This window comes from Miniopterus natalensis, chromosome 1 (assembly GCF_054644295.1).
Source record: "Miniopterus natalensis isolate mMinNat1 chromosome 1, mMinNat1.hap1, whole genome shotgun sequence".
Taxonomy (NCBI): Eukaryota; Metazoa; Chordata; class Mammalia; order Chiroptera; family Miniopteridae; genus Miniopterus; species Miniopterus natalensis.
In genome coordinates, this window is record NC_142081.1 from 64,576,895 (window position 1) to 64,698,790 (window position 121,896).

General features: G+C 42.3%; 2 protein-coding genes across 4 annotated transcripts; both read left to right on the forward strand.

Annotated features, from left to right (window-relative positions):
- The first annotated feature begins 20,959 nt into the window (after positions 1-20,959).
- ARHGAP11A (Rho GTPase activating protein 11A) lies at positions 20,960-46,554 on the forward strand. Of its 2 annotated transcripts, none has more exons than XM_016220426.2 (12): positions 20,960-21,440; positions 25,264-25,334; positions 27,068-27,164; positions 27,684-27,937; positions 30,714-30,877; positions 31,045-31,191; positions 36,675-36,749; positions 37,461-37,628; positions 40,552-40,681; positions 41,162-41,270; positions 43,326-43,470; positions 44,057-46,554. In XM_016220426.2, exons 1-12 carry the CDS (start codon positions 21,312-21,314, stop codon positions 45,628-45,630), a joined length of 3,063 nt encoding a protein of 1,020 aa, XP_016075912.2. In that variant the 5' UTR covers positions 20,960-21,311; the 3' UTR covers positions 45,631-46,554. The 2 variants fall into 2 exon arrangements, with proteins under 2 accessions (XP_016075912.2, XP_016075913.2); XM_016220427.2 differs by having other exon boundaries at positions 20,961-21,440; positions 43,326-43,464.
- Positions 46,555-48,867: 2,313 nt separating this feature from the next.
- On the forward strand, positions 48,868-100,787 carry SCG5 (secretogranin V). 2 transcript variants are annotated; one of them, XM_087822427.1, is made up of 6 exons: positions 48,868-48,903; positions 50,598-50,830; positions 84,671-84,820; positions 88,960-89,069; positions 95,990-96,043; positions 100,213-100,787. In XM_087822427.1, the coding sequence occupies exons 2-6, from the start codon at positions 50,605-50,607 to the stop codon at positions 100,306-100,308; spliced, it is 636 nt and encodes a 211-aa protein (XP_087678553.1). In that variant the 5' UTR covers positions 48,868-48,903; positions 50,598-50,604; the 3' UTR covers positions 100,309-100,787. The 2 variants fall into 2 exon arrangements, with proteins under 2 accessions (XP_087678553.1, XP_087678549.1); XM_087822423.1 differs by having other exon boundaries at positions 48,871-48,903; positions 88,957-89,069.
- The last annotated feature ends 21,109 nt before the right edge of the window (positions 100,788-121,896 follow it).

The window sequence follows — 121,896 nt, forward strand, 5'->3', positions numbered from 1 at the left end:
CTCAGCCCCACTGACAACATCCAATCTGGAGCGAATCTCCAGCTGGCTTAGACCCTCTCCTGAATCACCCAACCAAAGCCCAAATCTTATAACAGTTTCTCCCTAACACCCTCTTACTGAGATGCCCCCAGGTTCTCTGTGGTGTGTGTGGTCTCTTGCTACAATGAGTCATAAGCCCAACTTGTTCAGCTACAAGTGTGTTTCTGGGGTTCTTTGGCTGGGGTGTATTGACAACCCATCCTTTGTCTAGAGAATGAGCTCCAGACCTCCTGGTCACCAGTGTCTTTTGCTTTAAACTCAGAGGAAGCTAAAGTCCACCACCCAGTGGATTTAAAATTAGTTATATTCACACTTTCCAGTCTTGCCCAGGTGCCCATTTCCACATCTGGCCTTTCTCTGGTCATGATTCCTCCAAGCCTCACTGCATACATTTGCCAGACCCGTTCTCCTAAAACCCCTCTTCCATTGGCATCTGCAGTAACTGATGACAGAGCTATCTTTTAACCATGATCAAGAGGACCAGAACCAAGACTTCCAAGACCTTAACTTATGACCCACCACTGTGTGGCTTCTCTCTCATTGACTCCAAACTGTGGCTGGTTTGGGGATTTTTTTTCTGTGTCCCACAGTTGAGCAACATGATTTATTTGGGTCTTGGGGTAACATAAGGAAGGCAAAAACAGGTTAAGCTCCAAATCTTGTTTTACTGATTCTTGCTGGTATGGGAACAAGGCATGAATGTCTCCCTCCTTGCTCAAATGGGATATTTTGACTAAGGTTTATTACTATATGTCACAAAGCCCTTCTCTGATTGCAAATATTCCTAATCCCTTCCCAGTTTCAACTCTTTTCCATCTCCCTAACATCCCTACCAAGCAAAGCAGCAGGGGAAAAAGCAGAAGAGGGTGAGAGTCAGCCTATCAGGACAGCCACTGCCACCAATTCAAAGATGTTTGTCTTCACAAGTCCTTCTGCTTGGGGACCCTCAGCATCTTACAACGTTATTTCACAGATTCTCCCTTTAACTTACCTTCTGGCACCAAGGTTATCTCTCCTGTCCTCTCCCAAATCCAGCTTCAGCAGACCAGACAAATGCAAACTTTACACAAATGCTAAGTATTAACTAGGTAGAAGCCAAAAGCAAACTGTTCTAAGAAAAAAGAAACAAAACCAGAACAGTTTGCCTTGTAGAGTAAATAAGGAAGTGCAGAATGATAGAGGGCTGGAATATGCTTCCCGCTGGAGGACAATAGGGAAGAAACATTAACCTGCAGCTTTAGCTCCAGTCTCGTCAGCGTAATTGAGGAGCCAGGGGCAGACTTCCCGGTTCTATTTGAAATGCATTCAACACAGGCGAATGCCAGGGTTTGTTTCAGATCAGCAATTTGGCTCCACATTCCTGGAAGCTCCTGAAGGCTCCTTTTGTCTAGAACAGAGGAAGAAACTCAAGTAGCTGGTTCCTTGACTCCTTTCCTCTGAGTCTATTGCTTATAGTACTCTGGGCTTCAGGCATAGAAACCAGAGCTTTCTCCTTAAGAACTGGTCAAAAAGGCTCCCTTTCTCTTGGATCTCACACTTGCCCTGCTAGGCCTCCCGGGATGGAGGGCAGGACTCGCCCCAGAAGGAGCACAGTTGAATCTCTGTACTAGTTTACATGAACTGAGTACTTGTCATATGCCAGGCACTATTATTGAGAGCTTTATGAGCCTGAAATCATTTAGCTCTCAATCCATCCTGTGAGCTGAACATGATTATAATTCACATTTTACACACTGGTAAACTGAAGCACAAAATTAACTACCTAGTGAAAATTTAGAAAACTGGTAAGTGGGAAAATTGGGACTTAAACCCAGGAGTCTGACTTTGGAGGCCATACTCAGCCTGCCACTCAGAAAAGAAAAAGGAGAGATGAAGGTGATCCCCAAAAGCTTTGCCTGTTAGCCCCACCCCCTATGGGTGTGGTTGGGGATGCCATGGAGTCCAAGCTCTAAAGTAAAGCTCCTTTTCCCCAGGGTCTGCAGTGGTCTTCGTGCTGGGGAACCAGTGCTCCTAGGCGTATGCAGAGGCTTCCTGAGGGTTACGTTTTAAGGCGACTAATTTCCATGTCCTCACCTTCTGTGTGTACTTTCCTAAAATGGATCTTCTTAAGAACTTACCAGTGTTGACAGGCAAGCTCTCTGTCCCAACTCCCTTCCACAATAGCCCTTCTTTCAATTTACAACTGAAGTGGACACTTCTCAGCCTTCCTAAACATTGATAAGGTGCACTGTCCCGGACTGCATCTAGGGCCCCAAACAAGGAACAATTTAAAATTCTGGAGCTTAGACAGTGAATTCTAATGAGAGCATAACATGTTTAGGAAATCAAATGTTTGCAATTCTTTGCTTTCAAAAAAATACTATGTAATACATATTACAAATACTATGTAATAAAGGTGATGGATCCTTAAGAGTGTTGATTTTAGAGCACTATCTGACTTTTGGCATATAATTCAGGATTCAAGATTGACTGGTAAAGCTATAACAAAGCTCATTTGATACTTAGATAAACAAGATTATTTAGTGCTTACATCTATTAAACTGGAAATAGGAATATAATTTTACATTCATTTTTAACATTTATCCATGGGTATATAATACTGTTCATCCACATGTATATGACCAATTGGGGGGGACCCACTCATTAGAGATGCATTTCTAAAATTTTTTACTTTTTATCTTTAATAATCATCAAAATTAATAATATAACTATACTGTTCTGGTGTATTACATACTAATAGTAATTGTGATAATATTTCAACCTAGAAGACTGTTTTTTCAGCACTCACACCAGAGATTCCAGCCTTTCCCATTTTACACCATCTTTAGTTAACCAGTAATATTTCCACTATGTCCCCAGACCAAGAGAAATATCTACCGGTTTTAATAACTGCTTCCATCCAAACAGCTTAATAAGTATTTATATCCTAACAACATAATAGCCACTTGAAAAAATGAGATATAGAAAGTGAAAGAAAAACATAATATCTTTATTTCATTCTTAAGTAACCAGAATGACTTACTAAGGAGATGTGTGCACCTGTTTTACGCTGCACGGTTCCTTAAACCTGGGAATTCGATTGGGCGCCACCACCCTCATTTCAGGCTCCACACTGACCTGTGTGCTAACTTGCTTTTTAATCACAGGGTCAGCCAAAAAGCCAGGTTTGCAAAAATATAACATCGTCAGAGGAATGTAGTTCAATCTACTGCTGAAGCTGTGAACTATTTTCTAACTGGTGGTTCCTGCTGTGTTTGCCTTAAAAATTTACAATATCATGTGGTTCCCCTGTGATTCACTGAAGAGCCCCTGGCCACCTGAGCAAAGAGTTTGGAGTCACAGACTTAGAGCCTTAGAGTCAGAAAATATTTTTTAAAATGTTAATGTATATATTTCTTTTGTTGCAGAGAAAATGGTTGTGTAATTAATGGACTTTCAAGCATAAACTATGTTACACTGGAATAATATTTATTTCTTGAAGGAAGTGGAATGGAAATATAATTTGCTCATGTATCTTTTAAAAGGATGATGTTAGATATCAATTTGCTAGGGTGTTTAAATACCACTGGCTACATTTAAAAGAATGCTATGACTGTTTTATTTTTAAATGTGTTTATTTTTAAATATTGGTATTAAGGATATACCAGACATTACACCTTTTGCCACTGTTTTAAACTTACAGTGCAACATTTACATGTCAACTTAAATGTGTGAAGGAATCATAAGTTTTCAGAATTCTTTTAGGGTCAGCTTCTCAACGTTGGCACCACTGGCATGTGGGGCTGGGTAAGTCTTTGCTGAGAGGCTGCCCTATGTATGGTAGGATGCTTATTAGCAGCATTCCTGGCCTCTTCCCACTAATGCTAGTAGCATTTGCCCCCCCAGTTGTGACAACCAAAGTGTCTCCCAATATTGCCAAATGTCCTTATGGGGAAAAATCACCTCCAGTTGAGAACCATTGTCTTAGGGGTTTCTGAGCAAAATGGTATAATCACAATAAGCTAGATTTATATGAGAAGCAATAAAGCATAATCCTAAGAACTTGGGTTTTAGAACTTCTGCTCTTACTCTTACTTGCCTTGGGGAAGGTAGCTAATTGTTCTAAGCCTGTCTCTTCACCTGTAAACGGGAATGAATTTTATTAGCACTCGAGAGAGTTGTCGTGAGCCTCAGATGAGAATATACATGTGAGATCCTTAGCCTGACAGAGTCATCTGTTAATAAATTTTCGGCATTCTTAAATAGTTATTCCTAACACTTCTTCAGGATGTACTTCCCTGCAGAAGCGCCTTGTCTGTTGCATCATCTGCCTGAGCTCCTCTGTCTGCAATTCAGACCTTCTATAATCTATCTTCACACTGCCTAGCTAACCTCAGGCCCCAGTAAGAAAGGCTTTGCACACCAGACTCACGGTTATGCCAGCTAACTTCTTGTCTGAGCCTAGTCCTGTGCTCTGTCACGATATCACCAAAGCCCTGTGTGAGCCACTCAGCTTATCTCCGTGTGTGTGTGTGTGTGTGTGTGCAGACGCACGCACAGTGGAACCTGATAATCTCAAATTTCGTCTCTTTAAACTCCACAGAAGGAGGAGAAGAGTAAAAGGAACAAGAAAGAAGGCTATTTCTGTAGACCTTGGCATGAAATTCTTTTCTCGGGAGGCAGGAATTCACCGTCCCCTCACAGGCCATCCTGCCCCTGCCTTTTTCCGTGCGGCTCCTGCTCCCCTCTGCCTGTTGCCACTCTCCACGGGCCCAGCTTAGATTCCCCCTCTCCTTGGAAAGCTGCTTTGCTCATGTAGCTGACTCATTCTCTACAGTTCTTTACCCCCTAGTTATATACTATCAGGTCGCACTGGTCTTCGCTTGTTTCTTATGTCCATTAAGTGGCTCCAGTGAGGTGAGGACTCCTCGGGGCAGAGGGTAACTACATCTTTTTTAAGTATGTGTGTGTGTGATGCTCACACCACATCACACAGTGCTGAAGAAATGCTGGGTGATCCGTTAATTGTCCGGATCATTGTATTTTGGTGTGTGCTACACGTTAAGTGTGTGTCCTAGAAAAGTTTCTCTAGAAATTATCTTGGGGTTGAAAATAAATAGCCACTTAAAGTTACACAAGCGTAACCAGACAGAGCTATGCATGGCGATTCCCCAGTTGTTTCACATTTAATGTGCCCTTCCATGACTGAGCAGTGACGGGAAGGACAAGGAACATTAGATACCCAAGCTACTCTTGTTCCTGTACTTTTATAGGCTCCAGGAGCGCTCTCCTGAGTAATTCCTTCAATTGTGGTTCATTAACACCCATTAAACAATTCCCTTCTGGCCTTAATTAATTACCTTGCCTTGGAGTTAAAGATGGAAAATGGTTGTCAAGGGCATTATTTGCTCAATTACCCAAACACCATAGATAATGTTCGGTAATGAGTTGGAAGATGGAACACCCAACCCCTCTCCAATCCCGCAGCTGTAAACCCCTGTCCTGCCCTTTAAGGTGTGTGATGTCAGCCTTAGAAAGATCTTGCCTTCAGGGCAACCCTAAAAGGAATCAGAGGATGTATTAAATTCATGTTCCTTCCAGCAGAAACACTAACATTCGCATTTATGATAGACTGAGGTTTTCGGATAATTTCAGGACCAATTATAGAGGCTTCTTGCTTTCCTCCTAATCTGCTTTTTGGCCATTTCATAGGTGACCTCATCCCTAGGTTAGTTATACCCCACGTGTATAATCGGACCTCCGCTTGGAGGGGCTTGTGTTATAAAGCTACATTTTACTCTCGCTTGCTTTTAATATCATGTTCTTGGGTTTGTAACTATAGAAGAAACTTCTTTTTTAAAGAAAGAAGTAAAGTAGCCTTCATTAGAAAAGAGGGAAACCTAATCCTGTTTGAGATAGCTGCTAAGGAGATGCTTGGTGTCTTGTAAAGAACAAAGCTTCAGGGGGTGCAGAGCTGGAGTGAAGAGAAGTGTATCGGAGGCAAACACTTCGTCTCCAATAGGAAAAAGGAAATCAGGGCATTTCTTGTTGATTTGCTTATGTGTCAGAGAGCTTTCTCTTTATCTTTGAACCAAGGGAAGGGAAAGCAAATCTTTCTGATTAAATCAGAAGTTGTCAATAGTTTGTGGCTTCCTCTCACCCACCTGTAACAGGTTCTGACCTGACATTGGCTTTGTTACAGTTCTAGGGTCAATGAGTGAGGGCAGGGCTGGGGGTTGGATTAAGCAGTGGCTGCAAGCCACTTTGGAATTCACTCCATTTGACGTGTCCTAATTGGGTACAACTTCTTTCTAAAATTATAAGGAAATTACGGTTTAAAATCGTATGATATATGTAACAGTAGAGGCACGTCCACCTGCATTGCTAGGGCCGAGGAAAGGATCCTTGACTTCGCAGTGCACACAGTATGCGGGAAGGCCTCACTCGGGAAGCAGCGCTTGAGCGAGGAGCATGGCAGGTGCGTAAAAAGGGTGAAGGACCTTCAGGAAGAATAAACAGCACTTCGGCAGTAGAGAGGCACTGAGGACACAGAAGCTAACTCCTGCTAAAAGCAGAGAGGGCAAGCTGGGAGATGAGGCTGGGTAAGTCCAGGCCACGTCACAAATGCATTGTCTGCCATGCTGGGCACAATATATGAGCCTTGAGAAAAGGCAGCTAGTTCGATCAGCACTCGGACAACTCTGAAACTGGCAGCCTGGAACTTGCCCCTCTGTGCTGAGGTTTGGGAAATTGCTCCCTGCCCATCTCCTTGGGTTTCCTGATCCTCAGATGCCAACCCTAGCCAATTTGTTCAGACTCACTGGATTCAAACTTTGGTTTATTTTCTCGGCCTGTTTCATCCTGATTTGGCAGACACTTTCTAGGCTCTGTTTCCAACTTGCTGACTCTGAATCTGCTCCTTTTCAGCTGCAAGGCACAGCTGGATCCCTCCTTGAAATGAGATTTCTAGATCCTTCCCACTCTGCACACCTTATTTCTGTATCATTCATATCCACTTCTCCTACCAAGTGTTTATTTTGGACATGCTTTTCAGCCCTTGACACAAACTCCAAATGCCTCTGTATATCTATTTGAATAAAAGATTTTTGTGTTTTATTTTGTCTTAAAACACAATTAAATGAAAAAACGGTCCCTTTCCTTTTCCACTGTGGTATAATAAGAAATATATTTGGCCTTTTTTCGGTGGATTTGGTCTTTTGAAATTTCTTGAATGATAGGAGTGTCTTTTTGTCATTTTTAAGGAGCCCCTTCTGAGCCCACCTGAGTTAATGCTAATGAGGTGACTTAGGGTGGGACCTCTAGGTTGCCTCAGGATGGGGCTGGTCACCAGAAAGACCAAGTGATTAGAGAGCTGGAACTTTTAGCCACACCCACCTACCTCTGGGAAGGGAAAGAGGGATGATACAGTTTAAGCTCTAGAAAATCTTTTGAACAAGAGTTGCTGGACTTCCATGTTGGTGGACACATTCACATGCTGGTAGGGTGGGACACTCGGTTACCTGAGGACAGAAGCTCCTACACTTGGGGTCCTTCCAGACCCCATCTTATGTACCTCTTCACCTGGCTGTTCATCTATACTTTTTATGATATCCTTCGTGATAAATGAGTTAAAGTAAGTGTTTCTCTGAGTTCCATGAGCTGGTCTAGCAAATTAATCAAACCCAAGGAAGGGTCATGGGAATCTCTAATTTATAACCAGTCAGAAGCACATGTAACAACCTGGCCTTGAGAATGCATGTGAAGTGGGGCAGTGTTGTGGGACAGAGTCTTTAACACGTGGGATCTGATGCTACCTCCAGGGAGTGTCAGAATTGAGTTAAATTGTAGACATTCAGTCTTCTGGGAATTGGAGAACTGCTTGGTGTTGTTGGAAAACACACATCAAACCCACCAATCAATCACAATTGGCCATTTAAGCCAAAAGATCTCATCACCAGTGTCCTCCCATCCTCATTAGTCATGGTTTGGCAGTCCTTGAAGAGAGAAAGATGAATTTGAAACCTACCAAAGTTCCTCCAGTTCAGATGACTTCATGGTTATAGTCCTAGATTTAATTATCTGCAGCCCATAAATGCTACAAATAATGAAAGCTAAATAATACTTTTTGTATTTCTTTTCAAACTTCTGGTCCCTGCAGATCGCTTTTCTGTGTTGACACTCTGTCTCACAGAGAGAAGGAAAAGTCACTGGGAGCTTCCCTGCTGCCACCCCCTGAGGATAATGGTGCTGATACACTGACTAGCACCAATGCACCATCAGCCTCGAATGCCTCCTTGGGCTCCCTTACTCTAACAAAAAAGACAGACTTTCTGACTTCAGGAGGCACTTGACTTCCAAGAAACTTGATGCAATATTGTGGGGTGAGTTTTTTCTCCAGTTCACATTTTATTATATCTCAGCACCTAGCTCAGTTTTGATGGTATTACCACTATCATTGGAATTCTGGCACAGCACCATGCCACCTCATCCAGATTTTCTCAGTAAATCCATATATTTGCAGTTTGCAAAATGACCAAATTTTGTCTTAGTCCATTAGGGCTACTTTAACAAGAATACCATGAGCTGGGTGGTTTAAACAGCAAACATTTATTTCTCAGCCTAAAGGCTGGGAAGTCAAAGATCAAGGTGCCAGCAGATCCAGTGTCTGTCGAGTCCCTTTCCTGGTTCATAAATGACTGCCTTCTTGCTGTCTCCTTATATCATGAGAGCTAGATTGAAAAGAGACAGTATTATGAACTGAATTGTTTGCCCCAAAATTTACATATTGAAGCCCTAACCCCTAGTATTGAAGAATGACTGTATTTGGAGATTGGGCCTTTAGAGAGGTGATTAAGTTCAGATGAGGCCATTAGGGTGGGCCCTACTCCAATATGACTGGTGTCATAAGGAAAAAAGATTAGGTTACACAAAGAAACACTAGGAAGGCAAGTGCCTGTAAAGATGACCATATAGCCTATATGGAAGAAATGATCATATGAAGACACAGAAAAGGGGTAGACATCTGCAAACCAAGGAGAGAGGCCTCAGAAGAAACTTACTCTGCCTACAACTTACTCTTGGACATCTAGCCTCCAGAACTGTGAGAAAATAAATTTCTGCTGTTTAAGCCACACAGTCTGTGGTATTTTGTTATGGCAGCCCTAGCAAACTAATACAGACAATAGTAAACAATTGTTAACAAGCATTTGAACAAACAAAATAAGAGACTTTTTGAGGTTAGAGTGTGTAACACAAATAAAATGGCCCAATGATCTCACAGTTTCTCCCTTACTTCCAGTGTATTTGGAGGGAAAGAGCATCCCCCATGAACCCTCTGAGAGACTGGACCTGATTTACTGACATTACCCAGCTGCCTAGTGGTGAACTGTTGACTGTACATCCCTGTTTTCACCTGTTGTAGATCAAATACTATCTATTAATTCTTTTTAGTGCCCACTTCGACTTTGAAATGTGTCCTGGTTTATATGATAAGCTATGTGGTCATCTTTACAGGTAAGTTGGGGTAACATGCCCTCTACAGGAAATCTCTTTCAGTTGGGATCAGAAAACCAAGAAACCATTTCCCAGGATGATGTGCTGAAGGAAAAAGGAGCCACATGTCAGTGGCTCTGTGGCAAGCTCTTACCAAAAACACATAAGCAAGCAAACAAATCAAAAGCAAGATTTAGTGCATTATTGTAGGCCTTTGTACCACACACAAACGCACACACACAGCATCAGCCTAGAAACCCTCTACAGTCCCCAAGCCTGAGTGCATGGGCTTAAATTCACACCTGACCTCTCTTCCTCCACATTTCCTCAAAGGGTTGCTAAAGGATTTTAGCTTTTGTGATTTCTCCCATTAAGCTGTTTTTAAAAGTAATTCACTTTTCCTTGGTTCCATCTGCATAAATACACGTGGCCCTAGGGAGGAAGTCCCACAGTGTCATAGACCTGCTTCCCTCTACTTCCCGCCTCTGCACAGAGGGGAGGAAGATATTTCTGCTTTTCCCAAGTAAATTTGCTTACAGGAAGAACTAGCTATAAATAAAAATGTAAAAGACAAACTATAAAGACAGTAGATCCTAAATGTTCTCACCTCCAAAAAAAAAAATTATAATTATGGGAGGTGATGGATGTGTTAATTAACCTTAGCATGGTAATCATTTTGTAATATATATATATGCATCAAATCATCATGTTGTACACCTTAAACTTACACAATGTCGTATGTCAATTACAACTCAATAAAACTGGAATAATAAAAGAGCTGCTATAATGAGGAAGATGGCCAGCAAGGAAAAATAAAATCTTTATATGAAATAACAGGAATCTAGGGAAGTAGCCTCCTAGATGCTATTTTTATTTTCAGCATTTCAGGTTAACACAGATTGAGTTAATGATGTTTTCCTATAGCTCCCAGGCAACTCAGAAATGGCAGGGCTCAGACTAGCAGAGATGCACTTCCTGCAGATTTGGCAGGGGTGAGGCGGCAGGCCCGGGGCTGTGCTCAGTCCCCAGCTGGAGATAGAGAGGGAAATAGTATTATATCATGACTGTCTGTTGTACCCCAGGCACATGGCAATTTTCACAGGTCCTCTCCTTGTCAGTTTCACCAGTTTGAAGAAACTGCTCAATTTCAGTGGCTAACAGGCTTCTTTATTATAGTAACCCCAAGAGGTTCAATGATGGAAATGAGCTCTATTAGAGTAGGAGATCATTTAAGAATCCTGAATTTCATTTCAACCTTGGTGTTTATGTTTTCCATGGGAGAGATGAAAATGTGTAGGTTCAGAAAAAGGAAACTTCTGAAACCCTAATGGGAAAGTTTCAGATGTTCCCTGCTGCTTAACGTATTGTTAAAGACCAGAGAATCAGCTCAAATGGAGGTCCACGTTTTGGTCGACGGGTGATTGCTGTTTGGAGATTTTATGTCAACTGTTTTAAGTCAATGAAGATAGGGAGAGTCACTTTCAAGTCCCAGCTTCACTTTCTTCTTTGAAAACATTTTTCTCAACATATGCCTTTTATGGAATTATTTAATTATTTTTTTCAACACTATTTAATTATTCAAAAACTCATGAATGCTTCATGAGCTTCAGCAAGTGGCATGTGTGTGTGTCTCTATGTGTATGTGCTCACACACACACATACGTGTGTGTATCTTTTCATGTGTACCCTTTGGACAACTCTAAGTTTTCTAGATAATTGTCTGCATTGAGGGCATAGTGTTTGGACTCTACGCCCCAAGGGGACTATTCCTACGTCTGTTAATATTGAACTCTATATTATATGTACACGTACTTAAAACATAAACAGATAGAGATGGTGAAAGGAGAGCAACTTTCTCGAAAAGGGAAATGGAATATTTTTGGTTATTCATATTTATTATAATTCATATTAATTAACACTGTCATATTTTTGTATTCTGTGCAAATATTATGCTATTTGTATTATGGAGTTTTCACAATGAAAGACATTCAAGACAGATGATATGAAGGCATTCAGGCAGATGTGACCCATAAAATCAGAAGTCATGAATGTTTTGTCTTCCTATCAAGTTCTTAGCCTCCAGACAACATCTATTTTATTTCACAAAAGATAACGTAAAATTTACCATATTAACCATTTTAAGTATATGGTTAAGTAGTGTTAAATATATTTCACATTGTTGTGCAATGGGCCTCCAGAGCTTTTTATTCTGGGAGAAAGAAACCAGTGGAGAAGAAAAAAAGGGAAACGAAAGACAATGGAAATGGAGGAAGTTAATGAAACACCATCCTGAAGTGGAAAGCTACCTGGGCTCAAATGGGCAAGTGGAGACATTAGCATCGGGCAAGTGGGGGTAAGAACAGATGTTCCCAGGCCCACATCTCTTATGTAAGTGGAATCATTCCTTCTTGCACTTTACAGCAAGTCTCAGCACAGATGGAATATGGGTCAGCTTCTTTCTTCATTATTAAGACAACAAGGGAAATAAAAGTCCTGTGACCTAAATTTCTAGTCTTCTTTTAGCCATTTAAAGTCCAATTAAATCGTTTGTAAAAATCACCTTTTAGTTTGAAAGATCAAAAAACAATAGCAGGATTTCCTAGGTATTGCTTCTTAGGGTTTTCCAGCAAAACAGGAATCCCAGGTTCATTGATAACAGGGTTGCTAAGCAACCACGTCACTAACATTATTTACCTAAATGTCCTGACACCAGAAATAACCTTACTTTTAAGTGCAAATGTAACTCCATACTTCATTTTGCTCTCTCTCCTTCCCCCATGAATTTGGCAGGCTTTTTGAAAGAGAAAATTTGCCATAAAACACAAAGGATATTTGTTTCCTTAACACTGAAATTTGTTAAGCCATTCAGTCCATGATGCAAAAATAGTACCTATATCCATTCCAGAACAGAAACCGGGGAAATGCTTGAGTTGTTAGAGTGATTTCATTTAGAAACACTTCCATCCTTTATACAGTTGCATCATGTTTGTTGCTAGAGAAAAATAGAAAAGGTTTGCCACAGAGAGTTATAAATAGAATTTAAGAATAAACATTTTTATGATTTTCAAGGGACTACTTTCTTGAGCAAAGAGTATGAGAAGGTAATCGAGAAATATAATATTTATCATTTATGCTTATATTTACTATTAAAATTCTTGATGCTAATGTATTTTGTGTAACACTGAGATTTATAACATTTCTTGCTTACCAACTGCCTTTAAAAAAAAAAAATAGTATTTCTAAGACGGAAAGATGGATTATGATGATTGGGGGAATGAAAAGAGAGCTAATATAGATTGGGTACCCACCATAGTCTGGGAATCTTGCATACTAAATCTCGTTTCTCTTCAAACCTCTGAAATAGTTATTTCCTTAGCTATTCAGTACATCTACATTTATTAATTTAGGGAGAAGGAAACCTACTAAAGTTGCTCCCAGGTGTGTAGTTCAGATCCAGGTCAGTCTCCTTTCTTTTTTCCATGTTTCCTAGTAGGGCACCCCTTAAACTCTGGAAGACTCACTGAACTTTACTACTTAAATTCCCATTACTCATCAATCTTTAAACTCACCAGGTACCTTTAAGTATATAACTTGGCAAATGACAAAACTAAAACAATTTAGAAATGAATTTGATGTCCTTTATTCAAGAGAAAACAATCGGTGGACTGGGTATCTCACCAGCAGTGGAGCCCTCTTCCCCACAGATTGGGGCAAGAGCGAGTTTTCGAGAGCATTAGAAGAGGCAACATGGAAACAGGGATGACTGACTAGGAGGCTGGGGATTCCCCTGTCAGACTTGCAGGTCCTGTTTTATAGGGTGAGATAAGCAGCCAACACTGAGTTGCAGGATTGTGATTGACAGGTGTTTCCCAAAAGTGCAGGCTGACTTAGGTTTAGATTGGTGACATGGACTGTGCCACCGGGGTGGCCTCCTTTTGTGGGTTCCAGAATGCAAATTAACTTTATCAGATTGCTTTGTTACTAAGCACTGTCTCCTACCTGGACTGCTTTTTTACTCCCTTTTTAATGCTCTTATTTTCACCTTATCTTTGAAGCTCTCTACCATTCCATTTTTTCAGCAGACCCTCCCCAACACTCCCAAAATTCCTTGATAGCCTGGTGTTCGGACCTCTAAGGCTCTTACTTAGACCAGTAACAAGTCCATCCTATCTTATCAGCTGAGGACACTGTCTGGAACCCTGCTGGGTCAAAAGATAAGATACCAAGTCCTTCTACAAGACTTGAAATTCTGGGACTGGAAAATATTGCCATCAATAGGAATAGAGGATCTTCAAAGCTGCTATAACAAATCAATACCAATGTATATAGTATATTCATTAAAGCAAAGAGGACAGTATTACTCCTGGATTCTGTCTAAAATGCCAATGAATATGAAATTGGTGAGTGAATTTTCATGCAATGAAATCTAAAGCTGACATTTTCCTTCTCTGGTCTACAAGACTAGAATTCTCTCTCTCATTAAGAGCACAAAATTCTGGTTTCTGCTGTTAAATTAATTAAGCACTGAGGCCATTAGACTGAGGTGGCTCTAATGTCTTGGCAGCCTAAGTAAGCAAACCAAAATCTAGGCTTGTAAATGCCTCAAGATTATGAAATCAAAACCCAAGGACAACAAGTCACAAACAGCCAACTGGACTTTAAACTGGAGCCAGTCAATAATTTCCTTGCTTTGCTTCTGCCTTTTTTCTGTTAAAGTCTCCCTAGCTCTTGTCAATGGAATGCTCTTAACCACCTCCAGTTTGGCACCACCCAATTGGATTCCGTTTTTACTTAAATAAAATACACGTTTTAATACACCTCAGTTTATCATTTAACTCCACTCTATGTAAACTATGAATTGAATGAATGTCAGGGAGAAGCCTGGTGAATAACACTTTGGGTAGATGCTGGAATTCTCATCTGTTGGTGATAGGTCTTCTGTGTCCTGTGAGATATCTTATAGCAAAATAAACTCATTTGTCGCCTCAACTAGATTGTTCTTTTTCAAGGCAATGGCCTCTTCTTCAATATTTTTGTGCATCTAATGCCTGGTGCAAGAATCACTCAATATATATTTCAGGTTGTTGCCCATGACTGCTTTAATATATTCCCTCTAGGTAAAGGTTCATACATTCAAACCTATAAAGTCGCCTTCCCTCAAGATCTAGAGAAAGAGGTTTTGGAACATTAACTAGCATCCATCTGGAGGTAAGTAAATAGATTATCAAAGATGTGTGTGTGTGTGTGTGTGTGTGTGTGTGTGTGTGTACTTCTGGTACATTTTAAACCAGCATTAGATTATGTCCCCACATACCTTCTTCATCTAAATGTGCACGAAAAGGAGGTGTTGTAATAAATCATAAATTCTTAATTAAGTAGGTCATGGTGGATAGTCACGCCTGTCCCAAGCATATAACTTCTTTAGTGAAAGGTATTTAAGAAAGCCCTGTCCATTGTTCTCATGCATTGAGGTTATTAACACAACTTTGAGATGCCAGAAGTAATACCCCTCAAAAGCATAACCAAAAGCACATAATCTTGTTAACTATCCCGCTTGCTTTCTCCAGTTTTCTTTATATCCCTTCCTTCATTTCAAATGCATAAAAGAAGCTGCAAAACTTTTTCTCCAGATATTTGAGATCTTGCCCCCTGGCATATGTTGTCAGTTTGTCTCAAATAAGCTCTTATAAAAATTCTCCACAGGTTTGGATGTTTCTTATGTCAACATAAAGACTATATGTCTGAGATACAATTTGTAAAAGTCAAATTTCCATACACTATTACATAGATAGAGAGCTGCCTTTAAAAATGCATTTCATGCCCTGGTTGGTGTGGCTCAGTTGGTTGGAGCGTTGTCCTGTAAATGGAAAGGTGGCTGGTGTGATTCTCAGTCAGAGCACGTACCTAGGTTGTGTGTTTGATTCCAGATGAGGGTGTCTACCAGAGGCAGCAGGTCGATGTTTCTCCCTCATATTGATGTATCTCTTTCTCCCGTCCTCTCTCTAAAATCAATAAGCATATGTGTGTGTATATATATATATATATATATATATGTATATACATATATATATATGTATAAATGTGTTTCACTGGAATTTCATTCTAAATGAATATTCAAAAATAGCCATAAAAAATGATTTTAGTATAGTAAAGTTGATTTCACTATCATTTCCAGAAACTTGGAAAATAAAATTTCACACTTGGCAAGCTTAGCTGTAAAAATGCAGTTAACTCATTCTTCTCATCTCCTGAAACTTCTGATCAAAAACCAATGCCCCTGTGACCTACTGATCTTCTGTATTTGTTTGCCTCACCCACAGATTGAGCTGTTCATAAAATTTAATGTGCTCACGTTGACCCACTGGCTAATAAAAAGAAAAAGCATGCATTTGAGGACTTTGCTACTCTGTTTATTCCCCAAAATTGTCCTAAACTGAAAGATGTTTTGTGTTCCTTTACTCCCCTCTGCTGGTAAATTCTAAGATAGCTCCTTTTTTTTTTTTTTTTTTTTTCCCCCCAAGTCAAATTGATAGAAACATCAATTGTGGTTTTAAAACTATATGAGAAAAAACTGTTTAAAATCATGAAAAGTATATTCAATCTTTTCCACAAATGTAATTCTTTTAGTTTGAAATATTAAACATTATTTTCTAAAACAAATCCTTGGTTCTATATAATTTGTTTCTAGTGTCCAGCTCTTTTTTGTCCCACTTATATTTGATGCATGGTCAAGAGAATGGAGTCACAAGAAATAGAAAGAGTGTATTTGGCAATAAAAACTGAACTCATTTACAAGTTGAAATAGTACCATACCACACCTTGTTTATATTAATCCATTTATATCACAAAGCATTCTTATGTACATATGTATCATTTATTTCTCACAGCAGTATCATGGTATAGATGTGCACGTTCTAAAATATAAAACTTATTTTTCCTTAAAAATAGCAAAAAGGATCACTGTGTTCAGCCTCAGTTAAGTCCTGAAATAGGCTCACTAACTTGGCACCTCCAACTGTTCGTTTTTGCCATTTTCTCTATAAAATTCTCTGTTCCCAGGGATTTATGTTTAATGCTATCAAGGTCTGCCTTTAGAAAATAAAGTACCTGAAACAATTAGTCACAGTGTCTCATTTCTCAGGATAATTTACATTTTAAAAGAAAATCAGAACTAAAGCCAAAACAATCAGCCCCTAAGAGGAAATTAGAGAGATTAGTGAGGAAGACATTTTTAGACAGAAAGGTTTTCAGTTACCAAATAAAAAAAGTGGTGGCTTCTGAATCAAGGCTGCTTTCAAGGTCACCGGTGTCCCCCACAGGAAAGGTATGGAAAATAGTGTGTGATTTGGAATGAGCATGGATTTCACAACCAGGCAGATCCAGATTGGAATCTCAGCCCTTACATTTAACAGCTTAGGACCTTGTACAATTTTCTTAACCTTTTTAAGCCTATTTTCTGATCTGTAAAATGGGATAATACCCACTTCCTAGGGTTGCTTGTGGGTATTAATGTCAGGCATGTTGTATATAGTAAATGCTAGTTCCCTCTGCCACTTCCCTTGATAGAGCTGCTCAGATGGCAAAGTAATTTAAGTCTTATAGAAGGTTAGATTATAACACCACTAGTAATTTTAGTGAGACTGTATAGGTGAATAAGTTATTTCCTAAGTAATTTTTCATAGGAAGTATTTCTTAGAAATAGTGCTAAATCTGGCACCATACCTGCTTCACTCAGAATTCCTGTAGGTATCAAGGACCCTCTTCTGGATATGATATATCCACATAGCTTTATGCTTCTCTGTCTACTCTTTTCATGGGCTGCAAAGCCACTATCTTTAGTTAACAACCACATCTGCTTGGTGTGTGCAGAGGAATAGAATCTGTGTAGAGCTGTCCCTGCTGCATGGTCTACGGAAAAGACAGGTCATGCAGTTGAGCCAGTCAACATCATAGACCCAGGGGTCAGGTGCCCAACATCCTTGAGAAACCATAAACAATTAGCCTGGTCTCATATGTGGGAAGATGTCTCACCAGTTGGTTCTATTATAACCCACCTATTGCCTTCAGGGAAGGTTTCAAAGCAATAACAGCTCTTGAGTACACTGAGTTTCATAAAGACAGAGTTCTATGAACACAGAAGGTAATTCGATGAATTTAAGATTGTTGGCAGGGATTAAGAGAATCCTCCCCTCTTTTAATTTTGGCCATAAAAATGCACTGAGGTAGTTCATTTTTCTTATCCCCTATAAATTCTCATCAAAAGTCAAGGCATTGGTATTTTAAGGCTTCATATATTCTGTGGGTTATAGTGATGTACTTTACTGCCATGACCTCTTCAATATTCTGTAATTTGCTTGACTGAGTCTGGAAGTCTCCTCTGTTTACAGCATTACTGATGTAGAAGGCACATAGAATAAACAGACACACTAAAGTCTTCAAGGGAAACTTGCAAAGGAGGAGGGTCCCCATACCAGCCACATCAATCTAGCAAGAAAATGGGGATCCTTTTCCTTCCCTTATATTAAGTGTTTAGAAGTGAAATTCAGGAGAGAATAACTTTGTTCTGAGGAACAGGTAGAAAGGATCACATTAGAAAGATCCTAGGACAGAGTTGTACACACACAGCATGGCACACAGGTAAAGGCTTTCTCCCACCTGTCAGCATTTTATCCAGCTGTCAGAATTCCCTGAGGGCTGAGACTTTTGACTTTGTACCAGTTGCAAGTACCTGAAATAGTTAACATTTCGAAATCCTCCATGTTCTGGGCAAAATGCTCAGAATTTCACATGAGTCATGTTATTTTCATAACAACTCTTTGAGGTGGATACTTTAATAATTTCCATTTTCTAGATGAGGTATTAAGTTAGATAACTTTCCCACAATTAAGTAATAGAGCTGGAATTCAAACCCTGGCCATCTGACTTCATTCCCCCTGGTGTCCATAAAATTTTCCCCACTCAGATTTCCTGCTACAAGGAGCATAGCTGTCTGGCAGTCCCAGATGCTGGACCTCTGGATCCACCAAGGCATTTGCACCATGGGCTGCTCCCAGCTAATGACTGAGGGTTACTCGTGCTGGCCCATTCCTATGGGATACAAGATTCTTCCAACATGTGACTTTAAGGGAGTGACTCCCCATCGGCCTGGTCAAAATTTCTTAACTGTGCTGTAGTTGGGTTCCTTCCTATCCAACCCTCCTTCCTTCCCTCCTTCTCCCTGTTCACAGGTGTCAGACCTGCTTCATGATCTGAAGCGTCTCCTTACCTGCTCCTGCTTCCTGCTATTCACCCTTCACAAGCACTTCCCCCAACAAATCTCTTGCACATCTAACCATGTCTGGGTGTCTGCTTCTTGGAGAACCCAAACAACACACTACCCCTGCCTCATTCTGGACAGTGGCACAAACCTCCCTATCTCTGTCAGCTTACTTCAAGTGTCAAGCAAGAATTGCCACTGACATTTTAGACGGAGGGACTGTCCATGTTTGAAAGGCCTTTGATGATTTCCAACTATTACTTTCTTCACACCCACTCTATTTTCTCCTTTTAACTTAAACAAACAAAAACACACCACCGCATATCTTATCTACAACTGTGTCCAAATTTCTTAGATCAGAGGGACCACGGAAACATTCAACCAAACCTAGGGGACGGTGTGAGGGCAGCGAGGGGAGGGAAGGCCCGCCAAGCAGGAGCAGAGCAGTCCCCAAGGGCGTCCTCACCCGGCTCATGCTCCCCAAGGGCGTCCTCACCCGGCTCATGCGCAGGCGCAGCGGGCACGAAGCTCGCGCCTCAAACGCCCACCAGGTGCTCTGAGATGGTGAGACGGAAAGTAATCCAGCAAACACTCGGGTGTGCAGCCTCACTCCCTCCTCGTCCTGGAAAGTCCCAAAGCACAACGGCGAATTAAAGGCCCTCGAGAACCTGTGGCAAAGAAACTGCTTTAAATTCCCACACGTATTTGACGAGGCATCTGCTTTTTAACACTCCACAGAACTGAGGATCTGGAGTCCGCGCACGTGGCCCTGTCGGTCCCTAGGTTCCCCCGCTTCCTTCCTCTCTCCCCAAACCTAGAGCCTTAGTTTCCACTCTCGAGGTGTTTCGTGTGTTCAGCCTACGGTGTGAGCGCGGTAGCTGAAAGCTTTTCCTGTGAGCAGGAGCCCCTCGTGCATTCGGAGAGCGTTCAGTGAGGAATCAATTCAAAGGTCTGGGCTACCGTTTGCGGGAGGGGAACATGAACCCGGCCCCGGCCTTCTCGGGACTCGGACTCAGGGGAGGCCAGGGAAGGCTGCAGGCAGATCGCTCAGCAGAGCCCTGAATAATTACACCCCAGGAAACAGCACCCTCGTGGGATCGCCGTCGGGGACTAAAGATGGAAAAGCAGCAGTCCTGTTTGTCAACAAGACAACCAAGGTTTCAACAAAGTGTGGTCGCCGAGCCGGGTTCCGCCCCAGTCCCCACCCTGCCCCACCGCGGGAGCTCCTGCCGCCGCGCCCGCCTGCGGACTCCGCATTCCTCCTGCGCTCCGTTCTCTCATGACAGGTCCTCTTCGCTACAGTTAACTACCTGAGCGCTAAGACTTGAGCGTCACCATCAGTCCTCCACACACGGACCTTTTTCCGTAGCCGAAATTTCCACCCCAGGCCCTGGGGTAAGGTCACTAAAATGAGCGTTTGTGAATCCTGACTTCACTTGTACCAGCTCGGGTTCCGTAGAAGTGGTCTCTCCGCAGGAGGGCCTTGGGCTTCGGCCGAGTTCCGATAAAAAATGAGACTGAGGTGTCTATCACATTTCCCCGAATAGATTCTCAGGCGCAGGCCAAGTGTATTTAAGTACTCTTTATAAAGTTTTCCCCTCTAAAAAGTATGGCTATGAAGGAGCAAGTGGAACTTGTATTTCTTTTCATGCTTTTTAAATTTTTTTCCGCCACACCCTTCGTGGTCTCCCCTTTGCCCACACGTCGCTAGACAGGCAGCGTCTGGCCACCCTCCGAGGTCCTCATTTTGAAAAACGGAGCGGGCCAATCAGCGTGCGGAGCGCTGTTTGGCGCTGCCGTTTGAGCCTGGGCTGGAACTGAGGGTGGGGCGGCCGCAGTGGCCCGGAGCGTCTGCACCGGCGGCGGGGCGGAGGCATGGGGAGAGCGTTTTGGCTTCCTTGAGCGCACCGGGATATGCAGGCGGAGGGCCGAAGGCAGGCTAATGGGGGAGGGCAGGAGCAGCCTGTGAAACGGGGTGACGGTGGTGACCAGCCCGGGCGGGGACCGGGACTGGAAGAGGCGCCTGAGTAGCCGGCTGGTCCGGCAGCCTGGGGCGGGGAGGGGTGCAGGGACCGAGGCGAACATTCAGCTGACCCCGCCGGGGCAGGAGGGGCGAGAAGGGCCGTCTTTACAGTTGGGAGAGAGACGAGGGCAGAGTCAGGTTTGGAGGAAAGGGGCAGTGGCCGGAAGTGGTGAGGAGCCGGTAACGGGCGTTGGTACCGGGAACCGCAAGGCTCTGGGAGAAAGGAGGTCTGTGGAGGTAGCCGAAAGGATCGTGCGACATGAAAGAAGGTCGGTGTGAGTGAAGGAAAGGTGGGGTGTGGCCAGATCAAAGGGTTAGGAGAAGACGGTTGGTGGACGTGGAGAGAGGAACTAGGGAAAAGCCGTGGACGTGGCTGGGGGCCGGGGCCGGAGCTGTGCCAGACGGGGCCGGAAGGCAGCGGAGCCGAGCGCAAACCTGAGAGTGTTCGGAACTTGGAAGACTTGGTGGCGAACGAGGATCAGGACTCAGAGCCGGCCTCGGGGAGGGGGCGACGTCTCCGGAATGTGGGATCGGAGGCTGGTGAGGCTGGCCTTGCTGCAGCAGCTTCGGGCTGTCTACGGCATTAAGGTCAAGGGTGGCCGTGGGCAGTGCGATCGCAGGAGGCAGGAAACAGCAGCCGCGGAAACAGTGGTAAGTTCTGGGGAAGATTTAGATTGGGGGGGGGGGGGGGGGGGAGTGCATCCTGTACCATCACTACCAAGTCATGCTAAAAGGTCCATTCTGTATGGATCCAAAAGAGAATGTGGTTAAGTGGGTCTCAGTCAATCCAAGTGGCCAACGGCTGAAATATAAAGAATGACAGTTTTTTTAATTCTTTACAAGGCCTTTTGGTCGTTGAGAGAGTTGCAGGATTTTTTTCAGCCTCAGCAGCTTGAGATTTTGAGGTTGATAATTGGGGGGCATATAGCTGTCCTGTGCATTTTGTAGGATGTTTAGCTGCATCTCTGACTTCTACCCACAGGATTTCCATTTAGCATTCTACCCATTAGCATTTCCCGTTGTGACATTTGAAAAACTGTTTCCAGGCGCCTTTCCTTTTGCCCTTCCCCCAGACTTGTTACCTTTGCCTTTCTTTCTCCTAAGCTCAAACGGCCCATCTTTTGCTTCTGTAACTTGTTTCCTGAGACTAGGAAGCCCAGCGGGCTCACTTCTCCTACCTCTGACTTTCTAAATAAATTTTCTTTTATAATTTGGGGAAAAAATCTTCTCCCTGATAGTGCCAGTTTATTGTATTTTGAGCAAGTAGCACATGGGAAACGAGACGCTCACTACACCACTGTTGTAGAGTAAGACTTGAAGAGGGACGTGGGGGACCAGTACGTTTTCTAAATGAATCAGTGCATGAGGAGGTGTGACAGAACATTAGAATAGGCTTCAGAGAGTACCTCTATATTCACCAGTTTGAAAAAACACAAACTTGCAGCTTGACTATATCATATTTTGAGATATAAAGCTTTTTTTTTTTTTTTTTCTAATGAGTAAGATGAGAATCCAGAGTGGAATGATTAAAAAGCTGTTGATGATTTTTGGTGGTCAAGGTAAGGGAATTTTGAATGAGATTTTTATATCTCTGCTGTATCATCAAGAATTTCGTTGTGTGCCTGGCTGGTGTTGCTCAGTAGTTAGAGCGTCAGCCTGAGCACCCCAAGGGTCTCGGGTTCGATTCCCAGGCAAGGGCATGCACCTGCAACCCAGGTACTGTCCTACCTGGGTGGAAGGTTGGATCAGCATGCTAAGGGAGGCAACCAATCCACGTGTCTCTCTCACATTGATGTCTGTCTGTCTGTCTCCCTTCTTCCCCCCTCCCTTCCTCTCTCCCCCCCCCCCCACTCTCTCTAAAAATCAATGGAAAAATATCCTCCGGTGAGAATTAACAGAAACACACACACACGAAAGAATTTCATTTTGAAAAATAAAGTAAATGGAATATAAAGCATTTTATTTTAAATTTATTAGCCTAAATTATATGGCACTTTCTAGGTACTTAGGGCTGAAAACTGATAAAACTAAATTTTGTGATTCTTAATAGTTTATAATTTCTGAAAGAAAATATAGTAAGTATTTGGAGAAGGAAACTACTAACAAAAATGATTTGTGCCCTGGCAGGGTGGCTTAGTCGGTTGGCATGTCGTTTTGTACACCAAAAGGTTGCTGGTTCATTCCCATTCAGGGCACATACCTAGGTTGCAGGTTAGATCCCAGGTTGGGGCACTTACAGGAGTCAGCCAATTAATGTTTCTCTCTCTCGTCAATAAAAACATATCCTCCAGTAAGGATTTTTAAAAAAATGATTTATAGACCTCATAAATTCTGGAGAAATTGTTTTTGTTGTTTGCAATTTAGTGGCAACATATCTATTTCTATTTAAAAGGTACAGTGGTTTCTTCTGGTTGTATAACTGGCTTTCCAAGATCTCAAATATAATTGGTTTTGTAAGAATATGAAAGAATTTGTACAGATTTTTTTTCACCTCTTAAGAAAAACTCACATCTGTGTTGAGATTCAGATAGATCTGAGTTTGAATTCTGCTCTACCCCTACTATGTGTGTGATCTTGGACTCTAATTTTCCTAAGTTTCAGTTTCCTACTTTATAAAGTGGGAATGATGGCATCTCTCGAGTTGTTTAAAAAACGTTAAGATATGTCTATAGGACTAGCACAGTGCCTGTCACATGCCACTTAAACTAGTTATAGTTGTTACAATAATAAATGATCTGCATCCTGATTGTCACACAAGAACCACTAATATAATCTAATAAAGAAATACAGAAGATTGTAGTGTTATATGAATGGGATCTAACAAGATAGGTAGTTGTTTGAAAACTAGATTTCTTTAGGTCTGGTGTTGGTTGGCTAATGATAGTTTTGAGCTTTTTAAGAAAAGAACTAGAAATCTTTTAAAAAGCATGCTATTTATTTTATGAGATTAAGCTTTAGTAGTCACCTGTGAAGCCAAGTATTGAGAATAGTGAGATTTAAGGGAGAAAAAACCATCCTGTAATAAAGATAAGTTAAAAATATAAAAACAAACAAAACAAACCCACTCTGAATTCTACTTATGTATGACATTTGTAGACATGTAATCAGCTTCAGCATCTGATTTATTTTTGCACTTTGGTTGCACAGTATCAAGAAAATTCTAGTTTACCCAAACCAAGGGGCTGCCTAGGTTATTTTTTTTAAGTATCTCCTTGAAATGTTAATTGTAACAGCAGCAAATATTCTTTGAATGCTTACTCTGTGTCAGACACTGATATAAATGTTTTACATATTTTAATTCTTTATACACCCATGACTTAGGACCTATGTGAGGATACTGAGGCATAGAGTGTTAATTTTAATTTGATCAAGATCACTTGATAAGTGGAAGAGCCAGTATTTAAAATCTGGTAGTCCTGTACTGCATTGTCTTTTCTGTGTGCCTCAATGAAATGGAGCCACGTGCTTGAAAAAGGACTAGTGAGATTTTGTTAGTCTGTTGACTCATGAACAATACTGAGGAATGGTTTCTTATTGTAAATAAGAAATAAGGTTAAATGAGATACTCTTAAACATAAGTGCATCAAGACCATTCTTGGAGAGCAGATTCATTTAAGCTAAATTAACATTTGGGAGATTAGGTATACCCACTTATTTAATTTTGTATAAGTAGACATATATAGGATTTAACTTATTTTTTAAGTCCAGTGAAAAGCTGCAACTTTCTTAATCAGAGACACATTTTTAAGAAGTTTGAATGCATGCACAAAAATAGTGGCAAGGTGTGTACAAGCATGCAAGTTAACCGACATACAAGTTTACTCTTGGGATCTTCAATATATTAAATTTTGAATGTAAGTAATACCTTTGAATGTGACTATTTAAAATGGTTTTCAAAGTAGTTAAATTAAATTTGAATTAAATGTTTGCAGAATCCCTTTGTTGGGTACCTCACAACATAGTTTGAGTAGCACTTTTCCATGGAGTGTGGAAAAGATAATCAGATCTAAAAATAACCACCACTTCCGGTATCATTTTAGGAAGTATACCCAATGAATGATAGGAATTACCATTATCAGTCAACTTAGCCTTTTGTTCAAATTAGTATTTATAAGGTGACAGAAGGAAGGTATAAAGTCAAGGTCAGTATTTATAAGGTTACTGAAGGAACAGGTAGTATTTTGAGGGAAATGGCAGTGTTTTGGGACATAACCTGTTTAAGAATTTCCTGATGAAGCACTAACTGGAAACCAATGGAATTTACTACATTGCTTGAGGACTCTGATTTTATATTTGCCCTCATTATACTCAGCACCTAGCATGTTACTTTTCACCAAATATACTTGAAATAATTGTTTTCTTTGTTTTGACTGATAGTTTATTTCTGCCATCTTTTTTCAAATTTGCCTATTGTTTAAGAAAATTTATATTATGCTTAATATTTGTGTTAGAGTAACTAAATTTGTCATTTTAGGGTAAAATATTTGGAGTACCTTTTAATGCATTGCCCCATTCTGTTGTACCAGAATATGGACACATTCCAAGGTAAGCAAAGTTTGAAATGAAGAATAAATATTTCAAAGTGGTGTTTGAGCATTTAAAAATAGTCGATTGACTCACATTTGTTTTGAACTAGCAGATGATTTCATTTCTCATTAGTAACAAAATTTTTTTTTAAACTTTTATGTATTTTAACTTTTTAATTTCTATTCAATCCCAGGAAGGTTTAGTAATGAATAGATGTTAAAAAAACAAATTATTTTTGTTCTTTCAAATTAGAGATTGCAGATCTATACCAATTCTTTTGCCACAATTCTGATTATATTCAGTAATATACTGAATTACCAATTCAGCTAAAGTATTGATATTTTTGTTTATTTTAGAAAAGTTGAATAAAAGAACATGCTAAGATATTAGAGTACTTGTGAATATAAATTATGTAACTCTTGACTTTTCTATGTTGCTTACTATTTACAAATAATATTTTGGACTAACTGCATCAGAAATTACTAGGTAAGTCTATATCTTAAGAAAATAGTTTAAACACATATAAAGAAACTGTTTTAGTTCTTTCTAATTATTTTGCCCTCTGTCCAAAGTAGGATTTGTTCTGGCTACTTTAGTCCAGTAACCTAGGTTTTTAATTGATGCATTGTCCAAAAGCATTTATTGAACACCTCGCTGCCTTAGAACCATTTTCCCTCAGCCTATAGGTGTAGATTCACAATCTTCATAAGGTAACCACTTACTATTTTTTTTTTAAATAACCTGCAAAAGGTTTGTTTATAATGATTTTCAACATTTAGAATTGCAAAGTCATATTCCCAATAATAATGACTACAACTTTCTTTGCATGCTTAAAAACCCCCACACTATTCTGTCAGTTACCCTTTGTGATCGATGTTCACCCACTGTGTTCCAATGCAGCTTATCTGTTGCTTACAGTTGACATCCATTCTAATTTGTTGGTACCAGCTGTTAACTAAGCATCTAAAGCTAACATTGATTGTAAAAATTGAGCACGCACCTTTAAATATGAAAATGATTGTAAGGACTGGGATACATCTGATTTCTCTGAGAGGTAATGTTAGATTGAGAAAAAAAACTTTGCCTTCTTTTTGGGCACATGCAGTAGATGGTAGATATTTTAAGCTGTGTATGCTGTGCAACATCACACATGGAGAGAGAATGAAGAAAAGAAGGCCTTAAACAGAGCCATGGGTCATCCTAGCATGTAGAGGTCTGGCAGAAAAAGAGGATCCAGAAAAGCAATTTGAGAAGAAGCAGTCAGAGTCAGCAGGAAAACCAGAGGAGTGAAAAAGTATTTTCAAAATGAGCTGGGAGTAGTCAAGTGTATTAAATGCTGGTAGGACATGCAAGAATGGAGAAAATGAATTTGGCAAGGCAGAGGCCATTGGTGACTGGTGAGAGCTGTTTTGTTGGAGTAATGAGGATGAGAGTCTGATTAGAAAGGGTAGAGGAGAGACTGGAATATGAAGTAGAGTAGAGGCAATGCAAAAGACAAATCCTGTGCTCTGAGTGAAAGAGAAATACAGGATTGAGAAGGATGTGGAATTGAGTGGACTCATTGAAGTTAGCATGGGTAAAATGGTGGGTCCTAGAGAGGAATTTAGGAAGCAACTAACCTTGTATCACAGATTAAAAAGATTTGTGGTATCACAGCTTCTAAAAGTTCTGGTCTGCTCATGTATTTTGGCAGAATAATAGGATTTAGAAAGATGTATTTCTGGCCACCTGAAAAGATTTCTCTCTTTCAGTTTTCTTGTTGATGCTTGCACATCCCTAGAAGAACACATTCATACGGAAGGGCTTTTTAGGAAATCAGGATCTGTTATTCGTCTAAAAGCACTAAAGGTAAGCATATTCTTGAACTGTCACTTTTATTTTGTGCCATTTTTTTGGTGTGGTTTTTACAATTGAACTATTTAGAAGTACTGCATGAATTATTAACAGAAATTGAATTTGCAAATAGCTTTTTTTTCATGGCAGAAGAACCTTTTTCAAAAGAAAGTATATCATTTATATAATGCGCTGCTTTTCCCCCCCCCAGTTTTTTGAGGTGTAATTCACAAATACATTTAAGATGTACAACTTGATTATTTAAATTTACTTATACATTGTGAAATCACCACAATCAAGCTGTTTACATAATGCTTTGAAAGTTTAGAGTAGTTTCAAATTCATGGTCCTTGTTCCTATAAATGAAAACAAAAATTAGATTTTATATTCACCTTCTAAAAAAGAGTGATATATCGTAAAACAAGAGTTAAGAGAAATTTATTAAAGAAAGCTCTTTAGAATATAAGAAAGGATATTTTATTTGCAGTATACTCCTAAGCCCCCAAATACTCAAGATTATTTTATCTATTTCAGAATAAACTGGATCATGGTGAAAATGGCCTGTCTTCAGCACTTCCTTGTGATATTGCAGGACTTCTTAAGCTGTTTTTTAGGGAATTGCCAGAGCCCATTCTCCCAGTCGATTTGCATGACGCACTTTTCAAAGCTCAGCAGTTAGGAACAGAGGAGAAGAATAAAGCTACATTGTTGCTCTCTTGTCTTGTGCCTGACCACACTATTGATATATTAAGATACTTCTTTAACTTCCTCAGGAATGTTTCTCTTAGGTAAGTAGTAATTAAGAGTCTTAGGAAATGAAAGTTTAATTTCTCAACTAGCTGGATTTACTCATAGATAATTTTCATTTGGAGGGAAAAGTTTTCTGAAAAATATATATTTCCTTACTATAAGAAGTCTACTGTGTATAATTTAAGAAACAATATATCTGAGAGACAGCAAGATGGTGGCGTAGGTAACAGTGATACCCGCTGCCTACCACAACCACATCAAAATTATAACTAAAATACAGAACAACCATCATTCAGAACCTCCTGAAATCTAGCTGAACAGAAGTCCTACAATGAGGGAACTGAAGAGTCACATTGAGACCAAGACAGCAGATAGGCACCATATCTGAATCTCCAGCAACCTGACTCACACCTTTGGCTCCGCCTGGGTGATTCCTGGAGACCCTGCCCCTCCCTACTTGCAAGCTCATCCAAGCCATTTCCAGTGGCTTTTCTCTGCACGTGGCCTCTCTAGCCCCATGCTTAGGACTTTCCTAAAATCCCTCAAACAAGCAGCAACTTGCCTCAGTGTGCCACACACCTCTCGATAAGTGGCCCCTGGCCTGGCATTAGTGGCAGCCTGCATTGGTTCATAGCTTGGCCTCTCCTGGACAAGCCAAGCCCAGCACAAGTAACAGCCAACTACGGTTTGCTGTGTAGCTCATGCTGGGTGGCCCTGGGCAAGGCACTGGCACAGACTGACTTTGCACCTACCAGGAGGCCCCAGAGACAGTGCACCTGGTGGTTAGCCTCAACCATGCTGGATTACAACCCTACCACATCCACAAGCGACACGCTTAAGGGGCGTACTCGGTGAACACCAAAGCTCCACTGAAGTAAATCCTGCTCTATAGGGGAGTCCCCAGCACAGCAGCTCTAAAGCTGTAGCTGCAGTTGGTCCACACAGCCAGTTGGTCTGGGGGGGGGGGGGTCAGTTCCTCCCAGTGACACTAACAGCAACCAAGGCTCAACTACAACAGGACAGTGCACAGAGCACACACAGGGGAGCACTTAGAAGGCCCAGCTCGGGTGACTGGGGAAGCTGAGCCACTGGACCCTGCAGGACACCTACTACACAAAGCCACTCTACAAATTCCAGGAGACATAGCAGCTCTACCTAATACATAGAAACAAACACCAGGAAGCAGCCAAAATATGGAGGCAAAGAAACATGACACAAAGGGAAGAACAGTAGAAATCTCCAGAAAAGGAACTAAATGAAATAGAGCTAAGTAAGCTACTAGATACAGAGTTCAGAATAATGGTTATAAGGATGCTCAAGGATCTTAGTAAGACTATTAAGAAACTAGTGACGTCATCAGTGAAATAATGAAGTACCAGTCAGAAATGAAGGCTACACGAACTGAAATGAATAATTTACAGGGAATCAACAGTAGAGTAGAGGACACTGAGAATCAAATCAGCAATTTGGAACACGAGGAAACAAAAAAACACCCAACCAGAAGAGCAGAAAGAAAAAAGAATCCAGAAATATGAAGCTAGTGTCTCTGGGACAACTTCAAGCGGCCCATCATTCGTATTATTGGGGTGCCAGAAGGAGAAGAAAGAGCAAGAAATTGAAAACCTATTTGAAAAAATGACAGAAAACTTCCCCTACCTGGGGAAAGAAAGAGACAAGTCCAATAATCACAGACAGTCCCAAACAAAAGGAACTCCAAGAGGCCCACAGCAAGACACATTATAATTAAAATGCCAAAGGTTAAAGACAAAGAGAAAATCTTAGAAGCAGCAAGAGAGAAGCATTTAGTTACCTACCGAGAGGCACCCATACAACTGTCAGTTGATTTCTCAACAGAAACTGCAGGCCAGAAGGGAGTGGCAAGAAATAGTCAAGGTGATGAAAAGCAAGAACCTACAACCAAGATTACTCTACCCAGCAAAGCTATCATTTAGAACTGAAGGTTCAGATAAAGAGCTTCACGGATAAGAAAAAGCTAAAGGAGTTCATCACCACCAAACCAGTACAAAATGAAATGTTGAAGGGTCTTCTTTAAGAAGAAGCTAATGAACAAAAGAAACTGACAAACTAAATAGACCCAGAGACATTGAAACATGCAACAGACGGTCATATCTCAGAGGGGTGGGAGGTGGGAAGAGATTAACCAAAGAAGTTAATATGTATATATGCATAACCCTTGGACACAGACAATAAAGGGGTGAAGGCCTGAGGAGAGGGTCAATGAGGGAGGAAAAATGATACCTATAATACTTCCAACAATAAAGATAAATTTTTAAAAAACCAAAACAGTATACCAAATGATTTACTACTTCTTTGCTGTCTTACAGTGATCATTGTGAATGCCCGAATGGCTTCTTGGTGCTCGTTGGATTCTTTGTCCACTGAATGATTTCAGATTACTGTGTTTTTAAAATATTTGTGATTTGCTTTTCAAATTTGTCTCTTCTCCCTGCTGTCGGTGAGCCTACTTGTTCTAGACATACTTCCTGCCTTCTAATACTTCAGATTTTCTGTGTGTGGATTTGAAAATTACACATGTTCAGTTTGTGTGGAAAAACAAAGTGTGGGCTCTATGTTTACATGATTTTGATGATGTGTATTTAAGCGCACACAAGCCATTTATTGCTGGTTCTGCCTTACTCCAAGCCGATCATGTAGATGACTAGATGAAGGGTAACGGTATTGTGACTTATGTCTGACTGGTAAAGTAAGAGGTCTTCAAAATATATTTAATACTGTATTTTAACTTTATTTTTATGATTGGCACTATCACATAAAACCATTTTTTCATTTAAGGTCCAGTGAGAATAAGATGGATAGCAACAATCTTGGAGTGATATTTGCACCAAACCTTCTTCAGACTGTTGAAGGACATGAAAAGATGTCTGCCAACACAGAAAAAAAGCTACGGTTACAGGCTGCCGTAGTACAGACTTTGATTGATTATGCATCAGATATTGGTAAGATGTAGTTGCATTATTAAGTAAGGGGATTTGTTTAAATGAGGGAAATCCCAGCTTCCAAGTGAACTGTGAAGACAACTGTTAGAAAGTTGGTGTATTCTACTTAAACATTTCAAGGGGGGGCAGGTAGAGGAAAGATCTTAATTGTGAACATTTTCCTTTAGGGCATGTTCCAGATTTTATCCTAGAAAAGATACCGCCTATGTTGGGTATTGATGGTCTCTGTGCTACTCCATCATTGGGAGGCTTTGAAGAAGGTGAATGTGAAACTCCTGGTGACTGTAAGAAAAAGCGAAGACAAAGTGTAGGAGGTAAGTAGAAGTGACATTCTGTTTTATGGAGGTATAGCAGTTTGCTTTACCTGATACACCTTTGAACATAAAGAAGCAGAAGCTATAGTATATGCCTTATTGGTGCTTATAGCATAGTTGGAAAGGCCTGGCTGGTGTTGCTCAGTGGATAGAGCATCAGCCTGCACACCAAAGGGTCTCAGGTTCAATTCATGGTCAAGGGCACGTACCTGGGTTGCAGGTTCAATCCCCAGCCCCAGTCGGGGTGCATGTTCTGGAGGCAACCAATTGGTGTGTCTCTCTGACATCAATGTTTCTCCCTCCTGCCCTTCCACTCTATCAAAGTCAATGGAAAAATATCTTCAGGTGAGGATTAACAAAAAAGAAAAGAAAAGCATGTGAAAAGTAAAAGTAACAGTATAATCTAAGATTTAAGTACTAGATCTTTAGCACAAACAAAATGTGTTCAAATGAGAAAAGTTCTTGGGGTTATAATGATCAGGACTCTTCAAATAGGTCAAACTGAACCTCCTTGAAGAATAGGTAGAATGTAAGGGGGGTTGGGTGGAGGGTCAGAATACTTGTATCCTATTCTAGATGAGAAGGATGCTATGAAAAATGATTTCTGTAAGGAAGAAGTAATCAGTGTCTGTAAAAAGGTCAGTGTGACTTGATTGAATTGTCCATTATTAGGATTAGGATGATATTATGGTAAGCTTAATATCAGGCTGAAGAATTAGAACATTAAGCTGAGTATTGGAGAACCATTGAAGGTTTTTGAGAAGAGACGTAACATGATTAAAATATTTTAGAAAGTTGTCTGGTTTGAAGAATTGAGACTTGGAGGTAGGGAGAGTAGTCAGAAATGTGAGGCAATAATCCAGATGTGAGATCATGATTTGAAAATGAGATGAATTAGTTAGAAATATGAATTAAATAATGAAGGAACATAACCTAGGAAGAGTCATAAAGACCCAGAGTTCCGTCTTGGTGAAATCAATTGTAAGACTTCTTATCTCCTTGATGAAGTCTGTGGCCATACCTCCTCTAATTGTCTTAGAAAGTTTATCTTTTGAGTATCAGAACCAATTGTTATTAACCCATTTCTTTTTTAACTATTGGTTTATATGGTATTACCTTCTGTTTCTTTGCTTCCTGTAGAGATTTCTCTTATGCCTTTTGCATCAGTTTCATAGGGCTACTGTAACAAAGTACCACAAACTGGGTGGCTTAAAACAAAACTTGAGTACAACTGCAAGGACCATAATTGCAAATCAGGTCACATTCACAAGTACTGGGAGTTAGGACTTAAATATCTTGGAGGACACAGTTCAACCCATTAAACTTCTTCCTGCCCCAAATGTAGCTATTACCAGACACAGATTATCTTGATTATCTTAGCTCCCTTTATGATTTCATTCACTCCAGTAGTTTCAGTTATCTCATCTAATTAGATGAACACTGGATCTCTATCATTCACTGTTATTTCTCAAATGTCAGTTCCACTTTATTTTTTTTAACAGTTCATACAAATTCTTTAATAACAATTTTCCTATTTAACCATGTCAGTTCCACTTTCATAAGAGCCTACTAGGCAGACACCTTCACTTCTGCTTTTCCTTGGTGCTTTAAGCTCAGCATTTTGAAATGATCATCTTTACCTTAAACTGATTCCGTTTGAATTCCTTTTCCTATTAACAGCGCTACCACTCTATAGTCACTCGGGCTCTAAGCCATTGGTGCCTGACTCTTTACTATCTATATTCTCACCGTTTTCAGGTTCTGTAAGATTCTGTCTGCAGTGTTACTGCCTCTTTACTGTAAGAATCTCCTTGGTTTTTGTGCCTCCTCTTTGAATCTGTCCTGATAGTGCTGTCAAAGCTGACATTAGTCTTTTTTTTGGAAATTTTTTTGTTTCTTAAATCCTCACCCGAGGATATTTTTTCCATTGCTTTTCTGAGAGAGAGAGAGAGAGAGAGAGAGAGAGAGAGAAAGAAACATCGATATGAGAGAGACACATCAATTGGTTGTCTCCTGCATGGGCCCGGATTCGGGCCAGGGATCAAGTCCGAAACTGAGGTATGTGCCCTTAGCCTGAATCAAATCTCAGACTCTTCTGTCCTTGGGCTGATGCTCTAACCACTGAGTAAACTAGCTAGGGCAAAGTTCGAATTCTTGATGTATAACTAATCATGTGTCTCACACACATACCCTGCAGAAGCTTTCATTGATAAATACTGCTATTTATAGCCTGATATTAAAGGTATTTCACAGGATTGCTTTAGCATGTTTTTTGTACTGTTTCCTGATTCTTCTTTAATGCAATCTATACTATAGTCAAACTGTATTCTGTATTGTTTTCTAGACACTGTTCTTTTGCATATATTGTTTATTGATACAATATTTTACTTCCATTTACTCCTGCTATTCAAAGTATATCCAGGTGTCAAAATTCAGCCTAAATGTCTTGTCAAGCAAGCTTCCCACTCCCTTTCTTTGTTGGGGAAATCTCTTTTCTCTTCCTATATTCTAGTTTTCACCTGGTTTTATATGTAGTGCTTGTGCATGGCTGTCTTACCTAATTATATTTAATGCTCTTTTAAGGTAGACACCATGTTTTATACATCATTGTATCCACCCCGATGTTGTTTTTTTTTTTTTTACTGAATAGGCATTAACCACTGAATGAATACAGTAAGTCCAGTTACTGATATTTGGCTTAAATCTAGAGGTACTTTATTTATTCAAGCAGGTTATGATAGCATTTGTCAAGTATCATGAAATACATCAATTTCATTAGCAATTTGAAACTGTTTAGGAGGTCTAGACCGTCAGTGTTTATTTTTTATATTATAGCTAGCTTTCTTTCTTTTCTTTTTTTTAATATCAGACTTTGAAATCCCACAAACATCAGTGCAATCTGATTGCAGTTGCTTTGAAGAATTTTTTTACTTCTTTTTAAATTGTGGAAAAATATAACAAAATTTACTATCGTAACCATTTTTAAGTGTACACTTCAGTAGTGTCCAGTACATTCACATTGTGCAACCAATCTCTGGAACTTTTATTTTGCTGTTGTATGAGTTAGGTACTCTACCTTAATTTTATGCTAGATATGACAATTCTCAATAATTGTATTGTCCCAGAATCTACACAGAATTCCATGAGCAAACTCTTAAAGTAAGCAAGGGGAATTTGGTCTATCATAATTTTCCCATTCTTGCCTGTGTATGTGAGCCTGTGTGCTTCTCTGCATTGTCTTTGTGCTAACGGATGTGGTTTATGGACACTGATGCAGTGCTGAGCTGATTTAATTAATGTAATGCCCTTCTTAGTGTGGTACTTCCTGAATCATATAGTAAGCTCATGAGACTATTAAAGGGATTGGGATGTAATTTTTCCCTTTCTCTAGAGAGATGGTCTGTACTTTCAGTGTGGCTCATTATGTAGTTAGGACGGTTTCAGATTATGGCAGGAAGAGTTTGTCTTTTCATACCCCTGATTTTGCTGTGCTGGTCTAATTGTGTTATCTGCTGTGGCTGAATCTGTTGTTCTGTTGTTTCTTCTGCTCTGCCTCTCATTTCTCTTCTTTTCCTTTCTTTTTCCTTTCCCATATTAAACTTGTTTACCTGCCCAGGTTTCACGAAGGCTGGCTTGGTTAGCCATTGCCTTTGAGTTAGAGCATTGCCTATTTTTGGCTCTGCATTGAGGTTTTCAGTATTCTCCTCTGGTTTGTACGTATTTCACCTGAGGATATAAGATTTCTCAATACATACGTGGGCTATAGCTGAGCTTGAATTTAAATAACTATTTTGAATGATATTTGGTGATTAACATATTTAAAAGACTTTTGCATTTCATTGTGACTGAAAATTAGGGGTATGTTTTTGCATGAAAGTATTCCTGTTGAAGTCACAATTTCCATATAGCTAAATCCAGTGTATATGTTTTGGCCTCCATTGAGCATCTGACCACTTGACTGTCCTTTCCTTCCTGATATTTTTTTTTTTTCCTATTTTGTATGTTTATTTTTGTAATATTACTCTTTCATGGGTTGTTGGGGTTTTTTTTGCCTCTTTAAGCCATTTATTCTGTCTCATTTTTCTGGATTTTGTTTTTTCTGACCACCTCTTAAATGTTCCATTCTTCCATACTTGATCTTCTTACTTTTTGCCCACTTTTTAAATTATCTCATTCACTGTCATTTTTAAAAACTACCATTTCTAGGCTAATGACTCCCAAATCTACTTCTCCAGGCTGGATCTTTCCACAAAAGGATTTATATCCATCTAAGTGTCTCATAGACCTGTGTAAGTCTTCCTTTCATAATTTTCTTTTTTTTTTTGGTGGCACCATTGTGCACTCACTCATCAGTACCAGAATTTTGTATATTCTCACTTACTCTGTCCTCATCCCCACATTTCACTGCTCACCAAATCTTGTAACTTTGATTTCCTAAATACCTTTATTCCTGCTTCCATTTTCCACTGTTCCTGTCTCTGCTCAGATCTTCATTTCTTGTCTGGCTAATTTCCACTCTTCCTTCAGGTCTCAAGTACCACTTCTCAGGGACACCTTTGACTCCTCGGGTATAAATCTGTTGTTACATTTGTACTTCAAGCTACTTAACCCATTTGTCATTATGTACTTAGTATTTCCTTAGTGTATTTATTGTTTGTTTCCTCTCTGAGAATAAGTTCCATAAAGGCAAAGACTATGTTTTGGTCACTGTTGTATCTCTAATGCTAGTGTGGTGCTTGACACATTGTAGGAACAAATTAAATACTTGTTGAATGACTTAGTAACATACTTAGAAGAACCTTCAGCTAGTTTGCCTGACTACAAGGAGGCTTGCTGCCTTAGGTCTGTCTTTCACACTGCTGCCAGAGAAATTCTTCTAAAATGCGGATCAGATCATTTTTCTCCCTTTTGCCTTTGGAGAAGTTCAAGTTTTTCAAAATGACACACAAATCCTCTTCTTCCTAATATAGAAGGCTTATCTCTTACCATATCCACTGCTCACTGTTTGCTCCAGCAGTATCAAACTACAGGTTTCCAGTATACATAAACCCTGTGTTTTCTTACATGCCTTTGCATATGCTATTCACCTTGCCTCAAATCACCACCTAATCCTTCGGAACCCAGGCCAGATTTTACTTACCTTGCAAAGCTTTTTCTCTTGTTGTGACTTCCTCCTCTCTTCCTCAACAGGTAAGCTCCTCTGCCATATTCTTTCTGTACATCATAAATTTTTTTTTACATTTTATTTGGTGTTATATATCTTTTTTTGAGAGAGAGAGGAGTATAAGTGGAATGGCAGAAAAATACATCATTTAGTTTTTTCCCTACTTTTAAATAATTCCTTTTAAATAACTTTAAATGACTTAAAAACATACAAGTTGATGCAAACTTAGATGCTAGAAGACCATAAATATCATAAGAATTATTGGTGAAATTTAGGTAAACGTTATCTATTTTATGATTATATATGCCTTGCATTTCAGATTTTGTCAGTGGAGCACTAAATAAACTTAAATATAACAGAACACCCTCTGTTACACCTCATCAAGAAAGAATCGGTAGGTATTATATATTTGTTTAAATGAAAATTTCTGCATTATTTTGGTTTAATCAAATCCAGTATTATTTTCAGTGGAGATACTGTACAATAATAATACTATGCTGTGACTTGCTAATTACTTTGGATATAATGAACCCAAAATTATAGGTAAGAATTTCTTTTATTATATTTTTAATCTTCTAATCATGCTTTTCTGTTGCTTTTAAGTTAGATGTTGTTGAACATGTGAAAATAACTCAGTCTTATTCTTGTCTTTTAGTATGTGTTCCAATTTTTTTATCTTGGTTTGCTTGTGGCTGAAATTATTTAGCCCAGTAACAGACAATATAATCATTTTTTTTTTACTTTCCAGATTGAATAAATTAACTGGTTAATACTCAGTTATAATGGAAAGCAAAAATAGTACTTAGATCGGTTTTTGTTTTAACTCCTTCCCTATGTCTTTAATGTGAATTATATGCATCTTTTAGTTTATTTGATTTAAGTTAGTACTGTTTTAAGATTCTTGCCTCTTTACAACTTCCCTATTATTTTATGGAATTGCATGGTATTAATTTCATAACATGTTTGATAATATAAACATACCACTCCATTCTTTGTTTAGCCCTAAGTAATAGCTTTATAAGAATAAGTTTATAAAGCTTTTTTAATTTTATCAGCATTGTGGAAGAAACAATAAATTTTGGGGTTTTTTTTGTTTTTTTTCCAGCCCAGCTATGTGAATCACCAGTGATTCTTACACCAAGTGCTAAGCGCAAGCTGCCAGTAGATTCTTCTCATGGGTGCTCAAGTAAGAAAAGGAAGTCCATCAAGCACAATTTTAACTTTGAGTTGTTGCCAAGTAACCTCTTCAGTACCAGTTCTACACCAGTAACAGGTAGCAAATATAATTTATATAATTGAGTTGTAAACATTAACATGAGTGCCTATTCTGGGCAAAGTGCTGCTTTATAATAATACCACCCTTGAGGAGCCAGAGCTTTATTTTTTTATCAAATTTGAATTTTTATAAAGTCCCCTAAATTTTAAAATAGACTGGTCAGTATAATTGACTTGTGTTTTATGGCCATGCCCATTGAAAGTTATGAGAAATAACTTGGAGGGAGAGCCTGGGCTTCTGTGGACAGCATCGGTGCTCATGCTCTATGTGATTGGACGTCCTGAATTCTACTTTAGCTACTTCTGGATCTATAGCTAGAGCTATATTGCTGTCTTCTGTTGAGTTGAGGCTGCCAAAAGTTTGATCATCTCTGAATCCAGAGTGGGGGTATTACCATTGGAGTAACTATTGTGGGTTGCATTTTCGGGGAGGCGGTAATGTCTTTAATGTTTTATGCTCAATTAGCTTTTATAAAAGCTTTGAAAAGTTTTTTATACTGTTTCTTGTAGCACGGTTTCCAGATCCCTTACAGCCCAGCCATTTTCTTCCAAATGAACTACAAGTTTCTAACGTGGCCAACCAGAGCCTCCAGAGAACAGTATAATTTAATCATGCCAATTTGCATACCAGATTTTTGTTAGTGTGGTCTTAGGTTGAGTTGGCTTCTTCAGCATGTGTAGAATACAGTTGACTCATATTAACCTGACAGTCAACCCAAAATGGAATGAAACCATAACTAAGCCTGGGGTCTTCCATCATATTTGTCTCACATTTAGTTAAAATGTAAGTGAGCTCTAATTCTTTTAGATTTTTATTGGTTTCTGACCATGTTGAGTTCCATTTTGAATTCATTAGCTGGGTTATGAGATCTTCTCAAAGGCCTTTTGTTTCTATTATCTAAAAGGTTATATTTTCCTTGCTTGTTTTATTAAAAATAGAACAGAATAGCGATTTGTTCTCTGTGGTCCTTCACAGGCTCTCTATGGTTCATTAAAGTGTAATGATAAGAACTCTGAGGCTGTGTTTGTAACTTTTCAGTAACTTTGTTTTATTTTGTTTTGCTTTGTTTTTTAAATCCTCACCTGAGGATATTTTTTCCATTGCTTTTCAGAGAGAGTGGGAGCAGGGAGAGAGAGAAAGCCTCCCGCATGAGCCCCAACTGGGGCCAGGGATCAAGCCTGCAACCTAGGTACATGCCTTTGGCTGGAATCAAATCCAGGACCCTTCAGTCTGTAGGCCAATGCTCTAAGCACTGTGCCAAACTGGCCAGGGCTTTGTTTTTTTGAAATTTAAAGGTTTTTCGACTCTGGAGGACTCTTTCCAAATGGCACATTTAAAGTGTGGTTCTACCTGTCTTTGTTTATTGACATTATAGCATCTTCCCAAGGATGATCCTGTTGATTCCTTTTCTCTAAGCTTCCCCAAGATAGGTTAAACATTCTTGTGCTATTGTAATATTAGTATGAGCCTGCTTAATCAGTGATTTTTTTCTTAATACAAAATTAAATTAAGTTCAACAGCAGTAAACCTGTTATTTTAACTCACGTGTTTTTTTTTTAAACCGTACTTTCTCAGGCACAATTCAATAAATCCCATCTGCAAAATGCTTTTTTTAATGTAGAAAGGTAACAATATTAATCTAAAATCCACGAGTTACCTATGTATAATTTCTTTCTTATATGTGTGATAACTTTGCATCATGCCGTATTTTCTGGCTATGCCTCGTGATCACTGCAGCCCTAGAATAAAGCTTTCTATGTCACATTTGATATATTTGCCCCCCAAATTTTCCTTAGCCAAATGCACCCCAAGGTAACTGTAATAGTTGTATTATTTTCTGTTTTTATAATTGAAAAAACATGGATGTGTCTGGGGACCCATGTGAATTCTTTATTAATACCAATGACTAGTTAACAGGGTTCATGTTTGTGGAGTGTATCCTGGGCATGATTCAAATATAAGTCAAATGTATATGGAGCTTTTGTTCATAACTATTTTACTTTTTTCCTAATTTCTTTCATAGTCAGTTTCATGATATTGTGTTAAATAACTTGGATCAAAGTGAGCTGTTGTAACCACCAGCTTTTAGCATGGAACATGGTAGTAGCCAAGTGGTTAGGCATGTGTTATAGATAATTTTTTGAGAGAAATATTGGACAAATTATACTCAAGTGAGATGGACAGCAGTTGGCTAGGAGGTGCATGCTGAATACTCAGAATCTAAATTGTTTTTTCAATAGTTAGTAATAGTATATGTTAATATTATGTATCAGGTACTGTGCTGGACATTTTATACATATTACAGTAATACTTAATATTTGCGATAGAGATCCATTTTCAGAACCTAACTCCATTTAGTAAGTGGTAAGACAATCTGTCTCAGTCTCAAAAGCTTGTCTTTCTCCAATCTGCAACAGTGCCCACTCCTCCCTTGTATTCCTAAACGAATTTAAAGCAAAACTCCAACGTGAAAGCAGTGGTTAATCTGACTTTTCATTGGCATCTAAAAAGTAGAAAATTTATATATATACATATATATATATATTTTTAGTTGAGTTGGGTTATTTGACCCCTGAAATTTTTTATTTTTTATTTTTATATCTTTATTGATTTCAGAGAGAGGGCAGCAGAGGGAGAGAGAGATAGAAACACCAATGATGAGAGAGTCACTGGGGATGGAGCCCGCAATCTGGGCATGTGCCCTGACCGGGAATTGAACCTCAATCTCCTGGATCCTAGGTTGATGCTCAACTGCTGAGCCACGCCCAGCCGGGCGACCCCTGAAATTTTAAAGCAGAATTATGATTTTTGTTGTGGCTTAGGAGTAGAAATTAAGACTTTAAGTCTAATCGCTATTAATAGTTTATATATTGAAAAAGAAAATAAGTATGTGCTATATTACATGGGATTATTTTTATAGTTCACTTTGATACAAGCCCAGAAGGGTCATCTCAGAGTTCACACTCTCCTGTAGCCATCAGTGGAAATCATTTGATCAGTACAGATGTGCCACGGCGAAGCGAAAGGATTGCAAGCAAAAAACTCTGCAGGTAATTTATCCAGGATATTTTGTTTTCATTGGGTAAATGTTTTGTGTATATAGCTAATAAAATATTTTGTCTTTATATGGGGAATCATAATTTTTAAAAATTGTCTTTCCCTTATCAATCAGTTGTCCTTTATATTTTCTCCAGAAAAAGATTCCTAATTTGAGTTGTTTGCTTGTTTAAAATCCTACTTCATATTGATGTGTATAATTTTTAAATTTCTAGTTCATTTAAAAAGCTAGTTTATTCTAATGATTCTGGTTTATGTGACTAAATAACTCTTGTGATAGATAGGAAAAATAATTTTTATGTGCACATGCAATGTGTTATATATGGTATCTTAAAACTTAACTGACTTTAGAAAGTTATTACCTTGTTGAATTACTAGCACTATGATTTGCTCTGGACATTCTCAAATTTCATTTTGCAAAAATTTCTAGCTTTTTTGCTATAAACTGACATTTTAAATTCCACTCTTTTTAGGGTGGAATCAGGAAAAGCAGGCTGCTTCTCTCCTAAAATCAGTCGTAAAGAAAAAGTTCGAAGATCTCTTCGTTTGAAATTTAGTCTTGGGAAAAGTAACAAAGATGTTGTAAGTGTCTTTTACCATTTCATGATGTTCATCTTAGCATAAAGCTGTAGGCTTGATGCTGAAAGACCCTGTCAACCCTGCCTGCCCTCCAGCTATTTTCCCATACTCTACTCTATACCAAACTCTTATTTACACTTGCCTATCTCTAGTTCCTCCTTTTCTACTCTGCTTAAATCGACTCCAGTGAGGCTGTCATCCTCGACATTCATGGCACCTGTTCTCATCAAAGTCACCCATGAATTCATCGTCACTCAAGCCACTGGACAAGTATCAGTCCTTGTTTGACTTGACCCACCAGCAACATTTGACCCTGCTGATCACTTGCTCCTCTTCAGTATGCTTTCTTTCCTTGCTCCAAGGACAATTACTCTCATGGTTTTCTTCCTTCTTTGCTGGTTACTGTTCTAATTCTTTTGCACTAGTGCCCAAAGCATCACCCCTGGACTTGTCTGTTCTCTCTCCACTCACTCAAAGGGGATCATCAGTTTTAAACATCATATATTACTTGAGACTTCCAAGTTTATATCTCCAGCCTAGAATGCTCTCCTAAACAACTTGGCTATTTCTTAGCATCTGCCTACTTGACCTCCCTATTTGGATGTCGATCTGGTAGGTACCTTGGGTGTAACCTGTCCCAAATAGAGCTCTGGCATGCATTTCTTCACTATTTCTATTTCTCTACTCCTCCCACTTTCCCCTAACCATGCTTCCACCTGCAACTCTTCACCATCTCAGTTATGGTAGCTCATTCTTCCAGTCACTTAGGCCACAAACCATGTAGGCATTCTTGACTCCTCACTTTCTCTTGCATATCCTGTCTACACCATTAGGGAATCCTGTCTAATTTCTGTTTTCACTAGTACTTCATTTTTAACTTTCTCTAATTCCTGTCACCTCAAATTTGGATTACTGCAGTAAACTACTACTAGTAGGTCTACCTGATTCTACCTTGCTGCAGTACCCTAGCCAAAATTATCCTTTTAAAATCCAAGTTAAGTCTTGTCATTTTTTTGTTCAGAACCCTCCATTGACTCCTCATTTCACTCTGAAAAAAAGTTAAATTCTTCCTGGCTGGCGTGGGTCAGCAGTTGAGCATCGACCTACGATCCAGGAGATCGCAGTTCTATTCCTGGTCAGGGCACATGCCCTGGTTTTGGGCTCAATCCCCAGTGGGGGTGCATGCAGGAAGCAGCCAACCAATGACTGTCTCATCATTGATGTTTCTACCTCTCTCCCTTACTCCCTCTGAAATCAATAAAGACATATTAAAAAAAAAAAAGTTCTTCCATTGACTGCAGTCCTGCACATGACCTGCTCCCAGCCTCCCTCTCTGAGCCCTCCTCCTGCCATTGCCCCTTGCTCACTCAGCTTCCTCCACTGTATCCTTGCTGTTGGTCAAATGTGCCAGACCTGGCTTTAGCCTTAGGGACTGCACTGGCACTTTCCGCTCCCTGAACTGTTTTTCCCTTTATACGTTCATGACTCTCACCCTCATTTTTCTTTACTTACAAATCATCTTATTATTATCACTCTGTTCAAAGTTACACCCTGACCCTTTACCACTTCATGTCCTTCTTGCCCTACTTTACTTTTCTCTATAGCACTTTTCATCTTTTGTATTATATGTTATACAATATAACTGACTGATTATTTTTTCTGATCTAAATTTCTCCACCTAGAATATAAATGCCATGAAGGTAAGATTTTGGCCTTGGGGTATTTTCTTGTTTGTTTTTCTTTTTTCTTTCACTGTTGTGAATACGCCCTGGCACAGACTCATCATAATTTTTTTTTTTTTTTTTCAGTTAATATGTGAGGCTCTTTTTTATTTTGGATCATAAAATATCAACTAATATCCAAGTCAAATGCTTACAGTTTTTATCAGCATGCATGCAAATATATTTGTGTTTGCTATAAAATTCTCAATCATATATACCATTTTTAATTAGCTGTAGATGATTTTTGATAACTACAAAAAATTTACTTTGTCTTAATATTTTGAAAATTAACTGGTTTATTCTTTAACCAAAATGTTTCAATTTTTCTTCTGTACAGAATGGGTGTTCTGGTGTCAATAGACATGAAAATGTTGGTCGACGACTTGCAAATCAACAAAGTTTAAAAAATGGGATTGAATCTATAAAAACAGGTCTGCTTTTTAGCCCAGATATTGACAAAAGGTTAACAAAGAAAGGTAAAGGTACATTTACATGCCTACTTTAGTTGCTTTTTAAAATAAAAATTTTCCAGCTTTATTGAGATATAATGTACACATAACATTTAGTTGCTTTTTTCTTTTTTTAGAGAGTGGAAGGGAGGGGAGGGAGGGGGAGTGAGAAACATTGATGTGAGAGAGACACATCAATCGGTTGCTTTCTGCATGTACCCCAACCAGGTCTGGGGATGGAACCTGCAACCCAGCTATGTGCCTCTTGACCGGTAATTGAACCCATGACCCTTTGGTGCATGGGCTAATGCTCTAACCACGGAGCACACCAGCCAGGGCTAGTTGCTTTTTTAATGATAAAATATATTAAAGTAGTTTACTCTTCTAGAAATTTAAAATTCATGTTTGAATAAAAATATTTGAATTGCACTGTATTTTTCTGTGGACAACTGGAGGATACTTACAAATATGAAAATGATATTTAAAAATCATTTTTTAATACAAATCTTTAATTTATTAGAATTAAGTACTTAGTACTTTTATTTACCATGTATTTGGATAATATTTCAGAACTAGGTCAAATATAAATGATTAAAAACCCTGAACTGCTTTATTTTAGGTTCAAAAAAGATCAGTAAGTCTGAGGAACACTTATTAACCCCAGAGCGACTAGATGGAACAAGCTACCGAATGTCCTGGACAGGACCTAGTAATTCAAGTTTTCAAGAAATAGGAGCAAATGAAGCTTCTCCAACAGAGGGAAATCTTGAGGTGGAAAACTCTTCTTTGGAGACTGATATTATGGTGGAAAAGTCATCTATTAATTCATATGAACTCACTCCTTCTACTGTACACAATGATACTAGTAACAACGTAACTAGAAGCTCTCTTAGTGGGGATGAAAATAACTTGAGTACAGAGACTTTGGTGAAAATTCAGAAAGCATTTTCTGAATCTGGAAGTAAGCTTCATGTGTTGATAAATCACAGGCAGTCTTCAATTACTGATGTGGCAAAAGTAAAATTAAATGAAGCATCTTTTATGGCATATAGCCCAGGGGAAAATCTATTTGAAACTAATGATTTGACTGTGACGCAATCAAATGACCATCACACTAGTAAAAGTGAAAATAGTTTTTCAGAAAGAGACTTCTCACTACATCAAGCTCAGAAGTTAGATAGAGAAGCAACTATAAAATGTTACTCAACTGCATTGAAGATGGAACATGACGAAAGCATTCATTCAGATATACCTAATGATTACTTAAGCAAGCAAGACTTGCCCAGTGATGAACAAATGAAAACACAACAGTCTCCAAGGGATAAACTAAATACTAAATTAAAAGAAAAGAATATGATTGACGAGAACTTACCGAAATGCACAGCTTCTAGGGAGGATGCAGCTAACACCTCTTCCTCAGAGCAGATTATGTGTAACACAACCAGCTTGTCAAATCCTAGGCCCGTGAGAATGGTTACACAGCAGCCACTGGTGGAAATATGTGATACAAGGGTTTCTGAACGTTTACAAGTAACAGAGCATAGAAAGGTTTCAGACCATATACAGTGGTTTAATAAGCTTTCTTTAAATGAACCAAATAGGACAAAAGTTAAATCGCCTCTTAAGCTTCAGCGCACGCCTGTCCGTCAGTCTGTGAGAAGAATTAATTCTTTGTTGGAGTATAACAGACAACCTGTCAGGCGCAAATTGGCACACCTTGGTGATACTGCTTCTCCTCTGGTTAAATCAGTGAGCTGTGACAGTGCTCTTCCCTCTTGTATAGAAAGTACCTCAAAAGATTCCTCAATTTCATGTACCCAATCAGGCCCTAAAGAACAGAAGTCTACATCATACGAACAGTCAAATGTTGATGCAGTTTCAAAATCAAGCATGGAATTAACTTCTAAATCTTTCTCACAAGTGAAAAGGCACCCAGACTCCATGAATGCTCCTCTTGGGTCAACCAGAGCTTATAAGCAGAAAGTGCTATCTGATGGCCAAATTAAGGGTCCCTTGGAGGATCTGACAAATTACGACATATTAAAACCTGTTGTAAATAACAACACAGGCTTTTCTCCTGGGGTAAATAACAGGAGACCGTCAGAAAAAGAAAGGGTCTGGTATAAAGGTTCTCCCAAAAATCCTATTGGAAAAGTTCAACTGCTACCAACAAGTAAACCCATAGACTTGTAATTGGTAAATGTTATACTTGTCATTAATGTAAATAAAATTAGCAGTTGGTGATGTGCTTGCCAGGCAATCTACATGTTCATTTGTAGCTCAGGATGATTGTTACATGGTAGATTTTTAATTTCACTGCACAGGCAACTTGGATTCTTGTGCTTGTATAAATGACTACTTTGTTTTCCTTAATTATGGCAATATTTAAAACTTTAATTTTATTGTGATCTCTTAAAACAGGCTACACTTTACTTTTTAAGAGAAATTGTTGACTGGGTTTATAAGAAACTAATTTTTGAAAATTGTATGAATTTTATTAAGTGTGATAGGAAGAGTAGAATGAGTTGTGTCTATTTCCTGTTACTCCTAAGTCAGATAAGGTTTCTACAAGAAATATCTAACATATAAAGGGAATAGATAAGCTTTGCAAAGCTTATTTCTTGAATTACATTAATGTTTATTGTCTTTACCCAAATCCCTAGAAATTAACTTGTTTCAGTAGCATCTTACTCCTTTATTCTGAGTTGGGGCAAAGCAGTTAGGTTTCTGTTGCCTGTAGATGCAGACAGGGTGTTCACCTGGAATAATGGCTAAAGTAGAATGATGACCCGAAGCTCACATAGTCCGATGCTGTAGGAGTAACTGATGACTTTTAAGCCATACTATGTTTTTAAAGTTAATTTGCAAAAGTACATTCATACCTGTTTTGTCCAATATAGAGTTTAAAATTGAGGAATAATTAAGCTTGAAAAATTTAATTAAGGTGATTTCTTATATGCAGTTGCTTGGTTCTAGAATTTGAAATAGTTGATGCACCTCTACAGTTATCTTGGGTTCTTATACTTTGGGTTCTTATAAAATCCCATGATGGTTTTGTCTTGTGTGTAAATGTTATTTATTTAGCATAGACATTAAAGGTAACTTGCTGAAAAATGACATGCCTGAGACTCTAATAAAATTCAAAGTACCTTTTAGAATTTAACCCCAAATTGTCAAGCAAATCTATATTTCTATTTTAAATTATTAGAAGTTACAAATCTTTAAGGAAGGAATAATATTAACAATAAAGGATATTCTCCGTTTTAGAGGAAGGAATATGCAGGCAGAATTGACCACCGAATAGTTCTGTAGGTCACTCGGTAGAGTGCCACATTCAGCTGCTCGGGCAGAGGAGGACAGCATCGCACGCCTGCTCAGAGCAACCAGACTTCAGCGTGTGTGAGGCCTTTCAAGTCATCACATGTTTGCTTTACCAAATTCTGCTTGATAGCAGCACATCTTTCATGTCAAAGCTATTTCCTATGTATATTCATTACCTAGGAATCAACCCTTTTCTCAGAACTAGTACATATTTGACTTAGATGAAGACTGTAAAAATTTGTAGATATAAATATCATGTTTGTCTGACATCCAAAGGTGTGTAGTGTTTACTGGGTATGCACTTTGGTGTTTATGTATTTCTCTAGTAGTAGAGATAGAAACTTCATAAAGTCAGAGATCTGTGTTCTCTGGTTCAAAAACATTTTTTGAACTTAAAAATGCATTAATATGCTTTTTTATCCATGGGGGGATGGGTGAAATGTTGAACTGGAAGAATAATTTAGTAAGAAGGCACAGGAAATTAACTAGAAATCACCTAAATTAGTGGCTTTTCTGAGAGATGAATCAGTAATCAGAGATATTAAAAAAACAGAACAATCTACCCAGATGTCACTCCCATTTTTGTTAAAGTGAATAGCTTGGAGGTATTGTAATTGGAGAAAAAGTCAGGAAAGTTCAGTTTCAGGCTTGGTTTAATCTGTGGGGTTTTGATTTTTTTTTTTACACAGTAGGAATGTTCCTAATCTCGGGATATTTGACCAAATGATACACAAAGTTAAGTGTCTGGACATGTGTAGTAGCTTCCAAGATTATTTTCACTGTTCTTACAAGTAAAGATCTAATATTAATTTGATTATTATGGGTAATAAATGATACATAGAACTAAATTAGGTTGCTTGGCAACATCCTATGATCACTAAGAATTTAATATAGGATTTCAATAATTACCAAGCCCAGGATATATGTGGTAGGTGTTTTGATTTTAAAATTTCAAATTTTATGCAGCATACACATTTTGGTATATTTCAATCAAATTTCCATTCTTCACAAAAGCAGGAAGTTATGATAACCTCCATTTTTCCAAGCACAAAGTGAAGATACCAGTGAACAATGTTAAAGTAAATCTGTAACTGAAAAAAAAAAACCCTCAGCGCGGGTGAATACTAAATACTAAACCCCAGCGTGGCCTCCAACCTCGAGCCAGTAGGCTGCGTGAGGACTTGCTGGAGCGACACCCGGGAGAGCAGGCGGGGGGCGCAGGCCTGGCCTCGGACCGGAGGCCTGTCTCATGGGCGTTGCGCCGCCCTCCGCAGTGCATGAAAGTGCTCTCCACGACCATGGGCTCGAGCTAGGCTAACGAGATCTGCATTTTACCCTCATCAGGCTCCTCGGTTTTTCTCAGGACCCCAGTTACTCGAAAGAAATTCACAATATTGCGTAGTTTTGCATAAATGCTTTTGTATTTGGACAAGATTCAAATGTTCAAGGTTGCTCTAAAAGCTTAAGGGCCTGGGTGTGCCTTGATGAATTTCAGCACCGTGCTTGCTGGGAGTGTGGCTTCCCTTCAGCCCAAAGGACTTTCACTTGGTATTTGGGGTGGAAGTTGGGAAGTAACACTCAAAACCCGTATCCCAAGAGGCTTTCCCGCGTGTCAGGATGTGTGACTTTCCACAGAGGTTGCTGGAATTTCGTATTTAATAGCTTCAGTTTCCTAATGGAAGGGCTCCTGAAAGCACCCTTAGGACGCATATGCCCTGTCGTTGCCACCACTAGAAGTTGTTAGGGCCTCTTCATCTTTTGTTTGTCCTACCGTCCACACGCACACACGCACACGCACTCTCTCACGCACACACGCTCCCGCTCTGCTGGAAGCTGGCAGAATTAGAGATTGGCTGTTGGGGGCGAAGCACAGAGCGAGGACCTGCACATCGCCGAGATAAGCGCGCGGGGAAGGTGAGTGGGCGGCAGGGCGGCGGAGAGAGGATCCCCAGGAGCGGTGCCTGGGGGCGCGCGCAGCGCCGCGGGGCTCCAGGCTGCGTTCCGCGGGGCGCTCGCGGGGCCGCCTCCACCTGCTGGGGAGGGGCCGGGGCGGAGCTAAGGCGCCGGGGAGGAGACGCGCCCGAGACCCGGGCCCTCCCGCCGACCCCCGCCGGCGCACACCCGCCGCAGCCCCTCGGCCCCTCGGTGAGTCCCGCGCGGAGGCCGCCTCCCCTCGGAGCCCGGCGCGGCGGGCGGGTTGTCCCGGGTGGGGAGTCGGGCAGCGCGTGCCGAGGTCTCAGAGCTGCAGGCGGGGGGCCGACGGAGGGTGGGTGCGGGTCGGGAGGGTGGGCCGCGGGTGGGAAGAAGAGTGAGGGGGGAGATGGCCAGCGCCCCGCATCGGAGCCGCAGCGGTCGGGGTGGGGGAACAAAGGCGTCGGAGCACAGCCCGCCTGCGGCTCGGAGGGCAGGATGGAGATGGCGGGGGGGGGGGGGGGGGGGGGGGGCGGGATGGAGATGGCGGGGGGGGGGCGGGATGGAGATGGCGGGGGGGGGCGGGATGGAGATGGCGGGGGGGGGGCGGGATGGAGATGGCGGGGGGCGGGATGGAGATGGCGGGGGGGGGGGGCGCTGGATGGAGATGGCGAGGGGCGGGATGGAGATGGCGAGGGGCGGGATGGAGATGGGGGGGCTGGGATGGAGATGGCGGGGGGCGGGCTGGATGGAGATGGCGGGGGGGGGCTGGATGGAGATGGCGGGGGGCGGGATGGAGATGGGGGGGGGCTGGCGCCTGCCTCCAGCCGCCTCTCCGCCCGAGCTGCAGGCTTTGCTCTGTGGGGAACAAGGGTTTGCATGCAGGGGTGGCTAGAAAAGGCCTTTTTCTGTACAGGAAAAGATATTGGGGGTTATGACTATTTCAGTTTCAGGGAAGAAAATGCGCAGGAGAATGGTAAAAAAAAGGGGTGCGTGGCCACTGCCAGAGCCTGGACCGGCGGCCGCGAGGGCAGCTGCCCGAGAGCCTGGCCCCTCGTTCTGCAGGCCGCGGGCCGAGGGAGGCCCGCGTGGAGGGCGGCGACCCCCAGGCCGTGTTCTTCCCGCCTTTCACCCGCCTTCTCTCACCACTCGCTGCCCCAGACTCTAAGCCCAGACCCGTAAGCCCGCGTAATAATGGCGGTGTAGGGGCTCTGTGTCTCCAGTCCTCCTTCCAGGTGTTCTGCTCACACCAGTCGCGCAAGACAGATGCTGTTCTGGCCCCCTTTCTGCAGAGGAGAAAGCTGAGGCTTCTGCCCAAGATCACCCAGCTGGCACGCGGCGGAGCGAGCTTGCCTCCTCTGCCCTTGCGGATGGCAGCGCAGACCCGGCCCTGTGTGTTTTTATCCCTCTCAGGATTTCAAACCTGCCAGATGCCGCTAAGCTGCAGTGTCCCCTTCCAGCGCCCTAACCTCCCTGTGATTCTTCACCATGCGTGTCTCCCTAACTCCTTCCTGGGAGCCTTTTCTCCCCCGACACTGGGAAAGCTCCCTCTCCCTTTCTCAAAACTGAAACAGGGTATCTTGTTATTGTTGTTGGTTTGTTTTCGTAAGAGAGGAAGAGCGTGGTGGGGCTAGGGGTGAAGCACAGCTTTCAGGGAGCTGCGAGGAAGATAAAAGATGACTGGGGACTGCCATTCCAGGCTGGTCTCAAGAAGGCAGGTGCAGAGGGAGCTGGCTACCTCGAACTGGTTTGTTTAACACCTCCCCACAGCAGATCTCCTGGCTGGAGAGGACATTTACGGCAAACCCCTAGGGTTTTTCATTGCGGTCCCCCTCTGGGTGGTGGCCCTCGGGTCAGACCCTCGCATGATTGAATCATCACAGTTGCCAGTTGTGGCCAATCCATACAATTTGGTCTGATTTCTGCAGGTTAGAAATGGTCTCCGGGATGGTCTCCACCATGCTGTCTGGCCTGATGTTTTGGCTGACATTTGGGTGGGCGCCAACATCTGCCTATAGCCCAAGGACCCCCGACCGGGTCTCAGAAACAGACATGCAGAGGCTGCTCCATGGCGTCATGGAGCAGCTGGGCATCGCCAGGCCACGGGTGGAGTATCCAGCTCACCAGGCCATGAATGTCGTGGGACCACAGAGCATCGAAGGTATTTACTGCGTTCTGCCACTTTGAATTTGCCATTAGTATTTAAAATAATTAACACATACTGAAGAAATTCTGCTTCCTCTCTCTGCTCCCTTTCTTTTTACCCTACACAGTATGTATGTGTGTGTGTGTGTATATATATATATATATATATATATATATATATATATCCCCATGAGAATATAGGTCCCGTGAGAGCAGGGACCTCATCTATCTAATTCATAGCTGCAGTCCCAGCACCTAGCATAGCCTGGTACCGTCATATGAATTGAGTGCATGAAGGAAGATCTAATGTTCTCTCTAAGGAAGGATTAGAACCCAGCCCCACGTCTTCGCCCATACTGATCTTTGGGAAATTATGTCCCCAGCTGGCTGCATCTTTGAGTCACTGGTGGCCAGTACTTGTAACAGATCCTCAAAATGTAGGACCTGCAGAATCTGATTTGATTCTTAGGGGTGGCGTCATATAAACCCAAAAGAGCCAAAAGAGGTACTGACATGAAGAGTTTATGTCAAGAACTGTTAAAAAATATTTAAAAATATAACAAATGTTAACTTGTTTTCAGGTAGCAATACCTTTTCCCTCCAGAATGTTTCTGTCTGGCAATGTGATTGTAAGACTTCTATTAAAAAACAGCACTTTGTTGTTTAATGACTTACGTATAGAGAGAATTTGAAGCTAGCTTTTAGGAGCAGGTCCCTTATTTCCATGCCTTGCTTTGTATCCTCTAGGAAACAGAATGGTCTCTTTCTCTGCTGAGCTGGAGCCCTAACGCAGTAGCATGGTGAAAGGACCTTAACTGCAGGGAGCGCTTCAAGTAGTGGCCCACAGGAGTGGGTCCTAAGGAAAAATGCAAATTATTTCCCTGAGTTTTGTTAAAACGCACACCCAGCAAAATGCCACTCCCTGTGGATTGATGATGCATAATTTTGCCTGAGTTTTTAATTTCCTAAAAGTGCTTTCTGCCTTGGGGTCCTGTGAATGCCATGGATATTGTTGATGTACCATTCTCGTTTCTGTCTGGTTACCCATCATTTGAAGCCATTGAGTAAAACGAACTCTGTGGGGTTATTGTCTGTCTGGGCTGACATTTGATTTGAGGAATGGATTGACATGGGCGATCTGAATCAGCAAGCATACCAACCTAGCATAGGGCTTGAATCAGAACAAATCGGGGCTTCATGCCACCCCTTTTGGGGAGAATTTAAATCCTTCCAGCCACCTGCCACCTGCTCCATCTCTTTGAAGATAGTAAACATCTGCCTTTTAATGAAGTGCTAGGTTAGTCACCCAGCCGTTGTCATGGAGAAGGCTTTCTGAGTTTCTATTAATACCTGAGGCCTGATCATCTATGTGGAAAAAAAAACAGAGGCTCCCTGGCATCAAAAGCCTGTGTGAATCTCAAGCCTCATTTTCTTCCCTGGATAGCCAATTATTTAGCAGCCACCATATGCCAGGCCCTGTGCAGGAGACTGTGGCAGCTCTGCCCTAATGATTCACCATCAGGGGCTGGGAGGAGGACAGGTTATCACAATACATCATGGCAACCGTTTTGTAGATGTACAGACAAGCCGCTGCCTTGGAAGCAAAGAATAGAAGTAATTTATTCTGCTTGGGAGTAGATGGGGTTGGCAGTAAGGAAATGCTTCTTTGAAGAAGCAACATTTGACCTGGGTTTTGAAGTTTGAATAAGAGTTCATCCAGGAGTTGTAAGTGTAAAAGCATGAAGGTTTGAAAGAACATGGATTAGAACAATTCAGAATTAAAAATTCTGTTTCCGTTATTACCCTTGGGGTAATGTGAGGTCATAGCCATGTTGGGTCTTCCCCTGACAGTGCCTGATGAATATTGGCTTGTGTTTTGGTTTTCTATTACTGTGTTACAAATTACCACAAGGTTAGCAGCTTTTAACACAATAGCTATTTATTATCTTGTGGGTTCCACCGGTCAGGAGTCGGACTGGGTTTGCTGGGCTGTCTCTGTTCAGAGCGTTAACAGGCTGAAGTCAAGGTATTGACCAGAGCTGCAATCTTGGCTGGAGTTCATGTTCCTCTTCCAAGATCATTCAGATTGTCAGGATAATTCAGTTTCTTGCTGCTTTGGGACCAAGGTACCCTTTTTTCTTGCTGTTGGCCAGGGTCCCTCTCAGCTTTAAGAGGCCACCCTCAAGTTGTAAGCCCCGTGGTGACCCTCTCACAATGTGGCACCTTAGTTCCTCAAAGCCAGAGGGAGAATATCCCTTTAGTCTGCTAATTATAATATAATATAATTATGGGAGTGACTACCATCACCTTTGTCATTTAACAAGGAAGTGATATCCCGTTTTGTTCACAGGCCCCACCCATAATCAAAGGCAGAGGAGTCTCAGGGTGTGTCCAGCAGTGGGTGGGCGTCTTGGGGGTCATTTTAGAATTCTGCCTAAGCTTTTGCTTGGCTGAAAGCTTAACAGAGAAAATAGTACAGTCTGAAGACTTGAGAGGGAAAAGGGCACAAAATAAAAAGTCTGTATGTGTCCCAGCCCTGAACCTTGGCATTAATTCATTGGGTAGCTAATACTTATTCAAGTGAGTGTAGTGTTGTTTCAACTCGTCTATTAATTGCCTTGTCTCTGCTCAGACGTTCACTCATGCTAATTCCCAGACAGATATATGGAGTATCTTCCATACCCCTTCCAACATTTACTTTAGGATTTTATTATGAAGGACCAGTTAGAAAAGTTTCTTTTTCTAATTTTTATAGAAGAGTACACATAATACATGTATTCTGGTGTGAATTTTGACATACATTTAACATAGACTATCCCCAAAGACACCTAGATTTAAAAGCCAGCTCCCTTGTTTATTAGTGATGAGAGGTTAAGTAGATCATTTAATTTCTCTAAGCTTCCATTTAGCTTGGGGGTAGGACTTAGAGAAGGAAAAGCAAAGTTTTAGCAAACATGACTTCACCACTGTGAAATCACTTCCAAATAAATCATCATCACTTCAGATGGCAATTACTGGATTTTGAGTTCCTTGCAGGCAGGGCTGTTCATTCTTTAATCTATGGCACATAGAAGACATTTTTCTCTTATTTTTTTTAATAATATATTTTTATTGATTTCAGAGAGAAGAGAGGAGAGGGGGAGAGAGAGATAGAAACATCAATGATGAGAGAGAGTCATTGATCGGCTGCCTCCTGCACGCCCCTGACTGGGGATCGAGCCCTCAACCCAGGCATGTGCCCTGACCAGGAATCAAACCTTGACTTCGATTCCTGGTTGACACTCAACCACTGAGCTATGCCAGCTGGGCATTTTCTCTTATTTTGTCTACTCTGATTAATTAATTGTGTGATCTTTAGATTAATCTCATCATTGAAGATGCATATTAGCTCTCAAACACAGTATCATAAACTATGTCCTATTTAGTATAGGATATAGTATCAGTATAAATTGCCATTAGTTCACTGAGGTCATATATCCCATTACAAAAATTTCCTTCTGTAATCTCATATCCCTTCTGGTTACATTTTTCTGCTCCCCTTCTCAGCAACCTTTTGACACATGCTGATTGTACTTCCTCACCTCCCAGTTCTCTCCTAGCTCGTTGTAGCCTGCTTTCCCCACCACTCCTTCCTCAAGTAAAGAAGTACTTCTTGAATGCCAGGCATGGTTTTAGGTACTGAGGAAATAAACATGGGCCTCAAAGATTTGTCAGGGCAGGGGAGACAAAGCTCTTCAATAAGCAAATAAGTAAAATATATAATAAGTCAGATGGTTATAAGTGCTATAAAAATATAAAGCAGAGGAGGGGAATGGAGGAGACGACTTAAAATAGGGGCAGGGACTCCTCACTGGGAAGGTAAGCAATCGGAGAGTTGAGAGTGAGCTGTGAGACGTATGGAGGCAGACACTCCAGGCAGAGGAGTAAGACAGGAGCCAGGAGGCTGGAGTGGCTGCAGCCCAAGGCTCAGGAGTAGGAGGAGGGGAGGACTTGGTCATGGCAGGAGGGCAGGTGTGTGGGGACAGATCTAATAGGGTCTTACAGTCCTGTGATGTGACCAGCCTTCCTTTGAAGAGAACCACTCTGACTGCTGTTCTGAAAACATTCCTGGAGGAGGGAGGACTGGGCTGGGGGAGATGAGTTCGGAGGCTCTTGGAATGATCCAGGCGAGGGATGTACTGCCTGATAGCTAGAGACGTGGTGAGGAGCGTCAGATTCTGGGTATATTTTGAAGTTAAGCCAACAGGATTGCTGGTGGGTTGCAGGTAGGAACTGAAAGAAAGAGAGGCGTCAGGGGTGACACTAAGATTCTGGCCTGAGGAGCTGGAAAGGAGCAAACTGAGGGTCTTCAGAGGGAAGTTCTCAAGTTCGTTTTTGCGTATGTTAATTTTGAGGTGCCTTTTAGACTATTCTCATGAAGGCCAACGGGCGTCCTGGCCAAGTTCACCTACGCCCTGCCCTCACACTCAGCCTCCAGCCGCAGTCTGCACGCTGGACCATTCCCTTCTGAAAACCCTTTTCTTTCTTTTCTTTTTTTTAAATATATTTTTATTGATTTCAGAGACAGGAAAGGAGAGGGAGAGAGAGAGACAGAAACATCAATGATGAGAGAGTCATTGATCATCGAGCCCGCAACCCGGGCATGTGCCCTGACCGGGAATTGAACCCTGATCGCCTGGATCCCAGGTCGACGCTCAACCGCTGAGCCACGCCCGGCCGGGCCCCCCTTCTTTCTTGAATCCCTACAGGCTTATGTGATTGCTCACCTACCAGGTGTCAGCACTGGTTTCTCTACCACCACCTTCCTCAGCCCGTTTCTACCCACCTTTTCTGTATAAGTGAACAGCGCTACCGTTCACCTGTCTGCAAGCTAAAAAAAACAAAAACCAAAAAAACCTCAAGATTTTCTGCATCACACCACACATCATACTCAAATTATAAGCAGTTTATTTCATTTCTGTCCCTAAAAGACATCTCTTGCCCTAGCCAGAGTGGCTCAGTGGTTAGAGCGCTGCCGGCAGACTGAAGGGTCTCGGGCTTGATTCTGGTCAAGCGCACGTACCTCAGTTGCAGGTTTGATCCCCGGCCCCAGTCGGGGTGCGTGCGGGAGGCAACCAGTCGATCTGTCTCTCACATCAATGTTTCTCTCTCTGTCTCTCTCCCTTCCACTCTCTCTGAAAAGCAATGGGAAAAATATCCTTGGGTGAGATTTAAAAAAACAAAACAAAATACATCTGTTATTTTGCCTGTTTTCTTTCTGGGTCTCCTTTACACACACTGGGTCAAGATGCCATGCGTCTGGCATGGATTTCTGAAACTGTCTGCTAACTGACCTCCTTGCTTATACTCTTGGTTCCTTCCGAGTTATTCTCCACAGGGAAGGCAGGACTCAACTCTAAAGGCTGAGATCAGATCAGTGTCCCTCCCGCGGCTGAGAGTCGGTCCGTGTCTCTGCACCGCACCTAGATGGAAACAACACTTACTGCCGTGACCTAGAAGGAGCCACCCCTCCTGTGTGCCCCCCCACCTTGCTTTGCTTCCCTCTTGTTCCCTCGGTCACACCAGCCTCTTCCCATCTCTGCGCTCTCGCCCCGCTTGTTCTTGCCACTCTGCATGGCTGAGCCCTCTCCGGGTCTCGGTTTCAAAGCCACTTGCTTCGACAGCCTGCCCTGACAGTGTTATCTGAGTAGCCCCCAGTCTCTGTCACAGCGCCCTTTTATTTTTTTTAAGCTCCGTAGCATTTTGGGGGCAGGATTTGTAATTAATATTTGTTTTCTTGCTTTTTATCTGTCTCTCCAAGGGAATGAAAGCTCCATGAGACTAGGCCTATTAATTTACTGCTTTATATCCAGACACATGGTAGGCACTGTGGGAGAGGAGGAAACTTTCCAGAACCCTCCTAGGTTCTTTCAGTTGTTCTAATAATTACATTAACATGCAAGAGGGGGAGATGACATTTACTGAGTGTCTACTGTGTGCCATCACTTCTCAATCTCATTTATTTACCACCAAGCAATATCGACGGGCTAGATATTAATATTTTCCCACTGATAAAACCAAGACATGAAGAGGTGATATGATTTGCCCAAAGTCACACAACTATAATGACTGTGAGGATCCAACCCAGGCTCCCAGATCTCTAACTCTATGCTTCTCACAGTTTCATGGGGCATGAGCAGCAGCAAACCTAAAGTATATCCTGGGAGAGACAATCCTGATTTTCTGGGACTGTTCCTGAAAGTTATAAGGTTCAGGAAGGATTGAACTGATTGTAGAAAAGCCCTCAAGGCTCTTGAAGATGGTGATCTCTTATGCAATCATTACACAGTCTTTTATTCAAAAAGATTAAATGAGTGAAGACAAAAAGTCAAGATTGAAATTCCTGTTCTCAAGTTGCTCACTATATGTAGGCACAGACCCACAAGTAAGCAATTACGACGAGGAGGGTAAGAGGTATAGGAACAAGCAAGGGGCGTTGAGGGTCCTAACCCAGTGTTGCTATTTCAATCAATCAATCAATCAATCAATCAACGTGAGACAGACTAACAAGAGAACACAACCAAATTTAATTACATATGTTTGCATGGGAAAGCCATATCCATGAGAGGTTCAAAGGCAGAAGGGGAAACTGAGGTGTATGTGGCATCCGTTGCCAAGGGTGAGGTGAGGCGCCCTGGGGCTTCAGAGGGTCTTTGAGGGACCATCAGAAGGGCAGAAGTTCAGTGTTGAGTCATTTACTGAGCCATATGGAGAGGTAAAAAGGTCATCTCTGATGATCTCTTATTATGGGCAAGGCCCTTAATTCAAATTCTAGGTAATTAAAGGGGGGTGGGACAGAAGTTTTTCTTGAGCTCACAGGGTCTCCGTTGCCTTAGCTCACAATAACTGCATACCGCAGAGGCACATCTTGGGGTGCCTCCTTCGGAACCCCTACAATACTCCATTAATATTTGAATATTTGACATATTTCCCTTTCAGTTCAAGGCAAATATCCCATTTCTATTCTGTGTCTTAAAAAATCGGCGTAGAAGCTTTTGCCAAGAGCTCAGTGGTACACGCTTGTTTCCTTTGTGGCCCATCACATGGCGCGAGGCGTGTGCCTTTCCTCCGGCTGCCTACTGTTGAGAAACAGCAGGGCCTGTTTGCAGGCCTGGACGTGAGCCAGCAAGGGGCCAGCTAGCCTGCAGGTCTGTCCCCCAGCCTGGCAGCCGGCCTCCTGGCGGTTATCGCTCCAAGTGTCCACTGCGGAGGAAGCTTCACCAGAAACACCCAGAGAGGACTAGGGGTTATTTTTCACTCCTCTATAGGCACCTTACACATGGCTTGGTGTGGAGCATCTTTTAAATGTATAAATTCTTAGCCCAAAGCAAAACGAAAACCCAAAGTAAAGACAAACAGGGACCAGCTTGTTTTATAGAGAAGAAACATGTGCTTTAACAGCAAGGAGCACTGGGGTTGAGTCTTGGCCGTACTGTTTACTAGCTGAGGGTGATCCTGGCAACTTTTCTGAGCCTTAGTTAAGGTGGGGCTTCTAGTCCACTTTCTCCCATGCAGTAAGTGGTGTTAGTAACTGAATTGCAGGCCCTGCCCCCTTTCATTTTGGGGATTGTTAACAGGACATTTTCAGTCGTTAATGGCTTTCCCCCTGGTACTATTTTTTATTACCCCTCCGCTCAGCCAGACAGTTCAGATGTGCTTCAGTGCACCTTGTGTTTCAGCAGCGCCTGTCTTCCCCACGCCCATAGCTGCTCATCGGCCCCTTTGATACAGCTAAATGACTAGTTGTTACACTGTCTCCAGAAACAAGTAAAGCCACCTGTCCCAGGGATTGATTCAGAGAGCATTTGCTATGGGATAGAGACTCTTGGGAGTCAGACTGGCTCTGCCGGCTGACACTGTTGTTGGATTTTGATGAATCCAGTCTGAAATGTGTGTTTTTTCAGTGTTAACAGCCTCGGATAAAAGAGGGTCTTCTCCTTAGTGCCACTGGCTCGTTTCCTTCACTTTTCTAGGTCACCAGATATCTAGCACTGTGGTAACACCAGACATTGAACACTGAGACAGAAATGTATAAATATTGGCATTTGACTGTTCCAAATAATTTAAATCTCTACAGTCGGCTCTCTGTGTCCATGGGTTCCACATCTGCAGATTCAACCAACCATGGATTAAAAAATATTTTTTTGAAAATGTTACGTTGTTGCCAGTGTGTACTATGTAGTTTGGCCTGAGATGGTTGTGTCTGTACTGAACAATGCACAGACTTTTTTTTCCTTGTCGTTATTTCCTAAACAATACGACATAACAACTAGTCATATAGCACTTACATTGCATTAGGTATAACTAATCCAGAGGTGATCTGAAGTATACAGGAGGATGTGTGCTGGTTATATGCAAATACTATATTTGATATAAGGGAGTTGAGCATCTGCCGAGTTTGGTATCCATGGGAGGCCTGGAACGAATCCCCCATGGAGACCGAGGACTGCTGTATTGCAAAACATAAAAATACCAAAATTCTTTTTTATAACACTGACTTTTGAGGCTCAGTTATTTTATTCCAAAACAAGGAGAATCAAGATTAGTTTTCTTAATAAATACAGGTGGAGTGCCCTGCCGGGCGTGGCTCAGCAGTTGGGCATCGACCCAGGATCCAGGAGATCGCGGTTCAATTCCAGTCAGAGTACATGCCCAGGTTGCGGGTTCGATCCCCAGTTGGGGGCGTGCAGGAGGCAGCCGATCAATGACTCATCATTGATGTTTCTCTCTCTGTCTCCCTCTTCCTTCCTCTCTCTGAAATCAGTAAAGATATATTTTAAAAAATAAATAAATAGAAGTGGAGAAAGAGTCCTTTGTAAGACAAGGCCTGCTCCAAGGGGCAGGTCCTAAGAAGCCTCTACTTAACCAACCTTTGGCCTTGGTAAAGGAGCTGCGGTGCCTCCAGTTTGCCACAGGGGGGCATCAGTTGTTTCCCTTTAGGAAGTTGGAGGGTGGGAGACTTCAACTTGTTTCTGGCTGGCCTCTCTGTGCAGTTGGAGGAAGAGTGGGGCTGACTGTTGCGCCAGGTATCCCGACTAAAATCTGTCTCTGGGTTACCCCATCCTGGGGTCCCAATGAGAGCAGTGGGCTTGAGGGCTGTCTGTGAGTGGACCAGGGCCTCCAGTTTGTCCATGTGTTTTGGGGTTGTGTTGAGCCCACCCTGAACTCAAATCCTTAAAACGAAGTCCCTGGATGATTTCAAATTTTCTTTATTGGGAAGTTGCACAGAGACTGATAAGAAATTGAAAAGGGATAGGGGGAGGTGCAGACTGAATCCGCGAGACCTGCGCAGGGAGTAGCGGGCCCATTTGCCCCTGTTCAAGGAGGCAGAAGTCTAGGGGAGGGAAAGGGCCAGAAATGTTGAAATGCATACCTAGAGCACTCTGAGACCCCAGGATGTGGGCCAGTCAGTGCCAAAGGAGTTCTGAAGGGGGACAAGGTGTTGGCCCCCAGAAAAGACTTCACAGGCCAGTTGAACTTGAGCTGGATTCCTTGAGGAGGGGTAGGACGTAGATCATGTGGACTCGAGTTCGAGCAGGAAGACATGGAAAGAAATACACTTTTTAGCCAGTATGTGTTGAGTGCAGCGTGGTTATGTGTGGGAAGGGGTGGTGGCAGCAAGGAAGGCTGGGAACTTTGAAGGATGTCATCAGTTTCCCTATTTGAAAGCATCTGGAGACAGGAGCACGTGGTCTGTATTACTTAGAGCCCTAAGCTCTTACTCCAGGGAAGCTGCCGCCTCTCAGTGCCCTCACCTTGCCTGCAGCGCCCTGTAATGCCGGTCTCTCCTTGCAGACGACGAGGAGACGCCCCAGGTGGCTGCAGAGGTGGTGGTGGTGGCGGCTTTGGGCGGCGGGGTGCACGGGTTAGTTCCTTCTATGTTGGTGAGATACCCCCACATTTGGCACCCACACTGCTGGGATCTCAGGAGATAGAGGTGGGCGTGTCCTCAGTCGCAGCATGTATGGATGTCAGGGACGTAACGTGGCTGTTCACTTACACACGTTTGGTTATAATCACAGAGACGCAGACAGTGGCCTCCCACAGCTCTGTGGGTTACACTTGGGCGGTGGCACTGCAAGCAGTGGGGAGAGAAGTTGTCCACTGGCGTTTGATAATTCCCCAGGGTCCAAAATGACCATGGCGATGGCCCTTCCAGTGGGGACTCATGGCAGGCCCAGGGCACTACTGCTCTCCCCCAGTAGCCTCTTCCCTTCCCTTTCCTTTCCCTTCCCTTTCCCTTCCCTTTCCCTTTCCCCTTTCTTTCTTTCTTTCTTTCTTTCTTTCTTTCTTTCTTTCTTTCTTTCTTTCTTTCTTTCTTTCTTTCTTTCTTTCTTTCTTTCTTTCTTCTTTCTTTCTCCTTCCTTCCTTCCTTCCTTCCTTCCTTCCTTCCTTCCTTCCTTCCTTCCTTCCTTCCTTCCTTCCTTCCTCCCTCCCTCCCTCCCTCCCTCCCTCCCTCCCTCCCTCCCTTCCCTTTCCCTTCCCTTTCCCTTCCCTTTCCCTTCCCTTCCCTTCCCTTCCCTTCCTTTCTTTCTTTCTTTCTTTCTTTCTTTCTTTCTTTCTTTCTTTCTTTCTTTCTTTCTTTCTTTCTTTCTTTCTTTCTTTCTTTCTTTCTTCTTCTTTCTTTCTCCTTCCTTCCTTCCTTCCTTCCTTCCTTCCTTCCTTCCTTCCTTCCTTCCTTCCTTCCTTCCTTCCTTCCTTCCTTCCTCCCTTCCTTTCCCTTCCTTTCCCTTCCCTTTCTTTCTTTCTTTTCTTTCTTTTTTTTTTTTTATCCTCCCGCAGATGATGGGAGGGACCCCTGTCCAGACGCTGAGCAGTCCTTGGTCAGCGGCATGTGCAGACTCATGGCAGCTGTGCAGGTGCCGCCGTCCGAAAGCGTTTCTGTGGGGAGGGGAAGAGAAGGCACTGTGACAGTAAGTGACGCACTGTCCTAAAGTCAACAGGCCCTTTTCCTGCGTGCACGGTCAGTGAAGGAGGCTCGGCAGCTGGCTCGCATTTAGCTAGGCCTGTGTACGGCACCCTGGAGCCTGGCGAGCGCCCCTGGCCCTTCGCGGGCAGTGTTGGTGCCTGCGTGCCTGGGCTGCGGACAGGCAGATGCCCCTGCTTCAGGGAGTGGTCAGCTCACCCCCAGCCCGCGAGGCCGGGGCTGTGGCCAGGGCCTAGTTATCAGTCCCGGGCGGCCGTCCCCGCGGCCTGCCTCCTGACCGTGCCGCACTCCAGGGCAGGCCAGGCCCCCTCCCTCTCCCTCAGTCACAGCTCCGCGGACGGTGCGTGAGTGACCGCCAGCCTCGCTCCAGTTTAGGCAAAGGAGCTGAGGGGCCACCGGGGCACATCCCACTGCCCTGGGTGGCACCGGCTATTAGGTAGAAACAGGAATGAGGGTATCTTGGGTCTAGAGTTTTGCTCACGCTGGATCACTATTAATTTCTGTGAGCAGATTTATAAATAGAGCTTGAGTCATTCCGTCGAGGTAGAAAGTGTGGGAACCCCAAATGGGTGGGTGAGCCCCAAGTCAGTCCCGTGTAGCTTCGGTTGCTGGTGAGAGATGCGCCAGGCACCTGGGCCCCGCTGGTCCCCTGCGCCCCCTGCGGGCCAGACTCTCAGCTGCAGGGCAGACTCTCAGCCCAGCCCCTAGAGCATTTGCCTCCGCGAGTTCTGGGTTTTCACCGTTGTAGAGCCAAATTCATTTTTCCACCCTATCAACCTGAATAGTAAAGTTCTAGAATCTGGGGAGAGCACATCAAAGCTTACTTGACTCCAAGATTTTGTTTGAAATGAGTAATTGAGAGGTGGTTAAAAGATTAGAAAGCACTATTTTTTAATAACTAATCCAAAAAACTCACAAAAATGAGTCATGGTGTTCTTTCTTTAAATGTGGTCCTAGGGGGAAAGGAACTAATACTTATTTTGTAAACAATGTGTGCCAGACATTATATACATAGTTATTTTGTCCTCAGAAACACTGTGGGATGATTTCCTTCTACGAGGGAAAGTTGAGGCCCAGGGTTAACCAGCTGCGGGGATCAGGATCTCGATTCTGATCGTGTATTGGACTCTAGAGCGGGGTTTTCGCTCTCAGCACTCTGGACACTGAGCCAGGGAATTCTCTGTTGTGGAGGCTGCGTCCTTGGCCCCTGCCCACTAAGATGCCAGGAAAACAACCAGGAATGTCTCCAGATACTGTCAAATGTCCTCTGTGAGTCAACATCGCCCCCCTGTGGAAAACCACTGCTCCGCATGTTTTATTTTTCCTGCCACTGCACATTCAGAAGGAAGTTTGAGGTTACCTATAAAAAGGCTATAGGTGGAATGAATTTCTTATGTCTGTAGTATTTCTTCTGATTATAAAGTAACAAAGACCATAAGAATAATTTGGAAAATATTGTTTAAAATCTTACCACCTGAAATCTCCACTTTCGACATTTGGTGTGTTTCCTTCCAAGTGTATTTTTCTGTGTTTATGTGTAGATTTTAAAATCATAATATAAATATTTTTATCTGGATTTTTATACTTAATAGTATATCAAGAGCTTTTCCATATATCGTAGAAAATCACTGTTGTTTTTAGTAACTGAGTTATATCCAATTATCTGTTTATACCACAGTTCAGTTAAGCATTCCCCAAAGGTTGGACGTTTAGAGTTTTTCCCTATTTCCCCACCTTAAACATTGTTTCAGTGAACGTATTTGCACATAAATCTTTACGTAGACTCCTGACAAGTTCTCTAGGGTATATATGTCTATGGGGGGGGGGGGGGGTTGGGTCAAGCTCCATGCAGATTTCTAGGCTCCGTTTCCTGCAGACTGTCACATTACTTTCTGTAAATGTTGGACTAATGTGGCTGCTCTCTCTCCATCTGTTTGTGAGAATCTTGTCTCTCCTACTAACTATGAGTATCACCTTTTAAGAAATCTCTTCATTTAACAGGCAAAAAAGGCATTTCATTGCTTTAATTTGATTACCAACAAAATTGGCCATCTTTCCATCTGTTATCTACCTACTTGCTGTTCTGATTCTCTGAAATACTTGCTAATGAGATGGATTGTCTTTTTATTTTTATTTTTTTATTTTAAATATATCTTTATTGATTTCAGAGAAAGGAAAGGAGAGGGAGAGAGAGAGAGATAGAAACATCAATGATGAGAGAGAGAGTCACTGATCGAGCCTGCAACCTGGGCATGTGCCCTGACCGGGAATCGAACCCCGATCGCCTGGATCCCAGGTTGACACTCAGCCGCTGAGCCACGCCCGGCCGGGCTGGATTGTCTTTTTAGTAGCTTTGATTGTGTCTACCCACTTTATGAATTGCTACTTCTCTTTTTCACAGCACAGACTTATAAGCAGCAGAGGGAGACCCTGGGCAAGAGTTAGGGGAAAGAGATGGAAGGGAATGCTTGTGTATAAGTTGGAGATTACCTAAACTAGAATTAATTGACCCCTGAAGTTGGAAGAAGATAAGAGGGGAGAATGACTTGTGCTTGAGGTGCACAGACGGTGAGAGAGGAGGCAGTGCAGAGATATCTCGTCGGGAATTTCTCAGGATGGCCACCAGGTGGTGCCACCGGCCCGGGATGAATTGGTTTCTCTGGTCTCAGGCTGCTGGGGAAGGAAGGGCGTCAGTGATCATAACATGCGTGAGGTGATAGGAGGCCGAGTGCCAGCCACACATACAGGAATTTACTAGTTGGGCATTTGTAATTGACCTGTCAGTGTTCACAAGTTGGCATGGTGTGTGTGTAGGGAGGTGGGGGTTGGGAGGAGGTTAGGGCTGGTTTTTAAATATATATATAATAGTTTTATTGAAATATAATTCACATACTACACACTTAAAGTATACAATATAATGTTTTTATTATAGTCACATCACTGCAATCAATTTGAGAACATTTTTATCACCTCCAAAAGAAACCCCATTCCCTGGAGCCATCGTCGCCCCCCATTTCTACCCCCTTACCCCACCCCCAGTTCCCTTTCCCTGGACCCTGACAACACTAATCTCTTTTTGTCTCAATGAATTTGCCTACTCTGGACATTTCGTATAAATGGAATCATACAATAGGTGTTCTTTTGTGATAGGGCTGGACTCTGGTTATTACTTGCTCCAGGCAAGAGTCGTCAGGGCAGCTAGACAGACTATTTCAGGCTGGAGCAGTTCAGGCTTGTTAGGACAGAGGAAACTGCCTAGAGCAATGATTATCTGACCTGATAGAGGCAGGGGTGGACAGTGTCCGGCCTGCGGGCCATATACAGACTGTGAAATCATTTGGTCTGGCCCTGCCAAGGCAACCACAGGCGGGACTCGAAATTCAATAAATCTAGGAGCTTTTTTCATAGCTAATTTTTAAGTTGATAATTTTGTATGGCTCAAGAATGATGTTATAAATATCCGAATGGCCTTTGGCAGAGAAAAGGTTCCCCACCCCTGAATAATCGGAATCACCTGGGAAGCTTTCAGAATTAAAGATTCCTAGCCCCAGCCTCTCCAGGAATTTAAATTCTGGAGAGTCTCTGCTTAGGACCTTTTTCCTAGTGCCCTGGGGATTTCTAATCATTGTCACAATGGGCAGTCCGAGTTGTGGAGAAAAGGAAACCTGGTTTTGGGTGGAAGCATGCGACAAGCCTGGCCTTTCCCTGAAGACTGGCTCTACCAGCTGCAGCTTCAAACCCAGTGCCTCTCATGGGGAAGGAGCTCTGCCACATCGACCTGCTGCAACTGTGGCTCAGGTCACAGTGTCCCCTTTGACTCAGCATGATAACAGTGCACATTTGAAGGCCATCAAACCAATTATGTTAGCCTTACTTACTATCCAGCTGACAAACCTTTGCAGTGTGGTGTAGCAGGAAGAACTCTGAGCTAGAAGCCTGACACCTGCCAGAATATTCCACTGAATACTTCCTAGGGCTGTTGTGAGCACCAGCAAGAGTGGGTGTAAGAGGTAGCACACTGCACAAATTAGGGTATTGGACTCACAGACAAGGTGGCACTGTAGAGAGCCTCTTGCCTACCTGCATCATTTCCTAGCAGAGAAGGTTGTGGTCCCAGAGGTGAAGTTCCTCGCTGAAGGTCACATACCAGCTGTCGGTAGTGCAGTCAGGACGAGGGCCGGGGTCAGATCATTTGCCTCCTCTTACCCACTGTGCCTCACTTCTCCACATCCTTCGCTTTTGGGACCCGGGGAGTCATATCCAATCGCCTTTCATTTTCAGAATCGAGGAAACACAGGCCTAATTTGTGCGTGGTTACTGAGCTAGTTGATATATGTTTTGGATGAGTAGGAGTTAAAATACTGACAGATGAAAAATCCAAGATTGCATTTATGGATGACTTTTCAGAACAGCCCAGAGCAGATCCAAGTTTTGTGGGGCCTGAAGCTTATGCAATTTGGAAACCCTCCTTAAGAAAAATACAAAGTTACAAATACAAAATTGGGTCCAGGGCCTTGGAAGCAGTGTATGCAAATGAGGGGCCCTGAATCCTAAGCTTCATTCACTTTGCTGTAAATCCACCTCTGGGAACAGTAATAGCAAGAGTCTTAGTCATCTGTGTTCCGCTAGATTCTTTTATTTGTATAAATAACATGTGTCCTGCCGAGAAGCATTTAGTCATCTCCAGTTGCACGGAATGGAAGCCATTCTATCTACAAATATGTATCGAGTATCTGCTCCATGTATAGAACACTGGATGGGGGACATGGATAGGTAAGGAAGCAATGATTTAATTTAGTAGATGAGATTCAAACACATAATAATGGAAACTGATACCAGTCATCCTTCTCAACTCTGATCTGGGCCAGCGATGCCTAAGGGAGCCCAGCATCTATATGTCTCCAGTTTTTCTACCAGAGAATCTTCTTCCTCTCAGAGTCCTTCTCCGACTCTCAAATAGGAATGGACATCAAATGAATAAGACCCTTTGGGGTTTCTGGATGAAAAACGTGTTTTTATGCCCTCCCTATCTCCCCTAACTCCTTTAAGTCTCAAATCACTACTTTGAAATGCATTAAAAGTACATTTATTCATCAGGAACATTTTTCCCAAAAATGTACCTAATACCACTGAAATAATTAAAATAACATGAATAGTCTCTATGCATATTCTCAAGAAATTTATTTTATTTCCGTGTTGGTAAGACGACATCTTTACTCAACTCTATTTATTTAAACAGTCACGTTAGCGTTAGCTTCTGTATTTAACAACACAGGTTTCTGCCACTTTCTGGAAGATGGCATGAGGTAGCGTTACAGCTAGTATAGTGGAGGGTGTTTGCTGTGTTTGCTATGTTTGCTTTATTTTGTTTTTTATTGTTACATTTAGTTTTGTGGAATTCCTGTGGAGCAGTGAGGAGTCAGAGCTATGAGGGCGTAAGTCCCTTTAGATAAAACCAAGCACTGTTTTGTGTCTTATCAACATTTCCCTTCCCATTGGTGGGAGAAATGGCTGAACACTTCATGTCATCCAAAATGCATTTTGTTTTTCATGGCAGTTTTTCATGTCATTTGGATACCAGCCTTCTGGAACATTATAGCATGAAGGGGCATTCAGACCTATGGAGGGTTTGCAACATCTCCTTGCAGTGCAGCATGAAGGGTCCTGAGCGGGTGGTTTGAGGAGCAGCTGGTTGCTTCTGATGTCATAAGCAATCCCATCACTTGTGTGTCCTTCCCTGTTTGGATAATGGATTTCAAACATCCTCACAAGCTCTTCCTTGGTAATTCCAAAACTCTTAACAAATCAACCGTAAGGAAAAATAAACAAGTATGCAGAGGAGCTGAAGGATATTTAGGATATGGTTTTAATTAAAGTTTTAAGTTTTCCTTTTCAAAATCTTGTATAAGCCATTAAATATGAAAAAATAAACCTCTGAGTAGGAAAGCAGTCAAGGCCATTACCATTAGAGATGTTGAATTATATAATAAACAAATAGTTTATTTGTTTTTCTTCTTCTTAACACCAAGGGAGTTGGGCCATTGCTGTACCTTTAAAATACTGACTGGCTTTCTGTTGAATTAGGTGTACATAGGGATATATCAGATAAGATGCAGATATGTCCTCCATCAGCCTGGGAAACAGTGAACCTGCCTGCTGTTGTACAGCTTCTAGTAAAAGGACTAGCAAAGAAACACACCTCGTGGGCACTCCCCACACTGCCCGAGGTAGGCTGGAGCCATCTGGAGGCTTGCCTGTGGTATCATTACCTCATGACCATCCTGTCTGCCAACTATCCAGCCCGTTTACCTCTGTTCTCTCTCTGTAGGCCCTTTGGCTATTTCTCTGTTTATTGACACCTGAATCCAAGGGGAAAGAAATGAACATTTATTAAGTGCTATGTTTGTACCAGTTAATCTTCTCAATGAAGTATTATTATCACCCTGTTTTACACAGAAGGAAACTACTAGTCAAAGAGGCAAGACAACTTGTCCAGGATCTCATAAGTATAAAGCTCATGCATTGAAAAATGACAGCCACTTAATGTTTGCCAGAATCCATGCAGAAAGCCTTCCAAGGACTATTTTATTCTATTTTGTCCTCATACCAACCCCTTAAGATTGGCATTACTTTACCCTTGTTTCATAGATGACGTCATACAGCCAGTATGATGGAACCAAGATTCAAATTCAAGCACTCGGGCTACAGAGCTTGCACTCTTGCCCTCTGTGCCAAGTGTCTTCTATGTGCTTGAGTTGTCCCATAGGAGGCTAGCCACACATGGCTACTGAGCACCTGAAATATGGCTAATGTGCTCTAAGTGTAAACTACACATCAGGTTTTGAAGGCAATACAAAAAAAATGCAAACTCTCATCAGTCTTTTTTTATATTGATTGCATGTTAAAATTAGAATTTGAATATATTGAAATAAATAAAATAAATTCTTAAATTTAACTTCACCTGCTTTTTATTTTTTGAAATGAAGCTACTAAACAATTTAAAGTTACCTGTGGCCCGGCTGGGCTTGGCTCAGCGGTTGAGCGTCAACCTAGGATCCAGGCAATCGGGGTTCGATTCCTGGTCAGGGCACATGCCCGGGTTGTGGGCTAGCTGATCAGTGACTCTTATCATTGATGTTTCTATCTCTGTCTCTACCTCTCCTTTCCTCTCTCTGAAATCAGTAAAGATATATTTAAAAAATAATAAAATAATAAAATAAAATAAAATTACCTGTGTTGCTCAATGGGCAGACTCAGTGGGCACCAGAGCCCTGATGAAGTAAGTCGTGCTCCATGGGGTATGTCCTTGTACAGCTCAGTAGTAGCTGCCAGTCCTTGAAGGCCATCAGCCTGAGGGTAAATCCCCCCCAGTTGGCATGCCAGCAGCAGTCAAGGCTCAAATACAACAGGAGGGTGTACACAGCCAACATGGGCAAGGGGGCGGCAGTAGTGAACCTTGAGTACCCAGCTCAGGTAAATAAGGAGACTATGCCACTGGACCCTCCAGTACACCTACTACATTAGGTCACTCTACCAAGCCTGGGAGACGTAGCAGCTCTACCTAATACACAGAAACAAATTCAGGGATGTTGCCAAAATGAGGAGTCAAAGAAACATGTCCGAAATGAAAGAACAGAACAAAACTCTAGAAAAAGAACTAAACAGAATGGAGAAAATCAATCTACTAGATGCAGAGTTCAAAACACTGGTTATAAGGAAGCTCAATGACCTTAAGGGGAAAATAGATGAACTTAGAGAGCACTTCAACAGCATAAAAAAGGACATGAAAACCATAAAAACCACTCAGAAATGAAGGATACACTAACTGAAATAGAGAATAATTTACAAGGAATCAACAGTAAATCAAGCTGAGCATCAAAACTACTCTTTGGAATATAAGGAAGCAAAAAACACCCAATCAGAACAGCAAAAAGAAAAAAATAGAAATGAGGATAGTGTAAGGCATCTCTGGGATAAGTTCAAGTGTACCAACATTCACATCATGGGGGTGCCAGAAGAAGAAGAGAGAGAGCAAGAAATTGAAAACCTATTTGAAAAAATGAGTGACAACTTTCCTAACCTGGTGAAGGAAATAGACTTACAAATCCAGGAAGCATAGAGTCCCAAACAAGGTGAAGCCAAAGAGGCCCCCACCAAGACACGTCATGATTAAGATGCAAAAGATTAAAAACAAAAAGAGAATCTTAAAAGCAGCAAGGGCAAAGCAGTTAGTTACCTACAAGGGAGCCCCCATAAGATTGTCAGTTGATTTCTCAACAGAAACTATACAAGCCGGAGGGATTGGCAAGAAATATTGAAAGTGATGAAAAGCAAGGACCTGCAACAAAGATTACTCAGCAACACTATCATTTAGAATCAAAGGACAGATAAAGATCTTCCCAGACAAGAAAAAGTTAAAGGAGTTCATCACCAGAATTATATGATATGTTAAAGTGTCTTCTTTAAGAAAAAGAAGGAAAAAAAATATGAATAATAAAATGGCGTTAAACACATATCTATCAACAACTGAATCTAAAAAACAAAATAAATGAATGAGTAGAACAGAAACAGACTCATAGATACAGAGAACATTTTGATGGTTGCTCAATGGGAATGGAGTTGGGGGGATGAGTGGAACAGGTGAAGAGATTAAGAAATACAAATTGGTTGTTACAGTATAGTCATGGGATGTCAAGTACAGCATAGGAAATATAGTCCATAATATTGTAATAACTATGTATGGTGTCAGATGGGTACAAGATTTATTGGGGAGATCACTTAGTAAGTTAGATAATGTCTACTCACTTCGGTGCATACCTAAAACATATATAATGTATATCAACTGTAATTGAAAAATAAAATTTAAAAACAAAAATAAAATTACCTGTGTGGCCACATTCTCTTTCTCTCTCTTGTTATTTATTGGTTTTTTAATTTTTAAAAAGATTTTTAAATTATACTTAACATTCAATATTATATGAGTTTCAGGTGTACAGCACAGTGGTTAGACATTTATATAACTTACGGTGAAGTGATCCCCCCCAATAAGTCTAATACCCATCTGCCACACACATAGTTATTATAGCATTATTGACTATATTTCCTACGCTGTACTCACATTCTATTTCTGTTGGACCGTGCCACTGTATTTTATTCCCAAGAGAGGCTGTGAAATTTACTCAGGCCACCATTGTTTCTTTTCAGTAGTTCTAGTTACAATTTTGGTTGTGGATGGGTGAGGAAGTTGGAGTCATAAAAAAAAAAAAAAAAAAAAAAAATCCCAGGAAGAGATGATATGGATACAAAAGGAAGAAGCTGGGAATCTTTGTGTGGTACAGGAAAACTACAGGCCGGAAAAACTACAGCAGAAGTTTGCAGAGGAATTAGTCTGAGCAAACCCCCTCCCCACACACACCACCTGCCCTCCCTCCAGAGGCTGGAATTTTAAAAAAAGAAGAAGAAAAAAAGCGGTAACTGCCAGAAACTCAGAAACAGAAAAGAACGTCCTACAGGGAGATCACTGTTTGTCCAAAACAAATATTTACGCTAGCTATTTATAAAAGACGTGTCTTTATTTACAGCAGCTTTGGATGGAGGAAGGGAAGTAGGGGATTGATAATTAATGCAGGTATGCATTTGTAAGGCCAAGCGAGAACGGCCCAGAGGCCATCCCTGACCCAAGCCCAGTCCCGTTGTCTTAATCTGCAGATGAGTGGAAGGTACTGCCAGGTGAAGTCATTGCATTCCTGAGCCATGTACCCTCAGTATGGGCCAGGGTGTGGCTCCCCTGGCCAGTGCAGAACCTCAGAAAGGAGACAACAAGCCAGCCGACAGAAGGGGGCTCTGGGCTGGCACAGCACTGCCAGCCCTGCCTTCTTCCTCCACTCTCCAGAATGGGTCCGTCAGGGCCTCTGCTGCCCCTTAGGCACACCTCCTCCTCAGCCTTGTGTTCCCAGTGACCTACTTCCCCTGGAAAGCCCAGGCTGGCTGGGAAAGGTCAGCCTTCCCAGAAACCGCCACAGGGCTTAGAGTCTGGGCGGAGGACCACTTCCATTATCACGATGCCTAGGGGTCGAAGTCATCTATCAGCTTACCCGTTAGCTTCGTCCCGGGTTCCTAGGCTTCTGCAGGTCTCCTTTATTACTTCCTTTTGTGTTGGAAGCTATCTCCTTGGACACTTGTTCACTAATTATGAACCTCTTATTCACTTACTCGGCTGTGGTTTGGGCTCTGATGTCCTGCTTATGTTGGCCCCACCTGCCTACCAGGATCATCAATGCCATTTGCCCCTTCTCGTGACCTGAGAACTTGTCATAGCCTGCTAGTCTCTTTAGCGGGTACACCAGGGGGCCTGGAATTCCTGTTAGTGAAATCACTACTTAAAGTCATTATCCCACACTTCGTACACTATATGATTGCCTAACCATTATGCTATACACCAGACACTAATACAAAATAATACCAAATGTAATTTGTAATTTAAAAATAAAATAAGGTAATTATACCAGAGATTCTCTAAATTGCAGACATTATACGGGAGCAGAGTACATGCATTAGTTAGTACTCATTATGTGAGTAGAGAACCTTACCCAAAGGAAAGACACTCTGGACTGGTTGCATCTTTGAGAACAGAGATGTGGGGCGCAGGCTCTGGACACAGGATGTCACCCTAGAGTGAGGCTTCAGAAAGGCGGATGCAGGTGGACAGGCTTTAATAACCGAAGACAGCAGGACTGGAGCCAGCACTAGGTGCTGGAGAGCTCAAGTTTACAATATGACTTTTTCTCAGTATTGTCCATGTCCTCACCTAATTCCAACCCCCACCAAAATTTTGTTCCGTGTCCCATTATTTTTTTTAACAGTAGTCGATACCTCAGCTTAAGTTCCACTCCAACTCCCATTTTAGTCATAATTTCAGCAAGAATCATAGAATAACGTTTTTAAAGGACCCCAAATGGTCCTTAACCTCAACATAAAACAGACTTGACCTCCGTACAAATTGCCAAGTAGAAGCTTCGTTTCAGGCAGCAAATAAAGTTACCTGGAGAAGCTGAAAGCGCTATTGCAAATTACCTATTAAAATGACTTTTCCCAAGCCTACGAAATTCACAGCCATCCTAAAAATGCCTCATTTTCAAATTAATGTATTTTATTTTAATTTTGGGTTTTATGTGTATGTGTTGGGGAGGGGAGGGACCGGGCTTGTGTTGGCTGCAGGAAAATTAGTTAAAATTCACAGAATAAAATTTGAACTTTTGCAAATGAGGAAACAGCCAAAACAAACACCATTTTGGGGGGTTGTGGAATACACATTTTCTTCTTTCGGAAAAGCAAGCAATGCCTAAGCAAAATACCTTAAAAGTGAACTAAAAAGCTTTTCTAAAATAAACAACTCCGCTTGTGATCCTAAATTGGGACCATATGTAGATGGGAAAGCTACACATGCCGCCTTGCGCTTTGCGCAGAGTCTCCGCCTGCCGTTTGCGTGCCTCCGAGGAGATGATGATAATGTTGCCTTGGGTCCCGAAGGGCCCTGAGTGTTTCAGATCCTAGTACGAGGGGGAAGCAGAAGGAATGAAAACAAATGCCTTTCAAGACAAAATATCTGAACAAATGAGTTTTATTTTGCTTCTCTGCCAGCAGGCTCAACTCAGTTCAGACCACTCCTGCACGTATAGGAAGGGCCAGCAAAGTGTGGATTGTCTGCGGGTGATGCGGGCTACGTGGGGAAGTCCCTGTGCGGGACCGGGCTGCCCTGGGAGCATTAGGATGGCTCTAGCAAACAGCCCGGACCAGCCCCCTCCCCTGGGGCATATCCATGAATAAGCCAGTTCAGCACAGATAGAATCATTCCTTTGTTTTTCTCAATTACCAAACGCTGTGTGCTTTGGGGTCACTTGTCATGGGTTGAGAGAATGTGGCTATTGCAACATAAGCCCTCACCATTCTAAACAGCTTCAGCTACATGCTGTTCCTAGGGAGGAGGAGAGTGGAGGCCACAGCATCCATCCATAACTGCAATCGACCATACGCTCATTTTTTCATTCTAGGACATGTATTTCTTTGGCCTCTTAGTGCTCCCGGTCTCTTCCGCCGAACTGGCACCTACTTCAGATATGTGTTGATGTGATTGTGTTGTGTCACCCTACAGCCGGACGGCAGATCCTTGAGAGAGGGATTATGCCGCTGGGGTGAGGATGGGGGATGCTTGGCTTAAAAAAAAAAAAAAAGAGTAAGATGAGTCCAAGTATTAGTTTAATTATTTTGCTTCAAGTTGAGAGGGAGGCACTACCACTCATACAAAGCTCAGCTATTTGAGCCTCTGCTGCTCACTGCCCCAAGCACAGGACTGTGAGCACCAGAATGAAATGTACGTAAGCTTATTAACTTGAGCTCTGTGAATTGTGCTGTTAGGGACTGTGGACTGGATAATAAAAGCAGTAACATTTAGGGAGTGCTCGCTACATACATACCAGGTGCTGAGCTGAGCATTTTACACAGAATCACATTTGGTCCTTCCACAAGCATTCTCTCTCCAAGTTCAAAAGAAGGAAACTGAGCTCCTAAGATTGGGATGTTATCAGATGTGTGGCAGGATGTGGACTTGAACCCAGGGCCCTAGCAACAGGAAGCTATAAAAGGGGTCTGTGTATAAGAGGTTATCTCTTGTTTGTGGGTCCTCAGCAAATGAAAATTAGTTGCTTTGCATAACTGTGTTTGAATTTGGAGACTCTCCTATTTTTCACCAGAAGTCAAGGCAAAAAAGCTCTTAATGCACAGGGTTGATTTTAAAGATGGGCATGGACAGAAACGATTTGTAATTCTCTTTATTTCTTCTTTGTAAATCATTTAAATTACTTGGGTTGGAAGAAGCAGAGACATGGATATTAGACATCTAAAATTTTTAAATCCCACACTTAAGTTGGTCATTTCTTTCAGGCGTCTCCCCCCAGCCACCCCCTAGGAAGGGCCAGCTTGTCTGTCTCTCTCCAGCCCTTGTCCTGCTGCTTTGCTCCCAGGCAGACCGTATGCGCCGTGTGGCTGCCTGAGCGCCGTACTGAGAAGGGGACAGATTAGTCTCCGGCCTTTGAGGAGTCACTGCACTTTCTGTGGAAGTGTATGTGTTTATCTCAAGTCATGGAAAAAAACAAAACTTTTCGGGCCAGCCAGACCTTTTTCAGGGAGGCCCTCAGGTCTCCTGGGACTTGGGGTTCCTGATCGCCCCCTCGTGTCCACCAGGTGCTGCGGGCTGACCATGTCCCGCCTCATCCCCTCCCGTCCCCCTCTGCAGCCTCTGACACCAGATGTCAGACACCTCATCTGCCCACTGTGGCCTCCCCTCCGACTCCCCACTTTCCTCCCTCCTTTTCTCAGGGGCGCTCTCCTTGGCGCCTTCAGCTCACTGCCGGGAGCCCGAGGGGAAGAACCGAGGGGGGCGCGCGTTAGAATAACCGACCCGCCTGCTTCAGCCTCCCAAACATTAACAAAAGGAAAACAGGTCATTGCTTTATAAATGATGTATGGAGCCGTGCGGGAGGAATGAAGGCACAGACCACAGTGTATTTTTAGCGTCTGCTGTTTGTGGTAACGTAAGTGAAAACTGCTGGACCCGTGCCCTGCAGCTGAATGGCTGGCATTCAGGAGAGAGTGCCCACTCCCTGCCAGACTCTCCTCACGGAGCTCCCTCTTTATGGGCGGGTGCCTGGCTCCCTGGCACCAGGCTGCCCCGCCACAATTCTCCTTTATTGCCCAGCCCTGCTGCCCAGTTGCGAGGTTCCCCGGGCAGCCCCAGCAGGGCCACGGGCAGGGCCGGGTACGGATGAGACTGCTGGCTGCCTGCTGGCCAGGGTGTTGCCAGATTGTGAGGCGGAGTCTGCAGGGCAGGGGCTGTGTCTGGATGCTCGAAACCAGCCATTTTCAACCTGTGTGCCGCAAGAATTTTTTAAACATGCAATACCTGACTGTTTAGTCGGGGGCACTGACCTCTTTTCCCTTAGATTGTCAAAAAAAATGACAACAGCCAACGCAACAATAGCTGTCTGCTGTGAGTGAATCAAAATCATACCTATTTTTTTGTCAGATTGCAGAATTTTAATAATTTATGTGTGCCATGAAATGAAGACGGATGAAAATCACTGCCCGACACCTTCTGGCATGAGGCTGGCACTGAGACACGAAGGAGCCACAGTAGCGAGGACCACAGCCGGCTGCCTGTCTCAGTGTCATTCCCATCCCGCTGGTGCCTGGCTAGAGTGGGGTGTTCACCCACACCCCTGGTCACTGACACTTTGGATCCTCAGTGTGAGCTAGAAAATATGAGGGGCCCCTATCGGACAGGTCATTCCACCAACTGATGCTCTAGAGCTAGAGCTAATCTAATAATTGGAAGAGGGGAACCCAGTGGAAAGGGTACGGATGGGCCACGGGGCTCTCCTGGTCCCATCGTGGAGGGAAACTGCTGGGACCCCCAGTCTCACCAGGTTGCTGAGTGGCTTTAGGCAAGTAACATAATCCCAGCCTTCACTTTCCACTTATAATTGTGAGTAGTAATTCTTGTCCTACTGACCTCATTAAAACATTTTTAATAAGGCTATAAAAGTACTTTGAAACTAATATTTCGAAAAGGAGAGAAGTGGTGTTGGCCCCATATATTTTCTTCATTCCCGACCAACCTTGACTTCTATCTAAACTGCCTCCACCAGCCCCAGCCGGGAGGGGCTCTCGCATCATCATAAAGAGCATCACTTGTACTGTGAGAACTGACCTTCATGAGGGAGGTTATTTACCTCCAGTTCCCACAGGATTAGTTTGAATGAGACAGAGTGCTCACTGTGGGATCCTTCTCTTGTGAAATGATGAAGTGTCCCTTTAATGAGAGTAAACCTTAAATAAAAGGACTTCGACTGTAGCTGCAGCTCCCTTGTCTGAAACCTCAGTGATGGTTTTTTTTTTTTAATCAGCTTTCTTTTTACTTACTACTTAGTTATTATTTATTTATTTATTTAATTGGGATGCCATTAGTTAATAAAATTATATAGGTCTCAAGTGTATAATTCTATAAGACAGCATCTATATATTGCATTGTGTTTACCACCCAAAGTCAAATCTCCTTCTGTCTCCATATTTTGGTTCCTTTTATCCATTACTACTCTCCCAACCCCCTTCCCTCTGGTAACCATCATCTGTTGTCTGTGTCTATGAGATTTTGTTTGTCTTGTTTGTTTGCTTATTTCTTGCTTTCAGTTTTATATCCCACATATGAGTGAATCATGTGGTTCTTAACTTTTTCTGTCTGACTTATTTCAGTTAGTATGATATTTTCTTTTCTCTTTTTTTTTTCTTTTTTTTTTTAAAATATATCTTTATTGATGTCAGAGAGAGGAAAGGTAAGGGAGAGAGAGATAGAAACATCAATGATGAGAGAGTCATTGATCGGCTGTGAGCCCGCAACCCGGGCATGTGCCCTGACCGGGAATCGAACCCCGATCACCTGGATCCCAGGTCAACGCTCAACCGCTGAGCTACACCAGCTCAGGCAGTATGATATTTTCAAGATCCATCCATGTTGTCGCAAATGGCAGTATTTCATCTTTTCTTATGGCTGAGTAGAGTTCCACTGTATAATATATGTTCCACATCTTCTTTATCCGATCATCTGTGGAGGGACACTTCAGTTGCCTCCATGTCCTGGCCACCGGGAATAATGCTGCAGTGAACATGGGGGTGCATATATCTTTGTGAATAAATGTTTTCAAATTTTTGTGTGTACATACCCAGAAGAGGGGTTGCTGGGTCATATGATAACTCTATCCTTAGTTTTTTGAGGAGCCCCCATACTGTTTTCCATAGTGGCTGCACCAGTCTACATTCCCACCAGCAGGGAATGAGGGTTCCTTTTCTCCACAACCGCTCCAACATGTATTATTACTTGTCTTGTTGATAATAGCCATTTTAACAGGTGTGAGGTGGTTTTGAAAAGCTTCTCAGCAGCCACACTGGATGTCACAAACTCTATGAGCCAAGATGGTCACTGCAAGGGCCCTCTCAGAGCCAACTTAATCTTATTTTATATATGATATGAGTAAGTCAGGCTCTCTCATTTTCCAACCCTCTGTTACTGAAAGTGTAGCTTGTGATCCAACAGCATCAGCATCACCTGGGAGCTTGTTAGAAATGCAGAGTCTCAAGCCCCACCCCTCACCTCTTCGCTCAGAACCTTCGTTATGATAAGATCCTCCTACGATTAGTGTGTGCGGTAAAGCAAATTAGAAGACACGATTTGCAGGGCCTAGGCCCACTCTCGGTTTATTCATTTATGTACTGTGCTTCATTATGGAAAGGATTTGGGATGACTAGTATTAATAACTTACAAGGGAGGAAAACGAACTTTAAAAGCCATAGCAACTGGGACCATTTAATGTAGTTGTGTCGCTGAATACATTTTAATGCTCTGTGAGAACACACTGCTACAAAACTATTAAGAAGAGGTAGTCATATTCCAAAGCTGTTCTTTGTTTACCTAAAATTCATAGTAAAAATTTTTGTTTAATGTGGTTCAATAAATGAAGATTGATGTTTAAGGGGATGCACCAATGATCTGGATACTGTATGGAAAACTATGTTCTCCAGTGAAGAAATAAGTGAGTTATTACTTTAATAGGAAACTTAAGTTCACTCAGATTTTGTTTTTTAAACAGTGCATTTAGGAGGGTCAAATGACATCAAGAAAAGGTGTTATATCAAAGATTTATTCTACAACCAATACAGCAAAAAGCCTGTGACTGTTCAGAGCCAGGTACATTTGAGGGGGTGGGGGCGGTCAGTATGTATTCAATTTCATATTTTCATTTACTGGATATTGGCAACTGATCTTCAGTGTCACTAAAGTAGGAAAATGGATTTGAAACTGAAAGAAATTTTTAATTGACCAGAAAAGTTAGTGCTCTTCTCTGAACTTGGGAGTATTGCAAGTACTGAACCCCAGTTGGTAGTCCTCAGGAGTCTTGCTGGGAACTGTCATGTGGAGACTTGACAAATCCCTGAGTGGGAAAGCGTGGAGCTGAGGTTGACCAGATAGCCAACTGAAACCAAGCTCCACCACCCAGCTGATTTGCATGCAGAGGAGGGAGAATCCAGGCACAAAGCAGGGCATTGGAACATAGTAAAGAGCAGAAAGCTGTTGAAGAAGAACCCCAAGATATGGAAAGAGCCTTGGAAGATTTCTAGGAAGTGTTCCAACGCAGGCCAGGAAGGAGATTTAAGGGCCCTAACACAGATCAGACCAACTCAGGCCTCCCTCCCCTTCCCCACTCCCTGCCCGGTGTTGCCTGTGAACATGACAGCTGACCAGCACTTTATTGCCAAGACAGTGCAAAGAAAACCCACCAATAATTTGATATCTAGAGCTTAGAAATAAACAACTGCCTGGTACCAATTTTATTATATAAAACAAATTTATATAAACAAAACTGGGCTTAAAACTTATTTGGCAAGAATTAAATATTTTCTGTTTATTCTAGAGACATTTGTGGAGTGCCATGGCTGTGATGGAAACAGATAAATAAAGCATCATCACAGGGTAGAATTAATTAATTGCCTGAAATAATTTTAAGCCCATAGTGAAAGGTTCTGTCTTTACCAATGGCATTATTTTCCCAAATCAGGGAGCCTCTAGACTCTGAAACCTCAGTACTCTTGACTCCTTTCTCCCTTGTGCACTGTTTGAAATCTAGAGTTTTTCTACTCATGTTGTGACCACCCTGCCCCATTCTTTGTCTCTTTATCCCTGAGTTTCAGCAATAACCTTATAGCAGGCTTTTCTAACTTTCCTCCAACCCACCTTTGCTTAGTGGTCTTCAGACGAACACTTGGATACAGTGGTTTTGGAGCAGGAGCATTGGGACTTAAAAACCCCCCAAAACTCCACAAGTGATTCGGATGTGCACCCCTAGGTGGGAACGAGGGCTTTAAACTGTTGCTAAATTAATGTTCTACACAACATCCTGCCCAGAGAGCTTTGGTTGTTGTTTATCACTCTATAAACCCCTACTTTTCTGCTCGGCACTGGCCTTCTCCCCTCCCATCCAGCTCCTCCCTCCCCAGCAGTCTCAGCGCTGATGCTTAGACATTCCATGCTCACACCCACCTCTGTGCCCCGGGTGTGGTTTTTCCTTTGCCACCTGTAAGCATGGATTCTGTCTTTCATGATTCAACTCAAGTGTCACCTCTTCCACGGAAGTTTTCCTGGCAGGTTCCTTGTTTCCTGAATTTCTACATTATTTATAGTCTGTACCACAATGAATTATTTCAGAGAATATGTCGTATTACATGTCATTGGCTTGTTTTGTTAGCCCTAAATAGTCAATGAGAATGAAAAACCAGTCAGAGAGCAGGAACCATGTCTTTCAAATTTATATCTTCTGTGGCACCAAACATAATCATCAGTATGTTGCTTCTTGCAGGAAGTCCTCCATGTCTTAGATCTGGGTTAGATGTTTCTCTTCCACACACCTGTGACATTTTGCTGTATCCCAGTTACATTATAAGTGCGTCACAATTCTGCATTTTAAGTGTTTGTTTCTTTATGTATCCCCTATAGACTAAACACTGTGAAAGCAGGCTCAACATTCATCTGGTTATCATTGACCCTCTAACACATATCTAACAGGTCTTGATATATACTCAGTACCTATTGTTTAGACTAACAGAAATATTAATGATTTAAAAATATGTGTTTGGTTGAGACTGGGACGAGTGGACCAAATACTATTCACAGCAGCATCATAGCATTTTTTATTGACTTGCCTTCAGCTATAATAGATCAGCAAATCTAAACAATATAATGAATCAGCTAACTAGCATTTAGTTGTATACTCAGCTACATAATTTTTTGATATATAATTGATAATGAACATCAATCATTATAATTATCAAATTATTTTCTGTGCATGGTTACTTTTCTTGTCTATAAAACCCAAGGTCCTGGAGAGTAAAGGATAGATAGCATTTGTAACTTCTACACGTCTCCCACAGTTCCTACCTCAGTGCATGTTTCTTGATTTGATGTCATGAAATGTAGTTTTTAAAGGGCCTGTTATAGTGTATCTGCCTGGTGCTAAACATCTGTTGCTTCCTAACAAGTGCTGCATTCATTTTCATGGCACTGGTGCACAGAGGTAAACAGAGCCTTGGCAGGACCTCCATAAAGGAAACTGTGTTTGCCTCCTTCATTAATTTCTAATGGAGCATTAAGACATGCATTCTCCTTTGAGCCAAGTTGAATAATTCCTGGCACTTAAGGCTAGGGTGCTTTCAAAAGTTGAGACATGTATTGACACACCGGAGAGCATGCCCTGTGGCAAGCACAGTGGTGGCTGTATTGCCAAGACTGTACAAGGCTTCAACTAGATCAATACCAGGTGTACTGATCTGTCTGTCCAGCCTTTTGCAGGTCTTGGGTTACTGTAGGACAGTAAATATGAATCACCAGAGTATCTCTGAAGGCAGCCACCACAGTATGAATTGCACATACGGTCAGAAAGATACAGAGAGGTTAAAAATAAAAGGATGGTCAAAGATTTACCAAACAAATCTAAAGAACTTAATAAACTGATGAACAGAATAGATTCAATGATGAGACTGACAAATGTCAGAGGGATGGAGGAGGGCGGGTGGGTGGAGGGGGAGAGAGTAACCAAAGAATTTATACGCATATATGCACAACCCAAGGACACGGATAATGGTGGGGAAAGGGACTGGAGAGGGGGATAGGACGGGGTGGAACGGGTCATTGGGGAGAAAAAGGGACATCTGTAATATTTTAAAAAATAAATTAATTTTAAAAAAAAGATTTACCAAACACAAAACAACAGACTGAGAGTGCAGTGCTAATAGAAGAAATATGAAACAAAGTATGATTTGTCAACTTTTACTTAACAGCCAATTAATAACAATTAAAATGAAAAATTTATACTTTGGGCCATGTTAACTAGCATAGTATCAAAATGCTAAAGTGAAAACAATAAGAAATAAAAGAGATTGACAGACACCTATTGGTAGATAAGTATAGGTAAAGTAGAGTGGTAGGTACTTAGATATTGGTAGATTTTAACATATAATCATCAGATTGTGATAATTTAAACAGATAAAATATGAATAAGGACATAAAATATAATTGAATATTGGCTATATTTAGACATTTATGAACATTAGAAATCCACCATATTTTAAATACTCACATGGTAAATTTACAAAAATAGTACCTTTTTTTAAATGCAGAAAATTTGCAGGTTACTCTCTCTCTCATCACAAAGCAATGAGATAATAATATAATGTAAATGTAACCCTAACCACCCAGCCACTTGGCACTGTCTGTATATGGGGGCTAGAGGAATTTGGAATTAAAGATGGTAAGATTATCCATTTAAGGATAAACTTTAAACATAATAAATTAAAGCAGAGTGACACAAAGTCACTTCAAAGAGATGATGAAATTTCCAGGACACTGAGATCTAGCCATGGTACTATGAAATACATTAACCTTTCAGAAGAAAAACATGTGTCAATCCAAAGTGGAGCTGGTTCAGCTAAAAAAAAAAAAAAGCAAGTGTCAGAAGACACAGCTGGCAGTGCCGGGGCTCATCCAGCTGCTGGAATTAGATAATATGGCAGGTTGGCAGGAACATCCTCCTCGAGGACAGGTGTGGAGCTCTCTGCTCAGGCACACCTTTTGATCTTGATTCGGTCCTTTGTGTGCAGGTCTATGCACAGGGTGGCTGTGCACTAAGGGAGCTGGGAATGTGGGGCCTCTGTGTCCCAATAAAGTTAATAAATGGGAATTCATTGCAAGAAATGATCTTCTCTCATGCTGGAAAAGTAAGGTTCCTGTACCCTATAGGATATTAAGGGTACAAGAAAGGAAAGAGTCTAGAAATCGATGTGCATTTGTGTATATAAGTAAAGCAAGTTACACAGTGTGTGCCGTTCTTAGGTACTGCTGGCTCGGTGCTCAGAGCAGGTGTTGCTGTATACGGGGCCCTCAGGCATTTGTTGGAGGAATGAAATAAGTGGGGAAAGGCAGAATTACTTAACAAATTCTAGGGGGATGATTGGTTAAGTATTTTACACACACTGAAACACAGAGCATATGGATGAAAGAATTAATTTAAAAAATAGAAAACTGAAAGAAATGTTGGTAGTACTTTGAAGAGACAATTTTGTAAGTTTAGAAGGAAGAGAGGAAATCACAAAAGAGAAAAACAGCAACAAATCTGACCACATAAATATTAAAAACTTATGTTAACAAAATATTATTACAATACCCAGAATTCAAAGTCAGGCAACATGGGAAAATCTTTGCAGGAAATGTGATATCCAATGACCTGATGTCTATATTATGTAAAGTGTTCATACAAATTTGTATCACAAATACCAAAATTCTAAGAGCATGAACAGACAACTCACAAAAAAGAAATTAAAGGTAGTCAATAATCACATGGTTAGCAAAGACATTCAAAATAAAACAGTAATTTTTCTAAGAGCTTTTATTTATTTATTTTTTATTTTTTAAATATATCTTTATTGGTTTCAGAGAGAGGAAAAGAGAGGGATAGAGAGATAGAAACATCAATGATGAGAGTCATTGATCGGCTGCAGCCCACACCCAGGCATGTGCCCTGACCGGGAATCGAACCCCGATCGCCTGCATCCCAGGTTGACGCTCAATCACTGAGCCACGCCCGGCCAGGCGAAGAGCTTTTAAATTAGCAAAGAAAACACAAAAGTTATTTTTATAAAACCCATTGCTGATAAGGTTGCTGTAAAAGTGATAGTCTCATATTTTGTTGACCATACTTCATAAATTGGTACCTCCTTTTTGGGAGAGCAGTTTGGCAATATAATATAAGGAGTCATTAAAGTATTTATAGCCTTGGACCTAGTAATTTGACTTGTGGGAATCTATCCTGAGGAAAATTAATCCAAAGGATGGAAAAAATTAAGTGCCTAAGAGTAAATTAGGAAACACTCAATGTCCCATGTGGGGGACTGATTAATATGGGTGGTAGAGCCACTGGATGGAAGACTACATGGCCATTTATATGGCTGGGATAGAGACCATGCAGACACATGGGAGACACTTGTGTTTTAATAGTAAGTAAAAAACTGAATAAACATTTATGTATAAAAAGATATGCAGAGGAGAAAAGATTAAAGTAAATATACTGAATTTGAAGTGGTTGATCTAGAATGGCAGGAAGATGATGACTTTTTTCTTTCTCTGGTTTTGAATCCTAATCCTAGGTCATACTTAGAGAGAGGAAGGGAGAGAGAGAGAGGGAAAGAGAGAGGTGAGAAAGAAACATCGATCGGCTCCCTTCCGTACACACCCCAACTGGGGATTGAACCCATAACCTAGGTATGTGTCCTGACTGGGAATTGAACCCTCAGCCTTCCCGTGCACAGCCGCTCTGGCTGGGAATGGCTTTTTTCTTTATCTACCTTTTTATGGTGATGTGTTGTCATTGAGCCTGTTCTCACCTTTTCCTTCCCCCACCTCCCCTTACCCAGCCCACAAGCCCCATGCCCAGCTTCCAAAACCCTGCCCATCTGAGTCAAATGAAACTCCCTTTCCTATGCTCCCAGAATGCTGTGTTGACGTTTCTATTCCAGCACGTATATAATGCACTTTGTGTAGAAGTTATATAGGTATAGTAGGTGTCTATTTCCACAACTACATTTTTTAAATTTAAAAACTTTATAGAGAGGAATTGTTTGATTTCTTTTCGCTCCCCCAGCACAGTGCACAGTGTGCAGTGCACTGCATGCCTGAATAAATGTCTGTTGAAATGAATTTAATTGCACTGTAATGAACTACTTCTGATCCCCTGGCAGGTGGAGCCCATGAAGGATTGCAGCACTTGGGTCCTTTTGGCAACATCCCAAACATTGTGGCAGAGCTGACTGGTGACAACATTCCCAAGGACTTCAGTGAGGATCAGGGCTACCCAGACCCTCCAAATCCTTGTCCTGTTGGAAAAACAGGTAATGAACATGCCCTTTGGTTCCCAAGTATGGTAGGGGCTTTGGTAGGGAATTAAAAATTCTTTTTTAAAAAATAATGTGTGTTTATTGATTTTAGAGAGAGGGAGGAAGGCAGAGGAAGAGAAAGAAATGCCGATGAGAGAGAGAAACATCAGTTGGCTGCTTCCTGCACGCCCCCTACTGGGGATCGAGCCCACAACCTGGGCACGTGCCGTGTAACCAGCGACCTCTCGGTGCATAGGTCTACGTTCAACTGACTGAGCCGCATTGGCCAGGGTGGAAATTAAAAATTCTAACATCAGCTACAAATATTGTGAGAAATAGTATTTCTAGTCCAATGAGCCCTCATGTATTTGTAAGTGGATTGGAAGTGAGCTCTGGTATTCAAATGCATCCACATAGGACTGTCTCTCTCCCTCTTTGGAAATAGAAATTGATGCTCTTTTCTCCAGGGAGAATGAGTTTCCCCCCCTCTTCTTTGATATAGCAGCTGCCCATTTTCAGGGTGTTTGGAACTGGCTATTTAGTTTGTGGATTACCCATGCCCATTTGTTTTCCTTACTTCTCTTGACAATCGACATTTATGTCTCAACTAGTTAACATCTATCCTGAAATGTTTCTTCAGGGGCCAGGAGGTGGCATGAGAGGGAGGGGGTCCAGTAAGAAGACAAGGTGGCTCAGGAGGAAAGTTGGAACTTTCCTTTCTACTTGGTAACCTTCTTCCCACTTTCCTACTTCCTAATGCCAAAGAGGATGAACGGTGAGTGGGCTCCACTGATGCTGGGCTTTGAGCAGCTTACCTTGGTGGTTAAAAGTAGTGGCTCTAGACTTGGACTACCTGAATTCAAACCCAAGGTCACAATACATGACCTTGAACAAGTTAATTAACCATGTTGCACTTTAGTTTCCTCATTTGCAAAATGGCAGTTGTTGTGGGAACTAAATGAAATTATCCATGTTAAGCACTAGGCATAGCACCTAGCACAGGGCAAGGACTCACTTAGTGGCATCCTGATTGTAATTAGCTTTGCCACTAGTGAGTGATGCATCTCTGGGCTTGTGCTAACTTTTAGCACCAAAGCAGTCTTTCCCTCCGGGCCTAATAATAATGGTACTTATTTTCCTTCCTTTACATATATGGAAACTGAAGCTTAGAGAGTAACATGCCCAAGGTTATCTATGTAGTGAGTAGCTGAGTCAAGACTCAAATCCAGGTCTGCCTGATTCAGCACCTTGCACTCAACAACCATAACAAATTGCTTTGCTCTGAAAATGGTGACGGCACCAGGCCCTTAGCTTTTCTTAAACACAGTGCAAGCTCTGTCTAGAAGACACTCTCTTTGAAAGATATTCCTCTTTACATTCAGGGAAAGTGAGGTCTCTGTTTTTCATGGGGCATGGAACCTCCATCCTGGGATGGAACAACCAAAGTAGTTAGATGTGGCCCAGATGCCGGGATCCTGGGCCAGGACTGCAGGAAAACCTAAGTCACTGCACAGAGCCAATCACACCGGTCGCATTTTAGTTGCTTGTAGGGCTTTGGAGGGCAGGGAGAAAGATCAGAGTTTGAAGACCAACAGTCCCCATGGGGATTTGGTTGAGTGGATTAGATATAGTGCAGTGGTTCTTCCCATGTGGTTGCAGGACCTGCAGCAGCAGCATTACCTGGAATGCAAACTTTTAGGCCTTACCCCAGACCTATTGGATCAGAAACTCTGGGGGTAGAACCCAGCAATCTGTATTTTAACCTGCCTTCCACGTGATTCTGGTGCATACTAAAGTTTGAGAACTACTGTTATAGGAGAATGGAAAGAGAAGCAGAGTTAGAGCCGAGAGATCTGAGTTCTGGTCCTCGCTACAGCAGTCACTTTACTTCCCAGGGCCTCAGTCTCTTCATCTGTTAAAATGAAGACGTAGTCAGTTCCTTTACAAAACATGCAATGTAGGTTATCCTGATGAAAGAAAAATACAGATCTATGCAATGAAGCACTTAGGAGCTCCGAGACATAGCAATCAAGGTAGAATTGATAAAAACCCAACTCACTGACCCTTTCCTGTCACAGTTTATCTGCCATTTCCTTTGTTATCATTTCATTAAGCTTTTTTTTTCTTCATTTCTCAGTCTTTGCATTTTAAAAAGAAAATCATTGTAGTTGTGGTCATTATTTATAAGTTGTTGTTTGAGATATGCTTCCCTGAGAATCCTGACCCCACACAGCTGAGCAATCCGAGAATAAAACCTTGACTTCCATCCCATGCCATGCTCTCCTCTGAACCATGGCCCTCGCCCCGGAAAGAGCAGCAGGACCAGGAGAGTCCATGCCCAGGGATAGGAGGTGAACTCCAGGGCACATCGTCAGGCCCCAGGCACCTTGATTCTCACAGCAGAGCTTCATCTTAACCTCTCAGCCTGGGCCCTCAGGGGTACTCGAGAGACAATCATGAAAAGATTGCAGACTGCCCAAATTCTCTAGATTGGCTCTCCCTTTCCTACATGTTCATCGCTGTAGATGAAGAAATTAGCTAAATAGTTCAGGGAAAAGTGGGGAGCCACAATAGAGCCTCATTAGGGATTTGTTCAGAACGCTCGACTTTCACACGAGCTTCTTGCTGCTAAGAGCTCTGAGACTGGACGCCTAAAACTGCTGGAAGGCTTCAGAGCAGTGTCAGGGGACTAGGCTACTTGGCTGATTGCACTGGACCCTTTTTAGCATTGACTTTGATGGTTCATCATCCCTGTGAAAGGGACTCTTTCTTCCCTCGGCCCTACACAAAATTCACAATCCCTCCGCTGTCCCCCTATTTAAACTGCTGTCTATAGTACATTAGAGACAGAAAAAAAGACTCACTTTCAGAGCACGGTGTCCGTAATGACAGGGTGTAGGTAAAGCAGCAGCGAGGAGGGCTAACCTTTCTTGGGTTTTACTGGAAGACATGCTTTATTTCAAAGAGCAGTCATAATATAAACTATGTCATTTAAAGATCGATGGTGGGAAAGGAAGTAATACAAAGAGCAAACCTAGTATGTGCCAGATGCTCTGTATATGATGACCCCTACTTCTCATAGCAGCCTGTAAGCATGTGGCTATTCCCGTCTTATAGATGAGCAAATGGACTTAGAGAGACTAAGGCAACTTTTCCAAGGAGCTAAACCCACCTGTCACTTACGAGCCAGGATTTGAACCCTGAGCTGCCGTCCATCTGAGTTCAAAGTTTACCCCATTACCACCATCACACACAGCCTCGAGTCCTGTCTGGTGATTTCGTGTACTTGTATAATGTACGTTCTCCAAGAGCTGAAATTGTTGCTAAAGAGCTCAGCCAAGGGAAAACAGTCTATTAGCTAAGGAAATACTTGCTGTTGTAACAGATAAAACAGATAGTGGCCAAACACAATAGGAGTTTATTTCTCACTCGTGTGAAGCCCTGCCAGAGGAGGGTGAGGGGGTGGGAGTGGGTGGGAGGTTCAGCAACCTAGACTACCATCTTTCATCTTTTTTTTCTCTTTTTTCTTTTCCATCACCGTTTATCCTACCTGTACCCTCTTCCACCCCCCGAACTCTCCTCACTACACTGTTGTCCCTGTCCATGAGCTCTTTCTCTTTTTTCCTCAATCCCTCCACCACCAACCTCGACCCACCACCACCAGAGCTGTCTGCCTGTTTTCTGTCTATGAGTCTGTCTTGCTACTTTAGTTTGTTCATCAAATTCCGCGTAGTTGCCCTGATCGATCACATGTAGCAAGTGGAACAGTGAGGCAGCGGCCGTAAGACGGGCGGAGGGCGCGTAGAGCCCGTATTCATGGGCGAGGCCCGGACGCACCATACATTGTTCCTGCCACACCCCACTGGCCCAAACTCAGGCCTGCAGCGCCACCCGATTGCAGAGCACGGCTGGGAAGCTGGCTGTGTGCGGAGGGGGAAGGGAAGTGGGTTTGGTGGGCAGCCAACCAGCTTCAGCCACAGGTATGAGGACGAGTGAGCATTTGGGATGAGCAAGTCCCAGAGGGAGAGTGGCTTAGAGGACTGATGTGAATACAATCTGACCTTTGGGTGCCTGCTTGTGTTTAATAAATTAACTTCTGGTATAATGAGAAATGCCTTGGCCGTTCCTCAAAACCCTTTTGCTGTTTGCAGTAGATGATGGATGTCTAGAAAACACCCCCGACACAGCAGAGTTCAGCCGAGAATTCCAGTTGCACCAGCACCTTTATGATCCTGAACATGACTACCCAGGCTTGGGCAAGTGGGTAAGTCCAATCTCAGTTACTAGTGGGTCTTACACTCTGCTGCTCTGAAGGTATCGTTGGCAGAGGTGAGCATCTGGGGAGAGAGGAAAAATTGTTTCGTCGCCAATTTTTCAGAAATCTCTGGTTGAGAGGGACTTTAAAGAATTCTAGTCCAAACCACACTCTAGGCCACAGTATTCCAGCCTATCCAAAGAGTCGATGACACGAACCCCTCTCGTCAGCTGTAGCCTGCAGAGGCTTCCACTCTGGTCCACCCACAGTCTGGGTCTTAACATCCTAAAGTCTCACCATTTTTCACACAGCTCTTATAAGAAGTATATGACTTTTTAAAAAAGGATACTGAGAAAATGTGCGAATTTTATCTCTAGACCAAGGGTAATGACCTCTGCAGATCTAAGGAAAATGATGCCAGGAGCTTAGAAACAGATGTATGTAATTCTGAGTTAAGGAAAGAGAAAGAAAAAGAAAAGTTCCAAGAAGTGCAGCCGTGAACTTGCTGTCAATACCAGGCAAGGAATTCTAATTGCCAGTTAAGGAAATTGTTTATAAGCACTTGGAAAGAGAAATCATGACCATTTGGCACAGGTTTGCTAAAAACAAGTTTTGTCAAACTAATTGTATTCTACTTGCCAGCATTATTCACTTGCTTGCCAGCTTGATGAGGGAAATGAAGTGAGCCTGGTGCATTTGGACTTCAGCAAAGTATTTGATGAGATCTTTCAGGATCTCCTATTGGAAGTGGTGGAGAGATTCAGCCCAAGCAAGAGAACCTCCCCAAAAGGGAGCTTGTTTAAGGGTCCACGTCAATAGGGAGAGAGATTTCACGTGACATCCTGCATGTCCACATTTTTATAAATGTTTCTAATAAAGCAATATAAAACGTGCACTTATCAGATTCTCAAAGGATGACACAAAGTTGGAAGGGCTCGCACTGAATGACAGAGTTGGGACTCAAGATGGTCGTAACAGGCTGGATCAACGAGCCAAGTGAGATCCCAGTTGAATGGGGACATAGCTGTGTTCCTGTGGTTGGGCCTATGTAGTCAAATGCTGAAGCCATGTGAGAAAAGTGGAAAAATACTAGGGAGTGTTAACTCACATGTCAGTAGGTGGTCAATACATCTGTGAGTGAATGAGCAGATACTCCTAACTGCCTAAGCCCTTCTAAAGCTATCAATCCCATCTCAGCTCATTACTGGCAGCTGCCCTTGCTTCCAACTTTACTGTGAATTTTGTAGTCTCAGGACTAAATGCTCTCCCTTCCTTTTACACTGTTTTAGAGAGAGATGTTCCTCCTCATTAATGACCTTTTTTATCATCTTGCTTTAACACTGCACTGAGTTGATTCAACATGCAACCTTCAACATGCATACATTTTCTGTCTTAAAATAATAAAGCAACAACACCCCCTAAGTTGATCTTGCTTCCTTCAATGTGCATTATCCTATTTCTTTTGTTTTTTATAAGCAGCTCTTTTAGGGAGACTTCGCATGGGAGCCATGTTGAAGTCTACTAGTAGAGCTTGAATATGTTGGATTAAATTGGCAAACATCTATAGGTTCTTGAGCAGGAGACTGGAATCATGAAAGGTTTCTATAAAGGAACTTATTCTGGTGGCAGAAGGGACTAAAGGCAGGAAAAAATATAGGAAGTAATTCCAGCTATGAAAACTGTGAACATAGTGAATTTAAGTTAATCTCACCAGCACGATGAGGCTCTAAGACATTTCCAAGGAGGCAGGGGAACTGACTAGAATTGGTATGTGGCATAAATATAGCATGAGGAGGAAAGAAGAGATATGTCAGGTTTATATAAAGTGGATGGTATAAAATTTCCCTCTGAGGGAATCTTAAAAAGAAAGGAGGAAAGGAGAGAGGGAGTTGGGAAGGAAAGAAGCGAGTAGTGGGAGGGAAAGAGTAGATGATCACAGAGGATCATAGAGGAATCCACAAGAGACCGGCAGAAGTATTGCCAAACAGAAGCAAGGGGCTCAACAAAAACCAAATGGAAAATATTAAACCTGCTCCCTTCCAGGCACCATGTTAGGTGCTCAATATGCAATAATCATGAAGACATGGTCCTGGTCTTCACAGAGTTTATGGGCTTCTGGTTGAGAAGTAATTGCATGAAAATAAAATGAACCGAACCTAGCCCTGTTCAGAATGCTGCTCTAGCTCTACCCCGAGCTCTGGGTGCAGTTACTAGGAAAGACGGAATGTAAGGGGAGAGGAAGATCCAGGACCGAGGACTCTTAGCCGCTTGTACAGCGGCCACTGAGGAAGCCTAAGCTGCTATAAAGGACAGCATTGAGGTGTACGCCGAGAAGGCACCCTGTTAACCGGCAGGCTGTAAAGGAGAAGAAGGAAGCGAGGGGGAGACTGAGAAAGGTCCGACTGAGGGCCGAGATTCCAACCTGGGGGTGGTGGAAATGGAAACTTCTCTCTCGCCCACTTTCCTTGCCTCTTCTTAAAAACCTTTACAGATTTTTCTCACTAAGCTTCACTCACTCCCAACACTCCAGTAAGAGGCCAAGCACCATCCTTCCTCCTCTTTGCACCCTCCTCTAATTACCAATTTGTTTTCTCAGTCATTCCTATTCTTTGTCTAAGTCTGAGCTCAAGCATAGGAGTTAGGACTAAATGAAAGGGGAATAGCAGTGACCAAGGACCAATGTTTACAAACCTTTTATCATCTATAATTATGTGTTTGTTTAACTTAAGTTTCCTCCATTTATTTTCTCATTACCACCTAGCAGTAAAACATGGATTGCTTGATCTTCGCATAGAGGTGTGAATTGAGTATGTCTTGCTTTTCTAAACTGGGGTCCACATGCCTTCCTCAGTGAATATATGGAACGATGGCCTCAAGCTTGTCTTAAGCTCAACCATCCTTTGAGTTAACAAAGTAATTATCTTTTACATGAAACCGCATACAAGACCCTGATTCCTCATTTGCTAATAATGTTTCCCTGTTTTTGACATTAGCTGCAGCTGAGCTGGGTCTTCAGCAGTGGTTCACATATAAATATTAGTGTCTGTCTTGTTTCCTGCATTTTTATCTTTGTTAATGCATCAAGACACATTTATTAAACGCACATCATATGCCTTCCAGGCCTGTGTTAGGTGATTGGAACACAAAGGCGAATGGTAATTGTCTTTTATGATACGCTAATAGATAGTAATATTTATTGAGCACGTATTATGTACCAGACACTATGTTAAATACTTTACTGAATTATCTCATTCAATCTGCCCACTCCTATTACTCTCATTTTAGAGATGAGAAAATACAGGCTTAGGGAGTTTGAATAGGCTGCCCAGTAGCACAGAGCGGATGACTGGCAGAGCTGGGATTTGAACCAAACTGACTTCAAGAATTCTTTAAAAATTAGATAAATTCCTTAGCTTTCATAGCTCGTCACTCAGAATGGTCCTGTACAGTGATCCTATCAAGTCCAATCTAGGCCTGATTGCCTTTCAGACCATGTATACCCACCACACTGAGTGGCTATCACCAAAGGCTGGCTGCTGTGGATGTCGGTCACTCCCCTCCCTCACACGTGAGTCACCAAGCGTTACTCAGGAAAACGTCCTGACAGCAAATAGTTTTCCTTCCCAAGTGCTTATCACATCTTATCACTGGCGGCATGGACACCTAGAGGCTCTTTCTTAAATGAAGCAGCTGATCACAGCCAGAGCCTGAACCAAGGGAGAATGAGAGGCGAGGACTCCCCTCTGCCTTTCTTTGCCTTTTGTGACCTCAACATGTCTAAAGAGTCCAATGCTCTTCAGTTGGCGTCTGTCTCATTTCCCTTGTCGTCAGACTGGAGTTACGCCTTTCTGTAATGTTCTTCTTAGTGTTTTACACCAGGAGGCACCTACCGCCCATTTGTCCCAGGTAACCAGGTTAAAGTAGGGTCTGCCAGTTTTCTCCAGTGTAAAGTGACCAGTTTTCCTTTTGAAATTAATAATTAACCTGTGGGGAGATACTTTGAGACTGTATAAATATTCTGTCCCCGTTACACTTTCAACCAACAATTTTAGTATGGTCCTCGCCAGAACCAATAACTATGATAGTTTTAATGGTGATTTTCTTACCCTTTATTTTTAATGCATTTATTAGTTGGCATTTTACTCTAAGCAAGAGTTTCCCCTGATTTATTTATTTACTTAAAATTGTGTTTATTTGATATCAGTATGGATTCATAGATTTATGATTTATTTTGGTGTTCAAACTCTCCTAGATTTAGCCAGTGGGAGTCCCTGCAAGCTGGCTTTCTATTCCTTTTCACATGTCCCATCATTTTTTGAGCAGTTCCTGACTTTCTGGCCCAAGTAGATATTCCAACTTCATTCATCCTTGAGCTTTCCCTGCCCTAGCCCTGGAAACAGACATTTCGTCAAGAAGCCTCCCTGGTTCCATTTAGGAATGGAATTTGAAACCAACATCTGGGCAGTTGTCCAAAATCTTGATGGCACAATGGGAAGCCCTCTTTATGAACTCGAACCTGCTACTCACATGGGAAGCAGGCTCACCACTCAGCCCTCCCCACCCCATCAACAAGGAATGGGTGTCAGGAAAGGGGGCTGGTTTCTTCTCAGATTTCTTTTACCCACACTATACCTGCCAGTCCCTGCCTTTAAATCCATACAAAGCCGGGCTAATCACAGTGCCCCAGCCTTTTTCAGGCAGAGGTAGCTGCTAAACCTAACCCTAGCCCTTAGGGAAACACAGGGACTGATAGGAGGAAGACTTGCCAACCTTTTGCACTTCCTTTAGAATGAAGCCTCTTATAATCGACTCCATGACCTTCTAAAGGAGAGTAACTAAAACGATGCTGCTTCCACTCCACTGGGAGAGACAATCCGATTTTCTGGCACCGTGGAGCTCCCCTGCGGCTGACTGTCCCACAGATGGTGCCAGCTCTCAGGCCCCTGTGTACTCCCTCCCCCTGCTCAGGCAGCCGAACATGCAGGTGCACATGAAGAAGCTCCTTTCCTCACCCCCTTTCCCCCGTCAGCCCCCTCCCCCAGCTCGGGCATAAACTCCCAGGACATTCTCTGTGCGTCAGGGATGGTTTATATCTCGGAAAGGCAACCACAGACGACAGGAAAGAGCCTCTCAGCGATATCCTCATTTGAGTGGTCTGCACGTTCACCTTTTCTCCATATACAAAATGTATTCCCCAAAATGTATTCACACTTTAAATGATTATTCATTCCAGTGGGTTAAATCTTAAAAGAAAGAAACATCAGTTGAGCTATCAGAAAAAACTATGCATACATTTTTTGGGACACCTTGTATACATATACATAAATGTATATGTATTTATATGTGTGTGTATATATACATATATATATTAAATTGAGGCAACACTGGTTTGTAACATTATATAAGTTTCAGGTGCATAACATTATAATTTGATATTGTACACACTATAGCGTGTTCACCATAAAAAATCTAGTTTCCATCCGTCACCATACAGTTGACCCCTGGCTCCCTTTACCCATTTGCCCTTCCTCTACTCCCCTTCCCCTCTGGTCACCATCAATCTGTTGTCTGCCTCTATGAGTTTTGTTGTTTTTTGTTGTGGTTGTATTTTTGTATTCCACATATGAGTGAAATCATATGGTATTAGTCTTTCTTTGTCTGATTTATTTCCCTTAGCATAATACCCCCAAGGTCGGTCCATCCATGTAGCAGCAAACCGAAAGACTTCATCTGACATTAAACCGATCCATTCCCCAGGGAGCACGAGGCGGAGGCCGAGGCCAGTATGGCCTTTTGGCAGCAGAGGGTCCCTCCCTCCTTGGCGGGCCTCCCTGCATAGTTGAGGTTGGGCAAGAGACACGCATTGTAAATTGCGGGTGAGGTAGATTTTAATGAACATGAAAATTACGAAGCTCATTCTTGGCATTTGTCATTTTCATTTCCAAATCTACCATAAAAAAATTCTTTCTATCCAGACAGTTCCGAGGATACAAGTGCTGTATAAACTTGTTCCTTACCAAAACTCTGTCATCTCCTTTGTTTTTAAAATTGATGTCAGGGTATTTTATTTAGAGTAAGATGAATCACCTTTTTTTATACCTTATTTCCCTTCTGATTAAAAATCAAATTAAAAATACAACACAAGTAAAGGCCCCCCAGCACCCCCTTCCCGGTGTGCCTCCAGGTTACGTGTCTGTCTTTTGTAATCCCAATGGAAGGGAAATCTGTTGAGCATGTGTCTGATATTCTAGAGCCCATTTCAGTCCCTACGTGTTTGAAATACAGCAATATGTGGAAACACTTATACAAACTGTGGTAACAGATCCTGTTTCCCCCCCCCAACATGACTTTCCTTCTGCCAAGAAGATTTTTTTTGGCAGTTTTTAAAAGGTTCACTCTATTAAAAATGTTATAGACCAAATGGTTTTCCGATTGTCTTGACTGAATGCACACACTGAAGCCCCGGAGGAAAGGTTGCAGAAGTCAGAGTGTTTCATTTATTTACCTAGAGGATTGTTATTCATAGTCAGACACGACTCTAGAGAATAGTTTATGTGTACAGCTCGTAAAAAGGGAGTTAGATACAAAAGTAAAGTGACATAAAACTGTTTGTTTTAAACACAGGCTGTTCAAAGCGAGGAGATGGGTTTCCAACCCGCCTGGGTTTTAGAGTGTCGTATTTTCCTCTCTTGTGATTGCCGATGACACTCATGTGCCTCGGGGCGCTGCTGAGACCTTTACTGAGAGAGGCACAACCAGCAGCTTTTCCTTCCCGGTCTTATCTGACGGGCCATTCCTTTCGTCTAGTTTTGTTTCCAAAATATCTGCCTGCAGATACCCAGGGGGCACACCAAGGGTTGCTTTTCAAGCAGACGCTCCCCGGATTTGCCCCACACTTGTGCATTTGCTGTCTCTTCTCCCCACTCCAGAACAAGAAGCTCCTGTATGAGAAGATGAAGGCAGGACAGAGACGGAAGCGGAGGGTAAGCGCAGCTGGCGGGGTGGTTATTGGGGTGCCCGGGGCTTTCTGAGGGGTCAGCGCACGAGCCGTAGCTTCAGCTGCTGCGGCGCAGCAGAATCCTTTGCCTGCAGTCCTGGGGCGCGAGCGGTGGTGCGGGTGACGGGCCCCTGGTGGTTCCTGGGCTGGCTTTCTCAGGCTTTCCCACGGGATCTTTAGAGCAATGGCATGTTTTGTGGTGATGCCATGTCCCCCCCCCGCACACAGGAAACTTGTGCTGCATCTCTCGCACGGGTGTGGAAATGCGGGGAGTGCACAAGATGTGTCTTTGCTCAGAGGGTCTGTAGGCCACTGGGGAGACTGCTGACACATCTGCATCACTAAATGCACAAGACAGGAGCAAGGGGGGGTGAAAAGCATGCTCCAGGCAGCAATGCTGAAGGGATGTGGGGACAAAAGATGAGATGAACAAGCCTCGTCCTTCCCACAGACCTTTTTTCTTGGCCTAGTCAGATTGATGTAAAAAGCAGCTAGATCAGTTACACTGGTTTGCTGACCTTTGAATTTACCAGCCATCCCAGGGCTGCCCAGGGTGGGACTTTGGTCTGGATGCTTCACATTTAGCCACTGTGGTGTTGCCTCAATGTAAAGCTGATTGTCAAACTTGCTCTGGGTTTCTCATGCATTTGATGGCATCGGGACTTAATCAGTGACCACTGTCCATTCCGCTAATCCACCGGTGCCTTCCTACACACAAGCGCCCGGCCACCTGCCACCATTTTCTGATTAGCAGGAGAAAACATTAAAGTCCTGCTATTACATAGCAAAGTGTTGCCAGAAAGTAACCGTTTTTGTTAAAATATACAAACCAAACCATATACCCAAGGCCACCGACTGATTATTTCAAATAGCAAGTGCTGGGATCCTGGCGGAATTTGGGGCTCAGGACAGTGGTCATTGTGGCCATGCTGAAAGTTTTGCTGAATCCAGTCAGAGAGTCCTTTAAGAGGAGTGGGGTTTTTGAACTCAGCACTAATTCTCAAGACCCTGCAACAGAGAGTTCCGAGCCCCTGTGCTGCCTGACAAAATGCGGGAATCCCATGGCCAATTTTCTATGCGAGATGCAGTTTTGTGTCTGGAAACAGATCTTTGGGAGAGTTGACAGGGTTATTAGGGGTTTTTCTCGGTGATTACGGTTTCCAGTGGCAGATGGTGGCAGGAAGGGTCCGAAGGGTGTGATGTGGGCTTGAGAGAACATCAAGAAATTCTATTCCAGGAGCTCAGAATACACATAATTTACCAGTACAATGGCTTGAATATGACCTCATGGCACACCATGGACATTTCTAAGCAAGACCAATCATGGGCCCCAAATGAATAACTTTGCCTGAAACTTCAATTGTCTCTGCTCCCTGGCTCACCATTCCTTCTGCCCCAACTTGAGTAATGACTGTGGGTCTCGATTTAGGCTCAGTGATGAGGCCAGGATTACCAAAATCAGAATCCTGGCTAGGACACATGTTATGAAGGTTTTAGATTGGCCTCAACTTCCTCCTCCTAGGAAAGGCTTAGAATTTGTGAAAATAAGGGTTGCTTTGACCCAGAGGTATCAAGTTCTTTCTATTCTCAGGCATTACAAAGACCCATGCTCATGCCGTAAACCATGAGCCTCTCAGGACTGTTGGGGAGAAAAGGTCCCCCCTGTCATCAGGCCTCAGATGGTGTTTCCATCTTGACTGAAGACTTTACCACCTCAAGTGCATGTACCAATGTAAATTATGGGCTTCCTTTTGGGAAAAATGAAGATTTTCCCCAATGAAGCTCTACATCTTCTGTGGGCTTCCAGAGCCCATGAAAAGTAGGGATTCGATCCCAATGGATCTTCGGTTGTGAAATGGGAGTAGTGTTCACTTAGTGATCTGGCCAGTCTCTCACCCAAGGGAGATGATAAATACATAAGTGCCTTAAGTTCTTCAGATAATAATTAAAACCAAATATTATTCCTCTTAAGTTATTACTCTTAAGTTAATAGTTAAACATTCATCAAAAAAGTTCAACCAGTTGCTCCATTTACTTCATTTACTTCCCCTTCCCTCCATCCTTTGTCATGTTCTGGATCTGGTCAGAAGGACTATCTCCCATAAAAGTTATTTATTTGGGGCCCATCATTGGTCTTACTTGGAAATGTCCATGGTGTGCCATGAGGAAATATTCAAGCCATTGTACTGGTAAATTATGTGTATTCTCAACTCCTGGAATAGAATTTCTTGATGTTCTCTCAAGCCCACATCACACCCTTCGGACCCTTCCTGCCACCATCTGCCACTGGAAACCGTAATCACTGAGAAAAACCCCTAATAACCCTGTTAACTCTCACCAAGAGGATTCTCCCCAAAGTTACAACCGAGCCCCGGGTGGTTTTATGTAACTTTCTATACTTGTTCATTTTCAGTGGAACTCCTACTTGCTTCACGAGTAAAAAGTTAATTTACCTTTAAATGACTTTGTAGATTTTCCAACTCTTAAGATATATCTTGTGAATATTTGAGATTTCTATTTATTTTATTTAAAAAGCTCATCAATCTTTTATTCCATTGTTAATAAACACAGACATCTAATATCCTTTTTTAATGTAGTAGAATTTACAGAATTAATATTACTAAAAAATCACTCAAAAAATATATATATATATATTTAAATATATCTTTATTGATTTCAGAGAGAGGAAAGGAGAGGGAGAGAGGGAGACAGAAACATCAATGATGAGAGAGTCATTGATCGGCTGTAGCCCACAACCTGGGCATGTGCCCTGACCGGGAATCGAACCCTGATCGCCTGGATCCTAGGTCGATGCTCAACCGCTGAGCCACACCTGGCCGGGCTCAAAATATTTCTGATATTGAATATACTTTTCAGTTCACACTTGTTCCATCTAACCAAAGGTTCTAATTCCCTGGGGTAAGCCAGGCCATTCTAGTTGACAATCTTTCTGGTATAGAAAGTATGTTATTTTAACTATTTTAAAGATAACTTCCCAGCAAAGGACTGCACTGTCTTTTGTGACATGTCACTTTTCAGATCTACGAGGACATTGCATATTTCATAATTCTCAGCTGGTTTGTGATGCATTTTTGCAGGGCTAGTTGGAACTTTCATGATTCATTACCCATTGGATTGTGGAAGGACATTTACAAATACTAAACTCAGGTTCCATTTCTTCTCTTTGGAGAATGTCTGCTCACCCCTCAAAAAAGTCATGGCAGACCATGTCCCATGGGCAAGGGAGACCCACCTGTGAACTGCATGATTTCATTCCTGGGGACTTCGTATGCAACAGGATTGTTGATTATTTGCAACTATGTCTTCTTTCTTATATTTTTGTTCAGTTATTGATAAGAAGGTGACTTCGATAAACTAGTATTTCAAAACTTTTGAAATTTTTCTGCTTGCTAAAGGCTATGTTGTAAAGCTGCAATTACCAGTTCAAATCCAAACCTCAAAAATATGGATATGCATTAGAGAAGGAATGGAAAAACCTTGACTCATTCAGACTACCAAAAAATAAAGGAGATTTCAGACTTGAGTCAAAAATAATGGATCCTCCCATAGAGCTTCCCCTTTTCTCTTCAATTTTTCAGTTTGGCTGAGGGGAGCTGGAAATGATTGCTAGAGCCCCCGATAAACTCTCTTTAGAATACTGGCGTGGAAGGATCAACATAATAGGATGATTGAAACTGCATATACCAATTTCAATTTGGCCCTGCTCTGTCCATCTTTAGAACCTTCTTCTTTGTAAAATAATTGAATGCATTTCAGATTCTCTCTTCCCCCTAAATAAGGCCATAGAATAATAATTCTCTTTCATATGGGACTTGTGTATCTAAATTAATAGTGAGAGCCTGTTACCTGGTTCATTCCAAATCTTTGTGCCAAAAAAAAGGAGGTGGGCATATTGCATCTGATAAGAACTTCCTAGCTGCGTGGAAGACAGTTAGACACATCCGTCAGACAATGCTTCTCCTCCCACTGAGGTGTTGGTTAGTTCACTGGAGTAATTATTTGGTAGGTGGTAGGTGCCACTGTTACCTTATAGGTAACCCAATAGGCCAGAAATGGTTCCCATTCACCTCTCTTGTGAGACATCTGTATTTGATGTTCAGGTATAATACCAAACCATGTATTTTTTTTTCTCAGAGTGTCAACCCCTATCTACAAGGACAGAGACTGGACAACGTTGTGGCAAAGAAGTCGGTCCCCCATTTTTCAGAGGAAGATAAGGACCCGGAGTAAAGTGAAGATGCTGGGTGGACGCCCACGCGCCCTTAGGCCGCGGCATCGCTCGTGCGCACGTGTTGTCAGGGCCCCGTGAATGGCAAATGTTTCTAATTTAGACCAGTGTGGACGAAGAGCAGCTTAACTTTGCTATTGCACTGTCCTTCACTGCTAGCTCCGCTTTCTGCTAAATTAGAATACGAGCTTTTTTCTTTTTTAATGAGGATCTGAAATGAGCATTAAAATTAAAGTGTGTGTGTCAGTAACAATGAAAAGCAAGACTGTGAATGAAATGCCCTCAGCTTTCTTGCAGTTTGGGATGGTGCTTTGGGCTGCACTGTTTGGGCCGAGCCTGTAAAAAGCTGGCATTTGGTTTTGATGAAGTTGCTCACCCAGCCCTCGGGCGTTGTTACACACCAATAAAGAAGACTGTACTCGAGAGGAGGAGCTGACACATCCCACTTGGCTGCATCTTAATAAATGTGTGTTGTGTGCAAGCACTGGCGTAGGAAGTTTTGTTTTTTATTTAGAGCGTTATAAAAACAATGTCTTTGCTTACTGGAACAAACTCGCGAATACGAGCTTATCCCGTCGTAACAATAACACTGTGAGGTAAGTGGGGCTGTGTTATTCCCATTTTACAGATGGTGGGACTGAGACTCAGAGAGGTTCCACGGAAAGGTGAAAGTGGCACAGTCAGTGCCTAATGACTAAGGACTTCTGACTTTCAGTTATTTTGTTTATTAAGTAAATAATGGTTTTTGTCATGTGCCTGGCGCAGGGCTAGGCTCTGGGTGTGTGTCAGGGACCCAATCTGACACGATAAGACCCTCAGGCGCAGATCATACGATCTCGGCCTCCAAGGGTCTCTGTGAGCACTGAGTAGGTCGATCAGCTCCACTCCTCTTCTAAAGTTTAGAGTGGCTGGTGCCAGAGTCCCGGCCCGCCTGTTTCTGAAGAGGTGTGCAATTTCCTTCCAGCCAAGCTCTCCCAGGTCAGGGAAGCAATTCGGTGGAAGGCTGGCAGGGATCAGATCCCTGGGGAGATTGTTTCTGTGCCCTTTCCAGCTCCTCACTCTAAAGCAGACAATTTCAGGCCTTGATAGCGTTGGCCTCAATTTCCGTGCCTATAAAAGGGAGACGGCACGGAGGGAGAAAGATCATCCTTGATTTTAATTTTAATAAGCGCACATTTATGTCAGGGACTTGTCTAATAGAAATAGCTTGACCGTATTTAGTTAACATGCGAGTCTGTTATAGTGGCTCATAAAAATCAAGAAAGGTATTGGCACCTTTTTCAAGCATTTTTCCAGGGCGGCTTCGGCAGCAGTTCTCCGCCTCCCACAGCAGGATGTCAGAAGCACCCCCGCCAGGGGCTTCCAAGGGTAGTTCCCCCAGCTTCTGGAGATGCGGGAGCGCCGAGGGTCTGCCCTGTGCATCCTGGGGTTCCTAGGTATCTCAGTTACATTTCACACCAGTTCTAGCTCTAAGGAAAACCAAAGACATCTCTCTCTCTAAGATTAGACAAAAGGAAGGAAAAACAGCTAAAGAAAGATGTCTTGAGATCATGAGGAAGGGAGTGGAGGTGAAACAGGAGGAGGCGAGGCCACTCGGCCTGTGTTCGTCCCGTTTACCTTCAGACGCCCCCTTGCCCTCCCCTCCTGTTCTCTGAACGCCAGGTTGGCTTTCCCAGGCCCCTGTGTCAGCTGCCTCCTGGCTGGGTTTAGCATGAGGTCGCCGAGGGCAGAGCAGAAGGTGCGAGAATGGGAGAAAGCAAGGTAATTCCGTTTCTCTCCCGGCAGCCGTGCCTCTGAGGCTCTGGCGTCTAGCGGGGAGCCTGGTTCCCAGGCACCAGTCACGCTGCCTCCTCTCCCGGCCCCTGCAGCCCAAATTGTTCATCTCTGCGCCATCTCACTAGCCCCTGGGCCTCTTCTTCCATCACTTATATAACCAATATTTATATTAAATTCCTTTGATTGAAATTCTCTGTACCTGCCACAGAATCACGGGGTGATCATTAAGGCGTCCCTGCCCTGGCACAGGCGCAGGAGGGCCCAGACAAGCCCACACCCACGTTTCCGAGGTGGCATTGCAGAGGCACATGGAATGGGAAATGAAGAGGATGGAGGCCTAGGGTGCTGGGTGGGGTTGGATTGGATGTTACAGCAGCTCCGGTTCAGAGCCTGGTTAATTCCACATCTGTGAAAGCCCCATTTCTGGACTCTAGTTATCTCATTACTGCAAAATTAAAGCAAAGCAAAATAGATACTGCTCTTTCTCTGACACCTAAGAACTGTATCCTGGTAGCCAAACCTCACCTGGAGCCCTTTCCTAGTGACAGTGCTGGAAGTCAGTGAACATCTCTTTAAGGGAGAAAGGCTACCCATCAGAGCGTCAAGCTGCAAGGGGTTCCTGGCGGGCTAGTGGGTTCCTCATCACTGTGCAATCAACATGAATTCTCTATCAACTTTTATGCTTTCAGTCATCATTCAAGCACATACCTGGCACGTGGGTCCAGGATCTCCTGACTTAGGGCCTCTCCAAACAATTATCTAAGACCCCAGGGAATTTCATCAGTCTGAAGTGGGGGTGGGGTGGGGTGGGATCACTGGGGCATGGCAGCCACCGAGGGCATTTCTTGCTGCCACACAGCCTTGTCGGTGAAGCCATGTCATGCCTAATGCCTAGATGCTTATCTAGTGGGATACCAGACTCAGGCCCAGGACAGCTGGCATGGGCTCCAGAATTGGGCTACAAAGTTAAAACCTGCTCAGTTCCCAGTTGGAGCCCATTTCTAGAGTACACTCCAGCTCCAGGGTCATGTGGAGCTTCTCCAACACATGCCTCCTCCCCTCTCCTCTCTCCTCTCTCCAGGACCACTCAGAAACAGACCAACTCTAGTCAAACCCTTTACCAGGACACTGGGACCTTCCCATACTATACTTTGATCATCAAGAAGAACCAGTGGCCCTTCTCCCAGAAACACTACTCAATTTTTGTCTGCTCCAAATGGTCTTCTGCTCTCCCCTACTCACAGAAGAGGCTGGCACTCGAAGCAGTGTTCATTGGGGGCTCAGTTAAACCTCTGCAGAGGGCACTTGTGCACCTACAAGTAGGATAGCTGAGATTCTCTCTGAGCATCTGTGATTTGTTCACAAACACTGAATGAGCCAAGACTGAGCCAAGTGGGGAGGCAAATGATTTATGAGTCCACGGAGCCCACAGTACAGAGAGGCTGATAGGGAGACAGGAGTCACGGCAGAATCTGGGCAGGTGTAGTGAGGACTCAAAGAGGGGCAGCTAACCCAGAGTGGGGGGGTCAGGAAAGGAAGCCAGAAGGTCACACCCGAGCTGAGTCTTACAGAGTTTTTCAAAATCAGAAGGGAGAACAGGAGGCAGAATGTTTCAAGCAAAGGAATGCATGTACAAAACCATGGAGGAGAGAGAGACAGCAGGACATGCACATGTCTACTCTGGTGACAGTTCTAAGGGTAACGTGTACTGGAAAGCTAAGAGGTAAGGCTGGTGAAGGAGTCAGAGACCATGTTAGAGAAGAGCCGGAGCCGAATGGGCCATGCTGATGTGTGTGTATTTTATCCTGAAGGATGGGAAATCCCAAGAGGATTTCACATGGGGAAGGGTCTTTATTCAAGTTCATAATCTGGATGAGAAAGAATAGGAAAAGGTGGCAAGGAAATTAGAAGTGCTGAAGTTTCAGGGCACATAGAAATTCCAGGCCCTGTGAGACCTGAGAGCTATTTGCAAAGCCGGGTGGCCTCAGTGCCGGCTGTGTACAATCTCCACCTCATTGAGTCAGAGTATTTAAGGTAATTCTAGGAGAAGAGGAACTCCAACATATTGGGTAGGTATTCCCAGCAACTTTCCCCTAGCAATACAGTCAGGTCAGAGGTCACGCTTTCCCCCAAATCAGGTATCCCTGATTCTCCTATTTTCCTCCCCTGTGTTCCTGAGGGACCTCACACATACTTCCATCCAGTCCCTGGAGCAGGGCATAATAATAAAAGTTACTATACATGCAGAACAGGTTCTGTAGACGTGGTTCATTTAATCCCCTCTCCCCACTAGATGAAGCCACTGAGGCTGAGAGGTTACATGACTTAACCAAGACTCCACAACTACTAGTAAGTGGCAGAGCTGAAACTTGGACTTAAGTCTCTTAATCTCCGCAGTTGGTAACCCTGTACCCCACGACTACCCGATGCTCGTTTGCTTATTGGCTCTACTGGGTTATAAGTTCCTTGAGGCCATGGACTGTCTCATTTCTCTTTCTCTCGATACCTTGCCTAGGGTCTGACAAAGGCAACAGCTGCTTGCTGAATGAATGAACATCATGGAACATTTTAAAGAAGCCAGGAAAGACTGATCGTCATAGACTATATGTAAAGAAGGAAGGGTGGTATTACTTCTTACATTGGAGGGGTTCTCAGACTGACTTGAATTTGTGTATGTGATTCCCAGGTTCTTTCAAAACCAGGCAATAGAACTCTCTTCCTCCCTTTTCCCCTGAGTCACTGCCCAAATGCTGACAGTTCAGGAAGTGTCAAGGCTCAGGGTTCCAGTCAAATGCTTCAATTGCTGCACTCCAAGGATGGCTCTGCATGGCCTATTTATTAGAGAAATAGACCAGACGCTCTGCTCGCCCTGAGGGCAGATTGTGGGCAGCCTGGGCATTGGGTTAGGCCATGGACTGTCCTCTGCCAGTGCTCCTCTGACCGTGGGAATACCCAGTAGGCATGGGGGTGACACACAGGGCATATGCCAGCCTTTAGCTATATCAAGTGCTATCACAACAACCTTGGGAATTAGAACAGAGAGACCTTGGGAAACGGGCAGTCAATGGGGAGCTTGCCTAGAGCACAGAAGGAGAGCCCCAAGGGGAGTCAGTGGAGCGGGTCAGTTCCATTACCTCCCCAAAGTAACACCCAGGATACTATTCAGGAGATCCTTTGAAAGGCAGACCTGCATAAGGAGGCTAATGTCTTGAAAAAGTAACATTCCTGGGAGCCTCCTGGAGACTGGCTTTTACCAGCAGCCTGAGCACAGCAGTATTAGGTACAGTACTTGCTCTTCACATATCTTTCTAAAGGAAAAGACACTCTACCAAGACTTGGTAACTTTCAGGTTGCTCTCCCCAGTTTGGTGACTTCATTGTAGACGAACCAGAAATATATGGATCAAATTTCCTCCTAAAATACCCATGGGTTTGGCAATTAAAAGAAAATGTGTGGAATATAGCAGATTGGGTGGCCACCAGCCCTGTGAGAAGGCAGGGGCTACTACACATCATCATAACTGCTTGGTGAAAGAAAACTTGACTGCTAATGGGCACAGGGGCAACGATGCAGAAAACTAGCAAGAGAATTGTGGATGTTACACATTGGCTCCTGGATTCTGTAAGCAACGGCGAGGGGTCTGCAAAGATTTCAGTAGAAATGTGTCCTTGAATTTGGGTTTAGAAACATTAACTAATAATTTGTGAAGAGAGACTCTTTTAGAAAAGAGCTGCTACAGGATGGGATGAGATAGACCCAAAAGGCCATCCTCATAGACTGAATGGTCTGTTGTTTGATGAACTTAATGTGGCAGTAGAACTTGTCGATAAGCTATTCCTCCCAACAGAAACCAAAAATATATACACAGGAAACAGAAAAAATATTTGTAATTGCTTTGTAAAAAATATTTGTTATTGCAGAGGCAATTAAAGACATAAAGAGTGAGAAATGTCTTAATAAAACCAATTTGGCAGCCCTAAGGATTTATCCCCAAGCAGGCAATCACATGAGTTTTCATCTTTCAGTGTCACTTTCCTTGACTCATTTATTTTTTCAGCAATAACGTATCAAGGAACTATTTTAGGTGCCAATTTCTGAGCCATGCTATGGGAGTCTTATACGAAGATGCACAAGATATAGACTTCTCTCATTCAGTTTACAGCAAAATTAATACATGAATCTTCACCAATTTGTTCATGATTATAATGTATTTGATCCTGTACCATCACAGTTCAATAGAGACTAGTTAGGCACAAAAATGTTGTAATTCGATTTGCATTTGACCTTAAGTGCTGCTCCTCACAAGCTATGTGACCTTGAGCAAGTTATTTCATCTCATTGAATTTTCGTTCTTTCATTTGACAAATGGGAAAGGTAATATCTACTTCATCAAATTGGTATGAGAATAAATTCCTTGCAACATAGCACTTGTATTAAACCTTGATTTGGATACCAAATTCAGAATTAGCCAGATTACAGTGCAAGAAAGAAATTACTTACTCTGGATATTTTTAGATGAAAACGATACAATACAAGGAATTGGGTGCTCACTAAATTATTTGAAGATGTGGAGGAGCAGGTGGTGGGGACCCATGACTGGACTTAACCAGTTCAAGGTCACCATCATAGCTGGGATCCAGAGGTCAGGAGGTGGGTGTCACCGTCACCACCACACTGCTTAGCTTTCCAGCCCCTGCAATACAAGAAGGTACACAGAAGGTGATGGGAGTAGATAATATGTGCAGTTGACCACATCCAATATTTAAAGTATTTACCACAGTGTTAACATATGATAAGATCTTCAATGTTAACTATATATTTTTTTGCAATTCAATTTATTTACTTTGACAACTTATAATTCATTCCAAAGGCTTAACTTCTGTGTTGGTGTAACAGCTTTATTAGTTCAAACCAAGACATTACATGTTTTAGCCCATCATGATGGTGCAACATTTAGCTCTTCTCTGTAGCTGGAACTCAGTAATTCATTTCATTCCATTCCATTTCAATGATTTCTCAGACGATGTCATGGACTCCAATCCCTCCTGGGTGGTCATAAATGATTTCAAAGTCCTGCTTCCTCATCAACACACTAACCAAAGCAATGTTCTCATAGTCAGCATGCTTACTATTGTTGCTGATCTTACTGCTGCTAGGCCAGGCAAGTTGGGGATACAAAGAGCTCTCTGACACCCTAGGTGCCCTGTGTGCCTCACCATAAAACCTTTCTTTAGAACTTGGGCTGCTGATTTCTTCAAAGAACCATCCTACCTCTCACACTTCATCTTCCAGCTTAGTCATCTGGGTGGTGGGGAAGCACAGTGTTCTTTCCATTTAAGAATACGCTCCTGGCCTGGTTTGATTTCCAGTTCTTGGACTTTTTCCTCGATTCCTTTGTTGTGCGGTCTGGTGCCGACTATTTACCAAGGGGACCTCTCCAGCTCTGCACCCTGCCACCAGTTCACATCCCACTGGAGGCTTCATCGGCTTTGTTAGGCTGGGTGAACCGGGCAGCAGAGGGAACGGGCCCCGCGGGGAGCTGTCCCACCCCCCGCTTTCTCCTTATACATTCTATCCGGGAGGGTTACCGAGCACACCCCTACTTGAACCCTGTGAAATCCCGTTGTGCTGAAGTTCAGTTTGAGTTCCTCTGGCCCTCACTTCGCCCCCACAGCCGCCACAGCCCCGGAATTGTGCTGGATTGCAACCCCCGGGGAACCGAGGCCTTCGGTTAGGCGCAGCGGGCAGAGGGGACTGGGCTACGAGGCAGCCGGGGCACCGCCGGGCGCCACTGAACATGGAAAGCACAGCTTCCCATCCCTGGATGCTGCCCAGGAGCAGAGGGTGGGCCACAGGCCGAGCTCTGATGCCAGAAACTGGGGCGAGGCTGCTGGGCCGCGCTATCCATGTGATAAAAGCGTGCGGGGCTCTTTCTTCAGGATGTGATTCCTCCTGAAGGTTCATCCTCGAGGCTGCACTGTGCGAAGCTGTGACCGGGCGGGTCTACGGTGGCACACCGGCCCCCTGGGGCCCTGCCTGTGCAACCCGGAGCACCGCTGGCCAGCTGCCCTTATGAATAGACACGCTGTTTCAGCAGCACTCATGAACGGTTATTCTCAGAAGCGAAGCTAGGCCGCATCATATTTTCCTCCTTCGCTTTGTCAAAAGTATATCTCCAGGAAATTGATATTTTCCACGTAGAAGTGGCCAGCGCACAGGCAAGGTGCATGCTCCGGCCAAGGGCAAAGCAGAGCCTGTTCTGATCTCAGTTCAGCCATCTCACCATTTTAACTCACTGTTTTATAATAGCGCCACAGGAGAGAGTGCGGACAAAATCGATAGGCTGCGGAATTTTAAAGGCAACATTTTTTTTTTTTAAACAAACGTCCTGTTTGACAATATAAGAAAGCGTGTTCTAAAGAAAATGAGTAATTGCAGCAAAGATGTACATGAGACTCAAGCTTTATCATCAGTATTGACATGGGAGCCATTTGCCCCTTAGGTGTACACTGGCCTGAGAGAAAAAGGTCAAGGTGGGGGTATTTTTCTTAACTCCTTTCCACTACACTTTGGCTCTTTTTTGTTGTTGATGTTGATGTCTGGGTTGGGCTTTTAGCTTGTTTCTCCACCACAGCTTTTGGGAGCTTTCAGATTGAATGCTGCTATGTAGAGTGTCTGAGGGAGAATAATACATCGTGTTTAGCTGGCACCAATTATTTAAAAAAAAATTATTTACAATTAGTTTATCATACCCCAGAAAACTCTGAGAGAGGTTGGCATATGAGAGAGGAAGTTATTTTTATTGTAACAGCAGATGAACTTAGAAAGTGAAAGGGGTCAATGGAAGAGCCAGAAAGAGAATGAAGAGATGCCCAACAGTCTCTTCTCCGCCCCAGCAACAACCCATGAGAAATTTCCCAAACCACTTTTTACATATGCCTTGACTGTTGATGCATCAAAGATGTCCTCAATAGATTCACAACTCAAACCACATTGCAGTATTTTTTTAATAATGAGGTTGAAAATGTGAGTGCAGTATTTCTTCTATTTTTGCCAATGGATGTGTTCAATGCAAAACACTGCCAGCAGCTAATACTATACTGGTTTATATGCCCAGATCCACTGGGCACACAACAAGCAAAACCATAGCATTCCACAGTGAAGTAGGATCAGACGCTCTCACATGCAGTGTGCCTCCTGCCTCACATCATAAGAGACAGGGCTTTTTTTTGGATACATTTTGTCAACACCAAAAAGTGTAAACAGCTTTTTCAAGGGTGGGAGTGTTTTCCTCCTGATTCACTGTGGATGCCTACAAGTGTTTCCTTTTAACTTAAAGCATTTTACAAATTGTTCCTACTGAACCAATTTACATATTTTTATCACTACTATTTTTAATAAGTAACTTAAAAATATTTTTATTGGTTTTTAAAGAGAGAGGAAGGGAGAGGGAGAGAGAAACATCAATGCAAGAGTAAAACATTGATCGACTGCCTCCTGCATGCCCCCCATGGAGATCGAGCCTGCAACCCCGGCCTATGAGAGACTGGCCCAACCGGGAATAGAAGCAGCAACCCTTCAGTGCACCGGATGATGCCCGACCAACTAAACCACACTGGCCAGGGCAATAACTTTTTGTTTGATAAAAAATTTTTTTCATATTGTCCCAACCTTTCTGTGATGCTTGGGAGGAAAGAAACAGAGTTCATTTAAAACACTTTTGTTTATGATAGATGAAACCACAAACTTTTGTGATGTTAACCCACTCACAGAAAGAGAATCTGAACTTCAGAGTATTTTGTGTTTGGAGAGAAGACACACCAAGGAGAATGGGCTCATTTCAATTCAATATATTATAGGAAGGAAAAGATCAAGGAAGAGCTGGTCTTAAAACTGTCAAAATATGAGAATTTGATGGGAAGAAAGAAGGAAAACAGAACAGTTGGAAATGTAAAGATAAAAGAGTTGGATCCAGACATGTCTATGTAATTTCCCAGAAATGGAAACTGCACTGGCAATTTGGAAAGAGATATCGAGAAACAATATGTATTAAATGTTGAGCGTTTCTTGCAGCAATGAACTTGGAAGGCTCTTAGAACACATGGCATAATGGTCTCATGATTCATCTACATATGGCTTTATCCTTGGTGACTGACAAAGGGAGAAATAAAGTTTCATAGGAATTAAACACAGAAGAGGAAGCTAAACACTATTTCAGAGAAAAGACTCTGGGAAGCTTCTCAGTCACCAGCAGAATATTAACTGTGTCAGTCTATTAAAGACACATAGGGATAAATTACATGCAAAATTCCCTCTAATTCTGCAGCAGCTCTGATGTGGGTGTCATTTCCTCTGTTTTCCCAATAGTCCAAGAGCTGATTTGTCCAAGTTGCTCAGGTGGTTGAGCTTCAGTGAAAATAGAATTCTTTCCACGACACCAGTGATTCCCAAACTAGGCCTCTGGTCAGAATCCTCTGGGGAGCTTTGTAAAATACAGATTCTTGGGCCCGGGCTTGGGAAATTCTGATTCAGTCCTCTGGAGCAAGGTCTGAAAATCACATCTAAAAAAATTTCCTTCAGTGACTCTGATGCATGGTCAAGCAGAGGGGACCATGCTCACAATTGCAACCAGAGATGGCAAGAGGATAGGTGACAATGAGAGACCAGGAGAGAAGGGGTGGAATAAAAGAAGGCCACTGCTGTGTGAGCAGCCTGAAAAACTGCACAAGTAGTCTCACAACATTCTGCCAGATCTGAGAAGCATGTATTGGCACCACCTGAATTTATTTCTAAGACCCCAGGCCTTCCTGACCAGCCCTCTTCCTCCCAGAAGTATCGGATACTCCTGTGGTTTGGAATCATGCTTGCAGAAGCCACGATATCCATGATAAAATGCGGTGCTACACCCCGTTTCCTCAGGGTGAATTAGGATGAGCTGCTTTGGGCCTCCGCCAAGAAATAGTGAAGGAAGCGGCACGGGGAACTATACTGCCCTGAACATGTACTTGGCTAGTTACTGGACCTTGTTTCAAAAGAGTAAAAAATGAAGTCAGTGGCAAAACGCATCATTCCTTGCCACATATGCAAATATTCTTTCTCTTACTCAGCGTGGCTTTCTTCTTTTGTGCCTTATTTCAACAGGCTAAGAAAACAAAATTATCTGTCAACAACAAATCTTTAAGGTCTCCCATGAAAGGGAAAGAGTGAATAGTAATCTCCCATGAAATTTTACCATGTTTTTTTTTTGTTTTTTTTGTGTGTGTGTTTTTTTTAGCGGAGTGGCTGCTATCCTATCCGGCAGGCCATGAAGCTTATTTCCCTGGGGTCTTTGGAATGTTGTCTCATGATTGGTTTTACAAGGGAAGCTCCTAGGGATGCCTTGAAGTTCCTAAAATAAGGCTGCACCATCAGTATTGACTGTCCCTCCGTGGGTGGGGATATGCTCTCTGACTCCACAGCCAAGCTGAGGACTGCGGTTCCACCCGAGGACTCCGATGCAGAGCCACGGCATGCTCTTTCTCCAGTGAGTTCCAGCTGAAGAGCAGAAACCAGAAGCTGGGGCAAGGAAAATGGGAGGAGGGAGCCTTACAATGTGAAGGAGAATGATAGGGACTCTGCACTTTTTATCTATCTATCCATCCAGCCAATGTTTGTGAGCACCTGCTACATACAAGCACCATGCTAGACACAGGGAGTCAGTGAACCAGACAAAGACGGTCGTTGCCCCACAAAACCTATAGGCATGTGGAGGAGACGACAAAGTGAGGCAATTTAACAAAGCGAATAATTTAAAAGTCTGGTAAGAGCCAGGAGGAAAGGGTTTTAGGTAAGGAAAGGACGTGACCTTGTAAGCGATTGCCAAAGTTTGCTCCAGCAGCTGTGTGTCAGCATCGGGGAAAGTGAGGAGAGCATTAAAGGGGCGACTAGCCCTCCAGGTGGGAAAGGACCTGGACCTGTTCTGGGTGGTGGCAGTGAAGAGATGTGATCAATTCAAGGTCAATCTGATCTGCCATCACCAGCAACCAGGTTTTGGATGAACTCTAGCACTTGATACTTTGGACAAAAAGGGGCCACATGCTAAACCTGACAAGCTCAGGAGAGGCCTGTGTAGCAGCCTTACGAACTCAGAGAGCGCAAGTAACCACACAGGATGGTCTCAACATAGAAAGTCCTAACTAAAAGCGAATCATGGTGGGCAGTCACATCTTGGCCTGTGGTTTCCTTGACAAAGTTCAATCTTTACCTTAAAGGAGCCTGTCTATTGTCTTTATGCATCTCAATGTACCTTTAAAGGTCAGAATAATCTCCCTTTCCAGGCCCCTCAGGGCACACCCTCCGCACCAGAGCAGAGACCACAGAACCCCTCACTGTTATCTCTTTTTTAAAAACATACATTTTTATTGATTTCAAAGAGAGAAAGGGAGAGGGAGAGAAAGAAACATTGATGAGAGAGAAACATCTGTTGGCTGCCTCCTGCACGCCCCCTACTGGGGTTGAGCCCGCAACCCCGGCATGTGCCCTGACTGGGAATCGAACTGGCGACCTCCTGGTGCATGGGGCGATGCTCAGCCAACTGAGCCACACTGGCTGGGCCTCACAGGTATCTTGTTCCCTGCGTACCACGTCCATGTGCTGTAAATGTTAATTATTAACTATCCTGTACCCACCAGTGTAAAAGAAGTATGTGTTTCTTCATTTTCCTTTTTTATCTAATTCCAGAGATTTCCCCGCTTTGCTTTGTCCTTCCTCCTTAATCTATCGCCAATGGATTTCATGTAATGCTCCTTATGCCTCCTCCTTTGATTCTAATGTAGAAAATAAACTGCAAAACTGCCATTTTCTGGTGCATTGTCTCAATCCCTTGAGATTCTGCTTCCTGACAACTGTCGTCAGTTTGGCTCAAATCGACTCATAGAAATTCTCTCCAGTTTTGGATGTTTCTTACAACAACAGCAGTTCTGACACAGCTCCCATAGGTGATGGGATAAAACAGAAGACTGGAGTGGAAATAATGAGGAGGTTTGGAGCACTTTTATCATTCAACTCAGGCTCCTTTATTTTAAGCGAAATCCTTGCTTCCAGTTCAACAGGCATCTGCTGAGTGAGCATCTCCTTTGCTTGGGGCTGGACCCCAGGGAACCCCAGGATGGGGAAAGAATGGTGCCAGCACTCAGTCTGCATCCCATGGAAGATGGGTCCAGTATACACGCAACTACAATAAAGTAAAAATACGACAAAAATCAGAGAAAATGCTGATGGTCTGAGAGAGAGAGGCTTGAAGTAAGAGGATGCCTTGAACAGGAGGAGGCGAGGAGGGAAATTCTAAGTGGAGGCTGCGGCCGGAGCAAAGGCATGGAAGGGGGACAAGCGGTTGTGCTCAGGGACCAGTTTGTGGTTCACTTTGGCTCAAGGGTTGGATTTGCAGCAAGTTCCACTGAGACGGCTGGTCAAGCACTGAACACCAGGGGTAGGAGCAGACACTTGCAGCTCAGCCTCCTGTCCTTGCATATGCTGAGCTGTATTTGTGCACCTTTACTTCTGTATCAAATGTTTGTATCAAAAGCAAACTCTCACTTTGAAATTCTCCTTCTTGGTGACAAGATTCTTTCCCTTAGGTTGACAGCACAGAGCTCACATAGTAATAATTGCTATTATTATAGACACTTAGAACTACTGGGCTAAATCTTAAGTACCAATAAAGGGAAACTATGTCTTCAGAAATAACCTGTCTTTCTTATTTAAAAGGAACGATCTCTTCCCTTCCCTGGGTCCCTCCCTCCCTCCTTCTTCCCTCGTTCCTTCCCTCCTTTCAAGGAAGATTGGAAACACAACCAGGAGCTAGCTCGGGGTTCAGGTTAGGCAGGCTTTTTGGGGTGGCTGGTGTGAGAGGAGGCCGCAGAGCTTTGTCCAAGGGCAGAGCATCGTAATCTGCTCATGCACATTCATGGATTGCTCTGGCCCGCAGAGCAGCTGCTTCAGGAATCATCATGATTTCTTTTCAGAAAGGTTTTCTTCTTCAGCTCCATGTCTCTGTGGCCAAGAACCACACTTCCCCATTTGTAAGAGCCTGTCCTGTGCTCAGTCCTGCATTTCCATACAACGTGGTGGGCAGGTGGACTTATGCTCCTGGGGGATCCTGAGAGCCCCTCACCACTCAGGCTGCTGGGGTGACCAGTCGCAGGAAACCCTGCTGCCTCTCAGAGTCACACGGGACACCATCTGGAAGCCAGTGTCTGGGGACACGCTGACATGTTGTCCAGTCCAAAGTATGTCCTCTTTATTTTCTCTTTCTTGTTACACAGACAAGTAAAAGCGTATAGAAACAAACAGTACAGGCAGGGCTGCCAAGTCTCCTTGGAAATGTTTCTCTCCTCCTGCCACAGCCTTCAACACAGGGGAACATGCAGCTCAATGCTCGTCTTGAGGATTTCTTTCCACATTCCCTTACCATTGAGTACAAAGGCATTTCTCCCACCATTGATTTCTTGCTTCTCTGATCCTCTTTCCAAAGACACCACATTTCTCTAGAGAGTGTGTCCCAAATGCCTTGTGTCTGCAAAGCTCTTTACAAACATTAATAGATAAATGGTTAGTTTATATAAAGCACACATGTATTGCTCTGACATAAGCAGTGAGGAGCCCACAGTTTACATTTTTGTCTTCCTTTTAAAAAGGAATGAGAAATCATATTCCAGATGATCCACTCTTTAAGCTTGGGAGGGGAGGAGGGAAGAAGGAAGATTTAAAAGAGATTGAAAATTGGCCCCTTAGTGAGCCAGGCACACCCTGGCGCCCACTTGGTTCTTAGGAGGGAAAGCAGGTCTCGAATTTGCTTTCTCCCCTTCGGTTCCATGTTTCTCTCCCTGGGCAATGAATCTGTAGGAGTTCGTAAGTTAAAAACTAGGTGGATACTGTGACTAATAACAATTATAATGGCAGTAAGGCAGTATTGGTACATAACAGGGCTTATCTGAGCTTTCAATGGCCACGTGCTCAGAATTCTTTGTAAGTAAAATCATGTAAAATCCAAACATATTTCTCATACATGTGTTCATATTTTATACAACCAAATGCTTCAGCAATACCAGCTATTGAATTATTTAAATCACTTGGCATTTAGGGTGCTTTTTTTGAGGAGTAATCATGGTGTTTGAATATCAGCTCTAGCACAGTGTACAGTGTAAAAGGTGAGCGGAGGGGACATAGATGTCAGCTGGCCATAAATTCCTCCTCTGCCTCATACAGCTGTGCGCCCTTGAGATAGTTACACAACCTCTCTGGACATCAGCTTCCTCACCTTTCAAAAGAACAAATAATAGTAGCAACATCATAGGATTGTTGTGAAGATTAAATTAGATAATGTATGTAAAGCTTAGTGTTTGGTACATACAAGGTGGATAAAAGTAGGTTTACAGTTATGAGTATGCAAAACAGAGTTTATTCTTGTATTATCTATTATTGTATTATTTTCCATAGGCACAATTGTAAATCTGCTTTTGCCACACCCTTTGTTAAGTAGTTAGTAAAAACAGACTTTAAAGTACACATGCACATATACATACTTAACACAATTGGAAAAAATCCCTATATATATATATATATAAATGTGGGGTGTGTGTGTGTGTGTGTGTGTGTGTGTGTGTGTGTGTAAACTGGTTATTTGGGGGTTGTGGGATTATGGAAATTTTATTTTCTTTGTATTTTCTGTATTTTCCAAATTTTCTTTGATGCTTTTATAATATCTTTATAATGTTACAAAATCTTTTAAAAGATGTAATAAACCAGTACAGTGACTTTTTGAACAGAAATTACGTGGAGGCTTCCATGCCTTAAAAAATGCCAAAAAAGTGGAAAGATAAATCTTAAAAGCTACCTCCTAGTAACTAGCGGAGATCTCAAGGGAACAACAGCTGGAAATGAATTCAATAGGCCCACGTGAAAGAGGAAGGGGCAGGGCAGCCAAAGCCAACGGTGAAATGGCCAGAGACCTTCTGTGTAACAAGCACTCTCAGCAGATCTTCTCCAAGGCGCTGGCATTTTACAGCTGCAGTAGAATGAGCTTTTCTTGGAAAATATACCTTAAAAAGATTGAGAAAAATGAAGAACCACAGCAGTTCAAGCCCTAGGGGAAAACAGAAAATCAATAACTGATTAAAGTCCCATCCAATTTTTTTCCAAGAGTGAGGTCACGTCAAAAAGCTCAAGACAAATAGAAACCTTTCAGTCTTCCCAAGTCACCCAGTCTGCAGACAAAGACAGGAGCCTCATTCGCAGCAGGCTGCTTTATGCTCTGCACTGGGCATGTGATGCTGAGAACAGTATTTCTGTCTCTGCCCTCCTGTTTCCTTTCACTCCCATGGCTCTGCCAGCAGTCCCGGGCATGGGAGTTTCAGCTTGTCTTGCTACACAGTTAGGCATCTTCTGGTCTCTTTTTCTCAGGTTCTGTCACTGTTGTGAAAACATCCTGAGAACTAGAACTTTTGGTTAAAGTGATTCTTATGACGCAGGCAAAAGAGAGCCAGAAGGGTTTTGTGTTCTGCCTGTACCACTCTGGGGTATTCATACCGTTGACCGGTTTTACCAAAAATAGAAGCTGCTGTGCCATTTACTGGAATGGCATCACTCCTTTCCTTCCCTCCCCTTCCCTCTCCTCTCCTGTTTCTCTTCTTCCCTCTCTCCTTCCCTTTCTTTCTCCTACGCAAATACTCATTTAATAGCTTAACAACCCCTGCTATGTGGTATCCACTGCATTACGCACCGTAAATGTAAATACATAAGACATCACCCATGCTGATATTATACTTTCATTCTCTTTGTCTGAACTCCCAGCTGACCTCTAGCATCTCTGCAGACAGTGCTGAGATGTCGGTGTCGGTCACGTGTCTGGCGCTTTCACAAAGCTTATTTTACTTACTTCCATCACCCACCCAGAGGTAGGTATTATTACCATCCCTATAACACGGATGATTGAATTTAGACTCGGAGGGTTTAAATATCTAGCCCAGGGGCACAGTTCCTACGAGGAGGAGTCAGGCATTTGTTCTGATTTTTCTGACTCCAAGTTCAGTGCGCTTTCCACTGTGCCTACACATCGACTGCAGGGCTATGTCAGACTTTTATGCTTTCGCCTTTTGCGTACTGCAGTGCACATGTAGTGTACACAATAAATACTTGTATGGAATTAGGTTAGAATTGTACTAAAATGGTCTGTATGCTTCATTGTTCCACATACTGTACTTGGCAGCGTTGTTCAGAGTTGTCTTCATCTACAGCAAACTGGGCAATGTTTTACTGCTTATGTATAGAGAACAGGGTGGAGAGCCAGGAGCAACCCTCTCCAGGAAGACAGATCAGTAGATATAGAAACACCAATAGGGTTTGTATGTGTTTGGAAAACATCCCCACCGTGATTGGAGCTGGCTACAGATGACTCACAGGAAGGAGAAATCCTCAGTGTGCAAATGATGATCTAAATCACTTGAAATTATGATTAAAAGATCAGATTCCTTTTTTTTAGTTTAAGAAATTAAAAACCATTATATGTAAAGAGAATATTTAACAGATATCCATGTAACCATTGCCTAGAAATTAAAATTGTCAATATCCTGTTATATTTACTTCAAGATTTTTAAAAATAAAAACTTTAAAAGCATTATAAAGTTGAAATCCCTTTGTCTTCCATCCCTGATCTACCCCTCCCCCACTCCGTTCTGGTGGGCACCATCAAAGGTCTGGTTTCCAATCCATTATTTATACATTTATGTGAACACATATGTTTTCATAAACAATTTATACTGTTGTCTTATATGTTTATTATAAAATATACATAATGGTGTCATACTACTTGTATCATTTTGCAACTTGCCGCTTTTTTTAAAACATCACTATGTTTTTGAGGTCTACGTTGAAATATAAAAATCTAGTCCATTCTTTTTAGTTACTATACAGCATCTTTATATGAATAACATAATTTCTTATGCCTTCTCCTGTTGATGGACATCAAGATTGTTATAAACAATACTGTAACAGAAGTGCTTGTAACACAAGCACTAGTTACAATAGAAACTTGTAACACAAGTTTCTAATTCTCATACATGCATTCACGTTCTTCTAAAGTGTTTACCTAGAAGTGGAATAGCTGGGTGGTATACTAGGGGCATGTTTAATTTGATCACTTATTGACAAATTACAGTCTGAAATGGTTGTGCCAATTGACACTATCATTGGCGATACATTTAAGTACCCGCTTCTCTATCCCCTTTCCAACGCTGGATATTGGCAGACTTAAATCTTTACTCATCTGCTATATAAGCAAAGGTATCTTCTTATTTCAGTTTGCATTTCCTCAATTTACTAGTGTAATCTAGCACCTAGCATCTTTTTATGTTTACTGGATGTTCAGTTTTCTTCTTTTGTGAAGTGTCCATCACGAGCTTTGCCAAACTTTTTTTCCTATTAGGTTATTTGTGGAGTTTTTTTCTTATTAATTTTTAAGAAAAATCCATTCTGGATATGAATCATTTGACTATTATTTGATCATTGCAAATATCTTTTGCTTTAACTATTGTCAAGTTCATTATCATATTTTTTTGGAAAGACATACAAGATCAGTGTCAAATGAGTAGAGGGCTTTATTCTTCTTTAATCCAATACAAGATGGCATACATAGCAGATGACATGATACTGTACATAGAGAACCCTAAAGATTCCAACAAAAAACTACTAGAACTGATTAATGAATTCAGTAAAGTAATAGGATACAAAATAAGTATCCAGAAATCAGGCATTTTTATACACCAATAATGAACTATCAGAAAGGGAAACTAAGAAAACTATCCCATTTAAACTTGCATCAAAAAATAAAATAAAATACCTAAAAATATATTTAACCAAGGATGTAAAAGACCTGTACTCAGAAAATTATAGGGCACTGAAGAAAGAAACTGAAGAAGATACAAATAATGGAAGCATATACCATGTTCATGGATAGGAAGAATTAACGTCATTAAAATGTCCATACTACACAAAGTAATCTATAGATTCCATGCAATTCCTATCAAGATACCAATTATGAATTACACAGAACTAAAACAAATATTCAAAAAATGTATATGGAACAACAAAAGCCCCTGAATAGCAACAGCAATCTTGAGAACAAAGAACACAGTTGGAAGACTCATGCTACCTGATATCAAACTATACTATAAGACCACAGTAGTTAAAACAGCATGGTACTGACATAAAAACAGACATATACATCGATGGAACAGAATAGAGAGCCCAGAAGTAAACCCATGCCTTTATGGTCAATTAATATTTGACAAAGGAGGCAAGAACATACAATGAGCTAAAGATAGTCTATATATAGTTTATTCAATAAATGTTGTTGAGAAAATTGGACAAATATGTGCAAAAAAGAAAGAAAGAAAAAAAGAAACTAGATCACCTTCTTACACCATGCACAAGAATAAACTCAAAATGGATTAAAGACTTCAATGTAAGAATCAAAACCAGAAAAATCCTAGAAGAAAACATAGGCAGTAAAATCTTAGATATTTCCCATAGCAATATTTTTTTCTGATATATCTCATTGGGGAAGGGAAACAAAAGAAAAAATAAACAGATGGGACTACATCAAAGTCAAAGGTTTTTGCACAGAAAAGGAAACCATCAACAAAATGAAAAGACAACCCACTGAATGGGAGAACATATTTGCCAGTGATACATCTGATAAGGCATTAATATCCAAAATTTATAAAGAACTTATACAACTCAACACCAAAAAACCAAACAATCCAATTAAAAAATGGCAAAGGATCTGAATAGACACTTTCCCAAAGAGGACATACAGATGGCCAACAGGCATGAAAAGATGCTCACCACCACAAATCATCAGAGAAAGGCAAATTAAAACCATAATGAGATATTACCTCACACTCCTCAGAATGGCTATCATCAATAAATCAACAAACAAGTGTTGGCGAGGATGTGGAGAAAAGGGAAGTCTTGTGAACTGTTGGTGAGAATGCAGATTAGTGCAGCCACGGTGGAAAACAGTATAGAGTTCCCTCAAAAAATTAAAAATGGAACTGCCTTATGACCCAGCCATTCCACTTCTGGAACTATATACAGAAGCACCAGAAACACTTGTTCCAAAGAATATATGCACCTCTATGCTCACTGCAGTGTTATTTACAATAGCCAAGATTTGGAAGCAGCCCAAGTGCCCATCAATAGATGAGTAGATACAAAAGCTGTCGTACATCTATCTACCCCGTGGACAACTACTTGGCTGTAAAAGAGAAGGAAATCTTACCTTTTGTGACAGCATAGATGGACCTGGAGAGCATTATGCTAAGTGGAATAAGGCAGTCAGAGAAAGATAAATACAATATGATTTCACTTATATGGGGAATTTAATGAAGAAAATAAACGAACAAAATAGAAACAGACTCATAGATACGGAGAACAGACTGGCAGCTATCAGAGGGGAGGGATGTTGGGGCTGGGTGAAAAAGGCGAAGGGATTAAGCAAAATACAAAACAAAACAAAACAAAAACACACCTGATAGGCACAGACAATAGTCTGGTGATTAGCAAAGGGAAAGGGGGGTGGGGGGAGGAAGAAGAGGGTAAAGGGGGGATAATGGTGATGGAAGGAGACTTGACTTTGGGTGGTGAACACACAATACGATATACAGATGATGTGTTATAGAGTTGTACACCGGAAACCTATATAATTTTATTAACCAATGTCACCCCAATAAATATTTTAAAAAACACATATATACATGTATACACACACACACACATATATACATATGTATACACACATAATGGAATATTTTTCAGTTTTAGAAAAGAAAGAAATCCTGTCATTTCATTCAACGTGGGTGAACTGGAGGACTTTATAATAAGTGAAACAAGTCAGATAGAGAAAGACAGATACTGTATGATCTCACTCAATATGTGGGATCTAAAGCAGTCAAACTCACAGAAGCCCAGAGTAGAATGGTGGTTTTCAGGGGCTGGGAGGTGGGGGAAATGGGGAGATGCTGGCCAAAGGTACAAACTTTCAGTTATAAGATTAATAAGTTCTGAGGATCTAATGTACAGCCTGGTTAGAGTTAATAGTACTGTATTGTATTAAAATTTGCTAAGAGAGTGCATCTCAAGTGTTCCCACCACACACAGAAAGGGGATCTGTGTGAGGTAAGGGATGTGTTAATTAGCTTGATGGTTGGCGGTAATCCTTTCACGATGTATATGTACATCAAATCATCATGTCGTACACCTTAAATATATATAGTTTTCATTTGTCAATTATACCTCAATAAATCTGAGGGAAAATAAAAATAAAGTGCTTAAAAGAAAAAACAACACAAGATGGCATACATAGCCTCTGCAATTAGGTTGAACAGCCACAAACAGCTTTCGCAGCTCTAAGCAAAAACTTCCCTACGGAGGCCTTTGAGGGTCTCTAAATCTGGAGAGTAGCTTCCTCTTAGCATCTTGGGAGTTAGACGAAGACACATCCTATAGGTAGGTGAGAAATGGACTTTCCTTTTACAAATCAGTAGCTTAGCAGGGTCTACACATCTCACGACAGCCTCAAAGTTATTTGAAAGTAGTTTCTGTAAGTGCAATTTATCATTTATTGACCACTGTTTAGGTCTCAGATTTAAAATGTTAACTTTGACTACATGGAGTCATTCTACGTCTTTCCCCTCCCACGGAGAGCAGGTTTCAATTATGTAATTATGGTTAAAGAGAACTGAAGCGTGCTTTACTCGTACGCCTTCATCCTGATTGGA

What these genes read in the sequence shown, in the direction of transcription:
- SCG5 (XM_087822423.1), top strand. Translation starts at nt 50,605, where the DNA reads ATGGTCTCCGGGATGGTCTCCACCATGCTGTCTGGCCTGATGTTTTGG. An exon ending in ACCCAGGCTTGGGCAAGTGG is followed by an intron (nt 89,070 to 95,989) that starts GTAAGTCCAATC and finishes TCCCCACTCCAG; the next exon opens with AACAAGAAGCTCCTGTATGA. An exon ending in GACAGAGACGGAAGCGGAGG is followed by an intron (nt 96,044 to 100,212) that starts GTAAGCGCAGCT and finishes TTTTTTTCTCAG; the next exon opens with AGTGTCAACCCCTATCTACA.
- ARHGAP11A (XM_016220426.2), top strand. Translation starts at nt 21,312, where the DNA reads ATGTGGGATCGGAGGCTGGTGAGGCTGGCCTTGCTGCAGCAGCTTCGG. An exon ending in TTCGTCTAAAAGCACTAAAG is followed by an intron (nt 27,165 to 27,683) that starts GTAAGCATATTC and finishes TATCTATTTCAG; the next exon opens with AATAAACTGGATCATGGTGA. An exon ending in CAGTTCTACACCAGTAACAG is followed by an intron (nt 37,629 to 40,551) that starts GTAGCAAATATA and finishes TTATTTTTATAG; the next exon opens with TTCACTTTGATACAAGCCCA.